The sequence below is a fragment of the Xylaria bambusicola genome, assembly GCF_022495145.1.
Source record: "Xylaria bambusicola strain CBS 139988 unplaced genomic scaffold F5B22scaffold_18, whole genome shotgun sequence".
Lineage (NCBI taxonomy): Eukaryota > Fungi > Ascomycota > Sordariomycetes > Xylariales > Xylariaceae > Xylaria > Xylaria bambusicola.
Window position 1 is genome coordinate 77,072 of NW_025953571.1, and position 105,215 is coordinate 182,286.

The 105,215-nt window shown below is 49.3% G+C and overlaps 29 protein-coding genes across 29 annotated transcripts; 12 read left to right on the plus strand and 17 right to left on the minus strand.

The window, feature by feature from the left end:
- Positions 1 to 758: 758 nt before the first annotated feature.
- F5B22DRAFT_646083 (acyl-CoA N-acyltransferase) lies at positions 759 to 2,449 on the minus strand (the record flags this gene model as incomplete). The annotated part of the gene is made up of 4 exons (XM_047978684.1): positions 759 to 774; positions 831 to 1,216; positions 1,272 to 1,857; positions 1,923 to 2,449. The coding sequence occupies 4 exons, from the start codon at positions 2,447 to 2,449 to the stop codon at positions 759 to 761; spliced, it is 1,515 nt and encodes a 504-aa protein (XP_047831198.1).
- Positions 2,450 to 2,840: 391 nt separating this feature from the next.
- On the minus strand, positions 2,841 to 5,214 carry F5B22DRAFT_604730 (Alpha/Beta hydrolase protein). Its single transcript, XM_047974810.1, has 10 exons — positions 5,030 to 5,214; positions 4,898 to 4,971; positions 4,639 to 4,833; positions 4,558 to 4,565; positions 4,449 to 4,492; positions 4,213 to 4,279; positions 3,976 to 4,156; positions 3,589 to 3,821; positions 3,231 to 3,408; positions 2,841 to 3,170 (listed from the first exon to the last, which is right to left on the minus strand). Exons 1-10 carry the CDS (start codon positions 5,140 to 5,142, stop codon positions 3,088 to 3,090), a joined length of 1,176 nt encoding a protein of 391 aa, XP_047831199.1. The 5' UTR covers positions 5,143 to 5,214; the 3' UTR covers positions 2,841 to 3,087.
- Positions 5,215 to 5,863: 649 nt separating this feature from the next.
- F5B22DRAFT_636036 (uncharacterized protein) lies at positions 5,864 to 8,213 on the plus strand (the record flags this gene model as incomplete). The annotated part of the gene is made up of 2 exons (XM_047977231.1): positions 5,864 to 6,159; positions 6,221 to 8,213. The coding sequence occupies 2 exons, from the start codon at positions 5,864 to 5,866 to the stop codon at positions 8,211 to 8,213; spliced, it is 2,289 nt and encodes a 762-aa protein (XP_047831200.1).
- Positions 8,214 to 8,353: 140 nt separating this feature from the next.
- Positions 8,354 to 10,594, minus strand: F5B22DRAFT_126989 (Alpha/Beta hydrolase protein). Its single transcript, XM_047968926.1, has 7 exons — positions 10,383 to 10,594; positions 10,086 to 10,260; positions 9,647 to 9,878; positions 9,492 to 9,500; positions 9,232 to 9,370; positions 8,707 to 9,116; positions 8,354 to 8,580 (listed from the first exon to the last, which is right to left on the minus strand). Coding segments are annotated over exons 1-7 (1,053 nt in total). The 5' UTR covers positions 10,385 to 10,594; the 3' UTR covers positions 8,354 to 8,494.
- Positions 10,595 to 11,020: 426 nt separating this feature from the next.
- On the plus strand, positions 11,021 to 12,052 carry F5B22DRAFT_604745 (uncharacterized protein). The gene is made up of 2 exons (XM_047974811.1): positions 11,021 to 11,538; positions 11,642 to 12,052. The coding sequence occupies exons 1-2, from the start codon at positions 11,145 to 11,147 to the stop codon at positions 11,854 to 11,856; spliced, it is 609 nt and encodes a 202-aa protein (XP_047831202.1). The 5' UTR covers positions 11,021 to 11,144; the 3' UTR covers positions 11,857 to 12,052.
- Positions 12,053 to 13,900: 1,848 nt separating this feature from the next.
- F5B22DRAFT_604750 (uncharacterized protein) lies at positions 13,901 to 15,215 on the plus strand. Its single transcript, XM_047974812.1, has 2 exons — positions 13,901 to 14,654; positions 14,717 to 15,215. Exon 1 carries the CDS (start codon positions 14,061 to 14,063, stop codon positions 14,631 to 14,633), a length of 573 nt encoding a protein of 190 aa, XP_047831203.1. The 5' UTR covers positions 13,901 to 14,060; the 3' UTR covers positions 14,634 to 14,654; positions 14,717 to 15,215.
- F5B22DRAFT_127091 (uncharacterized protein) lies at positions 15,214 to 17,007 on the minus strand. Its single transcript, XM_047968927.1, has 5 exons — positions 16,560 to 17,007; positions 16,275 to 16,490; positions 16,179 to 16,222; positions 15,977 to 16,121; positions 15,214 to 15,917 (listed from the first exon to the last, which is right to left on the minus strand). Exons 1-5 carry the CDS (start codon positions 16,675 to 16,677, stop codon positions 15,373 to 15,375), a joined length of 1,068 nt encoding a protein of 355 aa, XP_047831204.1. The 5' UTR covers positions 16,678 to 17,007; the 3' UTR covers positions 15,214 to 15,372.
- A 1,263-nt stretch (positions 17,008 to 18,270) lies between these two features.
- F5B22DRAFT_127098 (S-adenosyl-L-methionine-dependent methyltransferase) lies at positions 18,271 to 20,448 on the minus strand. The gene is made up of 11 exons (XM_047968928.1): positions 20,250 to 20,448; positions 19,942 to 20,173; positions 19,651 to 19,859; positions 19,563 to 19,586; positions 19,363 to 19,397; positions 19,217 to 19,287; positions 19,123 to 19,155; positions 19,019 to 19,065; positions 18,659 to 18,916; positions 18,471 to 18,573; positions 18,271 to 18,399 (listed from the first exon to the last, which is right to left on the minus strand). The coding sequence occupies exons 1-11, from the start codon at positions 20,266 to 20,268 to the stop codon at positions 18,354 to 18,356; spliced, it is 1,077 nt and encodes a 358-aa protein (XP_047831205.1). The 5' UTR covers positions 20,269 to 20,448; the 3' UTR covers positions 18,271 to 18,353.
- A 1,530-nt stretch (positions 20,449 to 21,978) lies between these two features.
- On the plus strand, positions 21,979 to 24,038 carry F5B22DRAFT_636037 (cytochrome P450; the record flags this gene model as incomplete). Its single annotated transcript, XM_047977232.1, has 7 exons — positions 21,979 to 22,213; positions 22,279 to 22,475; positions 22,547 to 22,718; positions 22,859 to 23,051; positions 23,113 to 23,238; positions 23,305 to 23,353; positions 23,481 to 24,038. 7 exons carry the CDS (start codon positions 21,979 to 21,981, stop codon positions 24,036 to 24,038), a joined length of 1,530 nt encoding a protein of 509 aa, XP_047831206.1.
- Positions 24,039 to 24,233: 195 nt separating this feature from the next.
- Positions 24,234 to 25,969, minus strand: F5B22DRAFT_127469 (GroES-like protein). Its single transcript, XM_047968929.1, has 3 exons — positions 25,594 to 25,969; positions 25,222 to 25,530; positions 24,234 to 25,105 (listed from the first exon to the last, which is right to left on the minus strand). Exons 1-3 carry the CDS (start codon positions 25,616 to 25,618, stop codon positions 24,429 to 24,431), a joined length of 1,011 nt encoding a protein of 336 aa, XP_047831207.1. The 5' UTR covers positions 25,619 to 25,969; the 3' UTR covers positions 24,234 to 24,428.
- Positions 25,959 to 29,565, minus strand: F5B22DRAFT_604803 (uncharacterized protein). The gene has a single exon (XM_047974813.1). The coding sequence runs from the start codon at positions 29,096 to 29,098 to the stop codon at positions 26,216 to 26,218; it is 2,883 nt and encodes a 960-aa protein (XP_047831208.1). The 5' UTR covers positions 29,099 to 29,565; the 3' UTR covers positions 25,959 to 26,215.
- Positions 29,566 to 30,571: 1,006 nt separating this feature from the next.
- On the minus strand, positions 30,572 to 31,940 carry F5B22DRAFT_127527 (Translin). Its single transcript, XM_047968930.1, has 3 exons — positions 31,616 to 31,940; positions 31,536 to 31,553; positions 30,572 to 31,403 (listed from the first exon to the last, which is right to left on the minus strand). Exons 1-3 carry the CDS (start codon positions 31,840 to 31,842, stop codon positions 30,758 to 30,760), a joined length of 891 nt encoding a protein of 296 aa, XP_047831209.1. The 5' UTR covers positions 31,843 to 31,940; the 3' UTR covers positions 30,572 to 30,757.
- Positions 31,941 to 32,216: 276 nt separating this feature from the next.
- Positions 32,217 to 34,229, plus strand: F5B22DRAFT_127576 (glycosyltransferase family 50 protein). The gene is made up of 2 exons (XM_047968932.1): positions 32,217 to 33,421; positions 33,557 to 34,229. The coding sequence occupies exons 1-2, from the start codon at positions 32,303 to 32,305 to the stop codon at positions 33,797 to 33,799; spliced, it is 1,362 nt and encodes a 453-aa protein (XP_047831210.1). The 5' UTR covers positions 32,217 to 32,302; the 3' UTR covers positions 33,800 to 34,229.
- F5B22DRAFT_127551 (uncharacterized protein) lies at positions 34,156 to 36,460 on the minus strand. Its single transcript, XM_047968931.1, has 2 exons — positions 34,745 to 36,460; positions 34,156 to 34,679 (listed from the first exon to the last, which is right to left on the minus strand). Exons 1-2 carry the CDS (start codon positions 36,324 to 36,326, stop codon positions 34,420 to 34,422), a joined length of 1,842 nt encoding a protein of 613 aa, XP_047831211.1. The 5' UTR covers positions 36,327 to 36,460; the 3' UTR covers positions 34,156 to 34,419.
- Positions 36,461 to 41,140: 4,680 nt separating this feature from the next.
- F5B22DRAFT_127602 (subtilase) lies at positions 41,141 to 43,088 on the plus strand. Its single transcript, XM_047968933.1, has 3 exons — positions 41,141 to 42,108; positions 42,184 to 42,682; positions 42,761 to 43,088. The coding sequence occupies exons 1-3, from the start codon at positions 41,491 to 41,493 to the stop codon at positions 42,928 to 42,930; spliced, it is 1,287 nt and encodes a 428-aa protein (XP_047831212.1). The 5' UTR covers positions 41,141 to 41,490; the 3' UTR covers positions 42,931 to 43,088.
- Positions 43,089 to 43,731: 643 nt separating this feature from the next.
- Positions 43,732 to 46,080, minus strand: F5B22DRAFT_128073 (isoprenoid synthase domain-containing protein). Its single transcript, XM_047968934.1, has 5 exons — positions 45,610 to 46,080; positions 44,462 to 45,518; positions 44,241 to 44,405; positions 43,917 to 44,178; positions 43,732 to 43,839 (listed from the first exon to the last, which is right to left on the minus strand). The coding sequence occupies exons 1-4, from the start codon at positions 45,675 to 45,677 to the stop codon at positions 44,062 to 44,064; spliced, it is 1,407 nt and encodes a 468-aa protein (XP_047831213.1). The 5' UTR covers positions 45,678 to 46,080; the 3' UTR covers positions 43,732 to 43,839; positions 43,917 to 44,061.
- A 2,305-nt stretch (positions 46,081 to 48,385) lies between these two features.
- F5B22DRAFT_604869 (NAD dependent epimerase/dehydratase) lies at positions 48,386 to 50,597 on the plus strand. Its single transcript, XM_047974814.1, has 3 exons — positions 48,386 to 48,656; positions 48,720 to 49,358; positions 49,432 to 50,597. Exons 2-3 carry the CDS (start codon positions 48,930 to 48,932, stop codon positions 49,879 to 49,881), a joined length of 879 nt encoding a protein of 292 aa, XP_047831214.1. The 5' UTR covers positions 48,386 to 48,656; positions 48,720 to 48,929; the 3' UTR covers positions 49,882 to 50,597.
- A 594-nt stretch (positions 50,598 to 51,191) lies between these two features.
- F5B22DRAFT_636045 (DnaJ domain-containing protein) lies at positions 51,192 to 52,917 on the plus strand (the record flags this gene model as incomplete). The annotated part of the gene is made up of 3 exons (XM_047977233.1): positions 51,192 to 51,297; positions 51,397 to 52,658; positions 52,774 to 52,917. The coding sequence occupies 3 exons, from the start codon at positions 51,192 to 51,194 to the stop codon at positions 52,915 to 52,917; spliced, it is 1,512 nt and encodes a 503-aa protein (XP_047831215.1).
- Positions 52,918 to 54,027: 1,110 nt separating this feature from the next.
- F5B22DRAFT_604874 (uncharacterized protein) lies at positions 54,028 to 58,552 on the minus strand. Its single transcript, XM_047974815.1, has one exon. It carries the CDS (start codon positions 58,173 to 58,175, stop codon positions 54,267 to 54,269), a length of 3,909 nt encoding a protein of 1,302 aa, XP_047831216.1. The 5' UTR covers positions 58,176 to 58,552; the 3' UTR covers positions 54,028 to 54,266.
- Positions 58,553 to 60,274: 1,722 nt separating this feature from the next.
- F5B22DRAFT_646102 (gpr fun34 family protein) lies at positions 60,275 to 61,331 on the minus strand (the record flags this gene model as incomplete). The annotated part of the gene is made up of 3 exons (XM_047978685.1): positions 60,275 to 60,365; positions 60,439 to 60,828; positions 60,943 to 61,331. 3 exons carry the CDS (start codon positions 61,329 to 61,331, stop codon positions 60,275 to 60,277), a joined length of 870 nt encoding a protein of 289 aa, XP_047831217.1.
- Positions 61,332 to 63,133: 1,802 nt separating this feature from the next.
- Positions 63,134 to 64,342, minus strand: F5B22DRAFT_604880 (uncharacterized protein; the record flags this gene model as incomplete). Its single annotated transcript, XM_047974816.1, has 1 exon — positions 63,134 to 64,342. A coding segment is annotated over exon 1 (257 nt), but the record flags the coding sequence as incomplete, so codon positions are not given.
- Positions 64,343 to 67,854: 3,512 nt separating this feature from the next.
- On the minus strand, positions 67,855 to 71,086 carry F5B22DRAFT_128181 (uncharacterized protein). Its single transcript, XM_047968935.1, has 4 exons — positions 70,424 to 71,086; positions 68,997 to 70,372; positions 68,362 to 68,927; positions 67,855 to 68,297 (listed from the first exon to the last, which is right to left on the minus strand). Exons 1-4 carry the CDS (start codon positions 70,766 to 70,768, stop codon positions 68,185 to 68,187), a joined length of 2,400 nt encoding a protein of 799 aa, XP_047831219.1. The 5' UTR covers positions 70,769 to 71,086; the 3' UTR covers positions 67,855 to 68,184.
- A 1,702-nt stretch (positions 71,087 to 72,788) lies between these two features.
- F5B22DRAFT_604904 (major facilitator superfamily transporter) lies at positions 72,789 to 75,499 on the plus strand. Its single transcript, XM_047974817.1, has 3 exons — positions 72,789 to 73,049; positions 73,540 to 73,848; positions 73,901 to 75,499. The coding sequence occupies exons 1-3, from the start codon at positions 72,989 to 72,991 to the stop codon at positions 75,226 to 75,228; spliced, it is 1,698 nt and encodes a 565-aa protein (XP_047831220.1). The 5' UTR covers positions 72,789 to 72,988; the 3' UTR covers positions 75,229 to 75,499.
- F5B22DRAFT_604908 (inosine-5'-monophosphate dehydrogenase IMD4) lies at positions 75,500 to 77,904 on the minus strand. Its single transcript, XM_047974818.1, has 2 exons — positions 77,191 to 77,904; positions 75,500 to 76,975 (listed from the first exon to the last, which is right to left on the minus strand). Exons 1-2 carry the CDS (start codon positions 77,684 to 77,686, stop codon positions 75,837 to 75,839), a joined length of 1,635 nt encoding a protein of 544 aa, XP_047831221.1. The 5' UTR covers positions 77,687 to 77,904; the 3' UTR covers positions 75,500 to 75,836.
- Positions 77,905 to 78,911: 1,007 nt separating this feature from the next.
- On the plus strand, positions 78,912 to 84,378 carry F5B22DRAFT_128482 (uncharacterized protein). The gene is made up of 2 exons (XM_047968938.1): positions 78,912 to 83,740; positions 83,796 to 84,378. Exons 1-2 carry the CDS (start codon positions 79,089 to 79,091, stop codon positions 84,181 to 84,183), a joined length of 5,040 nt encoding a protein of 1,679 aa, XP_047831222.1. The 5' UTR covers positions 78,912 to 79,088; the 3' UTR covers positions 84,184 to 84,378.
- Positions 84,379 to 84,912: 534 nt separating this feature from the next.
- Positions 84,913 to 86,818, minus strand: F5B22DRAFT_128453 (glycoside hydrolase family 76 protein). Its single transcript, XM_047968936.1, has 3 exons — positions 86,306 to 86,818; positions 86,052 to 86,237; positions 84,913 to 85,983 (listed from the first exon to the last, which is right to left on the minus strand). The coding sequence occupies exons 1-3, from the start codon at positions 86,657 to 86,659 to the stop codon at positions 85,009 to 85,011; spliced, it is 1,515 nt and encodes a 504-aa protein (XP_047831223.1). The 5' UTR covers positions 86,660 to 86,818; the 3' UTR covers positions 84,913 to 85,008.
- Positions 86,819 to 88,327: 1,509 nt separating this feature from the next.
- Positions 88,328 to 89,941, plus strand: F5B22DRAFT_128459 (alcohol dehydrogenase). Its single transcript, XM_047968937.1, has 3 exons — positions 88,328 to 88,669; positions 88,738 to 89,443; positions 89,576 to 89,941. Exons 1-3 carry the CDS (start codon positions 88,442 to 88,444, stop codon positions 89,755 to 89,757), a joined length of 1,116 nt encoding a protein of 371 aa, XP_047831224.1. The 5' UTR covers positions 88,328 to 88,441; the 3' UTR covers positions 89,758 to 89,941.
- Positions 89,942 to 90,125: 184 nt separating this feature from the next.
- Positions 90,126 to 95,197, minus strand: F5B22DRAFT_646109 (uncharacterized protein; the record flags this gene model as incomplete). The annotated part of the gene is made up of 3 exons (XM_047978686.1): positions 90,126 to 91,132; positions 91,213 to 93,242; positions 93,297 to 95,197. The coding sequence occupies 3 exons, from the start codon at positions 95,195 to 95,197 to the stop codon at positions 90,126 to 90,128; spliced, it is 4,938 nt and encodes a 1,645-aa protein (XP_047831225.1).
- A 455-nt stretch (positions 95,198 to 95,652) lies between these two features.
- Positions 95,653 to 97,460, plus strand: F5B22DRAFT_636055 (uncharacterized protein; the record flags this gene model as incomplete). Its single annotated transcript, XM_047977234.1, has 3 exons — positions 95,653 to 96,137; positions 96,197 to 96,856; positions 96,887 to 97,460. 3 exons carry the CDS (start codon positions 95,653 to 95,655, stop codon positions 97,458 to 97,460), a joined length of 1,719 nt encoding a protein of 572 aa, XP_047831226.1.
- Positions 97,461 to 105,215: the final 7,755 nt, after the last annotated feature.

The window sequence follows — 105,215 nt, forward strand, 5'->3', positions numbered from 1 at the left end:
AAATGGCTGGTCGCAACTCTGCCGCCTAGATCAGACCCACGGAATCGGCCGTCTTCTAGAAGATACAGCGAACTCATCCCCATCCCTTATTCTAGACATGGGACCACATCTAGCGGCTGCAGCTAGGCTGACATGATGGCTTCGGGAGCGAGCATATGCCGCGGTTATGAGGCGAATCAAACGTGTTGAAATGGACAGCGAACGGGTACCTAAGCAATTACGACACATAGAAATCGAGATTGAAGTAATAGAATCAGGTTTTATTAATTAGATGCATAGCAGGCGGCGGCACCCGGCTGCAAATTGAACCCATCCGACGAGCGACGCATTGAGTCGTCCAGTAGTGATTCGTTATTCATTGGTCATAAATAATTTCATGTTACACTGAATTCGGGCCCTTACTGTCGCTAGAAAAGCCTCGGAATACCCATCACCGAATCTCCTACAACCCCAAACGCTGCCTCTCGGACGAATCCGGTACAGTGTTTGTACATTTGTAGTGAAAATTGCCCGTAATAAGTGCTTATCTAAGGACGTTAAATCCTATTTCAACACAGGCTCATATGCTCAGCTACTCCCTTGGCTCTAAAATATCTATCAATGCGCTGGCTGCATCTCTGCGAGCTACACAGGGTGGTGAGGGCTAACTGGTCGTTGGATGGACATGAAATAGAGTCTATTTCAAGGCTAGTTAATTGTGTCTTATTATTTTGGAACTGAAGGCGCGGAGGTGGCGGTATGAATGATGCTCCGTAACATCAAATTTGTGTTTTCCTAGAACTAGTCAGCATGCAAAGATTGCTCTTTTTTCATTATTTTAGGTAACTTACCCAATCCCGCTCAAATTCTCCGTATCTAGTCGGTTCCGCTTGTCAACACCACCAGCTATAGGATTCGCTCGGTAATTGAATAGATAGTAGTGAAGCTGGCCGTCACCAGGGCCAAACTTCTGATCCTCAAGGAACAAACCGTTGTCCATCAACGACAAAGCATTATACACGTCGAAGTTATACTGCTTGCAGTACACAAGGGAATCCGACACTAATGAATTAAGTCGAGCCTTGAGCAAACCTTTGTCCACCGGCTTGGCTAGGCCAACCTCAGTTGCGTAGTAGAACAAGTATGCTGCTTTGATATTTGAGTGTTTTGGATGGTTGATCACAGAGGATTCGAGGCAGTAGAATGAGACAAAGTCCGTTATCATTTTGTGATCGTCCTTTTCATCGAGTTAGCATGCTACTAGATTTACGAAACAGGAAAAGGCAGGTTACCTCAACTACATAGGACCATACTACTTGTTCCTCAGGTGCATCCTTTTTGTTGTGTAGAAGCCAGTGTTCGACCTCGTGCTTATCGAATGTTGCAGCCATATCGTATTTGGCAAGGTACCGTGTGAGCAAATCCATTACGGGTATGATGTCCTTCTTTTGCATCTCCCTTAAGCCCTTTGTTGAGGTCCGCTCAGGAACAGCATATTTCCTTATCTGGAACTGGGGCTTGCTGTTTGATGGCAAGGGACTAAAGCCGACATCATATAGCTTCTGCCAGTTGATGGCGCGATGATAGTATCGGCAGGTGCTGACAGGCTTGGGAAGGACAATGCCGCCTGTGTAGATAGCCTGGAAAACGCCCTCAAGATTGCATAGACGCGTGATTTCCTTGATGAGGACGGGAGCAAGACGTTTGGAGCGTAATTTTTTGTGGATGCAGAGGAAATTGACCTCGGAGGCGTGCAGGATCTTGTCTCTGATTCGTAGTTCCACGGGGATGGCAGCAATAAAGGCAACAAGCTTCTTAGACTGAGACGCTCTTACTCCTCTGTGCCATTCTTTCTTCCAACCTGGAGGCATCATAGCCCTAACATTTAGATCACGTCAGCTAACATGCTCATTGACTGGGCGCTTCAATGCACTAGGTCGTACCATTTTAAGATGCTAGCAGAATAGTTGAAACGAAACATGGCCTCGTCGTCCTCGACGTAATGGCCGTTCAGTAGCTCCCAGACCTCTTTTAGCTGTTCGGGATCGAGTAGGTCCAAGGTAGCCCACTCGAAGCCGTCGATCAGAGGTGGGGGCTCCTTTGCGATCTCGTCTACTGTTTGCATCTTGATGGGTCCCTCCTCAAACGGCTTGTCGGATTCAGGCTCCTCACCAAATTTAGGCACAGGCTGAGTGGCCCAGAACTTGTAAGCACCCATGTCCTTGACGTTCTTGCCGCTCGAAGCGAGGCCGGTCATGATGTCTTGTAGGTTGAGGCGACGAAGGGCTTCCGCGGCAGCATCGGGGGAGTCATCGGGCCCGTTCGCAAGCTCTGTAGCTAGAGCGGGATTCAAATCGAGAAGTTGCGTGACTTGCTCATTTGAGAGGCCGTCAATGGCTTTATGTAGCTTTTTGGCTGCCTTCTCCTTCTCCTTGCCCTTGCGAGCCGATGGTTTGGATTCTTCCGCCATGGCGAACAAATCACCGTTTCGACGCTGGAGGCGCGCAGGATTCGAGAGCCGCAACAATAGGAACGCCAGGCAGTCGGTTCCGGGTTCGTCCAAGAAGCCAGGAGATGATGCTGTCGTATGAAGACGCCGCCAGGTTTCAGCCAGAGTTCAGTCAGTAGGTAGGTTCTGGTAGGTACTTACATTTGTTTGAAATTACGGCCAGATCGCGGGGTTCAGCTTGTCTTGGTGGGGTAGGACGTGACCCACTCCAGTAGGTTGGCACATTGTGAAAGGGGTTTTTACTCAAAGAGTTACTTGATTACCTGAACATCCTAGGCGCGCCGACTTATTCACTGACGAGACTGGGATGCCTTTTTTTTGCAGCCTACCCTATAAATAAAGTCTACTTTGTTGGTTAAATTACGTAAGATCACCTGGCGAACCTTGTGTGCACATTGAAAATCGTGAATACGGACGGGGCTAATCATGCTATTAATTGTGAGAACCCGTTGGTGAAAGATCCATTGCGACTACCGCCGTGATGGTTATTGCAGCCTCAAAGAGAATGCGCAGTTCTGCTATCAATCATGAGCATCTTAACGAGGACGGTAAATACTAGGAGCCAAACAAAGAAGTTGCATTGGATTGGACTTGTCGTATTATATCGATGTTTTCAAGTCTGACAAGAATGATCTCATAACTGCAAGTGGGACAGCAGAAGATAACAGGGCCTTGTTATGTCCTATACAATGCTTAGCCGCCGATGCCAATTTGTTGCGTGGACGTTAATAAGTTGGCCTACCTCCATATAATACTAATTCTTGTCGGACGATAATATCGGGCTCGGCTGTAACGACACTGATGAAGGTGTCATCCTCAAATTGAGTGCTTCTCTGCCTCTTCCACGCCAGAAAAGCCTCATCATCCAAGGTCTGGTTCATCGTCGCGATGGCAGCTGATTTAAAAAGGGCATCACTTTCCTGACATACCAAACGTATTAGTTCCTCTCCTTTTACATACTTCAAGATTATGCAGGCCACGGTCGCCATATTCCTGGATCAATAGCTCACATACTGTTGAAACGGTTAGCTCTGGAAAACAATAGATCTCTCTAGCAGCACCGGGTCTCAAAACCGGCACAGCAGGTCCTGATTCATACCATAGCATGGGATCTCCATGTCATTTTTGGCGTGTATCAATGTTAGACGCAGCCTCCTTTTAGTTGAATGAACTATTTCAGCAAGTCGGCTGGCAGAATCCCATTTATCTACAATGAAACCCTGAAAGAAGCGTAGTAGTGGCGGTATCGGTCGCAGAGGAGAGAGCACTGGGATGAAGCCTGCGCCACTGTAGCTGCTGAGTAAAGTAGGTACATTCGAAAAACCAGCAATCACTGCAACAGTTGTCAGTTATCGGAATTTTTAACCCATCTCTCGGGAATAGAGGACGTTAAAAGCCCCCAAGCCACAACTCCAACTTCCAAATAGGCTCTGTCTTTACTGTGTTGTCTAAGAATAAAAAGGAACTGTGCTCCAAGGACTGCTCACAAATAACGCCAGCAAATTCAACCCCTTTCACTGCGAAGTGCTCAACGACCCCACTAGTGACAGCTGTTCCTAAGCTGTGACCTACTACAACAATGCGTTCGGACGCCACGCCAGCGACGCTAATAGCCCATTCTACTGTGGCAATACCATCTTGGATTAGACCAGCCTCAGACGGAGAACCCTGGCCAGAGTTGAGTCAGTTATTTCGCCAAGGACGGATAAAAAGATAGAGCATACTGTTGATTTTCCGTAACCGCGGTAGTCAATACTCAGCACGTGGAAATTCGACATATCTGTGAGAGTACTATAGCCGGACAAGATCAGTAACTGCGCAATGATAGCAAATGAGTGTGAATTTATAGAAGAGCTTTATATACTCCTGAGACAGGCACGGTCCCCTAACGATAATTAAGGCCATAAAAATAAGTTACTGAAAGGGGGAAAGGGGAAAAGTGGATTCAAGGATTGCATACTGAAAATGTTCCGTTCTCAACCCTTGGGCAATATGACCTGCATTCTACACCCAGCCGTTAGCCGAAGTGGGCGGATAAGCTTCAATAATTCCGCGGATAAGCAACTCACGCCGTGGACTAGAGACAGATACATTAGTCTTGTTTGCAACTTTCCCAGCTGTTGGCCTCGGGGGTAGGCGGCATAACTCACAGGAGATTACTAGCTGCGCAGTAGGGTCTTCTTTGAGAATCTTGAAAGATTCACTTGCAGTGACATCATCGGAAAAGCCGGCAGGGGCGGCTTGGAGTCTGTCCTGGTGCTCTAAGATAGATCTCAATGGGAGAATGTGCCAGGCATATAAAGACTCATTCCCTGATGGAAGTGTAAAGGGGGTGACCTGATTCCCTGTAACGAGTTTTTAGTGTTATATGTGCTGGCAGGGGCGAGGCAGTATAAGTGAGAAGCCTACTTGCAAATCCCCAGTACTCTGGCTCATCGAGATTGTGCCAGAACAATGTATTTAGACGGTGAGCATAGAAAAAGCTGACCAATGGTGAGCTGGTGATACACGAGGGGGGGGCACTGGATAAAGAACACCTACTGTTTCTGAAATAAAGGAAAGCCGCCGAGCAAAAGGAAAGTTATGTAAAGACCTATAGGGGCACCAAGGCTAACACCCAGAGGAATTGCCCACTGGGAAGGGGGAGGAGTCATGAGGAGGATGGCACCGCTGGCTAAAGACTTTTGATCCCACCGTTTGGAGGGAGTCTGATGGCCCTATCTACACCTTAGGTGTGTAGGTAAGCCCCCAGGTCCAGGTCCACTAGCTAAGTACATAGGTACTTATGTAGGTACCCACCTGGAATACCTAGATAAATAGGTATACTTGTTAGATCTTTATATGCAACTACACGAGCTTTGCGTTAGACGGGATCCATAGATGTCCCAGCTTACATGCAAGCACTGGGATTTTTGCCTTCCCATCCAGCGAAACAACACCACCTGCACCAGGGATGTAGGTGGGCTACGCAAACAACAAATCCATAGATGTAGTAGCCTTCAATTGAAGGGCTCTAAAGATTATCTAGGCTCCTTTTAGGTCGGTGTGTCAAAGAAGGGTGCCTACACAAGCTCTTTCCTACCTTATCTTTCAAATACCTACAGCATACCTAGCTGGGCCCTCATATCTCGTTGGCAGCAAGCCACAATTCCATGCCTCGCCTCACTACGTTGTCTGTCTGCGCGTCATTTATAGACCTTCGATGGGTATAGCAGCGCCATCTATTTCAACCGAGATCCCATATCGGATACGGACAATCTAGACTTTTGGTCCGAGCTCCAGCCCAAGCAACCGGACGCGCGCACGCGTCTCTCCTCTCACTCAGCCTCGCGCCGTTCCATCTACTCGTCTTGCCTTGGCAACGGCTCACGAATCATGGAAAGAAAACGAAAGCTCCCTGCGAGGGCCGCCGCCCGAGGGGAACATGTATCTAAGAAACGCAATTCCACGCCTCCTGATGCGTCAACAACATCTACGCCGTCGTCTACCATGACGTCCCCTCAGCCTCCCGAAGTTGTCTCCCAAGAGCCCCCACCGCCGACAGCCACGACAACGACGGTGACTTCTTCTCAATTGCCCAAATCGCTTCAACCCGGCCATCCATTGCCGACGGTCGAGAAACCGCAACCTGATGATCTCTCTAACAAGGAGTTTCAATCTATACAAGAGAGGTACATATTTGCGTTGTCCATACCCTATCTGCTTATCTAGTCCTGACAAGCGTCTTCACAGTGGTGTAATGGCCGAGTCACTTTCGAGGTCGCGCCAGAAGTGGATAAATGACGGCGTATTCGAGAAGTACTGGACGAAACCTACCAAGAGAAAAGGCGTTGTGAAGGAGGATGCCAACAACCCGGCGAAGGATACTATGACCAAAATCGGCCAGGTCACCATCACCGTTGAGCCTCATGTGTTAGAGGCCACCATGTATGCCGTAAAGGATCCGAAATCCGCGCCAACGAGCAATCCATCCTTCCGCCCCATTATACAGTATGGGCCATCTAACGGCTCTATGCCTCCTCCCCCGAAACCAGACGCAGTCCCCGCTACCGCAGCTTCATCCTCGTCTGCCACCTCTAAAGCCCAGGCCCCTATGCAAAATACACAGCCGGCCCAGTCAGCACGATCATCGCTGCAACCCGTTCCACTACTGAAAGAAGACAAGAAGCCAGCCCCACAGCAACATCCACGTGTCTCGGCCATCCCGTCCTCGTCAACGCCCCCCTCTCAGCAACCTGATCTCCAACGACCCCAGCTGCCAACTCACATCGAGAGCTCTAACCCCGTTGCATCTCCTCGCGGCCTCGAATCTGTATTAGCAGCACCTCAGTCCGCACATACTCCTCTCCCGGGGCCTGCACATTCTCGACCGCCCCAGTCTTCTCTTTCGCAGCCTACCGCGCCCTCAAATCATCCGCTCCATGCTCCATCTGCATCGCCTACCCCCCTTAGTACGGGCGCAACTCTACCAGCCGGGTCTGCGGGTAACACCAAGACTGCTGCCCCAGCCGTGTCCAAACCCGCTCAGCCTCCTGCATCAGGTGCAGATCCCATTATAGTCACACTGGCAGAGAGAGCCTCTGAGGACCCGCACCTACGAGATCTCATGAAGCGAGTGGCCGTGGGTGAAGCAGCTGCCCACGAATTAGCTCATTTTCAAAGAATCATCGACCAGATCACTGCAGACTACAAGAGGAAAGGCAGCTTAAGCGGGCCAGATCCCGAAAAGCTCTTCGTTGATGGTAGAACTGTCAAGTATTTTGCAGACGAAGTCAGAGCCATTGTGGATATTATCCTGGCATCCAACCCGGCCCAGCGATCTAAAGACCTGCGCCCACCTCCTGGAATTGATCCTTTGATCCTACTTTTAGTCAGAGAAACACTCGACAAGTCGCACATTAGGGAGGCTGTTCAACGTATTACAGATGGAAAGCAGAGATATACAGATCCTGTCGAATTGAAGGCAACCCTAGACGGGCTACATTCGATAGTCAAGCAAGACCTTAAATGCCATGAGACAGCGGCTGCAACTGACTCACAGTCCGTATCTCAGAGTACTCCCGCCCAATTAAAGGGGGAAGATGCAGCAAAAAAAACGCCTACCTCCACCCCAACCCCAACTCCTACCCAGCCCCAGGGCACCCAGAATTCTCAACAAGCATTACGGTCTAAAGGTCCACCACCATCCACAAAGCCCGACATTTCTGCTGTTGTCCTTGAGTTTGCGGGTGGTACAGGAGACAGATATCTTTTCCCCAAATACAGTATCCTCGAGTTTTCTCCTGACTGTACTCAAGTGGTCACCTCCTTCCTAATTGTCCGCCGGGGTAGCAAATTAGAGTATGGCGGAGATCGAGAATTAGATTATTATCAACCTATTACCCTCCGAATCCATTCCCACTCTCCCAAAGTTCTGGAGCACCTAGCCCGGGTGGTAGCACCGCAAGAGGAGGTGCAGCGGTATATGGACGACGTTATGGAGAACATGACTCGAGCTGAATATGTTCTGCTCGCTATGCGCCTCCCTCGGGCAGAAAGGGAAGACCCGATAGATGAACGTTCAGACACCCCTAAAGGCTCTGAAACTTCTCAGCCATCACAACTGCCAAATGTATTGTGGGATCACAGGTCGACTCCTGTCAAGCCTGGCTCCATAAAACCAACCTCGGCAAAATCCGCTGGCGAGGACGAACAGTACCAGAATTTTATTGCAACGGTCAGTTAAAAGGCTACTAAGGGTGGCTACACTCTACTTTCTGAGGATCTACTGCAGCTGTTAAAGCAGATATGGCCTCGATGTCGTTATTCAACACGGTCTGTTTGGGCTCAGAGGCAAGTACCAACAGCATGTGTTGGGATTGGTGTTTGAATTAGGGAGAGGTTTGTGAATTAGATACCACTGGGCGCCTTGGCGTTCTCGCTCAGCAAAGCGTTGAGTTTGCTTAAAACAATGAACTAAGATGTATCATCCAAATGATCTGTCCAACCATGAGCCATCAAGGCTGTCTAACGCCCGCTTAATAGTTCGCCTGTGCTGCACATCTCAGCAAGCAACTCGTTGAACCACACCGTCCTTTCCACAATGGGGGCATCTATAGCGGTTAAGTCAGTATTTATTCGTCAACTAAAGACCGGGGCATTTGAGAGAATAGCTTCGAGAAAGCAGCCAATCTAGCAGGTGCGGGAAGCATGCCAGTCAAAGTTCCAGTTTAACTTACGACCCATGCCGTCAACTATGAGGCCTTTACCAGGCTGTAGATACTCGATTAGCTTTCTTCCATGAGGGATGGAGATGATCCCGTCGTCGGTGCCGTGAAGTACGAGAATCCTCTGACGACCGACTTTGTCCCCTATTTCACGCAGCTGCGTCTCCGACTTGTGGTGCCAGCCAGCAGCGATAGTTTGCAGTAGGAAACCAGGCCTCGTGAAGCCTTCGCGGTCCCGTTGCTTCGCCACCTCCTGCGCCGCGAACCGGGCGTAATTGCTAGCGAAACGGCGATAAGGCCAACCGCCTACGGGCGGGTGGCACCGTGGCACAGTTTCATCGGGTAAGGTGGTGTCATCGGGTCCTGCGAGCCAATCTTTGGGGAAGAGAACCTCTGCTGTGTAGGTGATTGTGCGGTCGAGGCTAGCGCGTTGAGGTAGTGTTAGTGGGAGGGTTTCAAACACCACGTGGATCAAGTTTTCGTGCCGTGATAGGGCTCTCGAAGGCATGAACACCTGACGGTGACGGGTAGACTGACCTCTTTGGAAGCAACATCGTGATGCGGTTGATCATGTTCTCTGAGAAGCTCGTCGTGTTTTCTATTGCCGCCGCTGTGCAGAGTAGGTTCAAACTAGCTATCCGATGAGGCGCAACGTAAGCAAGTTCTTGTGCGATCACTTTTGAGATCGTTTTTGCGTTAGCGATTCAGTTTTCAACTTCAATAGACTGCGGCTGCATCGTTTCAAATGACGTCTCCGGCGCTGTATAGTGAATGGAATAAGTATGAATATTACTCACTGCCTCCCACTGTAATGTTGTTATCAGGTCAGCGATTTTCAATGAAATGCATTTGGGTGAGAACATGTAACGCTCGCCCGCTACCGGGATCAAGTTGCGCCATTATGAAGTGGTGACCTGGGCGCATCACGAAAGCACGAGGATCTAGAACATACTACTGATGCCGCATATGTGCAATTGGCGATCCTCGGTCCAAGAAAGGTGATCCAGTACCTCGAGGGCGTCAGCTGCCATGTCCGACGTGCTATACCGCATCAACGGCTTATCGGAGCGACCCATCCCTCTGTTGTCGAGGAGAAGGACGGAGTACCGATCACTGTTAAGGTGCCCGAAATGCATGGTCTGTCTCTGCCACGATGTCTTGAGCACTCCCAAGCCTTGGATGAGCTGCAATAGTCTCATTCGTCAGCTAGTATTCATACGAGTTCTCATCTTCATTTTGCTGAGGTTATTACAATGATGTTGGGTAGATATAGTGTCGCACCATCAAATGATAGCCGAGCACAAGTAAAGATGAACTCTGAAAGCCAGGCTTTCTTATCTCCCCTTTTCATAATCCTACGCAAAGGGGAGAGGCATCGCGGTATCACATACTACAAGTTTCACAGGGCCTTCACCGTGAACCTCCCAGTGAATATTAAACGGCCCGCCTCTCCCAGCCGCGACAGGCAACATCCCATCACGGTGTGGTTCGAGCTGCCATACTGCTGTTGGAAAGGCATCTGTCTTGACAACCTCATCAACGGATGGGAACTTATTATCGGTTGCCCTAAGCAGATTGACGAGTTAATCACTACACATTTCGTTCCTTCTTTTAGGATCCCTGTCATCAGGTATTTGGGCACACTTATATGAGTTGGGTAAAATAAACGGCACGAGTGAAGTACTGACATGCTTGTGGAATAAGGGTAGAGATGCGTCAATTGCGTTGTCTTCTATTAGATTCCTTTCGTAACCGAATGTTCGTATGTCTCTTGGTAATATACGTCGCTATATCAATGGTCTAGCAAATCATATCTGGTGTAGACCTCTTCGAAACGACCACTCATTGAATTGGGCTTCATTTGCACATAGATAGGTAAGGACCTCGGCAAGGTTGGCTGAGCACGTAATCATGGCTTATGCAATAAGCAGTACTACTACTAGGAGCTCTGATTTACGTATCAAAGTTTATGCTATTGATGGATGTAGGATACCGTGTATATACTGTAATATACACTGTATGGCGCATGGCTAAGTATGTAAGACAAAAGAAGCAGACAGATGCAAAGGAAGAAAGCAGGCCATAATAAGTGGAGTGGTATCGTTTCGACTTAACTCCGAGAAGAATAATCAGAGAACATGTAAACAGAGTCCACGAATGTTAATCCTCGCAAACGAAAACAGTGGCATGGTGTTGACACCGGCCGGGAACGTAGTGACACTGACGGTGTTGAGCTCCGGTGGGCCTCGGAGCTTATATGCGATTCACCTGACCACGAGTGTCCAAGAAGTCCGGGTTTTGGCTAACCTCCGATCACACTCGGCCGTGATGGAATATCTGCTAGTATCAGATAGACTATATAAGTAAGAAGTAGCTATCAAGAAACTCAAATATCTAAACTGCAGAATCGTATCCTGTTAGACACATTCAAAATCAATTCCACCCCCCTAATGTATATCCCAACACCACCGTTACAAGTACAACAAAGTGTAATCTCAGCTATGGACCCTCGTAACCTTCTTGGGCCTCTTCACCTCCTCTCTTTCTCGAGCCTACTGGGGACACAACTCTACCAAACCTTCTTAGTTACCAAGATATGCTACACGAGCCTCCCTCGTAGCGCTTTCACCACTCTCCAGAAGCGCCTGTTCCCAATCTATTTCCGCAGTCAATCATTACTATTACTGTTGACTATCGTCACGATCCCATCCCGGGGCCCACTTACTCTCGTCGCCAACAAGACTGCCTGGATCCCCTTCGCCATCGCTGGTGCGACGGCGACTCTGAATTGGTGGATTTACGGCCCGCGGACCCGGGAATTGATGATAGAAAGAGTTCACCAAGGTAAGTAAAATCCTTTATCTCGTCTTGCGCGCTGGCCCTGCAATAAATGACAGCAATCTATTGGGTATCAGTCAGGGTGACAGTGCTGACGGTGTTCGTATAGAGACACGAGATGGAATGCAGAAAAAGAATATGAATGACAGTGGGAATGCCGATGACGACGCCTTATCTGAGACTCTCAGTCCTGAGATGCAGCGTATACGTCGGTCGTTCTCGCGCAACCACGCTATGAGCATTCACCTCAACCTGTTGACCATCGGCGCCATGCTGTGGTGGGGTTATATGTTGGGTTCGAGCCTGAAATTGGACTTGAGGTAGTATGTAACACGGCTTAGACAACAGCTGTTGGGACTGCACTGGGTGATACTCCAACTAGCTGTGTTTCCACCTTCTCTCATTTAGACTACAAGTTAAGTGAAAGGAAATACACTACACATGGAAATCGGTAGTTGTACGTTATTGGTAGAGGTCCTTTTCCTTCAACTTTCGTTACCTAGTTAGACAAGTTGTATCAAATATATATTGTACAGTACCTTCAGGAGACACATGGATATGCACTGCTTTCACATGTGACTTCGGCCAATCCGGAATCAGACACATGGGCCATGACCTGTCATGTATAGAAGATATTTACATGGATGCCAGCTTAAATTAACTTGGACAACGACGTTAGCTGCATCATAGCGAGTCTTCTTTAACCTGTGCTACATGTTGTCAATATAAATCCGGGCAATTGCGGCCCCGTATGTATGATTAGCCAAGGAAGTATCAGAGAATCAAAATATTTCTGGGGTAGTAGATCTCGGAGCACACTTGCGAGTCCGAAGATGTCGTAGATATTAATGCGATCAATATAAGCACTGGTGTGCCTAGTGTAGATTCAATACGCTTCGCTATATGAGCTTATTGTAATGTATGTATGTTAGGTAGGTAGTATGTGTCACGAAGGGCTCTAGTTCGTTTCGTACGACTTTCGGAGAATCCGGGCCTTAAGGCCTTACTAGATGGGAAACTACAATTTCATCAGTTGTTAAGTTAGATTGCAATCTAGACACTCGCGTAGCATATGTCAGGACCTGTCACCGTTTCGAGTTACCTAGTACTCCACCCATATGGTGGGTTTGGTAATACATATACGTTGGATTATGAGAATCTATAAGTATTGATACCGTATAATGGAAGTAAAACCTTCCCCCTGAAGAGGATCGTGAGGCCAGACACAATCTTGCATGTTTCCAATCTTGGCATTCACCCAAATCGTAGTCCAAGGTGAGGAAGCAAAGTGGTACCTATCTACATACCGTACTGTACGCAGGCCATAGATAGATCTACCTATTCGGCTAAGTCTTTCTTTGTGGCGTTCATGCAATCAGCATTTACGTAATCGAGCGCCAGGACAATGGTGGCTCACTACTATCACTTTAGCTTCCACGAACGCTCCAATACCTGCCAAGATAGTAAATATCCAATCAGAGCTTTTAGACTTGTATCCTACTTAAATATATAACTATAGGTACCAATCGCTACATCACTTTTAGCACTATTTTAGAGCAGATTTAAGTATAAGATAAGTAAATCAATTAGTAGGGGCTCGACGAGACAAAGCACGTGATGAAAATGGGCCAACAAAGTATTGGAGCGTTCGTAGAAGCTAAAGTGATAGGATTACATAGTAAGTGTGGTGTGCATCTCGCGTGGGCGTGAGTGCATACTTATAGGGCAGTGAGGTTGAGAGGTAGAATACCAAGGGGGTCTGATACAAAGCCTTTTCTCGATGCAACATAGACTGTACATGGCGAAGTGTGCATTGACATATCAGGGGGTATAAACAAGCACATAAGAATGAAATTTCAGTCTTGCTCTCTTCACAGGGCCTTCCCTCTGCCGCAAAAATACGTGTGGATTGGATCTGGCTAAATAACGCTTGAGATGGGGGAAGGCGGCAGATGTGTTGATTTGTATTCTACTCTTTCGAGTCGTCGGTCAGAGTCGCTCATCGATCGAGAATTGTTCAACTCCCATCTCTCGGGTCGACTACATAGTAAAATCTACAATAGGAAGCTATCTATGCGATCTTGGTGTGCACTAACTTGGTTGGTATACATGCAGTAGTTCGATGGGATGTCCACTCGCCTCCCGTAGAATCCTGGTAGAGCGAATCATAGGGTACGGTAGTATCATGCAGCTCATGGTGTAAATGTAAGGGCACGGATTGTTAGCTATTCCAAGGGACAGAGCTCAGTGCCGCGGTGCTTGTAAGGGTAGGATTAGCCTAATCTTCACCTGCTGAATGTAGTAATGAAATGCTCATGAAGGAAGATACTGCAGCTCTGCGACATACCACGGAGTCAACTGCTTACATAGTGAACGTACTGTAGGTATTCCACTGATTACAATCATAAATGCATGTAAACCCCTCTCATTCTCGCGTAATCTCCTCCTCCAGCGTCAGCCTATTCCCATTCTACAATTTTTGTTATCACTTGGCCAGGCGTCATTACTACTAGTTCAGTATCGTCGCTATGGAAGTTGATGGCCATATATGGTTAGTTAGACTAGGGGAAGGCCGCAGCATAGTCGAAACTGTTTTCTTATACAGTCAAAGCGGGAACCTTGAGAATGCTGCGATACACGCAACACGGCATGGTGAACATTACGCTCTCTTTCAATGTGACGACGACCCGGCTTTCCTTGCAATAATAGGATTTCGCGCAGGAAACAGAGACGAAGCTGCCGCTAAATCCATGGAGAGACGACTGTCGCTTATACAGGAGTTCGTCAACCACCAAGAACTCTTCCTCCTCAATGTTGAAGTGTCTCAAGTTGCCCTGGCCTCTGATAAGTGCGCTATTCTGTTCTCAGAGTCTCAACCAATTGACGTGGACTCTCTTCCTGGCAAAGGGAGTTGGGCTGCGTCGATACCTCTATCGTCGCTCCTGGTCAAGGGTCAAAACGGGGCTGCAAGCGAGACGTCAGAGAGGACGTGGATCCAGGCGGCGGTATCGGATGATGCTGACAGGTTGAGCCAAGCGGGTTCCATCAAGCGTTTCACCAAATTCATGGAAAATCGAGTCGCCTCACAAAGCGCGGAGTAAAGGAGAGAGAAAGGTTTACCAGTCAGTCATCACGTCACGCTATCTCAGCACCGCGGCCATATGCCTGACTATTTGCGCCCCAGACGCTCATCCATCATGGCATTCGTGGGATTCGCATTTGGTACCTTGTTACCATTGGATCGCAGTTCTGGGCTAAGGGAAAATGCAATCTAGTCAATGTTGGTTTACCCGAGCAAGATTAGAAGCTCGCTTACCCTGCTATGCTCAGAGTAGGGAGACGGAAATGAACATATCATGTACTGGATTCGAGAGGTGCCTAGCCCGGGGCCCACTGGCTAGAGAGGTGCATACTGAATGGACGTTAGCCCTTGCGTCGTGCGCTGGGTTCATGATAGTTATCCTCGAAATTTCCTCTCGCCCGAGGAATAGCAAGGGAGTTGAAGAGGAACATGAGCTGTAAGGTGCTATTATGGCTGATGGGACGTCGAATTGCCAGAGAATCCCAGGGGAAATAAGCCGAGACCTCGAGATAACAGGAGGTTATTGTCTTGAAGGAATGACACCGTCTATCAAAGCTTGAAAGGAAAACAAATAAAACAAATATATTCTACTTAAAGGATAACTCCCTACGGTCTTTGTACGGACTGCTCTAAAACATGTATAGGAATTCGTATCGAGAACTATCATCAGTGCCGTTCACTGCAATGCACCATTCCCGAGGCAACAAGCCTCAGCTTATGGCAGACCTGGTCAACATGAACCAACCTGAGTAAACCCACTATGCTGAAAACGCTTTCGCGGTCCTCTTGCCATTGTTAAAGCCGTTGTTTCCACCAAATCGGTTGTTGCCGTTACCACGACCGAAACCGCCGTTACCACCATTGTTGAAGCCACCGTTGCCATTGTTGAAACCGCCGTTACCATTGTTACCGTTGTTGTTGTTGTTGTTGCCATTGTTATTGTTGTTAGCGGCGTCTGAAGTAGCAACGGGATCGGCAGCTGTCGTGGTGGCCGCTGCTTCTTGGGTGTTTGTCGGGGCCGCCTTGCTGACAACGGAGATGTTAAGCAGCGAAGTAACGGCAGCAGCAGCCTGCTTCGCTTCATCGGTACCGTCTCGTTGGTTGGCTGCGAGAGCCGCAGGTAGATCATTGATGTCATTTGAGACTTGTGCTTGCACCTTTTCAAGACTCAATTTTGTTCCGACATCAGATGACTTGAGGGTCACGGCTTGCGTATCAATCTGCTGGACGGGGAAACAGCCGCCGAAAGGACCAGCCAGTGCATTGTTTCTGCAGCGGACAGTGCAGATGTTGCCAGCAGAAGCTGTATGCATTTCGTTAGCATGCGCGTGGCCACAACGTGTAGAGAGAGTGTCTACTCACAGCCTGTGCAGTTTAAGTCTTGTGGCATTGTCACTGTGATGGTAAACTGCTCTTCCTTTGCCTGGCTGAAACCATTGACACCAGGGACGTTGTTATCGACCTGGACATTGGGGAAAGTGATGACTCCGTTATTGCCTTCTGCGATCTATCTCTCCTATTAGATGGGTGAAGGTGAGCTAGTTAAGCGGAAAGGAAGACCTACGACATCGCAAGCATAAGGACCGGCGCCATCTGCGTTGACTTGGTCTGCTGCTAGTTAGACCAATATTCACCATCTTGATTCGGACTTGTGGCTTACGGATTGTGACATCTACTGTACCGCCCGCCTTGACTTGTGTGACTGCGTTTGCGGCCAAGGCGTTCTCCGTGTTCTCACCAATATCGATGTTTCCATCAAGCTCGGTACGACCACATTCGTTCACGATGTTCGCAGAGATCTCAGCATCTCGAATTATAGTGGTATCTTGCTGGCAAGGGTTGATGGATGTGCAGTTCCTTGGAATATCTGAGTGGACTATGATGGGATATGGTGTTAGTGCTTGAATACTTGATTGTAGTGAAGACACCGATTAAGCTCACTCACCTTTGAACCCGACACTAGATGGAGATCCCTGAATGCCTTGAGCATTTATTATAGCGCCATGGGCGTTTGCCGATGCAAAAAAGGCCGCCAAATATAGGAGAGTAGTAGAGGTATACATGTTTGATAAAATTTAAATAGCACCAGGCTAGATCAGAAGAACTCTGTGCAAATAAAAAAGACACTAGACGAATAGTAGGCAAAAGCAAATCCACAGGATCGCTAAGAGATGAAGAGAAACAAAAGAAGGGAATGGGTGGGAACAGAGAAAGATGATAGTCTGAAAACGAATGGACTTGAAAGTGAGGTTCCATCGTGAGGCATGCTGGTCTTATAACGATCACGAAGGAACATGATCTCTATCACCCTAGCGCAGCGGTGTGGACCCCGGACGTTTACAGTTCATGGGGACGTAGTCGGCAGATGAAAGATGGTGGTTGGGCTGGGCCGCTGAGACTCTCTCTAACGAAGCTCGTATCATGGAGGTGGGCTCTATGAAGTCAAACAGACATTTTTCATACTAATGCGGTACCCATACTAGGTACTCCCCTAATACCACCAGCGGTAATTAACTAATGTTGGGTCTTTATTTTATTGGATGTAACCTCACTTGGGCGTCTATTCGGATATCTCCATACTACATTATGTACATGCTTCATGAAATTGGCTTGCGCAAGAGGTACTTAGAGTAGAGTGAGTAGGTATTCAGCCAAGACTTAGTTGATGTATATTGTAGGAGGGATTGGGGACCGCGAGTCGCGCTACTATCGGTGTACTCACTTCATTTGGGTGTAATAGGGAGTGAATAATCTGAATCAGCCAAGGAGACCAGTGGGTAATTTATTGCATTTGCCCCCATCTGTGCAATAGTTTCGGTGCCAAAATGGGCTGACACGAGGGACTGGGTAGGGGTGGTATGGGCAGATTCAACGTGCTGGACAATCTCCAAGGCTTTCAAGATGGGATGGTGAGACAGCATCGGTTAGATGAGTTAAGCGATACATAACAATACTGATGTGAAACCCACAGCAGCAGTTACCTAGTAAGTACATGTAGTGTGGTATAAGCTGGAGAGTCGTCAGTGAGTATACTATCTACAGTTTGGAAGGAGTTTAAGTACCGGTATGCTGTCTAGGCTTTGGTAAGTCGGCAAACGTATCTACATGCAATTACCAAGTTTTCCGACGCAAGGCCTCTGAACCAACCGCAAAGATGATCAGCGACCTGTGGCTGAAATGATCCTCATGATGTTTGGTGATCTACCGTAGAACAGCGGTATCGTGTTCTATGTACTGCAGATATTGTCAGGGAATACCCAAGGCCTGCAGGAAACATTCGAATTGTGGATTGCCGCGGGATTAGTCTCGCCAAGCATGTGTGCCTTGCATATATCGTCTGAACTATGGGGACAAATTACCCTTTCTTTGACCCCCTGGACACACCCTGGCACAACTAAGAAACCAACTACCAGTTTCACTAAAACAGTACACTACGTCACATGAGCTTGATGTATTTATATCGGCGGGCCCCCAGCCAGTACTCAGGCCATCCACTGTTTCAACCCGTGTTCGAGAATTGCCGAGCTCGGAGTTTCGCACCTTATGATTCGACCATGCGAATGTGAACTCCATCAACTTTTACTGTTGTTGTGCAGACTCATGGGAACAGTTGCCACAACACCCTAAAGCAACCTAGCGTAGCCGCCGTGGCCATCGTCAGTCCCAGACAGGGGTCGTGGAGACGTCAAAGTGCCCAGATTATGCGTTGCGGTGCTCGTGTCAAGTCGAAGCAAGCTCATTAGGCGCTTAGAGGCTTTTGGCCTGACCAAAAGTGCATCATCCCGCTATAATATATCTCAGTCAATAAGTGCGTAACGAAATTACTGTCAAACGGGCGTGACATGATCATACGTACTAGGCATGGACATTTGGATCTCTCATGGCGTCGCGGCAACGCGCAAAGAACACCTCTATCTCCTCTGGTTGCCAACCCATCATTGGCAACTGTATAGCACCCACTGTGTGTTTATCGTCAATTAACCGACTCATAATTTCTTGTTGAGACCACGTTCAACATGCCGACGACACGGGAGAGGTACTGACTGGCTGGTAAGAACTGCTCTGCTGCTGTTCGATAGTAGAGCCCAATGAGCCGCATTGTCCTATCCCTCGGCCATGTCCCATATGGCAGCTTGATAGTGTGATGTTGAATATTCACAAAACCGGCCTCGATCAAGTATTGGCCACCGAACACGGCCGCGTGCGATTGTGTACCAAACCTGGCAAATGCTTCCACCATCATATTGGTAAATCGGAGAATAGGCCAATCCGGCGGAAGGGACCCATCATCACAATGCACCACTGCAATACTTGGAGTTAGCAATTTTTATTATGAGCGAGTGATAAATGGCCAACCACAAAGCCCTCCAAACCGAAAGAGACGTAATGAGATTGATAACTAACTGCCGTCAACGTCCTGAAGCTCGACCCATCCGCCCGGCTTAATATTCCTGGCCAAGCTGAAGTCAGCATGATCGTTTCGTTCTAACGACGACGGCGGGTATTACTCATATGCATCTTTTAAAAGCCTCACTGGGTCCCTGTTGATGAGACAATGGTCAGCCCAAGGTCACAAATAGAAAGGCCTTTCATTTGCAGTACTTGAGTATTGGAACCATATTTCGTAAGTGGACGAAATCCCAATCACCCCCATTTTCCCAAGTGTCCTCAACCTGTAAGCTAGCGTCAGCACCGGTTCAGAACATGAATTATCCGCACCGGTGTCTTCTAGGGGAATCATTCCTCACATCGTCGACCATAAATCTGCAGTTGGCAGGAATCCCTTAAACAATCCCAGTCAGTAGGTGTCTTCCAACGAATATAACTCCATTTGGGAGAAAGCAAGAAAAGAGGGGGAAAGGGAGTTGATGCCTTGAGTGGCGGTTGAGCGGGACTTGCTCAGATTATGGTGGAAGAAAAAAGAACTACTACTCGAGATGGCACTTACAGATTGGCTGTATTGGACTTAGATCTGCGATCAATTCTATCATGAGCATCCAGCCGGCTCCAGGTGTAGATCGGAGAGCATCACATACCCAGCCCTAGAACATCAGCCGAAGGGTATTTGCCAGCCATTTCAATAGCCCAGATCCCAGTGCCCGTGCCCAAATCGAGGATCCTTTGAGGATTATGTGGGATAGGAGCGAAGAACAACTGCCCATTGGTAGCCTCGAGCATCATTGCATGCAGCATGTCTTCCCTGTTCTGCTCGATGTCATCGTTCGGGATGGGATATCGACCGTATCTAACGCGGACTGATCAGTCGTTGCCACCGAATAAGCCTTCGGGTATGTGTGATCCTTGATTCCAATAAGGTAGTGATGTACCTGAACCTGTGATACCGCCGTCCATTGTGAAAACTATGTTGATAGATGCTCGAGCCGATACTAGAAGCAGAATCGGCCATCGACTCTTCGTCATAGTCACTGTAGGAGAACTCGCCCTCCTCATCTGTGCCACCGGCCTCGATGACGGCCGTAACATCCTCTGAGTCCATCTCCATATCCATGGCGTCAGAGGTAGGAGCCATCATGTCACTTGCCTCCGAGACATTGCGGTCTAAAACAACGCATCCGCGTGATTCAGTCAGAACGTAGTTCGTTGTAAAAGGAGTAGAGAGCTGGGTAGGTCTCACCGAGAGTTTCACGCTCCATGATGCTAGGTGCCGTGCCAGTACAGGACTAGATACCGTTGGTTTCGACGGTCTTCCTCGACACTGGTCGTGATCACAAGTATCGGTATGATAGGCGGAGACCGCGCTCCTGCGTTATCTGGAGTATACGTGCCGTTTAACGGTCCTCGATGGGAGCTATCGATTCAACTCGACAAGGTGAAAAGTCCGTGCGGCAGACGCTTCGATACTAATGTTTATATGAAACCCCGTCGAGATTGTCATTTATTAACAGATAACATCGAGCCGCACCTGGGCACGGTCTCCGAGTTTTCTCTCAATATCCAGTCTCCAGGTGTCGTGTTACCTGGGTCATGTCATATGCCGCCTACCAGTACTTGAATCTACCTTCTCGGCGCCCAGTACGGCACTTTACTGCAGGGTACCGGTACATCAGGGCCCTTCGTGGTCCCTACGTTTTTCTGGGTGTATTTGCTTTTGTCTAGGTACTTTTCTTTCAGTTGCGGGGTCTTATTGTCTAGAACTTGAGGACGGCTGACTGGTAACACAGCCTTGGTACTGCCTTGGATCCAATGATGTTTAAGCTTCGGGACCATGTCTTGTCGTTCGGAACACGGCTGTACGTCATTAGTCTAGCATCCCCATGCCAAGAGCTGTTCAAGCTCGAATACAGACGTACAACGTATGTCTCGTCTAGTGAATGCGTAGATAATACTGTCTCACCATGGCAGGTGAGCTAGGTAGGTGAGCTGAGTCTAGGCGCTGAGGCTGTAGCAACACTGGCGCTCAAGAGACAATTTCGTTCATTCGCAGGGCACTTGTATTAACCTGTTCAAATTTGAAAGAGTGCGTAGACATGCTACTAAACAGTGTCACTACCGGTACCTGTTATCGAGCGAAGCCGAATACCGGTACTCGAATGGAGTTTACGGCGTAGTGAAGAGCTCAAGGTCAGACTGAGATGACGCCACTCCCGCCACAATCGCCCGCCGATGATCACTTTTACGACCTACCCGAGCTACCGGAGCACTGCCTAAGTACCGATATGTAAGAGAGGTGATAGCTGTGTTTATGCACTACAGTAAACCTGATTCAATAGCGCAGAAAAGACGGCAACGCCACCATATGCAGCTCACTTGATTATGCCAACCAGATATGGTACAGCTGGGTGTCATAGATATGAGATGTGAGAGCTATGGGACTAACGTACCAATAGAACCGCGCCCAGAATCCATCGCTTTGTAGGTATCCAAAAGATCTGGAGTGGCTGCATCCCAGCAGCCAGTGACCTGGCTGAATCTGGCATAACTTGGTAAGACTTGGTAAACCCTGGTCAGTTACCAGCGTTGTGGTTTAAAAATTACTCTTCCTCCTAGCAATTCCAATGTCAAACCTCAGATCAACCTGTATATAGATGGTTACAACCCTGTAGCGAGAGTGACAAGCTACATAAAACCTACCTATAGGCTGACAGGCGTTATTAACCGATTGCCCTGCCTTACTCATTATTCGGTACGTTTGTCCCAAGTCTGTGTTTCCATGGTTCCGAGCCTGCCTGACTGTCCTGGTCGCCGCGATCTGTTAGACGTGATCCTGAGCCGTTACCGCCCTGTCGGGCTCCGACCTTGCCAGCTTGTGGTCGCACAGTTGGGTTACAGCACCGCACAAGGGCGACATCAATCAACGGTAGATATTAGTAATATTAACCCATTGAGTCCGACGTGAACTCAGCATGGGAACGATAGAGGGTCTCGCGGCCATCGTACCGCCCCTCGCACCTACGACGCTGGCTTTATACGGGTTTGGCTTATGTCTATTTCTTGTCATTGCCCATGGCTTCTGGTCGTGGCAGCGTTTACGAAACATACCAGGCCCGCCACTGGCCTCTCTAACTTCATTATGGATGGTCCGGAAATCCCTTACCGGGGCATTCCACCAACACTTACACCATGTCGCCGAGGTCTATGGTACGGCTGCAAGGACCTGTCAACACCGAGGCAAAAGAAAAATGACGGCTGATTCGGGTTGGTAGGCCCACTCGCTCGCATCGGCCCTAATGAGCTTCTCTCAACCGACCCCGATGTTCTGCGAAAGATGTCCGCCGTTCGCTCGCTGTATACGAAGGGTGTCTTCTACGAGACTGGCCGCATTACCCCTGAGGATGACAATGTTGTCTCGCTTCGTAACGAGGAAGCGCACCGCGCTCTCAGGGCCAAGATGGGAACCGCCGTAAGTCTGCTTTTCGGCATAACCTGCCAATGACGAGTTTCTGTTTGGCCTGACCGGTGTAATCCTTCAAGTATGGCGGCAAGGAAAATGAAGGTTACGGGTTTGGCGCAGGTATCGATCGGCAGATTCTGGCACTCATGAACCTTATTGACACCAAATATTTGTCCACCACAATCGAGTATCGGCCCGTGCAGTTCTTTCAGAAAATATCATTCTTTGCCCTAGATGTCATAGGCGACATCTGTGAGTTCGACCCTATTCAAATCATTTCGGCACAGTATACCTAGAATACTACTATGATATCCGCCTCGCACGAGGCCGACACGCTACTTTAAAAAAAAAATCGCCATTGACATAGTTACGACTGACTCTAAATATTGCAGCTTTCGGCGGAGCCTTTGGCTATCTGAGCCAAGATACGGACCTATACCAATACCATCAGATTAACGACGATGCATTGCCCGTGTTGAACATCGTAGCGGTTATGCCGTGGTTGGCTAACGTTTTGCATAAATGGCCATTCAGGAAATTGCTACCTAGAGAAGGAGATAGGGTTGGCTTTGGCCGTTTGATGGGGTAAGAACCCTCAAAAAACCACTCGTCGATCACGGCGAGACAGATAGCTAATAACATTCAGGCTCGTTAAGGCTGTCGTTGACAAACGGCTGGCTCCTGGTGCAACGCCCCAGAAAGACATGATGCAAGCCTTCATTAACAATGGGATGACGCAGAGCGAGTTAACACAACAGGTGTTTGTTCAAATGTAGGTGGCGTGGGCGACTGGGATTTATCCGTCCGTGTTATGAAACTAAGCACGTAATTTTAATAGAATTGCTGGCTCTGTGTCGACGACGACGGCAATCTGCATGACTCTGCTCGTATGTTACCCCTAAAGCCAAGCCCTCCCCTTCGGCCAGATTACGCATGTCTCGGGTGCACGCAGAACTTCTCACACTATCCACGTGTCACTCAAAAAGATGACGTACTGACCCCGATAAACTGTAGTGTCTTCTCACAAATCCCTCAGCCTATTCGGCTCTGCAACGCGAGATAGATGCAGCTCTCTCTGCTGGGAAGCTTAGCAGCCCAGTTGCCGACTCCGAATCAAGAAGCATGCCGTACCTACAAGCCGTGATTAAAGAGGGACTTCGTTTCTACCCCCCCGTTCTCGGACTAGGCAGCAAGCAAGTTCCCGAGGGCGGCGACATCATCAACGGGCATTACGTACCCGAAGGGACGCAGATCGGCATGAACTTCTTCGGACTCATGCGCTCCAAGGAGGTCTGGGGCTCTGATGCAGACACATTTCGACCTGAGCGATGGCTCGAGGCCGACGCAGACCGAGTAAGGAGGATGAACGCCGTGGTAGACCTCGACTTCGGCTTCGGCAAGTACCAATGCCTTGGAAAGCCCATCGCCATGATGGAGCTGAACAAGATCTTTGTCGAATTGTTGCAGCGATATGATTTTGCCATTGTGAACCCCCAAGCGCCTATGAAGGCTTCGAGTGCTGTCTTTTGGGCCGTGGACGACTTCTGGCTTCGGATAACGAAGAGAGAATAAAGTGCCTCAAAATCGTCTGAAATGACTGGTGCTTCCCCTTGTGCCGATGGAAGCACCTAAAACCCGCGCCATCCATGTTACAAAATTTCATCGAACATACTAGTTCTATTAACTATCATAATATCATGAGGCTGTGTACATGCTGTTAGCTTTTGTATAAACAGAAACAACATGTATAACATCGCTCGAGAGACACTTCACAAATTGATATATAATTTCATCACATGTGTAGCTTCCATATAGCGAAGAATACCGTTTCTAGTTCTTGCAAGTCGATCATTCATTGTCCGTAATAAACTTTCGTTGACAAGGTCTTGCTTAGCCTGCCATGGTTTCAACGGGTAACGGAGGATTAGGTCTCGGAGAAGGGAGCCATTGCTCACAAATCTCCTAACTGACCCCCTCGGTGTCCGAGATTCTAAAAACGTACTTCACCGCATTCGCCTTTCCATTCATCAGATTCTCCAGCGCCTGCTGCACGCCACCCAAGCCACCAGGCACAACCTCCTGCGGCTGGGGCTTAAACCAGCCCTCGTGCAAGCCACGGGCCAGATAGCGAAAGAAGACATATCCAAAGTCTTTCGCGTCTTTATGCGCGGCGCCTACATTGGTCAGATAGTGCTCGATATATTCCGGGATTTCACTATAGTCCTTCAACGGTAGAACGAGGGTGATTTTCGCGCCCTTGGCGAGCACCTTGCTCAGGTTGAGATAGCTTCCTTTCTCCGAGACTGCGTCGAAAGCGTAGAGCAGGGGCCGGCCATCCGCGGCTTTCTTCAGATTCTCCACGAGAGCGTCGCCGCCTTCGCGGTAGTCTAGAATCACGTCCCCTTTGCTGCGGTCGATGAGCTTCTCGACGTGCGCGCTCGAGCGGCCCGCGACACAGATCAGCGGGTGGATGTTGCTCTTTTGCGCAAGCTGGATGGCGTAGGATCCTACGGCCGACGCCGCGCCGTAGATAACTAGTGGGATTGGCTCCGTGGCTGGCACCCAGGGCTGCGGCAGTCCGAGGCGAAGATACAAGCCCAAGGCCGATGTCATGGCGGCTAAGGGGAGGGCAGCAGCCTCTGCCATCTCGTATTAGCCAACAGAGTGCATGTTGAGAGGATTGGCCTGCTCTACGGAAGCGATACTTCACTTCTCACTTCAGGTAGCTATTCCTTTCACACTGGTTTTAACTCACCTTCAAAACTAGTGTGCTTGGGGATATGGAACGTCGTATGTTGCCAAGCTATAGCATATTCGGCGTAGGAACCATGCGGTGTCGTCATCTCATGGAAAGCGGCCACGCGGTCACCGGGCTTGAACTCGTAGACGTTTTCGCCCACCTGGTCAACAATGCCAGCAATATCATCCCCCTGGTTCAGCGTAGAACCAATCCATAGAGGAAGCTTCCAGTCCTTGGGATTAGACCCGCTGACATTGACTTTAATCAGGACTTGGTCTGGCCCCGGCTTGGGGATCGGCGAGTCGATGATTTCGACCTTGGGTCCTGAATAGCATTAATTAGCCTAGGGGTGCTCTCCCACTTTTCCGGAGATTTTCAAGACCACACCTTTGCTAACAATAGCTTCTTTCATTGCGATCGCTAAGCACGTTGCGTGTATGTGACAAATATGAGGGTTGGTTTCGTACGTGGGGTATCAGAACAAGTAAAAACTATCGAAACAGAAGTCTAGTAACGTACCCGGTTAATTACCCTGCACAGGATGGAATACCGCTGGCGGCGGAGAGCTATCGCGGCATTTCCAAATATCCGCATCATCGCGTCATTGCATTGCGGATGCAGGGGGGGCGGGCCCAAGCCCTGCCGTCGCATTCCTATCTGTTAGTGTGTGGCATAAAGCTTCGCTCTTTATCTACACATACATCATACCTATGATTTATAATCTCAGCTGGGAGAACTATCATTACGTGATCTGGGAACACCTAAGTCGCGAAAGCTTTGGGAATCAGTTATTACTACTGACGCTAGATTGTATGCAAAATTACTTGACACTGCTCGCTGAGCTGAATGAAATTTGATCGTATACAAGTTTCTGTTCAATATATAAGCCATCCACATACGGGTGCTTTTCTCATGAGTAAACATGCAGAGCGTGTAACTGGGCGTCCCTGTTGTCACTAGCAAGGAATCTTGCGAACAAGTCGCGCGAACGTTGTATTGGTCACTCGCTCTATGATGGAATACAGAAATCGATCCAGCTACCTAGGTATGCCAGCCTGTTTTTCATTCCATCCTGGAATTCGTGTTCCCTATAGATTTCTTCGAACTCTGCATAGCTAAGGCGACCCCACCCACCTCGTTCTCTGGCCTCTTGCTCGGCTTCGTCAAGCACCTTCCAAGAGGCTAGTGTTGAACGTGGGATATGATTTGGTGTATCTGGTCTCCCTGTTTGGGCTTCTGTTGCTTCCTGGCTGCCACTGAATGACTTTGATGTCTTGGGCACTGAGGTTGAGCGCTTCTGATTGTTACTACCTGAATTTTGCACAAAAGTCTCGCTTACCATTTGTGGCGAGCTGTTAGGCATGAATTGTGGCATTGTGGGATCGCGAGAGTTGGACGAAGCCACTGTAGATTGGCTAGTTGAAAGCGTGGCAACAGACTGATCATGTGTTTCTTCGTTAACATCTGACCCCATGACAGTATATCCGCTGGTATTTAGTAATTCTTGGAGACTCTGCTGGTGGACTGGCTGTCTATTGAGTGAAGATCGAAACGGAGGCGGTTCCGGGGATTCTTTTCTCGATTGCCCATCATCAATCTCGTCCTGTAATTCGAAAGCGTCGAGAAGCTGGCGGTGTTTCTCTCGTAGTTCTTTAGTCTCCGCGGCGCGTACCGCGAGGTCTTCCTTCTTCTTGAATAGCGAATCCAATAGCTCATTGAATGCCTGTTGTGTGACCTGGTAGAGAATTTCTTTTCCAGCGTCTCGCTCAGCATCTGGGATCTCCATGCCACCCCAGCGCTCTGGCACGCTACGTGAAGATGTAGAAGGGTTTGATCTAATTTCGAAGTCGTCTGTGTCCTCAGCGAAGCGCACCTTGGATGATGACCGGGATCTAGGAGACAGAAGAGGTGGAACCGACTTTGAAGGCTCTGTAATGTCATTAACGGTAGCCAGGATGTCTTGCTCGTCTCTCCATCCCTGAGGGGCTACGGCTCCTTCTTCCTCGTCTAAATAAAATTGTCGTCGCTTCCACCGCTCGTAAAGCTGCTTACGTGCGATTACTCGCTTCCGTTTGTCGAAGTTCAGCAGTTGCGGGCTGGCGAATGCGTCCTGCTGTGGTTGTAATTGTATTTCTGTTGGTAGTCCACTAACGAATTCCCTAGCATCAGGTGGTCCCGGAGATATAGCAATGTGTCCACTGTCATCAACAGCGTGGGGACCCATACCACTCTCTTCTTCCATGTGATCATCGGCCGTGCTCTGATAGTCTTCGTCAGAAGATGCACTCTCCCCATCATCAGCCAAGAAGACCCTGGGTTCTTGCTGGCGGATTGAATCTAAAATTTCATCGAGTTGGGCATGATCGCCGGAAAGCAACGAAGCTAGGTCAACAGTACTGCGAGGGGGATTGAGGATACCTGACCAGTAGTGCGTATCTCTCGCTGGAGAATGAGGTCTGCGAGAGGAAGAACCAAAAGACTCGGTGAAGAGGCTTTGATTGCTGTTCCGCGTGAATAGCTCCCGAAGTATAGCCTCCCGGCTAGCTGTGTCAGGCTGGTCTTCGCTCACGGCACCTTTGCCGTCCGGGACCTCAACTTCACCCCCAGATCGAAAGAATTTGCCATCCATTGTGCGGCCCCCCTCAGCATCTGGGATCCTTTGATCTCGACCGAATAGACTACTGATAGGTTGCCTTCCGTTGACAAGTTGCTGAACCTCGACATTGGTCATCATGTAATCGTCCAGGCCTTCCACTGTATCCCGGTGCATCTGTTTATAGGATACATAGTAGGCTCGAAACATGCGTAAGAAGTCACGACGGCTAACGTAGCCATCACCGTCAACATCGTAGCCATCAAAGGTCCTCTTCAGTTTGTCCTTCCGTCTCTTGTATGAAACGCCGTGCAGATACTCCTCGAAGCTGATGAGATCGTCGTGGTTGGTATCGTAGAATGCAAACATGCGATCATGTATCAGGTTCGGAGCGGGATGACGATAACCGGCGGTGGGCACTAAGCAGCGTTCAAAGGTCTTACGGTCCATGGCGAGACAGAGATGGTTAGGGTCCTCTCTCCACTCCGTATTGGCCATAAAAGTCCACTGCTCCCATAAAGCATCTAGCTCAACGCGTTCGAATCCAGTCTCGTGGGACCACTTGGTAAGCAGATGTCTCGGTAGGTTTTGCGGAACATTGTTTGGGTCACCAGGATACCACGGCGGCTGTACATGCCTTGCAGCCGAAGACGGCACCGGGACTTTGACTTTGTAGAAGACGTGGGCTTTGTTATGAGAGCCTTGAGACTCGCACATCTCGCAAAGGTCAAAATCAGGACAGTTAGCACAGCGATAACGAATGCCGCGGATAGGCAACATGCCACATCCGTTGCACAGACAGCCACGGTGGACGTAGGCGTTGCGGCGCGCATTGTCCTCGGACACTCTGAACAGCAGCGTGACTATGTTTTCGCCAGTGCGCTGGCGTACGGGCGGGGATGTATCGTTGTACCACTCGTCAGACTGCTCGGCTTGTCGAGGGTCGTCTGAGATGGGGATAGGGATCGAGGCAGGGGCGGCGGCGGTCTCGTCTACGGGAGGAGTGATTGAAAACTCGGGAGCGTCGCCAGGGTCATCAGCATGAGATTCCGAGCCTGACGAGTCGTCTGGCACAGGACGGCGGAGGCGTCGCAGCGCGTTGCGACGGTGCAGGCGTGGACCCGAAGCGGGACGAGGGCCAGATGCGTCGTCAAAATAGTCATATTGCTCGGCTGACTGGCGACAATAATAGTAATACCCCAAAGAAACGGCGGCGATGGCCGAGGTTAAGGCAATAGCTACCCTAGGCCGAGTGAGTGTTGATGCGACTGCAGTGGTCGAGGGCAACGACGAGGCCATGCTCGAGGGTCATGGCGGCCGACACCAGGACCGTAAAATGAAGAATGCTATGATGCGATAGTGAACGGCAGCATAGGCGGCGGCCTAAGAAACTGGCAGTCGAGGGTTTTGCCCCTATTATACGGTTGTCGTGGTGGTTGTCGTTGATGTTGGATCTGTTTTGGTTTTTCTTTTCTTATTCCCTGCCCGACTTTCTCTTCTCTCCCCTCTCTTATCCGTCTTTTCTTTTCCTGTGATCGCGCCGCGAGCGTCCTTCAAATAAGTGTCGTATGACGGCTGACGCGGCAGAGTGGTCGCATGGGCGGCTTTGATCAACTGTCTCTTCAATAGTGGTGGCGTTGTTGATGGTTAGTTTACCAGGTAGGTAGCCTTACATGTGGTAGGGATTCTTAACTTCAGCTGTCTCCTTGGAGCTGAGCGCTGTCTGGGGGGTGAGACCCCAAATCTGCGGCAGAGTATACCTAAATTTAGGCGGTAGCTGAGGGCAAGATCCATTACAGTCACCACCTACCTACTCCCTAGGTAGGTAGGTACCTAGAGGAGCTCGCTAGGTCACAATGCTAGGGCACTAGGTACACCTACCACTGAGACTACACGTCCACAGGTAGCCCTGGAGGTAAGACATGAAGAGGGGGTCAAAATAGCAAAAGTCCCTACTTACATGCCTTAATGCTCCATACATGAAAATGTATACTTACAAGTGTACCTGTGAATGATATGATATGTGAGTACCCATCTACCCTTCAAAGAAGTAGGATAGATGCAATAGGTGACCATAAGATGAATACCTAAGTAAATCGAGCTCAAGAAAATACCTAGATGACACACGCCTCATACGAGTATATTGACTTGGCAATTGCTTTTACTCTCACTTTTACCCAGTATTTCTACATATATTTAAATCATTCATTCTACTGGTTCAGAATCTAAATATGAATTTGCTTTTGCATCCAGCTTTTGTTTTCAAGTAACGTTACCACTCATAAATTCCCACTACCACTCCCCCTTTCTATCCTGTATTCACCTAATCATGAACATACACCATTTCGACGTCCTCGAGCAGGAGCAGTCTATTCAACCAGTGTAATTAGGAATGCACTGTCCAGCGGGCACTGCTTGTATAGCGTTAGTCACGCTTGCTGCTGAAGAGTCGGATCATAAGATATTCTCATCACTTTCCGCCCATCCACATATATATAGATATAGAACATTGGAAGCGAACTACTTCTGGAAAGCAAGCAGTGGTATAGCCATTCCCGACAAATCTGCCAAATCTCATAGCCTATAGTCTGTTAACCACCTACTAAAAAACAGATCACGGAGCGCCCCTAGCAGAAATGTATAGCCTTATGCTCATTCACATTCCCCCCTAGTCTGTCGTAACAATATTATCACAAAAATCTATGAGTCATTACTTATAACTACTTGCGAATGAATAGTACGCCATATGAAGACTGTCTTGAGGTACTTTCACTTCCTTTTTTGAAGTTCCAAATAACGCCATTTCCACCAATAGTGAAGTCGAATCCTGCAAGTCAGACCTGATACAGAACGTACAACATGGAGAGATTATAACAAGTCCTGGCACACAGAATCCAACTGGGGCAGAGCGTGAGAAGATAAAGATAAAGCGCGCAGAAGAAGCAAGTTAGATATCTCTCAGTCCGCCGTGCCAAAATCATCTCCATCTCCCCCGCCGGAATACCCCTCGTTGAGATCAGGCATCCACCCCTTGGGCCGCTCCGTGCCACGGACCGCAAGGCCATAACCCAGACGCTCGACCTTGCGCACCTGCTCGATCATAATGCTGAGCTTCTTGGCATATGTGCCGGATTTGCCCCCCACCGTCGGGCAGATCTGCAGCATCGAACTAACGTCCTGCATGTCCGCCAATATCGATCTCTTCGGGACACTCTCTTCGTCCTCATTCCGGGCTTCGCTGCTGCTCTTTCGGGATGTCTCGCCGGTGGGCATACTCCCAGTCAGCGCGGTGACCGATGTTGCGAAACGCATCATCTCTCCCGTGAGATCAAAGACACCGAAGACATAATCGGGCGCTGTCAGTTCAATGTCGGCTGGGAGCGCGTCCTGCGCCGCGGTAGGCGTCATGAGAGTCTGGTGGTGCAAGTAGTGTGCGAAGGACACTGCTTCAACGAATTCTTCGAGGCAAAATAGAGGATACCGGTGGCGATTCATGCCCTGCACATCGGGTTGGATGGTCTCGAGAAGCTCGGCAATCTCCTTCAGGCGTCCGTCAATCTCTGACTGGATGTGCTGTGGAATGGGCTGGGAGAGTTTCCGGACGCTGAGGCGTGTTAGCATCTCGGTCATAGTATAAGACGTTATACAAATAGAATGAGTTGCCTCGGTTGCCGTTTGTGATCATATGAGAGAATGGGTTTTCTCATGAAAGCAAATAGAATAAATAACACCATACCGTTGTAACGAGAATATGCTAGCGAAGAAAAGATAAAAGTCAGCATCTTCTGTTTGCCATAATTGCATTGCGAGACTTACATCTTCTTGCTAAGGGCTGTGACATCCCGTGATACCTTTCCGATCCTGTTCCGGCGGTCATGATGCTCATCGAGTTCATCTCTGAAGGTCTCAAACATCGAGGTGTAGGCATTGCGGGGCTGGTCTGCTCCTACGTCTTTCTTGGCCTTTTCTCTGCCTTGGTAGTCTCTCTTGACGCCGGCTCCCATGTCGCTGTGTTTTCTTTTCGGTACAATTACCTCAGACATACTACTTTAGATACAGATTATGGTACACGATAGTATCTTCAAGTCGGATTGTTACTGTGGTGGGGGTGGTTGGGTCTGTTGATACCAGTCGAAGAAGGCAACGCAAGGAATATGATTGGCAGTCACACAAGGGAAGGTGGGGCAGACCAGCTGCTCGCAGTTGAAGCGTCTTCTCTTCTGCGTAACATCATCTCTATACTCACACAAATCGACATCGACATAACATTCGATAGCCTCAACCTCAACCTCTTCCTCTCCGCCTCGCCATTGCTAAGGACTCTATCCTGAAATGCCCTATGTATATAATTTTCACTAAATACGAATCGAAATAAGCTGAGTTGCTCGACAAAGTAATACGTCAATACATCCACAGCACATAGGGGTTCAAACCCCTGACGTGTATAAAGCCAAAGCAGACTCAGCACATGGCAGACCCAAAGCTCCAACATTCGCACAAAAAATGGCCATCAACATGTCGTCGCTGATATCGCGGCCAACCCCGCTCTTCGCCTCAGCGGCCCTGCTGCGCGTCGGCATGCTATTATACGGGCTATGGCAAGACGCCAATTCACCCGTGAAATACACCGACATCGACTATCTAGTATTCACAGACGCAGCGCGTTTCACATTCACCTCTTCAACAGCACCCGCCTCGCCATATGAGCGCGAGACGTACAGATACACGCCGCTGCTCGCATGGCTTCTGTACCCGACGACCTTTCCCGGCGCCTTCTGCTTCTCGCTCGGCAAAGTCCTCTTCGCCGCCGCGGATCTCCTGGCGGGCTATCTGATCATCCGTACGCTGCAGAGCCACATGCACATGCCGCTCGAGCGAGCGTGCAGGTTCGCCAGCATCTGGCTTCTGAACCCCATGGTAGCCACCATCAGCACGCGCGGCAGTTCCGAAGGGCTCTTAGGCGTACTGGTCACGGCGCTGTTATGGGCCGTGATGGAGAGGAGGGTGGTGTTGTCTGGGGTTCTCCTGGGGCTCGGGGTGCACTTCAAGATCTACCCCTTCATCTACGCGCCTGCTGTTGTGTGGTGGATGGACAGCGAGCACATGACGCCTATGACTACTAATCCTGCTGCGGACGAAAACAAGAGTAAAGAAATAGCCAAGGGGGATGTAACAGACGGGGGCAAATCGGAGCAGCAGCGTCCTTCAACATTCTTAAAGAGAATCACCGCTTTCGTAACACCAGAACGCATCCAATTAGTCCTCACCAGCCTCGTTACCTTCGCAGGTCTCAACCTCATCATGTACGCCATCTACGGAATGCCGTTCGTAACGCACACGTACCTGCACCACGTGACGCGGATTGACCACCGTCACAATTTCAGCCCTTACAACGTACTCTTATACCTGACTTCATCGTCATCGTCTTCTCCTCCCACCGAATTGGTATCTCCAGCGCCTCATCACGCATGGGCTATCAAGATTGAATCCATCGCCTTCGCACCGCAGCTGCTTCTCTCAACCATACTGATACCCCTCATCGGTGCCAAGAAGGACCTCGCCACGACTATGATGGCGCAGACTTTTGCCTTCGTGACTTTCAACAAGGTGTGCACAAGCCAGGTACGTCCTCTATCTCATCGCCTCTTCGCGCTTGCCACGCAACAAGTCTCTGCCTCCCCTTTTCTCTGTGGCTTTTGCTTCTTCACCCTAACCTATGTATTATGTCCTCTGCTGATGAACATGCGATGATGCAAGTATTTCTTATGGTACATAGTCTTCCTCCCACTTTACCTTCCAAATTCATCCCTATTAAGAAAACCCGCCCTGGGCGTTATTGCACTTGGGCTTTGGGTTCTGGCGCAGGGTCTGTGGCTCCAGCAAGGCTACAACCTCGAGTTCCTAGGGTTGAGCACGTTCCTACCGGGCCTATGGCTGTCTTCCCTCATCTTCTTTGCTGTAAACTGCTTCATCTTGGGAATAATTATAGATGATCTATAAATTCCTTGTATAGGAAATATTGATTAGTCACACAGCAACTGTATGTAAGGATAATATGAGCTAATAGCAAACAGCAGTTGAAGAAACATGGTCTATTTATCATCACTTTCGTATACTGCCATTTGAATGCTGTTATCTTGTATAGAGACCCGAGAATGGAAAGCTTGTGATCAGGTTTCCTCATCTCAGCGCTGCCAAAACATCTAGGTCATGTAAACCCCTTTCATCATGGACCCCAGTGTCCCTGTACAGCCTTATAACGCCTTGAACAATTATCGTATTGGGTATTATGTGCAGGGAAAAAACATCAAAAAGACAAAACAAGGCTGAATGTACCTCTTCAGCAACGTAATAAGTTTTCCTGAGCGAAAGCCAATTAACCGACGCTAGCCCGAAATGCAGTCCAGCTGTGCGTCGTGGTTGGTATAGGATGCAACTCGAAACGCCAATAAATGTCTGGAAAGGATTATGATGGGACCCTAATAAGGGTCAACGTCAAGAAGTGCGTATCGAGCTGCTGAATGCGCACATGTGATCGTCTTGTTGGTCTTTGTTGTCATTTATCACACATGCTACTGTGTCACTTCATCACCCTGCTTTGAGAGGTTCACTGATGCTGCTCATAAAATGGTTATACCTCCGGCAAGCATAGCATAGTTGGCTAGTTTGAGAGATAGCACTCGGGACTTGGGGAAATCCGGACTGATTATGAGGCGTCCTTCCTTGTTGTAACCCACTTCCCCAAAACTATCGACTATTTCCTTGAAGCGAATATTAGGTCGCACACGATGGATTTCCTCAAGTATTTGCTCGCTCCAGACGCCGGAGCACCAGCCATCTCGTACTAGAAAGTAAGGGTTCAAGGGCGGAACTGGCGAGTCTGTAGTTTCACAGTTAGTATGACAGCTATCTGGATGACAGGTTCAAGAGAGCAGGGGTACATACCAAGATCAACGTAACGAATCCGTAACAAGTCCACCGTTTTGAGTCTTTCTAGAGCGCGGATGCCGCTTAAGACAAGTTGCTCAAATGCACCAATGAAGTGCATATCGGTAATACCCGAGCCAGATTCGTTCCATTGTGCATTCTGCCGACAGCAGTTCTTGACAGTGATGTCGATTGTCTTCAGCCTGGTCATTCGTGGATTTGTGTATCGGGCTAGAATGTCAAAGAAGCTATGACAGATGCGGCCCGTATATGAAAGGTGCTCGAGATGGATTGCAGCTCTTGCCAGTTTCTCACACCAGTGCACCTGTTCGCACACTTTAAGGTAGTAAGGAGGACAGGTGATTTCTCTTCGATAATCACACTCCAGACAAAGGTTGAGCTTAGTGATCTTATGATCCAATATATCTAGAGTATGGGCCATACTGAGGTAGCTCTTAGATTTAGGCTTAGCATATGTGCCATGCCATTCCTCAAGGCTTGGCAATGCTTTTGAAATATTCTCCCAGTCCTTAGGCTGCCGTATAATATTCCATTGACCCTTAACAATGAGGGTCCGAATACTAGGAATTTGAGGTAGATCTCCATCTCCCGTGGCAGAGCCTGAACCCGGAGTACTGTAGCGTACCCGCGGTGCTTTCTTCCTCTCCCCACCCTCGAGAGTCATAACACGTGCTTCAGGGAATGTCATACGAACAAGTGAAAAGACTTCTTCCATGGTGGCATTGTCCGTAGGTAAACCGTAGGTGGCACTAGCAATTCCTTCGGGTGAAACGGTAGGTAAGGCTAATGAGCCTTCTTCTAGGACTGGATGGTGAAATTTGGGCTGGAAGACAGGGAACCAAATCTCGACATGTTTGACATAAGCACTCAAGTGAGTGTGCTGTACAAAATGGGTCATGACATCGTGAGCGGCTGATACGGTTGCCTTGAGCTTGATATGTCGGTACAGTCGCTCCTGGATCAGATCACGCCACAGCTGGCTAACTAAGGCAAGGTTGGACAACTCCTTTCTTCTTGAATGACGTAGCGCAGTACTCCAACTTCGGGCGTTGACGCTGGGTATGCTCAAGGAGCTTGGCGAAGTCGTAGATACTCGGTAGCCGAATATGTGATCTAATATGCACTCGTGAATCTCCGCCGGCAGCTGAGTAAGGGTTAGGATCGGAAGCTCGTCGATGGTGGCTGTGCTAACTGGGTCTTGTAGCCGCCGCACATCGGGGTCAAAGCAGGCGGGTTGACAGGTTAAGCACCGAATCTCGGATGGACCTTGTTGCGCATTAGGAAAAGGCGTGCTACTGGGTCGGGTCGGCGGAATGAAGTCGGCAGACTTTGGTGGCTCAAGTGGCGGACTCGAGGGTCCGGGCGTCACAGGAGTTGATGTAGCCGTCATGATGGCGGCTAGCTCTACAGAAGCAGTTCCTTCATCATCCCCGTCATCGTTGGCCTCGACATCACGGTTCCGGTCAATAGTAACATCTCGTGGAATGTACGGCTCTCTTGTAAATGGAGGGTCGAAGGTGTCACGAACAACAACATCTTCGGGCGGAAATACGGTGGGCTCCCTCACGGCCATCGCCATAACGTCGAGTACTCGGTTGATTGCGACCAGCTCTGAAAGGCTCGGGGGTCATGCCAATGTCTCTACAGGAGCGATACTCGTGGAGGCAGCCTCGGCCTAATCCCCGGCGTCGGGGCAGATGAACGGCAGCGGCAGGATGCAAGGTAAGCCAAGCCCAAATAACACACTAGTAGGAAATCTAGACACACGAATGTTGGACTGGGAGTGGACGGAGGGGTGCTGAGAGCAGCAGTATCAGGATCGGCGGTAGCAGGCAACACCAGTGGCAGATGTACGGGGGTGGTGATGGTGGTGTAGAGATGATGGAATTGCAAACGACCAAGAGGGAGAAAGTGCCAATCGATAAGGTTGGGCTGGATGGTATTTGGCGATCGGGTGCCCGAGTCGGTCGGGATGTAAGTACTGTATCTACCTATCTTAGTATCTCAGTATCTCAGTATCTGGAAATGGACGAGGCGTGGTCGCGTGTCCTGCGAGGTTGCGGATTGACAGGCAGACAATGGCAAGATAGGGCGGGAAAGTGGATGAGCACGGCAGCGATATGGCGTAGAATGGTGTAGACGGGATACGTAGTGGTTAGTCCGTCTCCGTGTCTTGTCTCTGGCTGTCTGAAATTCTTCACCTGGAACGGTTTAGATGCAGATTACATTGATTTGCTGGCAATAGGGAGGAATTTTTTAGGCTGGATTCCACAATGGCCGGCCAGCGAGTAAGGAATGGGCACATGCCATGCGCTGACAGCAGCAGGAGAGTGTGATGTCGTGTCAAGCCGGCCTGGTTCGTCGTTTCTGACAGGATGCAGGAGATTGATTGATTGATTGATTGACTGATCGGTTCATCAAACTCTGGGCTGATTTGCGTCTTGCTGCCTCTCTCTGGCGCTGCATCCCTCTCTGGAGGCACCCTCTGGGCTGGAGGGGGCGAGGGGGGAGGTTCAATGGTGCGAGATAGCGGGCAGATGCCCATACCTTAGGTACCTAACAGGCACCTAATAGGCACCTAACGGGCACCTAACACGTACCTAACAGGCCTGATGGGGTGAGCCGGGCCCAGCAAGGTTGGTGCTATCTACGAAGTACCTTGGGCGGGCTCTAGCGGTTAGATTACCTCTTGGGTAGATATTGAGGTACCTAATTGACGAAACTTCTACTCATAGCTATCTAAGGTACCTACCTAATATATCTAGAAACAGCATGCAGCCTCTAGGTACTTACTTACATCTCAAGCATGTTTAATTTCTTGGGGCCGATCCACTATCATGGAATTGTAAAGCTCTCTCCTCACCTAACAAGGGCAGTAACATCAATATCAACACCAACAGCAGCAGCAGCCAGTATACCTGTATGTGTGCATTTTGTCCACTGCATTGCGCAACTTGGATGCATGCAGTAATTTCCCTATTGTACTGGGGCGTATATACTTGTGGTGGCGTAGGCAGTATCCCAGAGATTCCCAGAAATTCCCATGTTGAATCAGGGTTATCATCATTCCCTCCGTTTCGCAGTCCTTCGTGTGCGTTGTGGTAAGTTCCAGGTAGACTACTTGGATAGAATAACAAGCAGTGGGTAGACGGTCCATAATAGCTCGTGATCCCCTCTACATGCACTCTGGAGAGATAACTACGTGGAAGTGAAACATGGAGCAGAAGTGGAATGGATGCAGAACTACTACCACTAACCTAAACCTCTGTCTCCATCGCGTTCCTGGTATGGTATGGCCAGGCTACCTTTCTACGAAGAACGAGTTCTACAGGTTTACCTACGGTACCTAGTTATGACCTCTGCGAGATACACTATGTATATACATATCGTACCTACTTACGAAGTATAAGAATGGTGATCGCCGCACGTAAAGCATGAATTACTTACCTAAGCAATCATGCTATTAGTATCCTTGCCCTCATTACTTACAAAGACGAAAAAGGTCCATCAGGCCGGGGCTTCCCGTCTCCAGCTTTCCCTTCTCGGAGATGAGATTAGACGCATGTGGGGTGTAAGGGGATAGAAGAAAATGAAGCAAGCGAGATAATCATACGAGTGAGAATCAGCCGTATTCACACATGCCACCATGATTTCTTCTGTTCGTGTGATAGTCTTAGGATTGATGAAGAACTTCCGTCTAAAGTTTTTCTTACAATGATATCACAATCTTACTATCTGCGTTGTCATTTTGTCAGCGGTTGGCCAACGAATCTCCCAATTTTTGGTATTTCTCGTTTTGAAAATGATATTCTGCTACTGTAAGTTCTTCTAATGGGTGTTGCCCGGATGATGCCGCGCGAAAAACGTCATGAACGGACATGCTTTCCGCGTAAGCTAGTTATACTATAGTATAATAACTTATTATATGGACATGATGAAAGACATGACCTCAACTCCCCGCATTTCGAAGCCCAACAACAGCTTAGTATATGTCAACGCATGAATGGCGAGATGACAGGCGGCTGACTAGACGGAGAATATATAAAGTGGCGCGGCGTCCATAGCAAACTTGGCACACTTCATCTCTATTTCAAGCTTCGTAGACTCCGCTAAACATAGAGTATACCATCAGACATACCACAAACGGGTCAGATTATAAACTGGCTGCGATCGATAATCAAGCTTTCCAAAGGCACGCGATGCGGTATATATGATGCATTATGAGGGCATGTGCTGCCTTACATACATAGTACAGGAATAATCAACCCGATCTACGCTGGGAATTGTTGACAAGGGGAATCTCCTGATTTTCGCGGAGTGCAGGACCAGGACACACACACACACACACACACACACTCTCTCTCTCTCTCTCTCTCTCTCTCTCTCTTTCTCTTTCTCCCAAACGACCGCTCTGGTAGTGTCGTTCGAAAAGGCTTGTAACGCCGCTACGTACTGAAGATTTTATCGGACTTGTTTGCATGTTGCAAAGAACAGAAACGGCGGCGTTCTTGGCTGGCTACCTGCCATTACCATCACCCTTGATTTTATGTCGAAGGCCTGACGATAGTAACACACACATCATCATCCAGCGTGTGCTACCTATACTCTACTACGTACACCTGCTTCCAATACGTCATCCAGCACGAATACTTCCATTCGCAGTCGACACTTCGGCTTCTACATCGTTATCGAGATTTCCTGCGCTTTTCAGGAGGTCTACACGAGCATTAGACGTACATAATAGGTATAAGAGTAAAGGGGCCAATTACCTAAGCGATAGGGCCAATTATAAACTCGAGACATGGTGAAGTGCTAGCGCCGAACAATTGTTTGAGATCGCCCCTGGGGTCCGTAGCCAGTCGTTTCAATGCTACTGCTACGCACTAGCATGCAAGCCTCAGGCCTTCCCCGTCCTAACATGTAGTGTAAACGCCGCCGTGCCATTTCAATCATCATGACTGGTGCAAGCGAAGATGGTATGGCTGGGAGGGTTCTTTGCAAGGGCGCGTCGCCAGGGACGGGAATTGGTCGGTTACTGAAGTAAGTTGTTTCCCCCCTTACCACCGCATACCTACGCAGTGTTACCAGGCACGAAGGAAAAGAAATGCATTGCAGCTATTATCTACGATTCTTATTATAACCCGGATAGGTAGTGTAGCTCCATGCTTCAAACCGTCCGATATAATTCTCGGTGTTGCAAATTCCGCCTAAGTACCACATAGGAATCTAAACGGTGCGGGCTCGAGCGTCTGGGTGCAACAGGACACGGCGTGAAGTGCGCTTCTTTTGTGTTTCAGCGATGCGGTCAACATCTCCTGACTACAACAACGACTAAATTAGAATTCATCGTGACCATAATTGTTAGGTAACGAGAGAGAGGAATACCTATTGCTACATTAAACGCAGTCGTGAATAGCCATGTTCCGTTGGGCGCAGTCCGGATAGGTTTTCATTCCGCTGCAAGAGACCACTACTTCCCGTTATCCGTGCTAATAAGGGTTTATCCAAGATGCTATTAAAAGGAATAAAGAAACATACGCGCTACACTACAGCCAAACATCGTCAATACCCGCCTGGCCCTCTGCAGTCTTTGCCGCATGTTTTTCGCTTCTTGTTACCCGAGACCTCTAGAGCTGGCCGCTTGGCCTGTCAGTGTTCGCGGCGTGTTGCGAAACCCCTTGTGATTTCCCTAATCGGCCTGTCACAGGCCCTTGTTATGATTATCGACAATCCCACCAACTGCAAGGTGGATCTACCCGGGCTTCCCAAGGATGATTGGCGGGTTGGCAAGCGAGGGCAACTGGATAGGAGAGAGTAGCAGCCAGTTAAGCTTATTGGCACATAAGTAGGTTCAGGGATCCTTTGCTAGCCAATCGTTTGACTTGGCGGAGGAGGTCCTGCAACCTGCGACGTGAATCTCCGACTAGAACCACTTGACTTGGGTCGGCCGCTCCAAAATATGGGGACGACATGCCTCAATTCACGTCCCAAATCATGCTCTTCAAACAAATTACCCCATATTTCGATGTAGGCCGCGTACATTCTCTACTGTAGGCTCTCTCGTAGGCTCAATACACATGCTAGAACAAATGTCATACTGTTCGACACTGGTACTTTGTACATAGGTTTAGTTGCAGGATGCTGGGAGCCAATGTGACTGTGAGCGCCATGGGGCTGTGACAAGCCAAGACCGCCTTCACATTCGGCTCTTTTCTTTATAGACTACAATTCCACCACTTCTATTATAATTACCACTGAGCCCTTTGGATCATATTCTTGTTTTTTTTCTTGTTCTTCTATTATCCATTCTCATCTTGTCTTGTCTTTCTGCCGAGCCTCTTTCCCCCCACTTTCTTCATTTCTTTCCCGCTCTTTGTTCGAAACACCTCGGAGGGTCTTTGATAGACACGAGACTGTTGGGTTTTGAGATAGTGTCACTCTCTCTCTTCATCTCATCATCCATTTATTTCACGGCATTGATATACATATTCATTCCATTCTCGGTCGAATCTTGTGGTGACTGTTGACGCTCCGTTCCGTTCCCATCTCGGCCACCGACGATCTTTATATATATTCAACATCCCGTTTTATACAATTCTCTTCGTCAACATATTAGAATCGACAGGTTTTCTCTTTCGTTAGATCCTGTTGTCTTTAATTTTATAAATACTTCACTCTTCACCTTGTCTGTGACAAAGCTGAAGATAAACCTTCAGCTACATTACCTGTAAGGTCTAGTCAAGATGGCGCCTCGCTTTTCCGCCCTTCTCGCAGGTCTCCTGGCCCTCGCACCCCTGGGTGCGCTGGCAGGCCCTCTCCGCAACTTTGGCACCGCAGCCGGATCAGTCCCCGACGTAAGCGCATTTATCAGCAACCCTGAGGCCAAAAACATCGTACCCAACTCGTACATTGTGGTGTACAACAGCACATTCAGCAAAGAGGACATTGATGCCCAGGAGGAAAGTATCCGGGCAACAGTCGCAAAACGCAACCTAAACAAGCGGGGGACCATAGGCCAGGTATTATCGAGTTCGATCCGGTCTTTTGCCATGCCTAGTGGCTGGCGTGCAATGGCGATGGAAGGTGACGATGCCATGGTTGCCGAGATTAACGCCATGGACATGGTTGAATATGTCGAGGCCAACCAATACGTTCAGGCCCTAGACTTGGTAGCTCAGGCCAACGCACCCCCCGGATTAGTTCGTCTTAGCAATGCAAATACCAATGGGAGAAGCTATGTGTTCGACGACTCAGCCGGCAAGGGCATCACGGCGTACGTGGTTGACACTGGGATCCTAACCACCCATGAAGAATTCCAAGGACGTGCTTCGATGGAGTTTAATGCTATTGACGGTTCTCCTGTAAGTTCTCTTATGAATATCATCCTTACACATACTGCCTTTAGCCGTGAATATGTGAGCTTACACCGCGACTAGGACACCGACGAGAATGGTCATGGATCTCACGTCTCAGGAACCATCGGTGGTGCTACTTTCGGTGTGGCTAAGAACGTCCAGCTGATTGGCGTTAAGGTTTTGGATGCCGATGGTGGCGGTACCAACGAGGGTGTCATCGCTGGCCTGATGTTTGTGGCGAATGATGCCGCACAAAGGGGCGTCAGCGGTAAGGCCGTCATGAACATGTCTCTGGGTGGTGGACTGTCAAAAGCCGTCAACACCGCAATCAAGAACGTCGCGAATGCCGGTGTAGTACCTGTCGTAGCCGCCGGAAATGAAGCACAGGATGCCGCGAGGACGAGTCCCGCCAGCGCGCCAGAGGCCATCACCGTCGGCGCGATTGACGCCTCTACAGATACCCGAGCATCCTTCAGCAACTTTGGCGCGGTAGTCGACGTTTACGCACCCGGTGTCGACGTTCTGAGTGTCGGTATCACCAGCAACACCGCAACAGAGCAGCTTAGCGGAACCTCCATGGGTAAGTCCTTCACATGAACCCTTCCGTCTCGTCACGCGGCTTCCACCAAGACTGAACCTTGCTAACGCACCATCGCAGCCTCGCCACACGTTGCTGGACTTGCAGCTTACCTCATGGGCCTCGAGGGTTTGAGCACCGCCGACGAGGTCTCGAACCGCATTAAGGAGCTCGCTGCCGCGACCGGTGCGACCGTTCGTAGGAATGCGCAAGGGACCACCGACGCCATCGCCAACAATGGAAACTTGTAAATCTTCTCTCAAGCCTTCTCAAATAGAAATAGAGAACAGAATCAGGTTAAATCTCTCGAGTCGCTTTCCTAATATGCGACTATTCCGCGATTCATATTGCATCAGCGGGATAGCGAAGACTGGCGACACGTTGCCGTTTGAGAAACTGAATAGAGATAAGAGGCAATTGATGCCACATGTTCTCGAAGGACGCCGCCACGTACCTAACAGCAGACTCACAACCGTCTGTATAAAGTAAAAAAGGATATTTGATTTCTTTCGGGTAGCGAGCGATATCTCCAAAGTACATACATTAGACACATACCATATTCGTAGTTAGCATTCAATTGATGCATATGTATATATCGTATTCGCATTCTTATGTGTGCCCTTAATCGTACTCGCTTTTGAAACATTGTCTTGGTGCCATACATCTACAGGGTTGTGTATTGGGACCAATAAGAATACCAGGATATAAGAAATTCTCGCTTGAAGCGGTATCTCCATTACAATTAGCCATTTACGTACCCCGCCTACATACCACCCTTCCACCTGTGAATCAGACCACATCTGGCCAGATACCTGGAACGAACGCTACCAAAGCGGGCAAACCCCAGGAACATGGCAATGTGACAAGAGTCCAAGAAATGTTCGCGATCCTCAATGGCAAAGCCCGCATATTCTAGCAAAGAGCGGGCTTCGATACCATCAAGTGCCTACGAGCCGCTTGGGCGCGGTACTCCTCGCGATGGTTGTTTGATATCAGCACTTCTCGGCACAGCCACAGTCATTGAAAAAGAGACTGGACTGTAATTTGACATCCGTGCATTTGGGGGCAGTTTCTTTGTTGGGCCTCCCACCTCCCTCAGAGCTTAGAATTGCGATATGGTAGAGTATGAACCAACGACAATGGTAAAGACAAAGCAGGCCCGGAAATTGTTAGATTAATCATTAATAACTACTACCCGTCGCCTAGGTAGCAAGCACAAGTGAGGCATTGGACAAACCTTGTCCCTTAGTCTGTGGCCCTGACCGATACGACCTCATTAGGTCCCAATTGCGACGCCGGTATACTATTTGTTAAATAAAAGAATTTCGTCATCATGAGTAGGAAGGGCATCATAAACCGATAGTAATACAAGGACAAGGACATTATAACTCTCCGTGAGTTATTTTGGCCGTTATTTTGGCGGCTTCTTCGACCTTCGAGGCGATCCCATCGCCCATCATCGGACCCCACCGAGCCCCCATTGCCCACGCACTACCTAACTGTTATTTTGGTGAGCAAAAATGATCAACTGAATGGAGGCGAGAGGCGCTCATGTACGTACCATAAGTCCTGATATAAGGAGCAAGCAGAATACGACAGCCAGTACCAACATCAGGGATTCCCAGAGTTCGCCTGATGATGACGACTGGTTGGCTTGTTCGGCATGTAGCGCTTTCACGCGTCTCACGTCTTGTGACGGGAATAATGTTTCAATAAATTGTTCAAGCTGTGGAAAAGGTTAATACTTTTGTTGCATAGGAACATCGGACGAATGTAGCTCACCTTGCCCAATGCCATGCTGATCTCAAGATAGTGAGGATCTCTTGGGTCGTTTTTCCTCGCTATCCGTCTCGCGTAATTCCGGAAGACATCACAAACAAGACGTAGGTTTTGGGTTGACTGTGTCATCAACTGGCAAGCGTCGCCCTTGGTAATTTTAATGTGACTGTTGAAAATTTTAGGATTTTGGAAGACGAGGTCCAATGTAGCAATCGCCATGGTCTGAGGAATGGCGACAAAGTTGAAGACGCTCTGCTCCTTGATGCCAGCCATGTAAAAGAGGCACTCGTCGGCGTGCTTCAAGGCGTTGAGGACCATCTCAGAGCTACAGTGAAGAGCCTGGGTACGATATTTAGGATCGAAAAGATCCTCCCAGTTGCCGACATACTTGCCCCAGATATCCTTGGGCCAGAATCGACGATTGTCTTCAAAGTCCTCGTGCACATCACGGATGATGTTGACCTTTTGCAAGAACTGGCCCATGCTCTCGGTGAGCTCCATGCGCTCGAGCAGGGCTGGGTTTGCGTAGCCACCCTCGACGAAAAGACGTGTCAAGCCCTCACCCACAAGACCAGCCACATAATGACAATATTTCTCATACTCGGCAACAGTCACGACGCCAGACTGGAATTCAGCATTGATAGCATAGTCGGCCATACCATTACCCATTTTGATGGTGATGTCCTCGATGATTTTGAAGTAGTTGTCCTTGAGCTTCTTCATTTCGGCAATAATGTCGTCGAAGTGAACTAGGAGCTCACGGTCTTTCTCGTCGGGCCCATTGCCATTGAATGTCCAGCCATCTTTCTTCAGGTTCTTATAGAAGTCGCGCAACATGGGTTCCTTCACAGAGGCTGAGATGGTCATGTCATCCTCGATGGTGTCGAGACCACGGAGAACAAGGTAGAAGAGGGCAATGGGTACGAGCATTTCGTGGTTCAACTCTTGAATGACGGCGGAAAAACTACGGCTCGTCATATTGAGGAACTTGAAGCATGACTGTAGAGTCGGCGCCTCCTTGGAAGGGTCGCGCTGGTGGACAGGTTCGTGCCATAGTTTCCTAGGACCAAGGGATACTGGTTTAGTATGCCGACCATACTTGGTGTTGGGGAGCACAACATAAGCGAAGTTGAGAGAGACTGTTGACTTACCACTGGATTATAGCGCGCAGTTGGTTGGGGTGGAACATAAAGTAGAGAACTTCTTTGAGACCCCCCATTGTGGATTGGAGGTAGATGGGGGAGAAAATTTGGTCGACGTGTTGAAAAACTAAGACGGGCAGACCAACGCAACCCTCGGACCAATTGAGCTAGAAGATGCCAATTGGCTTGACGACGCTACTACTAGAGGGAATAGAATGGTCGATACAAGTAAAAAGGAGTATGAAGAAATGGTCGAGGTGCGATAGTCGAGATGTTGCGGGCGATGGAGCAGATATATTTTTGGCTGTTGACCAAGATTCAGATGTACATAATGTAGGGAGGTACGCCACCTGCAGCAGTAAGTCGACCCTACTGTACCTACCGACCTAATCTACAAATCTACATCTGGAGTGGATTAAGCCAAACAGAGGCAAAATTACTTACACGGATAGGAGGTTAGCTATCTGAGTACCTAGGTAGCCAGGTCCTTGGACAAGTAGTGCTGTGGTTAAGCTTGTAAGTAGAGGAAGTGGATGTCTAAGGAAAATTGCAAATACCAATACGAATACGAATGGTAAAATCCATCATCAGCATCATCGACTTTAGCATGGGGGACGGTACCTACTGGGAGGTATCCGACTCCACTAGCAACCTACGTACTATACAGGCTTGGTACAACGGCACAAACAAGATTCCGGCGTTAGGTGTGGCGCTGCCTCACTGCCTCACCACCTGAAGTGCCTGCATGAGGTACTTGCATGTACCTAACAATGGTAAAGCAACACACAGTAGACTGGTATACACAGATTTGAAGTACCTATTCCCATCTTCACTAGATTCATGAACGGCTGACGGATGCGCGCGCGCAATCAAGGATCGCGGTAGATAGAGGATCTCTATCGCAGCAACTCGAGATTGCTGTTGTGTGCCGAGTATTGCATGTCTACAACATTGCCTATTGAACATAGAGTAGGAGTAGGTAGTAGAACACAAGCACGACTTTATGTATGTGTGTTTCCTATCCCTTTCGATTTCTTGCTTCAGCACCCTATTAAACTCAACTGCTTCCAAGTTAGTCTACACTATGTCCTCCATACTAGGTATGTAAGTACAGAATTGAGATCTAAGATTTGCGGAGTCTTTAGCTTTGAGGCTAGGTAGGTACTTACTAAGCAGGGTTCCTAATCGTGTGGTAGGTATTCTACTTAGGTTTTTAGGGGTCTTACCTAAGTATGGATTCTGCTGTGGACCAAGGAACCCCCCGTTGCTGCCACTGACCGCCATCCACTTGCATGATATATGACAAGAATGAATCATTGTCTCATTGGCACAATGCAGGGCATACACTATGCTGATCTGGAGAGGCGGAAGATGCTACAAAACTTCCTTGCTCGTTTTCGCTTACAAAAGCCACCAGGGGTACGTAAGTAAGGCCATCGATATTCATATCCGTCGAGGAACTGTAGTCCCTTCCTTACTACAATCCGCCTCCGGCTTGCTGGTAAGGTCATGTACCAGAACCATGCAAGTTCTAAGCGTTGTTTGTGTACGCCGTATCTGTAGACAAGTGGTCATTGCACACGGGAGGACCCGGCAAAATGGCGTACCAGTGTTGAAGCATTGATGGACCAAAGGGGATCTCGCCAATACACTTTGCTTGTACATGCACGTAGGTTTCGGGCGCAAATATACATCAGGCTTGGCACGGTAGATCAACACTAAGGGTGATGGGCATATATGACCTCGACCTCCACATAGCGTACTTTGATCCAGTAGGAACTGCTATCAAACAAGGGTTAGTTGCTAGACTGGTTTTCAACTCTTGCAACCCCTGTAAACTGTCTTCAAGAAGCAGTGCTGGGTGGAAGTACCTACCTGATATTCTCCGCGTGACTCTGGTCTCTACCGGTAGCCTTGCCCTTACCCCCAAAGATTCATAGCTGCCCAGTTCATTACCTACTCGGGCTCGCGTATCGAGGCTTGCAGTTTGCCGTTATACAAACAGATTACCTATATGGTCATGTATGGCCATTACGTTGAAATATGTTACCACGGCTGTGTTATAGCATGATTAGTAACTCAATGGCTAAGTTGGTTAGTGTGGGGAAGACATTACCTAGGCAATCACGAGAGCTACATGCAGCATCCTACAACCCCTCAACTGTGTACCATACATAGTAGTAGATGCATGTGGACTGATGAGACTTGGGCAACTTACATGAGAGTGCCGGTCTGTAATGGGAGCTTCCTACCGGTTACTCCGTGTAGCCAACTCTCTGGCCAGATCTCGACCTTGATTCAGTGAAATTGGGAAAGAATTATGTCTCGGCGAGACGCATACCTCGAGGATCAGAAATCAAACACCTACTATACTAATCGTCCATAATCACAGGTGCGGTACAACCTTTTATAATACTGGTAACTTGATGATGACGTTTTGGGTGTGCTTTGTCTAACTTTCATGTCCCACATGGCGTGCCGCTAGCCGACCGTGGAGAAATAAAACCGATTGGCTCCGTTCTACAGTAGCTTTTAGGAACCGTGAGCCGCAAATGTCGAGTTGATGCGAGTAAAGACTTGGATTTCGTACCAGAAGGAAACATTGATGAAAGAATAGAATTGAAGGTTATGGAGGAGAAGTGCGACTACCTCGGTATAGTAGGTGGTGTGCTTACCTTACAGCACCAAATGCTGGTACCCCATTGTGCTTGGCACAAAATAGGTAGGTAGGGTAGCATCTCACGGCATGACAGCCAATGATTCAAATAGCTGTTCGACAAAGCGCATCTAGCTTTGAACAACACATCTGGAAGATCACATAATATTAAAAGATTGAACCTGTCAAGACAGTAAGACAATTGAGATGGAATGTTGCAGCTCACTATCCACCTACCTCGGCAGAATCCTACCAAGAGGTAACCTTGATGTCAATTGTGCCACTCGAATGGGTCGCTCGTGCCTCATTAATACGGTAATACCTGGTCATCAAACTGCCACTCCTTTCCTTTCTTCCTTCCTCCCTCGTCTCGTTGCATGGTGAGATGCGTACTTCGTAAGTGAGTAATCCGGGACCCATGCATGGCAAAGTATCTGTCCCATCTCATCATTTATTACCGTAGTCGCCTGGCACCAGTTCGCTTTCTTCTTGCCCTTTCATCTATGAACTCCCTGGGTCCGCCAATGTTGACCACCCAAAACTTTCCATCCTCAATTCAGTCAACTACCAGTAGAACCATCGCCACCACTCGCCCCTATCTAGTTGCACACGGAATCTCCTTCGAATCAACATCATCCGGGTTTTAAACCAACTCATCTCAAAATTATTTGATATGGCGGCCAATCGTTTTTTGATCTGGGGGGGCAAGGGCTGGGTGGCTAGCCACCTTGAAAGCATTCTGAAGAGTCAAGGGAAGGAGGTCTACATGACCACAGTCCGCATGGAAGACCGCGAAGCTGTCAAGGCCGAGTTAGACAAGGTCAAGCCCACACATGTATTGAACTGCGCCGGGTGCACCGGGCGCCCGAATGTCGACTGGTGTGAGGACCATAAGGAGGAAACTATGCGGTCTAACGTTATCGGCACCCTCAACCTGACGGACTGCTGTTCCCTCGCCGGCATCCACTGTACCGTCTTTGCCACCGGCTGTATCTACCACTACGATGAGGCCCACCCCATTGGTGGACCAGGATATACGGAGACAGACCCCGCCAATTTCAAGGGCAGCTTCTATTCTGAGACGAAGGGTCATGTCGAGGAGGTGAGCTTCTCATAACCGTCGCTCCATCCTAGCATGCGTCCTCGCTTACAAGAGACTAATTCTTTCCTGGTAGGTCATGAAGTATTACCCTAACTGTCTGATCTTGCGTCTGCGTATGCCTGTTTCAGACGACCTCCACCCTCGCAACTTCGTCACCAAGATCAGCAAGTACGAACGGGTAGTCGATATACCCAACAGCAACACCATACTAACCGACCTACTGCCCGCATCGGTCCTAATGGCTGAGCACAGGGAGACGGGTGTCTACAACTTCACCAATCCAGGTGCCATAAGCCACAACGAGGTGCTATCTCTCTTCAGAGATATTGTCCGCCCCGGTTTCACATGGAAGAATTTCACTATCGAAGAACAAGCCAAGGTGATCAAGGCTGGTCGTAGCAATTGCCTGTTGGACACAACCAAGCTGGAGAACAAGCTTAAAGAATATGGATACACAGTTCCTGAGATACACGAGGCTTATAAGCGATGTTTCGAGAGAATGAAGGCCGGGGGTGTCAAATAAAGGCAGTGGTCGCAATTCGCGCTAGCGGTTGGGGTCAATCAGGCTGAGCATACTTGCCTACCCGGAGAGAAGGGCATTGTGGAATAAACTACAATTCTTTTGCCCAAGAAACAGAGCAGACGGCCGATAGTCAGCTTTGGCTCGAATACGCTAGAGCGAAATGGAGCTCAATGAACCGGCTACCCAATGATTCCTCGCTGATATGGTATTTCGGGAGTCTAAACCCGGACTTGGCTGGCATCTGTTTGGGCCAAGAGGCCAATCTAACTGCTATATGTAGTTCATTAGATGGTCTGTGCAAGAACATGATAACTTGAAGTGATTAGGTATTCAAGTTAAATGCCAGTACCTATGTGCTCTCCTTATCTGTTAATGGGCTTTATTTCCCATACACCGGTACATGTAAGCATTCCATTGGGACTGGAGGTAAGTAGCATAGCAGCAACATGTGAAATGGCGGGGAGAGGGAGGTTACATGTAAAAGGATACCCAGGTACATATCGATGTACACACCCAAGACACCTTAGGTACGAAGTAATTCATGTTCCTTAGATACCTACGTAGGTACCTCTACCTAGGTACTGAGAGATGTTGCGCCACACAACGGGTGACGTGGCTGAGAGACCTCTTCTAGGTACAGCACTTCCCATCCAAGTTGCGAACACATCATATCTGTGGCGCACGATTGCGAGGAAACAGTCAGACCAAGATGATGGATGGGTTTCGTACCAAAGTAGATAGGTAGAGCAGGCTGGTTCACTAAACCGTAACCCAGGGTCTACCTATCCACTACGCAAATGTAGGTACATAAATTACAGTTAACGTAGGTAGTTAGCAGAAAAGTACATGTACCTTAGGTAGGCTACAGGGAGGAGGACAAGGCAGCGCCGTAACAGCAGGCCAGGGATTGTGCCGAATTCCTCACTGCCTTATCCATCTCGGCCAAAAAAAGTCGTCATCCTAGATCTATTAGACTAGCCTACATCATAGGATTGACTGATGACTTTCTCTTCTCTTTATATATCTTTACATTGTCCGGCAGTCTCTGGCATTCCCACTTCGTGCTCTCTCGATACCTGAATAGACACCCCTCCGCTTCTTTGACCACGCAGGCGCGACATTTCTGGTCGATTTGGGTCGCCCATCCCTTCCATTACCCCTCCAAGAGAACGACAAAACAGACACACGCAAGCTTGTCTATATATCCTCGTCTGCCCCTCATTGCTGTCAACACAGACCTATAGAAATAGCAATCTCCGCGTCGAACATACGAAGTACGAGCACAGGTGGATTCTAGACAATTAACAAGCATGGTTGTCGATACCGCCTATTACGATGCTTTGGGCGTCCAGCCGACTGCTACCGAGCTTGAGATAAAAAAGGCCTATCGCAAGCTTGCCATTATTCACCATCCAGGTGCGCCCCGCGTTGCCTTGTGTCCTCCACACAATAACATTCAAAGGCCCATGTGCTTCTTGTGATCTGGTAGCTAACTCTTGCGGACCTTTCGCTTAGACAAGAACCCCAACGATCCCACGGCGCACGAGAAATTCCAGACTATTGGCGAAGCCTACCAAGTCCTGTCGGATAATGAACTGCGAGCAGCCTACGATAAATATGGAAAGGAGAGCGCGAAGCCTGGCGAGGGCTTCGTCGACCCCGCTGAATTCTTCAGCAGCATCTTCGGTGGCGAGGCCTTTGTTGATTGGATCGGAGAGATCAGCCTCATGAAAGATTTGAACACAGCCATGGAGATTACGACCGAAGAGCAAGATGATGCTGAGTTCCCCGGCACCAAAGACGCCATACACGAGAGCACCAAGGATTCCGCCGCTGCAGCCGACCCCAGCACTAGCTCTACTACGGCTCCCACGCCCACCGTCGTCGTTGAGGATGAGCCTGAGAAACCTGGCACAGCCGCAGCTGGGGTCGAGTCCAAGGCTGGGGAGATTCAGGATACTGCGACAAGGCAAGATGGAGCCCAAGTACCGCCCAGGCAACCCTCCCCCGCCCCCAATGCTTCTGGAACCTCAACTCCTTCCAGGCACGCTATACCCATCCGACCTGCACTCATGGACCGTCCGTCCGACGAGGCTCATGTCGAGGGCCAGACAGAAGAAGAAAAGGAGCTGCGGAAGAAAGAGAAAAAGAAAGGAGGCTTGACCAAAGAACAACGTGAGAAACTCGCAGCATATGAGGCGGAAAGGGCAAGAGTTCGCCAGGAGCGTGTCGATACCCTGGCCCGGAAGCTGATCGACCGGGTATCTGTCTGGACTGAAACGGACAAGGGAGCCGATGTTACGAAGGCCTTCCAGGAGAAGACGGCTCTCGAAGTGGAGAACCTTAAAATGGAGAGCTTCGGTCTCGACATCCTGCATGCCATCGGCGCCGTGTACTTTTCGAAGGCCACGGCCTTGATCAAGTCCCAGAAGTTCCTTGGTATCAGCGGATTCTTCAGCCGTGTCAAGGATAAGGGTACGTTCTTCAAGGAGACCTGGAACACTATATCTTCGGCTATCGATGCCCAGCAGACCATGGAGGAAATGGCTCGCATGGAAGAAGCCGGCGGTGAGGACTGGACGGACGAGAAAAAGATGGAATATGAGCGCAAGGTCACAGGCAAGATTCTCAATGCCGCTTGGCGCGGCAGCAAGTATGAAATCCAGGGAGTCTTGCGCGAGGTCTGCGATAGCGTGCTCTACGATAAAAAGGTGCCCCTGAACAAGCGCTTAGAACGAGCTCATGCACTTGTACTTATCGCTGAAATTCTTTCCAAGGTAGGAAGGACCCGATCCAGATCACTTCTACATCTACCCCACCCCCCTCCCCCCCGTCTTCTCTGCCCTTTTGTAATGACAATTCTATGTAACGGTTACTAACGATGTACCATAGGCTAAGAGATCGCCCGAGGAGGAAGGCGATTACATGGCTTTTGAGCAGCTCGTTGCCGAGGCAGCCATGAAGAAAGAAAAGGACTCTAAGAAGAAGGGCAAGGATAAGGAGGCAAAGAAAGCCGCCACCGAGACAACAGCTTAAGTGTCTAGAGTCGCAGACTTCAAGCCGTAGTCACCATGTGCAAATGCCATACGGCCCTGGGCTGTCGTTAGTATGTGGGTGAATGTCCTATTCAAATCAGTCTTCCCCATCTCATCTCGCCGGATATTTCAGTTGGTGGGACGTAACTGTGGATCAGTTGATTGATTGATTGATTGATGGTGTTTAACGTCGTGAAGGTATGCTACGTAGTAGCTTACCCAAGCCTCCGCAACTGTGGATCAGTTGTCTCACGGAGAAGCACAAAAGCTCCCCCTATCATCTGATGTAACAAGGGACGAGGTTGTAGACGGCATTGCCCGGGCTAGGGACGCAAGTTTACAGCAACATTATTAGTTTGCCCACTTCATTTTTCAAATGGTTTTTGCCTTTTGGAACCGTAGAAGGGTTCCTGCAAAGCCTTTTTTTCTCCTCTTATGCCTACTTTGAATATTTACTTAATAGACAGATACATCAGGTGCAAACAGATAGTGAGGGGGACAGGGAAGAATAGCATTTTGCGGGCTTCGTGCCAGAAGTTTTGCAAAAAGCGAGTATATTTAATCACATCTCTCTCTCTTCTCTCTGCATGATTCTTCTGATTCTCACCTTGATGCCGCACTCGCTTGGTCAAGGTATGTGTGGACATAAGTGAAGAAACGACGTATAAGAGAATAAGCATGAGGCTTTTGGTTGAACCCCTATGTGTGATAATTGTGTCATAGGGTTGGCTACGCCGGCATTGACATCGTCAATGATGAAAATATCAAGCGGTCATTGCCTGCTATATAACACGCCCATTGATAAAGTCCATCTGGATATCCATACCTCTCCCACGTTGCGAATAGGGAAGTGGGAAGTTGGTCGGCATCTCGTATCATGGGCTGCCGTCAATGGTTCTCCGGAGGCTCGATGTTACAATTCTCGCTCTTGTCTATGAAATGGCTCGTAGCTCGGTTCTATAACTTGTTGACGAACTATGGCATCGATGACATCTTGGGGTTTGATGCGTTGTCGTCTAGAGGCGTGCGTGGAACTGACCATCTTTGGTTGTTCTATCAGTAAACTTCATATTAATATGTTTTATCAAATTGTCTCCATCGACTTTACAAAATGGGTAGATGACTGTGCGTGGAATTGAAGATGTTCATTATATAATAGTCTACCCGAGCTGCAAGGCCCTTGGCCATCTAATTCCTTCCTGGCCTTGGTGGCTTGACTTATGATTCTATATACAATTGGACTACGTGTCTTGACTGTCTATGTCTAATGGTCTATTTACTAAAGCAAGGCCTCTCAATTAGGGGGCGTTTGCGCTGCATGGGCCCGTAGCTGTGTGCGCGTGTAACAACTTATACCGAATCTGTTGATGCTCTTTTCCGCACGCGTTTGGCACAATATCCGAGTTCGATTGGAGTCCCCACGTCGATACCAAATCTAGCCCCTGTGCTCATATCAGCTCGATCCGCGTCCACCGTGTCGCTTTCCGTTCCCGAGTCTATAGGCCTCTCCCTTGGCGTCCACCACCCCAAGCTAAACATATACCCATCAAGACACTCTTTCAGTTCTTCCAGACTCATCCACTCAGCTCCTTCTGGTAATATTTCACCGGAAGAGCATAAATGACTTCCTGCGAAGAAACCCATGACACTCGCAATAGAGCACGGGTTTCTTGGCAATATGCCGCGCAGGTTGGCGAGACGAAATGCTATTGCACTCAGTATAACCATGATTCCTAAGGTTATCTGAAGCGCAAGCTTAGATGGGAAGTGGATTGCGAGCCGTTCGATTTCACGAGTAACTGTGCCGGGTATTATATTACTCTTCGACTCCCGTCTCAACTTTGAGGATTCAATCGGCTGGCGGAAGTTGAGATTGATCACCTGGACCATGTATTTGTTGTATAACCCTTGGATAGCCTCGAGTAACCTCGGGGCGTTTTCACGCCCTAGTAACTGCTCGCGGGTAATTCCATCTGGCCCGTGAGTGAGACGGTTGAAGAATTTATCAAAGTTCTCTTCTGGGCCCTGGTTGAAAGCTTCGAAACCCTCTCTGAGATCGTCCTGTATTCGATAGTTGAATGCATCGACACCCTCAGTCCCGTTGGTTAGATATATTGCCGTTGATTCGTCAGTGACAGGTGGTTGGGAGAGATTGATATCCCCATCGCGAGGGTGCCCAACGTAGGTTACTGTCGTATCAACTTGTTGTATTTTCTGGTTGCACACAAATATCGTCACATCATCCTGCGCGGTACGGTTCGAGTTGATGTGACCAAAGATGGCAACGATCGATGGACAGCCAAAAGGGTTGTCAGCCTGTTCTACTCCATCCTCCCCTAATTCCTGGGAGTCGATGAAGTCGCTAAACGGACCCATATGAGCGTCCAGAAAGTCTCCGAACCATCGAGCACTATTTGTAGCATATGAGACGTTAAGGTACGTTTGGTTTCCACCTGGGCCTCCCAAACACCCAGGAGGCAAATCCCATTGAGCTTCTATAAGCGTTAATTGGCGGTAATCAGTTGTCACATTGATCAACTGATTGGGGATAGTATCGCAGTCCAGCTCCGGACGCAACGCAGGTAATGTTAGGGTGTAGTTCAAAGCCGCTGCGTCGAATATGTCTGGTCTAAAATCTGAGGAGCCCTTAGATAACGTAAGCTCGGAAAGTTGTGGGAACACAAGGTCATTCCAGACATTGGACGGCGAGCTAGCAACGTTTCTTTCGATATTGTTTAGGAGCAGCGCACCTCCGCTGACTGCTGTCAAGGCGTCGGAAAACGTCAATTGCCAGGTATTACTCGCTGAAGTCGTGAAACTGCTGTCAAAAGTAGCTCTGTAATCCAAAACCCACAAACCCGAGCCAAAAACAGTCAACAGACTGCCAATGAGTGTTGCGAGGGTGGATAGTGTGACTCCAAACTGGCCAAGTTTCACTGATTGGTAGATTGCGAGCAATGGTGTGGTTCCTTGTAGATTGGCTAACATCCCTCTAGAGGCGGAAGCTGCGCCGTTTCGAAGAGTCCCATATGGAGCGAAAGTGACTATTGTAAAGTCAAGGCTGTTGAATAATGTGGCAATAAGTAGGATCACCAGGGAGGACGAGAGTCGAATTCCATACGATGTGAGATCGGAGTCAACCGGCGCGTCGGCTAACCCTTTGTGAGCTATAGAAGTGCGATACAGAATTTCCAGTGCCCCAATGGCTAAGACCGGCAGAGACAACGTGAGAGCAACAAAAGGTAATTTGGCCGACAACGGTAACCATATACTAGTCTTAGCCTTTTTAGGTTGTGATGGAGAATCGTCGACCGCATCTTGTTGAGACGCCACGATTCGAAAGCGTTTATCAAGTACCGTCCGGAAGTTAAACCCCGTAAGTAGGGACTTTAATTGACTTGTTCTCAGACTTCCACTTTCATATAACAGAGCCTGCAATGAAGGACTGGCCGCAAGAATACTCGCATGCGTAGCAGTTGATCTAGGGTCCTGTGGTATCACCTGCCGAGTTGTTGTTACTACAATCATCGTGGTGGCGAGAGCCACAACAAGAAGACCAGCTACCAGTATCCATAAAGAGACTTGGTTTACATGTAGTCTTGGCTCATGATATTCCCCTTCGCTGGTAGCTGGTATATCTGTTTTTTCTGTGAACGACTGCTGTATCATTTGTGCCGCAATATTGCTGAATGCATTTTGGGCGGCATTTTGCAACGTTGCCGAGTCAAAAAATTCCTCCGAATTCTTGGACTTGTCTAAGTGCGACCCCATGACGGAAAAAAGTGGACAAGACGCCGCAGAGTCTTGTCGTGGAAGCAGCAAGACGAAGCGGTCAGGAGGAACAAATATGTTAGCCGCGGAGTATAGGCTGGCATACACCAGCTCCGAGAACTCTAGCCTGCTAAGCTCGGGCAGATGTCGGCCATGCACGCCCTTGTTGTCTCCTATTACAGAAAATGTCCCAGCTTCCAAATTTTGCACCGCCCTAGCTTTGACGATGTTGTAGTCAATGCTACATAAGACAACACCCGCTTGCGAGAGACTTCTATCAACGACGTGAGTGACCGTTGTATTTACAACACGGTCTTCAACAACGGTTTCAGAGATATTTGCGGCTATCACAGCAAAGCGGAAGTCGTGCTGTGTTGTATGATCAAGCGCCGTGGTTCCATTCCAAGTTGACTGGTCTTCACAATTTACTCGCTGAATGGTGAAGGAGGCTGGATAGGGCAGAGAGTCTTCTGAACAATAGTCATTGTTCACAGGTGCTGCTACAACATCAACAGCATCAAAGTGTGCGGAGTCCAACCTGCCGCGCCCGACTGAGCACGTTGCAGTCTCTAATTCCAGCTGAATAGGGATGGAAAAGTCGGATGGATTCTGGAAGGTTGTCCATCGAGGGATCTCACAAGTGACGTTTGGGATGAAAGCGTCAACTGGCATCGACACCTTGCTTAATTTTCCATCGTCGTTAGTCGCGTTAAAGATTTGGAACGCCAATCCATCTTCAGTGCCTAGCGGGAAGGAGAAATCAGGACGACTTAGACCCCAGTAGGCATAGACAGGATCTGTAGATACATTGGAATAAGCTGGGTTGTGCTCGAATCCCTGTGTCTGCGACAGGATGTCTCCATAAACTGGAATAGATCTGTCTGGGCCTGTCCAGTTTCGCGGGGGGATTGTGTCCCAGAACCGCGACGCACTGAAAGATGTCACAATCCTAGAGTCATAGGTCTTGTTCATCAGGGTATCCGATGGAAATAGCAGGGAGGTAGAAGCTAGGACGGTAAGCTTCAAGGTGGCAAACCCAAGGACCGAGCATGCGACAGGCCAGTGGCGTTGGGAAACAGCTCTGTAGAAGCTGGTGATTTGTATAGGCGAAATATAATCTAGAAGCACGGTACTCTCGGCAGGCGATGCATGATCCTGCATACATAGCCAAGGCTGAACCGATTTGCATTGATAATCGATTTGCCTCCATATCCCAACGATAATTGTTAGGATTGCCGTAGGACCGTAAGTCCAGATATAGTGGTTCGAACCCAGTGCGAGCCGAATCCCATTATTTGAAATATCGTACCTCCATAGGAGCAGGAGTGATACTGCTAGAATGGTCAAAAGGAATATAAGGGCAATCAGGGTACGTTTATGTAGCCATGCCGAACGCCACATCCCCTTGGGGCCTCTAGTGCTTGTGCAGTTGGTCTTGATAGTGTTGTTTGATCCAGATGCGTGTTGTTGGGCGTCCAACCATTCCATGGTCAGATTAGAGTAGGTCGAGGTTGAAAAAAAAAAAGATTGTCCGTTTATGTTATTGCTGAAGCTCGTATCATCGAGACTTCGAGCCAGAATCTATTAGAGAGAGGACTAGAAGTAGTTATATCGAGTTGGCCACACCCTTTGTACGCCATGAAGACACCACTGAGGTTATATAGCACGATATCACCAAGCTCACCTATTCACCGAACTCAAAAGGAGCTGGTTACGGGCCTCGGTCCCATCTCTGGTGTAACCTATAGAGACTCTGTTGAAGAGCCATCTCTGCAGTTAGTTTACTCTGCAGCTACGCGATGTTGAGCCCCATCTTCTTCTACTCTTTATGGTTGTTTCGACCAGGCTCTTTAGTTCAGTTGAGGCTTAGAAGTATGCAGAAGTGCTGTCACTTCAGCCAATGATGTATTGATGGAAGCGCCGACCCCATCGCAGGGGTTGTAGACCCGCCTTTAGACGCTGAGACGCCAGTTCCTCTGCCTACAGCTTCTTTCTATCTTTGACCCAGCAGCGCTCAGGTCAACAAGATGGATACGTCTAACGTGCTAAGCGCCGATAAGCTCGAAGAGGATGAGTCTCTCCTCTCGTGAGCCCGTGTAGCGCCATTTGTCATACGCGCATACGGTCGAGCGTGCAGATCACCCCAGCTACGGGTGCATGCTCTGAGAAAGTCCCCGTAACAGGACAGCTAATAAAGACCGAACTAGTTGTACCATTTTCACGGTTCTAGCAGATTATTTGACTGTAAATAGCTTCAATTCCAAATCCTATCATTAGCCCTTAATGTATGGCCAGCCACTCGAGCGAATGGCCGAGGACTCGCTTAACTATCTCTAGCTCTGTACTCAGACTTCACACCTGCCAGGCCCATTACGGTCTACCCGAGAATCTGATTTCGAATCAGAGTATGAGAGAAAAAGAAAACAACGAGGATAACAACCTCGAGACCGGAGCAACACTGCGACAAGTCGGATAGGTAATTAGAGGTAGAATTAGAAATGCAGTGGTAGTTGAGAAAACGCGGGCGCTAATAGTTAGTACCTGTGAAGGCAACGCTCTTCCTCGCGAGGCACTGCCTTACCTAGGTAAGCAGACATGAAATGATGGAGACGGCTGCAATACTCAATTCATGGTACTTTACCGATCCCAACGTATCCGAGAATATGAAGTTTTGTATTGTATTAAATACAATGATTTGAGACCCTAATCTAACTAAGAATCTTACTATGGCGGAGGCTTGACGAGTTCCAGAAGGACTTCAGAGCAAACTTGTTCGAGTTATTAAAAAGGGAAAAAAACACAGAAAAGTGAGACGATATAGAGGAGTTCGTACAATTATCAGCATAGTCAACTCTTTCATTTTGTCATCTGTGGACAATGGCTTCACACTACAGGCTTTGAGTACAGGTGCGGACTCATTCCGTGCGACCAGATAGCTAAACACCCGCAATAATTTGGCCCTTTGCTTTTAACTACAAGGATGTATGTAGTAAAGTAGACGTAGGGCCCGCTTAGAAACGGTTGCACGTGTGGCTGCAGCCCTGAGATCAGTGGTTACGATGGACTCGATTAGTTGCTCTTGGCTCTGCATTGGCATCGTCATATCGTCGACATTGAGCTGGGGGAACGTACTTAACAATGTAATAGGCATATACTGTAGAAAGCGTGGCCCCGTAGAAAATCATTTGGTATTATAACGGTGGTATCATGAGTTTCTCCCATCGACAGTAAGTAGTCTACTCCAGGGACCAGAGCAACAAAGCCCGATCCTCTCTTAATCAATCAGATATTCGTCTCCTTGCTCCCGGTCGCATAGGTACATCGAAAACTCTCATCTTGCTCCCATACTCCGCCAAACTCAAATCAGAACGTCATCATCTCACATCCTCGGGGAAGGAGAACCTAGCAGGCCTTATATATCGTAATCATGTTGAATTAGTGTGTATAACACGGGGGTATAATTGGTTTATTTTTTTTAACTGCAATTCTTTATTGGCTGTTGTTATATTCATCGTACTGTGGCGGCAACACACGGATACCCTCGGGCTGCGCCAGGATACCTCGTGTCATGGCATCTCGCTACGTGCTTAAACAGTCTCGCGCTCGGTCTTGCTGCGAGACTCACGGGCTTTCTCCGACCAGGGGAAGTGGAAGACAGGAATGATGAAGAATGAGTTGCTATTGAGGGGTTTGTTAGCCAATGCCTTCACTCAACATAGAGTTGATAGCATCGGGGTTTGTTAAATCTTACCTAGTATCGGCAATACCAGCAAAGGCATTGTACCACGCCAAAAAGGCGGCGAGGAGGCCAAAGAAACCACCGGCCTTCTGAAGACCCAAGGCAGCTCCGCTACCGTTGCTCTTAGCGAACTCGGACGTAGCCAGGAACAGGAAGGCCAGGTCCAGGCTGGCGAACAGCGAGCAGAACATAACAGTCGAGCGCAGGGTGAGGAGAAACAAGATGAAGGTGAAGATGAACCAGCCGGTCAGGAAGAAGCCGAGGACCGATGCTGTGTCGGTAGCGGACGAGTAAGCGTCGAGGACTGCGAAACCCGGGGTCAGGACGATGGCGTAGGAAATCCAGAAACCACCATATGAAGATAGAGCGGTGGCACCGAAAGTATTGCCCACAGCCATCTCCCTGTGAGACAAGCAACCATGGTTAGCGACACCGTGAAATATATCATAGCTATTTCGAGGAAAAAGAGACAGACACCGCCCGACAAACATGAAATGAAATTCGGTGTTCACTTACCACATGCCAGCAAGGAGCTGGACCAGACCACCGTAGCCATATGCAAGCGAGAGCGCAATATTGGGTTCGGCGATGCCACGAGTGTTGAAGTTCACGAGCGACAAGACGAAAGTAGTGAGGGCGAAAGCGGACAGACCCAGAGGCGCCGGGTTGGCGAACTTTCTGTGGGTGGTGGGCCGGTACAGGCCAGGCTGCATATCACCACCGAAGGCAGCGAAACGGGGCTCACCATTGTTGGTATGGGCGTGGAAGAGAGGGTTGCCGCCGTAGTCGTAACGTGCCACGGCTGGGTTGGCGCCATTGACATGTTCGGCGCCGGTGGCGCCGGGAGCTGTACCGATCTCCTTCTCGGTGGTAGGAGCGGCCGCCTGGTATTCCGGAGAGGCCATCTTCTATTCCCTTATAATGTGGACGGTCAAAGAGATATGGGATCCTAATCGATATATTGTTATACGTTGGTATAATTAGCTGAGCTTAACCAAGGCGTATGAACCGACTTATCACAGAGCGAGCCCAAACCCTCGGGAGAAATAAGACAATGAGAAACTCGGTCGAGGAAGACGTGGGTGAGACGGGGGGAGGTGGGATTTGTGATATTTATGAAAGTGTCCCGACAGGGGGAATGGATACAGAGGCGGAGAAGCATGTCCCTACCTCCTCTTTAGTGTGACGCTATATACAATCTATACTAGATTCAATCTATGTGGGTGATCTTGATGTTTCCTGTTGCAGGTAAGCTACCGGCACCCCATATTACCCTACTTACTTTGTACGAATACCTACAGACTACATATTTGTCCGCCTTATTCCCTTTTTGTTGCTTGTTCCAACACAATATCAAAAGCAAGCGGTTAGAGGTACACATATGTGCCCATAGCGTAGGTGATACCTAGGAGATCTTGTCCTAGGGTGGTTACATGTACATGGAATCCTGAGAGGGGAACGATCCCATACTCTCCCTCTGCTGTTGGTGGTGGGAAGCATTGGTGTTGTTGTCCCCTTTCGCTCCCCGTGCAGCCGGAATCCTAGCTTATCCTTCCAGCAGTATCAACCCCGGCTAGCCCCAGCGATTCAAATCAAAGAGCCGGGGTGGAGGTTACATCAAGTCATCTTACAAGTAATATTATGAGCAACGTGGTTGGTTGGCGTTGTCGTTTACACAATGTTCGGGGTAAAGCGAGCGGAAGAATAGGGAAGTGAATCCAGTGTGGGGAGACCTTACCCTACATGTACATTGGGGTCCAGGCTCCTTTCCTCCATGCATCATCTCTTGCTTGCCTAACTCGCTTTTCTCCCCAGATCTGCCCCAGACTTCCCCCTCTCTCTCCAAGACCGCCATTTCATCAGTACGCACTTCGTCAAGCCATACCAAGAGCCACCATGCATGGCAGAACGGCTTGGCTACATCAAACCAAGCAGAGACAGAATTCAGTAGTGTTACGAGACCTACAGTGGTAGGTAGGTAGTACACAGGGCTGTGCTGTACTCGCGTTATGATGCTGGCACATACCACGACACACTATTACAAAAGCTGATTACTTTCATTTCCGCACTTGCTGACGCACGCCGATACCCTAACTTATTGTTAGTCACACTAGAAGCGCAAGTCCAGATACTAGTAAAATTTTCCCGTTAGAGAAGCATTGGTAGAAGTGCGGGCCCTAGTGTAGCATGCGCGTGGCCAACTACACTACCTACTAATATTACGGTAGTGGTGTTTAGTGTATTTACAAAGCTTGTCTGAGTCTTTTGAGTACGGGGATAAGCTAGTTGTGCTACCGACTTATAACACCCATTTGTATATACATTTGGACTACCTATGCAACACGGAGTTGACAGACTATGGGCAGATACGTAGGTAGCTGTGTGGAATCCTTTGCAACCAAGATGCCATCTGGGTGGTCAGACAATATAGGTAGTACTCCTATCTGGCAGGGCCTTTATGTAAGTCAATATGTGAGTGTGGGCTTTCCCAGATGATCGGTTTGATTTACTAGTACTTAGGCGATTTTTGTTGGGAGGATCTGAACCTCGGTGAAACGCTAGCGAGTAAGCTACAGTACGTAATAGTTGGTCGTAGTTGTTATGACGGCGATGGCGCGCTACTTAACTTGTATGGAGTTGGGTCAGTCGGTAATGGGACAATACTAAAAGAGAGAGAGCCGAGAGAGCTACACTAACAGATGAGCCACCGTACATACACCATCATGTAGGTAGCCGAATAGAGGCCGAGCTAGACACTTCGCCTCATCACACTAGCTGATTAGGGTGTCATGCTACTAATCAGAAACTGCTGGCTGTGATTATCTGTATTCTCTTCTAGGTAGCGTATGTACTACCCATAGTCAACTTCTCGAATTCCCCAGATATATATGTGTATATCATGAGAATCGTGGTCGTCACGACAGGTTGTTCGGAACTTAGCCGCGGCTCTGGGTTAGATCATGGCAAAGCCTACGGGCAACTATCTCGGCCGAGTTGCTAGTACCGGATCTGCAGATCGCCGACTTCCAATAGCCACCGACTGACGAATTACATAGTAGAAATATCATAACTTCTATGAATTGGGAGAGCTAGTCACAACCCCTATAGACAGTTTCAACTACATACATATACATGTGTACGAGACAAACGATACAAATGCCCCAGCCTGCCTGTGCTGCAATTGTTAAAATGCAATGTAGCCAAGAAGAATATCGGCTGAGAGCCATTCACTTTAGGGTCTAGATCATACATATTCAGTACTGTACTATGGTTCCACCATCCACTCTCGAAGCGATGAAGGCATATATCTGGGGTAGAGTAAGTACAGCTAACTAATAATAGTGTCCATATAATGTATGTACCTACACTGCACATCAAACGCACGGCTCTCGGCTCTTGACTGAAAATCTAGGTGAAGGTACTATACTGAGAATAGTGTAGCGCAGTCTACTTCGTTCGATATATCGGCACATCAGCATCAGCATCATCACCATCACCATCACTACCGTCAGCGAGGTCGATCAGCTGATGGGATTAGCTCTGGGCAGAGACTCTGGGTCTGCTCTGGGTCTGCTCTAGGTTAGTGTAGGTATGTGAAGGATCGCCCAGATTGTCAGACGTGCGGTTCTACTTATGGACCTGGACAGTACCTGGAAACCTACAGCCTACCTAGGACTTGGACAGACTTGGAGCTGGTTGGGGTCGGGCTGGTCGGGGTTCCTTGAGCGCCTCTTACCCCCTTTTCCCCAGTGTATGGTGGCCTTAGCTTGGCACAACTGACGACATTTTACACCCCATGTGGGCAGGATGTGGGCAGGAGACTATTGCCACAATAGGCATTAGATCCGGCACAGGCACATTGTTGCCAAGGTCGTTCCCAGGATTATTGACCTGTCTTCCCCGCATCTTGCCCCTCTCCTCATGTCCCCCGTATTTTCCAAGAACCCCAAGAACGAAACTCCTAGACTAGCCGCCAGCGCCAACACACGCACACATACACACACGAGGAGGATGGAGAAGTCATCATCATAAGATTGTGCTATGCGTTGGGCTAGGCTAGTGCGCCGCCACCGTTCTAGAATAGAAGCACGGCAGAACACAACGGCTTCTGATTTTAGTGAAAACCAGCGTAGTTCCCTTTCATCCGAGCGCCTCAACTACAGGCATTCTTCATTCTTCTACCTTCATTATGGCTCGCCTACCATCAACCAAAACCGACAGGCCGAGCTGTCCGCACAACACTCGTTCGGTAAAGGTAGGCTGGACCGATAGCGGAATCGGTTGTTGTAACTTCTCATCATAATCAATAGATGCGGCAACACGGACAACTATTCGGCTATGCTACGCAGTTCACCTGAGATCGTTGAGATGCTACGGCCAACAGATTCAGACTACAATAGGTTTGGGAGGGAGGGAGCTCTCTTAGATCTGAGTACGCCTCAACATTACAGGAATTTGAGCTGCAGGGTCTATCATGCAGTGTTCATACGTAGTAACAATACTATATAGTACGGTGGTAAAGAATAGTGTGCTACATGATACTACCATAACATATGAAGATACCAACATTAAAGCACGCCCAGGCACAACTATGTGAGACCTACAGTAGTGTATGTAATGTTATCCTAGCGAGTCCAAGGCCTCTTCCAATCCTGTGCTTCTTAGCTACACCTTCCAACGTCTTGGGAGCTGATACTCGTTTCGAAGAAATACCCATGGCAACGTAACTTGGCGATTCTGTTCTACGCTACAACATATAGACCACTTGCTGCTCGTCTCACTCGAACATCCCCAGCTAGTGATCAATCCTGGCGTGTAGTGGAACGATTCCCTTACGTATACTCTACATACAGGTGATATGTAGGCATGTAAGCCATCCGTTCACCCGTTCATGCGTGACTACGCACGTGCTCGAAGCATTGATGTGGAAGGTACTGCAATCTCCAGAGAAAGTTTCCACGACGGCCTTCGTCTGGGGAAAGGATAACGGACTAATTAACACCTATTGTCTATTTTGTAGTATTGCGGCGTTACGATTCGAATGAGCTTTTTGACTCCTGGTGGACTCGTCTAACGGAAGAAGATGGGTATGCATGGTTCATACCTTATACCGTCCTCAAGGCCTGCTCTCCGTAAAGCGTAGGTAGGGATATATGTGCTTTTAGTTCAAGCGCTTCATGATGGCAAGGGACCAACCACATTCTGGGTAACAATGTATGTTTACCTCGCATTCGTTTATTGCCTGGTTTTATCAACAAAACGACGAGCAGTACATGTGAAAGTGTAAGTAACACGTCGTTGAAGCGACAGCCCTGGTCAAAACTCCCTGAACTTCGCTGATCTGAATAGAGATACGCGATTTAGTCCCATCATTCCGTGTAGGTAACGAACACTGCTCCCGTCCCTCAATATCGCGAGCGATAAATATCATCCACACGACGCTGCGGAGATGCTTGTCCGTGACCAAGACCACGTCAGCAGCGTCATCCAAGGCTTCGCTCTCGGCGAGTGCCACAGCCGTCTGCAGCGCATTGCGGATCTCGCGGCCGTTCCAGCACAAGGAACACGCGTCACCGCTTAGCCAAGCATACTCCCGCGCCGTCACGGTAACGTGGACGCAGCCGCCGGCGTCGCGCTCGAGGCGGTCGAAGCTGTTCATCCAGATGCGCTCGCGGTAGTGCAGTGCTACGTGGATGAGCGAGGTGAAGGCCGCGTCGAACGTCTCGACACGGTTTGTCGTCAGGAAGAACACGCCGCGGTAGTACTCGAAAGCGCGCAAGAACACGGACACGAGGCCGTTGCGCTCTATGTCCCGATCGCGCCACGGTTCGAGGTACACGTCGGCCTCGTCGAGCAGCACGATGACGCCGAACCGCTCGCCCAGCGAGAAGAAGTAGTTGAGGCTGAACTCCACCTAATGCGTGTTCGTGCTAAGATCACTGCTGGTAAAGGACAGCAGCGGACGATGCGTGGGCTCGGTTACGCACTCTGCAGTGTAAGTCTTGCCTAATTGCCATACGTGTTAGCTACTCCATCATATACTCACACATTGCTCGTATACTGACAAAAAAAAAAAAAAAATCAGCGATTATTAAAAAAAAAGGGTCTACTTACCAACACCCGGCGAGCCGTGCAACAAGAAAATCTGGCCCTGACCCTTATTCTTGACAAAGTCCTTAGGCCACGCCGACACCTGTCCGTTAGCGCTAGCGAATTTCCCAATGAGCGCGTTTCGCTAGGACGAAGCCCGCGACGACCTTGGACACGATGTGGTAGTACAGGTCGTTGTCGGGCGCCTTGGCGGCCTTCGGGTCCAGGTCGTAGAACAAGGCGAACTCGCTTCATTCCTCCCTGCGCTTGCTGCCGTCGCAGGCGTGGCAGCCACATTTGGACGTGAAATACGGGAGCTGGTCGAGCTTTCCTACGCGCGACGACAGCGGCCCGTCCGAATCGTCCGACTCGCAGACGTAGCTGCGGCGGTTGTTGAGCGGGCACGCGTGCTAGTGGCGCTCGAAGCCTTCGCCGTCGACTATCACCCTTCCGTTGATGCATCCGACGGGTGCGTGGTAATTCGCGCTGCGTCCGGAACGGCTCTTCGCGAGATAACCTTCATGTGACTTGTAGCTGGGCTCCTTGTAGAAATCCCAGACGAGCTTGCCGAGCCGGATCTGTTCGGCGTCAAGTTCCGAAGGTGACTGGTTCTGGTCCTCTCTAGTGGAGAAGCGAGCCGGGATGATGGGGATATTGTGGATGGCTTCCTCGCCTGAGAATGGATTCATGTCGAATGAGTGCATCTTGCGTCGTAGTTTCCCGTCACTGTACATGTAGTTCGAGCAATCAACTATCAAGGCACCAGGTTAGTATCTTTTTTTTATTGCCACGTTGGGTTCCATTGTACAACATGTAAAGGGAATCCACCGGCCGGACACGCCAGTTATGAGAAGTAATGCTTGTTAGGACCCACGGCTGTAGCTAAATATCCCATTAGCATTAGGCGTAGCCCTCTTGTAAATGTGGGAGACGACGAATGCGGTCCAAATGTTCTCATATCGAGTATAGATAATATTTCCTGGGCATAGCAAGAGCCAGAGCCACTCATAAGTTGCAGTCGGCGTTAAGTGGGCGTGTCGAAGGCCTTCCTCGCGAATCTGCGAATCGATTGTCTTTTCGATGAATTCTGAGAGGATGTCGATGTGCGTCGACGTAGTTAATTTGTATTCTTCATCATGAGTTGCAGGTTGAGAGGTCTTGTAGATGTATTAGGACAGAGGTAGGTGCTTCAATCTTAACCTCGTCTCCCATGAAGGTTGTACCGAGATAGCAGCCGACCACGGCCGCGAGGGCATTGATGAGGTGACGGGACCGAATCATCATGACGGTGTTCTCAGATCGAGACACTCGGCTGTTGAGGTCCTCCTCTTTTATGGGAAGTGGAGACGCATATCGGTGCAGGAAATGGCCTATTTGGAAACATGAACACCTTTCCTACATTTAGCTCATCTGGTTCGACGCCATCTGAGATAGTGGTCGGCTTGGTGCCTAGTAGGTGATTGAAACGGTTATCAATTGGAACTATATGTCAAGAATATGACAGACATATCCGATGGGAGTGATGCTAGCTTCAATCTTCATACTGTAGGCTGATATCTCAATCATATCTGGGTATAAAAATGATAACATCATTGACGAGAAGCGTACAAGGCCTGCTATACAACATCTTGCATGATCTCTAGTTCCCTGCTAGATAGTCTATTCTTTCTAATGTATCGTCTCCGTTGCCCGTTGAATGCAACTGTCAATGATTCCAACCCATTTCATTGCATTTGTAAAGTCATTGTTGTCCATACTCTCAACAAGACCAGGAAATACAGCTGTGATAATATTAGTACCAGCTCAGTTGAATTTAGATGGAAATAAGGAGACGGGATTTCATACCTCCGGCATATCCAGTCCAAATACCTGGCGCAAATACGACGTGCTTGAACCAGGAACGGCCATCTAGGCCCCCAGGATACAAGAAAGCGCGCTCTATGTTCTTGTATTTCGTGTTCACCGATCGAATGTGATGAAAAAGTTTGAGTTTCTTGACCCAATGCCACCAAGGAATATGCTGCTCTGCTTGTTTAGCTAGCTTCGAGGCCTTTTCATCGAGCTTCACAGCTGCAGACTTCATCTCGCCAATAGTTTCATGTAACCGATTTAGAGACCGTTGGAAAGCGTCTCGGTCGCCCACTAGTTCCTTCTTGGCTCCTCGCGCCCTGAACTCGAAAATTTCGGCTGCTGTAGATGGCTTGGTATCTGAGCTTGTAAGCTTTGACTCGATTTTCTCCACGTATTCGTCGAGTGCAACAGCATATGCGGTGGCGTTTAGTGCAAGAAGTGGCGTGTCAGCGAGTTTGGCAACTGTGAGCCCAAGTACTTGGGCCATTGCCTTATGATAAAGGAAACCAGGATCTCCATACACGCTCTGCCACCAATAACTGTCATAGTTGCTGTGGTAACTAGAAATGAAAATTATGAGTTATATGTCGCTAATTAAATGGAAAGAAATCAAAGGAAAGAGAGCTTACTGGTAGACGGGCGCCTTCTCATCAGGACCACCAAAGCCCATATCCAGAGAAGGAACGCCGGCATAGTCCTGGAAAGCAGTAAAATCGCTTCCACTACCCATAGTACTAATGTGTCCATTCCATAAATCTCGAACAGTCTGGCCTTCAATAGTTTGATTAGGAGATGGGACGAGAGCCGTCACCTCATACAGTAAACTGTGTAGCAGTGGTGCGGCCGACGCTGAGAAGGTCGGACTTCGAACACCAACGTCGACGTTGATGTAAGCCACATTGGCCGCCGAAACCCAGGGAAGATATTCTTCCACCCATTCCGTCGATCCGACAAGGCCATATTCCTCGCCGTCCCAGCTGGCGAAGACGATGGTTCGCAAAGGCTTCCAGCCCTGCTCTAACGCTTCACCGAAACTGCGGATCACCTCGTTAAGCACTGCGGAGCCAGAGTTCGGATCACCCGCGCCCCCAATGATCCAGGCATCACGATGATTCCCGACGACTACAACTTCGTCTGGGATAGTACCATTGATGATACCAATAACGTCCCACAATGGGGTGATGGTATAGTTCTGCTCATTGACGAGGTTTAGAACCAGATTGTCTGGCGAAGGGCCGATGTTGTAATCGATACCCTTATACCCGAGACCGGTATTCCTAGTCCAGTATTCATTGAGGTTTTTGGCTTGCGGGCCGTGTCCGTTTAGCGCCTTCAGGATAGGCAAGGCCTCTGCATAGGAAATTGGTAACGAAGGGATACTAGTGAGCACACCGTCAACCGGCTGACGGGGCGCACCAGGCTTGCTGGGGTAGCCAGGTGTCGTCGGGTCACCCGGCCCTATACTCAGGTATTGCACGCTGCCGCGCTGCACACTACTGGGATTACGGGCAGGGCCGTCGGGATAAGTCTTGTGTCCCTTCTCTTCCGTTATATCACCATCGTCGCCAGGGTCGCTATACAAGACGCAGCCAATCATGCCTAATTCTTCGGCTCTCTTCAACTTCAGACCGCGAAAGATTCCTCCATATCGGGCAATGGCGATCTTGCCTTCTAGGCTGACATTGGCACGCAGAAGATCCTCGAAATCCCAGTAAGTACCATAATTCACATATACGAATGAGCCAGTAACGTTGCCACTGGCGGAATAGCCATGGAAGGTAGGGATGCTGTTCTTCAGCTGGGTAGTAGGGTCGTCCTCCAGGGCATCTTCAGTTAGAGTAGCCTCAAACTTCACCTCCCAGGCGTCTGATTTATGATCGTTGCTAGCAGTTTGCTTCTCAAGCATGGCCAGCCGATGATCTAAGGGGTAGTTGATGTAGGTGTCATAGGCAACGATCTCAGACTTCACACCCCATTGCTCCCAACGGTCTCTAGTCCATTCAGCCTGCAAGGGTTAGTCGTTGTCCAACTCCTCTCCTCGACGATATCAAATTACCTGTGAGAGGTTTTGACCGGCCAAATGTGCGCCAGATGTATAGTACTTGCTCCATTCCGAGGCGCGGTCGGCACTTGGGGTTTCTAACAGTATGGCTTGAAGCTTCTCATAAGGAAGATGCTTGTGCTTGTGCCCATGCCCCGGCCATGGGTGATGGTGGCTAGAGGACGGTGCACTGACTACGGTGACAAGAAAGGTAATCAACAAGGCGACCAAGGATGAGCCCAGGGCGATGGTACAGAAACGGCGCAGCGTCTGATGCGGATAGCGCTGACGCGGAGTGCCAACCACGACCGTGGTAATCAACGGCGTTCGCTCGCTGGCCATTGTAATTTTGTCGCCCATCACAAAGGAACCATGGGAGATGGCATGATATGTGTACGTTCAAAGATACGGTGCTGTGTTGTTGTCGGTAGGAGATAGGCAGGCTACAATACCTCGGTACCTGTAGGTACGTACCGATTGGTTGGCGAGTTGGTCGAAGCTGAGAGGTGCGCCACCTTGTTATCTTCGCACGTCATTGTGGCTAGCATCCCGCCTATTCCCGCCTATTTCCGAAGTACGGGGACGGCTCGCGGAGTATTCCCTTTCTAGGCAGCCGGTTCGCCCCACTTAACCCCGATATAGACCGAGAGTTCAAGATAGACATGGAACTTCACATAGCATAGGTGACTTATGCATATCTGCATTGATGCGGAGAATTACAGATGAGTGAGGCAGAGGGAATGATAAGTAGTTTTCATACCTGCCCTAGCGCCTGGCATGCCCAATGAAAGCGGGATGCATGTACAAAGTGCATTGAAAGCTACTGGTCTGAAGTACTAAGTGCTATGGAGTGAACCACAGTAGTGAGCATCTTCGGCATAAGCCGCCATGTCCCTAGTAAAGATGATGATGAAGCTGTCTGCTTGGAGAATTCTGGCACGCAATGTAGGAGTAGACCAGAATTACGAGTACTGCATGGACATAACATTATTATAACATGGGAGGTCGGGGACGGATACAGATGCAGGCAGCCCAGGCGAGACTCACTCGGTGGGGCCGGTGTTCATGGAGGAGGGGTGGATGGATACCTACCGCCAGAATACCACCTTCGAGCCACCTTCAGGCAACTAGGCAGGCGAGCAGGCAAGGGGAGTCATCAGAGTCATCTGAAGCAGCTTGGAGTCCTAGGTAAGTATAGGTACGGTATTATGCATCTTCCTACCACGGCTCTGCACGACCAGTGCAACAGCCGGGGTCTGATGGATAACAACCTATGTACCTAGGTTAGGTACTTATGTGTAAGTACCTACATCTATCATACCCGAATCTTCATCCTTAGATCTGTGTAGCCTGGTTCAGCTGCGTAAGTACCTAGCGACATACTTCGTAGTACTGCTACAGTGAATGTGCCTGGTAAAGAGGTACGGTAGTGCGCTCTGCATGAATGCTACTGCAGCTGTATCTACCCGACCCTGTGACCAATCTCATGTACGGCAGGTAATCTGTAAGTAGGTGATATCAGGGTAATGTTATGGGCTGTCGGCCTGTCACTGAAAGAGAAACACGGCTGGGATGCGTCGTACCGGTCCTCCCAACCAACCAAACATCTCCGACAACGGACACTGACGAAATCCTTCCAGGGCCTCGCCCGCCAGATGATGTGCCTCCCTGGTCTGGTTGCTGAAACCGCAGAAGGGGTGTGCAGAGGTGTGGTATGACAAAGCCGCGCAGATGAGCCCGGTGGCTGCAGGCACCTGTTGAGCGAGCGGGAAGATCATGCCTAGATAGGCGTGGGTAGTTGAGTTCTTACTGAGGATAGGTTCGTGATCATTGACCACCGGCTATCGTGAGCCGAGCCGAGCCGAACGAATCGATAGACAGAGCGTCGATAATAACACGGCTACCATCCACTTTATTCTACTACATACATGTACTTGCTATTTCGACAGCTCGCCGAAAATGACCTAATAGGCAAAGAACACTAAACATACTATGTACTGACTTACATACACGTATTGATACAGAGTTCCCTACACTTTTGAGGCAAAGTCGTGAAAATTTGCCGCCTGGGGATCCACATCGCGGGGCGCCTGCACTGCAACGGGGGTCCCGACCTGGGGCGACAAAGATTGGTAAGAGCAACAAATCAAAGCATTCTGTATGGGCCGAAACGGAGAGCCTCGTGCCTTCATGCGCACGATCTAGGCTCTACTCGGTTTAGCTTGTACAGAGCAAGAGAAGCCAACTACATGTAAATCCATGTATGTATGCGCAAGTACAGTAGAGCGAGATACGATGGGTACCGTGTTAGTTCGGATGTGGGTTGGTATGCACTTATATGTAAGTAGGTAGGTCTGTATGTATGTGATGTGGGTGGAGTGGGGAGGGAGAAACATTGTCTTGTTTACTAAAGGTGTTGCTGTTGTGCAAGAAAAGAAAGAAAAGTTCTCTTTCTGCGTTTATATAACTTTGCCATCCCGTTATTTAACGGTGATTCACCTTCGCCTCTCTTCCCTCCCCGGGAACCTGCCGTTGCGTCAACGATATCATCGTCAGCTAATTCCGGGCACCTGAGACATCATGGCAAACAACGCCCAGCGCCCAAAGCCAAAGCTACCGGCTCAGCAGCTGGCTATCCTGGGTAAGCATAGCCGGCTTCCATTGTCTACCACGTTTCTGCACAGATAGCTGGCTTTACGACCCTCAAGAAAATCGAATTACTATGGAAAGAGGGCTTCTGGACGACCAAGATGACTAGTGTCACAGATCTAAACCTGGTCATGGTGAAGGAATCCTGGTGTTGGTGGGATTGGTTTTCAAGTCATAGGCGTGCATCCTCCCTATTATAAATAAAGAAGACGGAATGGGAAGAAAAGAATGAGACTACTTCACCTTCCCTCGGTTCAGAGTTCCGTTGCTTGTGTTCCGTGACTTGTTGATCTTGGTGTCGAAGTCGTCTTACCAATCTTCAAGCAGGGACTCTCATAGCGGAAAAGGGCAATCAGACAAAAATCGGGCAAGAATAATAGAAGCCAAACAGCGGCTAGGATACCCAACCATAAACCACCGGTGGCTCGATCTAGGTACCTCCCTTCCACTCCGGACATTGATGGGCTAACGTATCTCCGCAGCCGTTGCCCGGTTCGCCGAGCCCTTGGCCATGACCTCCGTGTATCCATACCTGCCGGAAATGATAGCCAGTTTCGGGGTCGAGAAAAAGGACGTTGCGAAATGGGCTGGCGCCACCAGTGCCGTCTTCTCCGTCGCACAGAGCCTCACGGCGGTACCGTGGGGACGAGCGTCCGATAAGTTCGGCAGGAAACCGATCATCATGACCGGTCTATTCTGCACCATGTGCTTCTTCTTGGCATGGGGTGTGTCTACGAGTCTCAAGATGGCTATCATCATCCGTGGCCTTCAGGGCGCGTGTAATGGAAACGGTGCGTTGCCTGTTCAAAAGTGTGCTGGAAATCGTCTTCTAACGGTTCACAGTTGGTATTATAAGAACGATGGTCGCCGAGATGGTGCAGGAGAGGGAGCTCCAACCCAAAGCATTTTCCGTCATGCCTTTAGTCTGGAGCGTCGGATCGGTATTCGGCCCAGCATTCGGCGGCCTCTTCGCGAAGCCCGCGGAACAGTTCCCCGGCCTCTTCGGCAACAGCTATTTCTTCAACAAATATCCCTTCGCCTTACCTAACATCATAGGCGCCGTCGTTTTCCTCGTCTCCCTCTCGACAGCCATGCTTTTCCTCAAAGAGACCCTGCACAGCAAGCAGCATTCCCGAGACTGGGGCCTCATCCTAGGCCAGCGCATCACGGAGGCCTTCAAGGACCATCCTTTCCGCCGCCAGCAGAAGCTCAGACGGTATTCCATCCAAGACGCCGAGGCCTCGGCACCGCTGTTACAGACTGACGGGACCTCCTCGCGGCCCGCCAGGCTTGATCGCCGCGAGAAACCTGTTACCCCGAGCATGTCCTCCGTGTTCACCCGCCAGACAGTGATCAATCTCGTCGGATACACGTTTCTCGCGCTGCACTCCGTGGCCTTCGACCAAGTCCTCCCCGTATTCCTCAACTACCCGCCGCAAGAGCACAACGCCGGCAACACATCGCTCCCATTCTTCTTCTCCGGCGGCTTCGGGCTGAACTCAGGCCGCATCGGCACCATCTTCACGCTGTACGGGATCACGTCCGGCGTGATCCAGTTCGTGCTCTTCCCGCCGTTATGCGCGCGCTTCGGGGTCCTGCAGTGCTTCCGTGTCTGCGTCCTTGTGTTTCCAGTGATATACTTCCTCCTCCCTTTCACCGTGCTCATCGACGACGTAACCACTCGCTACGCCGCGCTCCTCGTGCTGATGATCTGCAAGGCCTTCGCCGTCATCATCGGCTTCCCATGTTCGACGATCCTGCTGACCAACAGCGCCGCAAGCCTCAGCATCCTCGGCACGCTGAACGGCTTCGCCACCACCTTCAGCGCGCTAGGTCGTGCCAGCGGCCCCGCGCTCGCGGGCCTCGCTTTCACCTGGGGCGTCAAGAATAACATGATCGGAGCGCCCTGGTGGATCCTCGGGTTTATCGCGGCCGTGGGCTCGCTACCCGTGTGGATGATTGTGGAAGGCGACGGCCCAACCGCGGGTAGTTCAGATTCGAGTGATGCTGAGAGCACCGACGCGGAAGAAGCCGTTGTGTTTGACGACGATGATGATATATCTGATGATCTTATCACTGCGTCGCGCAGAGGAAGCGGTTGCGAGCAACAAGGCTTATTGAAGAAAGGAACCGAGGATACACGACGTACCTCCTATGGAACAGTGCGGTAAATGGATAGATACATTTGTTCATTGGTTACGGATGAGGTGATGTGCTTACGAATTATCGACGCGTGGAGAAAAGCTGATTACGGTCTGGAGTCTGCATATCGCGTCATTGTTACGGCGTTACGGACTACAAAAGCAACTTGCTGTTTTATCTTTGGAGTTCTTTTCCAAAGGTCAGCCTGGGCTATGAACCAGGCTCATAATGTTCACCTTAATACCATTGCTTAGACATCTGGGTAACTACTAAATCAAAAATTCATCAAGTATAATTAATTGAAGGCCTTTGAATTGGAAACCGTTTGACATTCTTCGTAATATGCCGACAGATTTCATGTGACTTAAGCGTGGCTTATCAACTTGCAAACGGACGTAACTTTTGCCCCATACCCTCGCTCGAATCCAGTAACCCATCCCCGACCTAAACGCCTTTTACCGTGTGCGATATGTTCATTACCCCATCATTGGCCATCAATCATTCATGCAAAAGTACCTATTATAGCTAGCGAAGTGTAGCCGACCGGTATTGAGGCCATCGAAGACATTTCACTCGCGTGAAGTCTCTTAAGGATTGAAAAACCCCGTGCACGCATTTCTGATACACGAGTAGCACTTTAAGCGTAGAGCTTCTTCTCATAACTCTCCATGTTGACGTTGCCCTCGAGCTGAGCGCTGGCAGTTCGAATCTCGAACCGCAGGCTACCGTCGGCAGCATGTTCATGCAACTCGACCAAACTCTTTTGGCCACAGTCTTGCATGGAATGCTTGACACCAGCAGCTAAGTAGGGAATAAAGCTGTTGATAGAACCACGGTGCGCGACAGCACCAGACACGCCTTGGGCCACAAGGACGCTGTCTCCCTCGCTAAAGTACCGAGCAGTACCGGCATTGCTAGCCTGATGGTTTTTATTTCCAGCAGCTGCTTTCCTGTCCTGCATGGCGTCGATGCTGCCCATACCACGGTAGGCTTTAACAAGCTTACCTTCTCGGGACACAAATGAAGTGCCGGGTGACTCGGTCGTACCAGCAAGCAAGCCGCCCATCATGACGGTGGAGGCACCAAGGGCCAGACCTTTTACGATGTGACCAACATTTTGCACACCTCCGTCAGCGATGGTAGGTATGCCAAAGCGAGCAGCAAAGGCAGATACAGAGTAAACGGCAGCAGCTTGGGGTCGACCAACAGCCATAACTTCTTGGGTGATACAGGCGCTTCCGCTACCCATACCAATTCGTAGACCATCGACGCCAGCAGCAATCAAGTTGGCAGCCTGCTCACGGGTAACGACGTTTCCGCCGATAACATCAAGCTTGGGGTATTCTTGTTTCACCCACTTAATCATTTCAACCTGATACATGCTGTTTCCTTGGCTGCTGTCGAGTATAACAACATCCAGGCCGGCATCTATGAGCTTCTTGAGACGTATCTTGTCTTCGGGCCGGGTTCCAATAGAAGCGGCACAGATGAGCTGTTTAGAATCAGGGAGCTTGGAGGCCAGAGGAAAGTGAAGGTTCTTGGTCAGATCGGAGCGGGAGATCATGGACTCGAGGTTGAAGTCCTTGTCAACAATGGGCAGCTTGCCCTTCTTCGACTGGGCTAGAATTTTGTTTGCTTCGAGGAGGGTAACGCCGGATTGGGCAGTAATGAGGTCCGTGACCATTACTTTCTCAATCGACAGACTCATGTCTTCTTCGAATTGTAGGTCGCGGTTAGTGACGATACCGAGAAGCTTAGAGCCAAGCTTTCCAGTGGCTATAAAGCTAGTTAGCGATGAATTCCTAGCAACATACGCAGTGCTCAAGTTGGCTTATTTGGCATCATCATAAAGAGCATAAATTTTCTCCCCATGACATTTCTGTCTTTACGGTGGAACGAAAGTTATTGAGTTTGGGTTGTAATCATAAGATGCAGGACGCCGGCGGCGACATTATGGAAATAAGAGAGCATATGATAGAGGAATGACTAACCTGTAACAGGGAAACCACCAAATCCCCACTTCTCCTTCAAGGCCTTGGCCTCCCCAACGGTAGTATCCTGGCTGATGACAATGGGGTCGTTGATGAAGCCGTTTTCGTACCTCTTGACCTTCCTGACCATCTCTGCCTGGGCGTCAGGGGAACAGTTGTGGTGAATGACACCCAGCCCACCCTGTAGGGCCATGTGAATAGCCATTTCGTGCTCGGTAACAGTGTCCATAGGAGACGAAACGAATGGGGTTTTCAAGGTAATATTCCTCGTGATTGGGGAATCGAGAGAAACCTCCGAGGCTGGGAAACCAATATAGCCCGGCAAGACGAGGAAGTCATTGTACGTCAAGCCGCCACGGGTCTTGGTGTCCATTAACTCATGGAGAGAGAGGCCATCGTAGGACTCGTACTCCTTGAGGAGCTCCACAGCCTTGGTGTGGTCAAGGAAGTTAGACTTGCCGTTGACGACAGGTGCTTGGCCGTTGGTGGCAGGCATCGTGTGTAGTTGATTCGAGATAATCAAGAAGAAACACACGGTAGATAGAAGCTTGATGAGCAGCGAGGTCGAAGACGGACGACAAGGTGGAAATCGAATTGATTGACCAGGTCGGCGCGATTGAGAGTGATCTTCTTCCCAAGAGAAAAAAGAGAAGAAAGATAGACTTGGCGCAGGTGCACCAAATTTTTAAAATATCGAAGCACGCGGGGCGGGGCCACAGGCTGGGGCTAGCACCTGCACACAGCGGGACGGTGGCCAGTTGATTGGCCGATCCCGGGTTTTCTGTACCAACTCGCCTAGGTGGGAAAATTTGTCTTATCGATAATGCTGCCAGTGAATCCGAACCTAAGGTCGCCGTAGATGGCCGCTACCTACTTACATAGTAAGTACCTATAGGTACCTAGGTAGTTGTACCTGGCACAAATTAAGTGATTCACAGCACCGTTAAGTGAACTCTTCTTTAAGAGCTAAAATTGTGATTAGCAAGATACTTATGTAGAACACCTAAGAGAGAGCCAAATTTCTCTCAAGATGTTTTGGTTCATTAGGTACTTACATATAGTTATCTCTACCTACTTAAGTAGAACAAACAGCTGCGTGGCTAGGACAGCCAATGCATGAACGCATGAAGTACCTAGGGCACATGGTAACTACCCACGCTTGCAGGTGGCGTTAGCAGGGTACATGCACTCAGTGCCTTAGGTAGCCGTTGAGGTTAGCAGACCGTTAGGTACTGTTAGCAGTTTTAGGTAAGGGCTCCCCACTATAGGCTATAGGCCCCCCTGTATTTAGAGGGGCTCCCACTAAGTGGCCGGTGCTTCAGTCAGGTTGCCCCTCTGCTGTCTCGGAAAATAAATAAACAAACTGCCTGTTATGGAGAGCCATGATGCCCAATGCTTTCTTCCCGATCCTGTGCTGCATTTCATTTCGATTCCAATCAACCAGGGCCCATCTCTCATTACCCTCAATATACCGAGTAGAGAGAATCCAGTAAATGGTCTCAGTGCCTTTACGCCACACCTGATTGAGTCTTTGCATAGCCATTTCACCGCATGGGTGCGCTGAGAGCGCGCCTTGTTTGTTTGTGCATGACAACTTGATAAAAGTCTGTGCTCTTGGATACTCGGCCGTCAAGAACCGGAAACACACATCAACTGGTGTTTGTTAAAAATCGAGTCTCACAATCAACAATACGACCGTATTCGAATAAAGCTTGTCTATCGTAATACAGCCATACAGCATCAGCATAGCCGATTCAACGAGTCAAACTTTAGCGACCGGTTCCTAGCTTTGTCATCTCCATCTGTATACTCGCTGTTATGCAGACGCTATCCTCTGACGAAATATTTGATATACTCGAGGGAAACCATCCATTGGACTGTTCTGTTGGTGACAGGGAATGAACGATATGTCGTACCGCCCGCATCCTCTCCGCCAGTCGTACACCGTTGACCCCGCGCCTGTGACTCGCCAGCCATCAACAACATCGTCGTCCGCGTCGTCGGGCTATTCACACGCCTCCTTCACTTCTGATCTCTACAATCCCAGCAACGCCAGCACAAGCTCTTCCGTTGTCTCCAATGGCTACAGCTCGTTGACCGTCGGACACAAACGAGGCAAGAGTGAAGCTGTGATTCGACACAGGGCGACCACATTTGATGAGGCCCCTAAGAGCCCTGAAAAGATGTACAGCATGGCTAGACAGTCACTGAGGCCTCTTCCACAGCCGCCCGCCTCCGGCTCACCTCCTCCACCATCTGCACCGCCTCTCACACCCCCCCGGCGCGACCGCCTCGAACGCCATGAACGTGGCCAAAGCATCGATATTGGCAAGCTCTCTCACTATGATCCTAGTACATCGCCAACCAGGATATCGCCAGCAGCCTCACCAACGCATCTCTCTCCCTCAAAGAACGCCCGCCCAACCTCTATGCTTTTAACACGGTCAGACTCCATACGTCCAGACATCGCCAGAACTACAACGAGCTCTCAACACGCTGTTGTGCATTCTCCTCTAGCCGCCCCGAACTTGCAACAGTTAGGTCGCTCCTCTACGAATCAACTTCGAACATTATCCAAGTTGGCGGCGGAACCCGGCTCATCCGACGAGTTCGCCCTTACCTCGCCAGCACAAGAAGTAGTAGGCTTACGAGGTCGGCGGAGACTACAGCGCATGGGAACAGGGGATGGCTTGAAGAATGGACAGCGTGCCGATCGATACGGCTTTGAAGGTCGCAATTGGATGGACAAACAACGCCAATTCATCCAAGCCTACGAATATCTCTGTCACATTGGCGAGGCAAAAGAATGGATCGAAGACATTATTCATCGTCAAATCCCTCCGATTGTCGAGCTAGAGGAAGCACTCAGAGACGGTGTGACGCTTGCTGAGATTGTGGAAGCGCTCAATCCCAGTCGAAGATACCGTATATTCCGAAATCCGCGCCTCCAGGCGAGGCATTGGGATAATGTTGCAACATTCTTCCGTTACCTCGACGAGGTAGAGATGCCTGACCTATTTCGCTTCGAGTTGATAGATCTGTATGAGAAGAAGAATATCCCCAAAGTCATTTATTGCATACATGCTCTCAGTTGGCTGCTCTTCAGAAAGGGAATAGTAGACTTCAGAATAGGTAACCTTGTGGGCCAACTGGAATTTGAACATCACGAGTTAGAAGCTACGCAGAAGGGACTTGATAAGCTCGGTGTCAATATGCCTAGCTTCGGAAATATGGGTGCAGACTTTGGCGTCGAGGTCCCTCCAGAGCCTGTTGAAACGGAAGAAGAACGAATCGACCGAGAACTCGCCGAAAACGAAACAGTCATTACCGATCTTCAAGCACAAATACGCGGCGCCATGCTCCGAATGCAACTGGGCAAGCTTATGCAACAGCTATGGGATTCTGAAGACTGGCTTATCGATCTCCAGTCGCGTATGCGAGGAGAATGGACACGGCAAATTATGGACTATCGACTCCAGATGCAGCGATTTGCCGTCAACCTTCAAAGCGCAGCCCGAGGATTTCTCGTCCGTCAACGAATGATGCACAGGGAACATTTTTGGAAGGCTAAAGAAAAGGACATTGTCAAGCTCCAGAGCATGATGCGAGCCATTAAAGCTCGAAATGAGGTACGAGATACAAAGTCTCAATTGGTGCGGGCCGATGGGCCGGTGCGCAGTATCCAGGCCATGCTTAGAGGTCATCTTGCACGCAAGCGGTTCCATTCACAACAGGAGGAGACGAGTAGTATGGCTGGTCCTGTATTACAACTTCAATCCGCGATTCGCGGAATGCTAGCCAGGGAGAAAGTGGGAAGCGTTCTGAATTCTTTGGGGGAGCAAGCTCAAACGATCACTAGTTTGCAGGCTATTGCCAGAGCGACGCTGACCAGACACCAGTTACAAGCTCAAAAAGAAGCACTTCAGAGCTTCGGACCACAATGGGCCGCAATTCAAGCGAATATCCGAGGTCGTCAAGTCCGACAAGATATTGCTGCAACTAAACACGAACTTCAACATCACAGCTCAGACATTGGACTTATACAGGCTCACATACGGGCTGCAGCGGTTCGCCGAGAGATAGCCCAGACGAATGAAGACCTACATGCTCACGAAGATTCGATTCTTGACCTGCAAGCACTTGCGCGTGGTATGATTGCTCGCCAACGTATAACGGCAATTCTTGACTCTCTCGACACACATTCGGCCATTTTCACGGACCTGCAAGCGAGAGCCCGCGCATCTTTGTTCAGGAAGCAACATCAGTCGCTCCTCAAAGAACTGGACTCTTACGAGCAAGAAGTGACTTCATTACAAGCCTTAGCACGAGCAATGCTTTTACGTTGCAACGTCGGCGAGCTCCTGAATGAGCTCGATGAACACGAAGACGAGATCATCGAACTGCAGGCATTAACTCAAGGATTCCTGGTAAGACGTCGATTCGCTGCCAAGAAGAAACACTTCAATGAGAATATGCAGAAGGTGGTCAAGATCCAGAGCTTTGTCCGTGCCAAGCTGCAGGGAGAGGCTTACAAAAGCCTCACAACTGGGAAGAACCCCCCTGTCAGTGCTGTCAAAAATTTCGTTCACTTGCTCAATGATAGTGGCTTTGATTTCAACGAAGAAGTCGAATTCGAACGCATACGAAAGACTGTTGTCCAACAAGTTCGGCAGAATGAAATGCTTGAACAGTACATCGATCAACTGGACATCAAAATTGCATTGCTAGTCAAAAACAAAATCACGCTAGATGAAGTAGTCAAACATCAGAGCAACTATGGAGGTCACACCACTAGTCTTCTCGCCAATGCCTCTATTTCTTCTGGAAACCAGTTCGACCTCAAGGCACTCAACAAGAGCTCCAGGAAAAAACTCGACTCATACCAACAACTCTTCTTCAACCTTCAAACACAGCCACAATACCTCTCACGGCTATTCAGACGGCTAAGAGAGCAGGGAACTGCTGAGAAAGAGTGCAAGCGCATTGAACATTTGGTCATGGGATTGTTTGGATATGCACAGAAAACGCGGGAGGAATACTACCTGCTAAAACTTATTGCTAAGTCGATCCGTGAGGAGGTCGATTATTGCACCTCTGTGCAAGACTACCTCCGGGGCAACTTTTTCTGGTCAAGAATCTTGGCCAACTACAGTCGATCTCCTCGTGACAGAAAATATTTGAGAGAACTACTTGGCCCATTAATACGAGACAACATCGTTGAAGATCCTGATTTAGATCTCGAAAGCGATCCCATGCAGATTTACCGATCGGCAGTGAACAACGAGGAGCTTCGCACCGGACAACCTAGCAGACGCCCTCTAGACATCCCCCGTGATCTTGCTATCAAGGACCCGGAGACACGTGAACTATTTATCGACCACCTTCGAGACCTCAGAGAAATTTGTGATCAATTTCTCACTGCCTTAGAAGACCTGCTCCCTAGAATGCCATATGGACTTCGTTTCATATGCAAGCAGATCTTCGAAGCATTATGCAGTCGATTCAAACGCGAGCCCCAGCACCATATACTTCAACTTGTAAGCAACTGGGTTTGGCGGTTCTACCTTCAGCCAGCACTTGTCAACCCCGAGCAAGTTGGTGTCATTGAAAAGATTCTTAGCCCGCTCCAAAAGCGAAACCTGGGTGAAGTTGCTAAGGTACTCAGCCAAGTAGCTTCCGGTCGTCCATTTGGAGGGGATAATATTTACCTCCAACCTCTTAATGCGTTTGTGGGCGATTCTATAGAGCGCCTCGTCAATACCACCCATGGACTGATATCAGTCGCTGATGCTGAGCATACGTTCGGGGTGGATGAATTCAACGACCTCTACGCCAAAAATAGGCCGACATTATACATCAAAATGACTGACATATTTGCCATCCATAACCTAGTAGCCCAAGAAATCTCTAGCATATGCCCCGGTCGCAACGACGTGCTCTATGAGATCCTTCAAGATCTGGGTAGCGCCAAGAACAATGAGAACGAAATGCACGCCGCGGGATCCTCTGATATCCAAATGTTCCTCACACCCAAGCTCCACGATGTCAATGATCCAGAGGCGGACGTCAAATCTCTGTTCATGGAAACGAAGAGATGCATTCTATATATCATCCGAGTTCAGACGGGTGCCAATTTGCTAGAAATCCTTGTACGGCCGCCAACGCAAGAGGACGAGCAGAAGTGGCAGGCACTCCTGCGGGAGGATTTTGCTTCCGGCAGTAATACGAAGGGGGCCTACTCAGACGTGAATATGGTCGATGTGACTCGCATGTCGTACTATGACATGAAACGCAACGCTCTAGAGAACATCATGCGCTTAGAGCAGATGGGGCGCATCACCAAACACAACTACTACCAAGACGTGTTAAACGCAATTGCGCTGGATATCCGAACCAAGAGCCGCCGGAGAGTTCAGCGACAACGAGAATTGGAAGGCGTGCGATTGACGCTCAGCAATCTTCATGAGAAAGCCAAATACCTCGAACAGCAGCGAAAGAGCTACGATGACTATATCGAGCAGGCCATGGCCACTCTACAAAAGAACCAAGGGTAAGGCTTCCGTATTTTCCTGTTTTCATAGGTCATACTAACGTACGTATCTTAGAAAACGGCATTTCTTCCCCTTCACGAAACAATACAACCATCAACGAGAGCTCGAGCGATCTGGCCGGGTGCCGAAATTCGGCTCTTACAAGTACAGTGTGCGCGCGCTTTTCGGAAAGGGCGTAGTAGTGTCATGGCAGGGCGTACCGGAGCGCGATTGGAGCAGCATCAATCTGACGATCGCATGCGACCAAGTGGGCATCTTTAATGTCGAGGGAAGTCGTGGCCACATCCAGATCCCCGGGGCCAGCGCCGTCATCCCTATTGAAGACCTCCTGCAGGCGCAGTTCGAGGCGCGCCAGTTCATGGACTTCTTCGAGGGCAACCTCAGGATTAACGTCAACCTTTTACTGCATCTCTTGTACAGGAAGTTCTACCGGACGCAGTAAGTCTGGGCAACGCGAACTTTTTCTCCTGGAAAGAAAATTTATTTTAAAGCGCTTCGTTCGTTCGTTCGTTCATGGGAATGGGGGATAGGAATGGATGAATGGTTGATTGGCTGGGACCTTGTTTATATGGGTGAGTGATACCAGGTTTCACGGGCAACGGCTTGCTTGCATTATACGTCGTCTTTTCTTTAGAAGGAGCTGGTGTCGTTGCAAGGCGGTGTTGGTATGGTATGGTGTTTTTTTTTTTTTATGTATCTGCTCATTGTAAACGGTGTTTTTTGTTTGCTGTTGAAGCATTGATTGAGCAGGGAGTCGACCGAACTCGGGGTCGCGAGACGCATTGTCCTTGGAGGAAACCTCTGGACTCTAGGGGGTAGCTTGGCATGGACTCATGAATGTAATGGCAACTGCAACTGAAAATATTATTAAAAACGTCGTTGAGTTACGCTCCTGACGTTTTGTCGAGTATGTAGTACAGTCAGTCACTCTACTTTGCACGACTCCGGGCAGCTGGCGAGATACAATACATACAGAAGCTGAAAACGTGAGTGAAACGAAAAGAATTGTGATACTGCATGAAGCTAGAATTTTCCCATTCCGGTGTTTTGTGTAATGAGACCACCCTATCGACATGTAATCAAGTCAAATAGCCGAGCCAAGTTTTAATACAGCGTGATTTTGCTATCTGTTTGGCTTAATCCGAAGCCTAACTGGCCTGTAATATAATCGGATCGAGCTTCGCTTCTATAATAAATATATATACGGGCGATATCGCGGTTTTCATATGTACAGCTAAAATATAATATTATCCCTTCCCTCTCTCGCTTATTTCCTGACGTGTCTCCTCTTCTTCTTACCACATGCGCCCTTCGTAGGCGGGGTTTTGACCTGGTCTGGAGGGTTGGTCTCGTGTGTGGCATCGCCTGTGGTTACGGATGTGGCGGTACTGGTGGTGACAGGGGTAGCAATACTTGTCGTAGCAGAGATCGCAGAACTTGTAGTAACAGGAATGGCAATACTTGTGCTTGTGGGAATGGAAGTGCTTGTAGCATCAGGTGTGGCAGTACTTGTGGCCACAGGAGTTGAAGCACTGGTGGTATCAGGAGTATCATCACCTGAGTTATCGGGGGTGTCATCATCTGATTTACCACTTCCCTTAGCAGTGCGGAACGGAGCATCGAAGACGAGAAGACTCTGGATAGTTTCTAGAGCACTCAGCTCGACGCCGAAGTCTGACTGGCCGTCGAAGCCGTTGCCGGTCCACGCGACGCCGCAGGTTGAGTTGCCGTGTCCGACGCAGCTCTTTGCGGCGCCCGCAGCACTCTTCTCCAGCATACCCATGATAGTCGTCTTAGCGCTGGGCACGAGGACAGCCGTCTTGCCCAACCAGCGTGACAAGCTGGCCTTGAAAGAAGTCTGGTCAGTGGTACAGGCCTTGTTAGGCTCGCACTTCTGCTCGAACATGACACCGCTCTTGAAGAATCTGGAGTCGGCCGTCTTGACAAAACCGTGCACGCGCTCCTCCCATACCGCATCATCGGTAAAATTGTACATGTGCGCGGCGCCGTGGAGGTAGGTGGCGATGTTGTAGGACCACTCGTCCTGGTTCACCTTGGAACAGTTGGCGCCATTCTCATCCGACGTGCCGTCGTACACGTGGTAGTCGTCGCTGACGAGCCCGACGCCACGGGACCAGTCCCAGATTTTGACGGCCCAATCGGCGAAGGTCTGGTTTCCCGTGTAGCGGGCTAGACGAGCCGCTGTCTGGAACATTGCACCATTTGTCACGGCATTCTTGTACTACAAGAGTTGTCACGTTAGAATACCCTGGCCCTGAAGGCAGTTGGATGAGTGGATAGGAAACTTACTGTCCAGCCATTGGCCTTGGGGTCGTACTGCCACTTTAGCCCGCCGTTGCAGGTACCGCTGTCTGCGTTCCAGCGTTCTGCGAAGAGGTTGAAAGCGTTGGTGGCAACGACATCCCATGATGGACCACCCGGCAACGTGTCAAAGCCGTATTCCATAGCTGTTAGGGCAGTGTATACCCAATATGCCTAAAAACCATGTTAGCAACAACGAGCCGCATATCGTATGGCATCTATATAACGACGGGCTATCTTACCTGGTCGTCGTTCGCCTCCCAGCCAGACTGCTCAGGCGGTACGAAGTCGAAGTTGGGACCGACGTTCTTTGCGAGAGCAGATAGGAGATCCTTCTTATAAGTTGTGTCCTTTGTATAAACGGTATAGTCCATGAGTCCGGTCCAGCCGGAGCCCGATAACCACCAGAACCAAGGCTGTGGTTGGTTGAACTGACCCGTTGTCGCAGCCTCGTTGTGGAAGACGTACAGCCCCTTGGCGACCTGGCTAGCGGCGCTCTTGATAGAGGCAGTATCGGCGGTGTTGAGCTCCAGAGCTAAACCGGCATGGGCAAAAGCCACCGCCGCAGCGGCGAGTGTCGATGATGAGGTCTTCATCTTATTTTGTTGAAACACACAAGCGAACTCGACAACAACTAACTATACACCGCCAAGAAGAGAATGATGAAAAGAAAAGAACGAATGTGTATGTGTGGAATAATGAATGAACGAGTTGACTCTCTAGCCTAGCTATACGGTTGAGGGAGGGCCCAAGGCCCTTTTGAACCAACATTGTCAGTTGATCCCCCTCGAGACTACATACTATGTACAGTAGTACCGGCATCCCGTACACAGTTACTCCAGTACGCTAGGACCGAGGAGGAAGAACACGAGCTGACGACAGCCAACGGTGGTGCCAAAGCCACGCGGTTGTCGATGCCCTGGTCCAATCGTCCTTCACATGTCGCTGCTACTGTTACCTTAACAGTCTACTCTGGGCGGCGGTTCCTGGAGAAAGCGGAAGTTCGGCGTTTCTTGGGCGACTACGCGCCAATCAAACGGGTTGCCGAGATTCGAATTGGGGCGAGGGAGCCATGCGAGCGCCATGTTCCTGCAGCCAGGTTTCGTTTCATACTATTCCTGGTCGAGCTAAATCCGCACATCATTAGCCGGGGTCCTGGAATGCTAGTCAGGGGGCAGAGTTCTGGGCTCTGTTCTGGGTATGCTGCTCACTCTCACCAAACAAACATACTATGTACACGTAAACGGTAGGTCGTGGAGCGTTGATAATAGTTCCATATCAATGCAGACGTCTTGGGTTGCTAGTCCTATTGTAGTGTAGCCAGCCCTTTCTCAGCGTCTCGCCAACACAATGATCTCCACGGCTAATCGAGGGAACAAGGCGCTTCTACTGTGACGTCCGTGAGTCAGGATATACTGCAGTTTAGAGAATGTAATTGCAAAGCGACAGATAGAAAGGAAAATAAATTACAGCAGCTATTGTCGACATTTCGGCTCCCTCCGCCTCACTCTCATATTGCCTTGCAGGTCATAGCCCGAGTCAGGTAGCAGTGTGCTGTGGTGTCCTGTAATAATGGCATGTAGTAATTCGTTGCAGGCTTACCTACCTTTGCATAAATTGATTGGCCTTGGGACTCGTTAGCTGAGGCATCTGAACAATCTACTACTACGCCAGGGCGACAACAATGCAAGGGAAGCCCAAGCCAATCCAAAACTATACGACCCGCCACGTATTTCGGTTTCTTCTTGTCTGAAATCTCAGGATATCAAAGGAACTATGGCTCCCTGTTTCTTCTTTTTGAGATGAAGAGGGGGGGGCATACTAAACACAAGGGCCAAAATACGCCGTACGTGGCCGTGCCTAGAATGTCTGCCAAACAGCGTGCAACTCAATACCTACTTAATTATAGTGTCACTCGGAATGCGCAGAAGATGACAAGTATCCATAGCCATTGACAGCATAAATTATCTTCTCGTTACACTTTTTAAAGTATCGGCCATCAGCCTTCCATGCCGAAGCTGATGGACAATCGGATGAAGAATGTTCAGTACTCCACCAAATTTGTGCCGACCCGGCCGGAACTCCGCCGTGTGGAACATCGGCAACCAAAGGACCAACGTTGGATGTACGAGCATTTTAGGTAGACTCATCTCGAATACCTTGTTTGTTCAAGAGAAATGAAAGCAGATCGCGCGGACTAGACAAGTGCTTGATCGGCACCAGACGCATTTGTAGTGTAGTTGTAAAGCCGTGGCAGCCAACAACGCCCCCATCTTTTTAGTCTCGCAATTCGGAGCTGTCAATGTTCGATAACAGCCATCTCCGAATTCGCCGAATATCTGCTTCTCTCATCGGCCGTGATAATTGTCAAGGAAAACATGGCCGGCCTACCCTCGACTATGCGCTCCCTCGTGGCGCCTAAGTTCTGCACTCCCTCCGAATATGAAATCATTGACGCACCATTGCCAACCATCAAGAAACCTACCGATGTCCTCATCAGGGTTCATGTCGGCGCTATACAGCCAGGCGACACACAGCGGGCGAATGGAGCGACAAGGATACTACCCGGCAAGATGGTGTTTCCTTTAAAAATTGGGATCGAAGGCGTGAGTAGTCGTTCGTCGTCTGTCCCTCCTTCATGTTACACGGCGTTAACCCCATCGGCATGTAATAGTCCGGGGTAGTAGTAGCTGTCGGGACAGGTGTGACAAAGTTCAAGCCAGGTGACGAAGTATATGCCGTCGCCTTACAAGGACGTCCATTGGACCTTTTCGCCGAGAACAGCTTCCTGTCGCAATACGCCGTGACCACCGAATCCTGCGTGCTGCCTAGGCCCGCTGCCCTATCTCACGAGGACGCGGCCTCCCTTCCAGGATACACCCTCGTAGCCTACCAATGCGTGGAGGCGGGCCTGCGACTCCTGCGTGAGAATGGCGTCGCGGATGGTCTGGAAGGTAAGACGGTGTTTGTACCCGGGGCACTCAGCGGTACAGGCTCAATCGCGATCCAACTGCTGAAGAACCACTACGGTGTTGGACGTGTCATCTCAACGGTATCAACGGAGAAGGTCCTGCTCGTAGAGAAATACCTCCCAGGGCTTGTAGACCAGGTCGTCGACTATAAGACTGTGAAATGTCTCACCGACGCCGTGCCATCCGGCAGCGTCGATTTCGTCCTAAACACGCAGTGGGACCTCATAGGCACTTTCGCCCTTGCCAACCCGAAGAAGGGAGTCGTGGTGTCTATCAGCAGCGCGCCGCATCCCAGTCTTTTCCGTGAGATGTTGCCTACGGCGCCGTTCTGGGTCTTCTGGGCCCTGGCTGTGGTGCAGTGGTACTACGCTTTCAAGTTGCGTGGTACGAATATCAAGTACACATTTGGTGAGTAGAGTTCTTTACGGACCGACTTCTTTTTTATAAGGTTACATACTCCTCATCTAGGATGGGGAAAATACCCTTAAATGTCTATTGCTGTAATTATATAAGAGCAGTCACTAATCTTTCGCATCCAAGTATCTGGGGATTACGGTGTCCAGGAGGATCTGGAGCGCGCTGGCGAGCTCATCGCGACAGGCAAGGTAAAAGCTGTCAAGAGGGTAGTGAGTCTCGAGGACATTGCAACTGTCAGGGAAGAGTGCGAAAAGGTGCACAAGACTAAGGGGGGGATAGGGAAGTTAGTGATCCGAATCCCTTGAAGACGTTAAATAGCAACCATTGTTATCACAGTCATTAGGCAGTTATTTCAATGGGTCGGTATTTCATGAAAAGCCTGTCATTCTTTTTTTTTTTTTTTTCTTATTTGGTTTGCTTTCTCTAAACTACTAGAATACACTGAAAATGATGACTGGAATGAAGTTTTCCCTAGACAGGAGCCGGATTCGTCCAACTGTGAGCGAGGACAAAGGGTTCGCGGCGTCTGCCAACTGAAACACACATAAGGGGGGGAAGAAAAGAAAAAGATCTGATCTCTAACTACTACTGGTGGAGAAAGGTACACATAGGTAGTTGTTCAGGATGCCCAGCGTTGCCCCTAAACAACTATATTGTTGTCGATTCGGTCCGTTCAAGCGTTTGTCTCCTTTGGCTGTGCTTTAACGGACCCTACTCCCCTGTAAGTATTGTATTTATATCCGCTATAAGGATTCTCATGGAGGAATTTGAGCTGCTCAAACGTATCGAGACCGATCCAAAGGACAATCCTATCCTCATCCGTGTTGTATTTGGATCCCACTAGGCGAGTCTTCAAGGGGATGATACTGTTTGACGTAATTCCTGGCTTGCCTATTGTATCATGCATCTTCTTGACGTTTGGTCCCACTCCTTGGACGGTACCTAGTTGCAGCTTCAAGCCGTACTTCTCGCCCAGGCCTTCTAGCAGTAGACCGACGGCCTGTACAGGGAAGTTCTTCGACGAGCCTATGTACGGCTTAAGAGCCTTGCATCTCTCGGTAGTGATCTCCTCCTTAAGCTCCTGCACGCTTGTTTGGAGCCCATACTCCTGAAGCTGATGATTGATGCTGAATTCCAGGGCTACCAGAGCACCCAGATACATGTCGCTTAGAGCGACGACTGATGTCAGGAGACCATCAGGGAACTTCGCCGCGAGTATGCTCTTTGCTGTCATTCGGGAAGGTTTAGAAAATAAAGGCAATGAAGGAAGAGATGTTGCCACGTTCGTATAATTCATTGGAGTCTGGATTTCCGTAGCGGATGGCATTGGGGTCTTGGTTTCCGTAGTGTACTCGAATGGGTCTGTTGTAATGCCCGGTTCGGTCTTGACAGCGGGCACAGTCTCCTCCTTAATTTCCATTGTACCCGCCGCGAACTGGCCACCGTTTCCACCTCGTTGCAAGGGGGCGGAAGCATCACTGCGAAATTTCTTGGTTGCTGGGCCGTTCAAGAACTCGATAGGCATCTTCCGCTTCCGTGGGTTGCTCCGAGGAATAACTGACCTCGCGACTGGGGGCACCAATGGCACTAGTCGTTTAGGCGCACCAGAAGCAAGATGCTTCAGTAGCTTTGGGAGACCTAGTAATGGCTCCTTGTAAAAAGGCTGTGACGGGTACATTGCTAATTGAGGATATCATGTTAGTATCGGATATGCAGGCCCGAGTCGTCTGTGGCTCGATAGCATTGCTTTCTTCACTTACCGCTGTTAAGCTCCTCGCTGATCATTACCTTCTGCAACAAGGTATCACCCATGGGAAAGATGGCTGGCCCAGGCGCGAACCTCTCATCGCTTCGTCTGTAGGGAACGAGACCCCTGAAGGGTCGGTCCCTCCTTGGCGGCTTCGTCCCCCCTGATGTCCCCCCTGATGTCCCTCCTGTTGCCCCTCCTGTTGCCCCTCCTGTTGTTCCTCCTGTTGTTCCTTTTGTTGTCCCCCCTGATGCCCCCCCTGATGTCCCCCCTGTTGTTCCCCCTATTGTCCTCCCTGTTGTCCTCCTTGCTGGCCCCCCTATTGTCCCAATCTTTGACGTGTCCCACAGTTTAGGCATCGTTTCTGTTGACGGCATGTTGCTGGTGGTGGTATAGCTGCCACTAGTAGTCGCCTGAAAGAGGTTGGCCTCGAAGGGATTGATGTTGACGGGGTCATCGTCGATTGTGACGGTGTTGATGCTAATGACATTGTTATCGTTGTTGTTGTTGATCCCGCTGCTAGTAGGTTTGTTCTGCTGGGCAACCCCGTCGTCGCCGTCACTGTCACTACTATGGCTACTAGCTGAACTAAGGCTAACTACCTTGCCGTTGACGAAGAGACGATCTACTGAAGTTTCAGGAGATTGAGGAGGTCGAGTATGTTGCGTAGGCGGAGTAGGGCTACGGAAATCCATCTCAGAGTAGTCACCAAATGCGCGCCAGTCGTCTGGGCTGGGGCCGTGATGATGGTCTATTATGGGGTGTGCATACAATGGCTTTTCCCTTCCGATGGGTAGTCGGTTGGTCAAGATACCATAGGCTTGGTCAGGGTCTGATGGATTTACCCGAAGTGTTTCGTCTTTACGTTCGCGGATGGCCTCGAGTCTGTGTGGAAGAATGCGAGAGGATGGCCATCGTTGCATGTTAAAGAAGTAACGGCGTGTGTGCTGAGCCTGGTACCGTCTTTGGTCCTTTGTTGCCCACACAAAGAGGTCAGGTCTTCCATAGCCTTGATATTCTTTGTTCTTTTTGTCCACGCACCCGCCTATCCGACCTGGGTACATAGTGGGCCGGTTCCGGAAACAGTCATCTATGATACCCTCCCGGATGATAGTGAAGGGGTCCTGGTTGCCTTTGAGCGGATTCTGAGACGATGAATTAGGGTCTGCCTTTGCTAGGACGTCCTTGATGTCTGGAGGTATGAGAGCCACCTCACCCGAGCCTGCTGCTATAGCCAAGGTCCATTTTTCGATAGCAAGGTCGTAGGTCTTAGTAGATATTGGCTGCCACAATTTCTCAATTACTGGGAAGCTTGTAGCGGTATTCGATTTCATGCTTTTGATGGGGCGGGGCTTTATGAGCTCTGCAGAGAGCTCTAGAGACGCCTTTGCTGGTTCCGTGTTCGACGGCTTTTCCAGAACTTGTAATCTCTCCTTGATCTGATCCACGTATCTCATCGTCCGGCCCATGCGATAAGCTAGATTTCTGAAGAACTGTGCAGTCCTCTCCGGTGTTTGCGGGAAATATGGTTCACCCGAATAATAGTAGTGTTCATTCAACCGCTGTTGTTTGACATACTCGTGGTACTTCGTAAGGTGAGCACCAACTGCTTCCCAGGGGGCTATATCGGCTCGATAAGGAAAGTCTCGTTCATATTCAATGTCGTCGGGCGATGCGTCTCCGATAGAGAACAACCCCTCTGGTACGATATATTTATGTATGAACTCCCGTCTTTTTGCAGCGGCTATGGTCGTTGTAGGCTGCTTTTGTGTTTCTACACGCTGTAACTCGGGCGTGAAGTCGAACCCTGCATGATCTAGCATGAATTCTAGCTCACGAGCGAACCTAGGTCTATCCCCATTGCACAAAGCCCAGCTGCCGTATGATTGCTGGTAATGGAGCACCATGTCTTCCACCTGTTCTTCATTGCTCTCGCGGAAGTGATAGGAATTTTGGTAGCGCCATGTAACACGATCTTCGGGGTGTACGTTATAATTCGGTCGGCCGACCCTCGCAGGCTCCTCGCCTCTCCTTGGTATATATCTAGGCCGAGTTAGCAAATCAGTATCGGACCATTGTGCTCTGCCTAGTACTTACATGCATCTACCAAGCTGTTGCAACTCAATACAACAAAACTCTGCTTCTTCCACAGAAAATTGGTAGCAAGCGTTAGGATGCTCCGGATTAGGGTCCATGTCTCCGCTGAAAATCAATTCTGATTCCAAAGAGCCATTTATATATGCTAGCGCCGTACTGAGTGTAGGTGGGTTGTAGGTGCGCACGACTTCGTCAATATCATGGCGATTTTCTGCCCAAAGTGAAAGTTCTGTGTAGTTTAGACCTCCCGAAAGCTCTAGGTCCTGGAAGAATGATTGAAGCTTTACATCAAACACAACGGCAAGGTTGTGTGGTGGTAGCTTTGCTGGGTCACACATTTCTAGCGTTCGCGAAGGCTCCGCCAAATACCTCAACCATTCAATCTCATGGTCTGATACCAGCTTGTAGTTATCATCCTCGGTGTTGTCTACGTGTCTGTCGATTCCGGTCCGGCGTTTAATATCCCGACGCCAATAGCGCTTTCTATCTTGCAACTCGTCACTGTCATTGACTGGTAACAGGCGACTATTGTCCATATTAGGGCCTCCAGTATTCTCACGTCTCCCGGCATCGATATCACGTAATATAGCTCTCAGTAAGGGGCGAGGCGCTGCCCCCCACGCAGCATGAAGCAAGATTTCGAGATTCTCAAGGTGTTGGCCAATCTTCAACCAGTGTTGATCATGAACAGCCAAGCCTGTGTAAATGTGTGGCCCACGGAAGTTATTAGGCAATGCGGAGGCTGAGAAGTCCTTCCAGGCAACAGTTCTGTATCGTTGGCGCTGACAATCTGCCAGAAAATCGACGATCTGAGAATACTGAGTAGACCAATGAAGCCATGAAAACGGATCCTTCCACTTTTCATCTGCATCCTCAGGATTGACCACCCGTGGTGCATAGGCTGTATCACTGGGTAAAGCCGCTGGTGGCCCATATGGCAAGATGGGTCGACGCCACGGGGTATTAATGGCACGGTTCTCGTAGCTCGTAAACAGATTCAGACATTGCTGAAGTGCGGCTCTTTGCCATCCACGTCTATGATAAAATGATTGGCCCTTCGTTCCGTCTGGGTTACTAGATTCTTTTGGACCTATAGTTTTGTTGTCGTACGGAGGCGGGTACTTGCGAAGGTCTTCTGGGCCGCATCTCATGTATTTTTCATACGCCCTGTTTTCGGTAGCAAACTTGTTTTCTTTCCGCCAATGAACATGTATATTGTTGCCGGTTTTGACCCGTTTCATAGCGTCCCGGAAATAATTTTCCTCGCTCTCAACATAGTTATCTACCTCAGCGAGGCATGGTATCTCGTCCGTTGGGTCAAGAATCTTGAGTGACGTAGACCAGACCGGGGAGAGATCGCCAAGACGCGGCATAGGCTTCACTGGCCAATGTTTGTACTTCGCGCGGTCAGGATCGGGGAGTGGAAATGCATTCGTATAAGTCAGGAGACGTTCTTGCGTGGTTTGGCCTCGCATGATATCATCAGTCCATTGCGTCATTTCACGGGCACGCTTCTCTGCAGTCAGGTGAGTCCTGACCATAACATGCGCATCCTCGAAGGCAGCGCGCAGCTTAGGGTTACTGTATCCAAGACCACCGGTTGTCATCTGGTGAGTGGCCTCCGCAATGTACCCCTGTATTAGTGGGAAGCTCACGTTCCAGTTAACATCGCGGTCTGCGTCATTATCCCGGAGATAGACAAGTATACGCGGGATCGTAACGCTTGGATCGTACTCCTTCGGGGTAAAAGCGATATCTCCTTCAATGCTGGCATGCAAAATCTTTGCGGCTGCACGCTCAAACTCATCTTTGCCAACAAATCCGCTTTTGTAGAGCTCATCGAGCCGCTGAAGCACTTGCGCGCGATCAACCCCCTCACCTGAAAACTGTATTGGCGCCATTTTGTATGTAAGAAACCGTCTGGCTAAGGGCGGTGTATAAAGCCGGAAAGTGGTCGTAAGGATGCCACACTGCTCGATGCTTACTTGAGCAGAGAGGTCAATGAGAAGAAAAAAAGTCGTTCTAGTAGAGTAGTAGGAGAGCTCAGTCTCTTGCCCAAGGCATCCATCAATTGCCAAGAATGGAACACGAATATTCCGCGGACAGCGGTCTTCCTTGACCGGCTGCTCTTGGAGCTCTACAATGCAGCTAGACAAAGAACGTGGCTGTAGTCTTCGCCGAGTACAAGTGAGACACCCACTATACATGCATTTGCCGTTTGCAGACTTTAGCTTCCTTGAGTCAAAATGGCTTTGTCTGGAATTTGGCAACTATGCTAGTGGCTAATTAGGCTGGAGTGCGTCATAGAAGCTTCACGATCGTCGCCAGAGTTGCTGCAGCAGAAAATCAAATTGTTATGTCACAAAAAAGGCCGCGCGGGACCGATGGGTACTCCGATGATGGATCTCTGCACGGGACGAGTGAACATAGGAGTAGGACCGCTGCGTCGCTTGCGATGTCAGAGTCTGAATGGAGATCGAGAGAGAGACGCAGGCTTCGTTTCCTGTCTAGAAATGCTAAAAAGCCAGACGATAACACACCAGAAGTAGCCGAAGACCAGACAGGTGTTGCGGTGGAAGCCGGAGAAGCAGAATCGTCACAACTAGCTGGCGCGGTTGGATTCCAAGAGGGAAAGCCATGGCAATCGTTGGTTGTTGGCAACTTAGGCGAAAACTTGAGTCACATTGAGCGGAAAAATCGCGAAATCGAGCAACAGGAATTCATTGTGCGATATCACGAACAACATTCGCCAAATGAAGTAGACCATAACAGGAGAATCCTAAATCAACTGATACAGGAGAGAGCTGGAATGGAGGATAACGAGGAGAATCATATGCCTGAGTGCGTTGATTTTCGCAGACTAAGAGCCGAGTCCCCTGAGCTAATAATGAGTGCTTCAGGGACCAACGAGAAAAACGAAACCGCATTTCTCAACGCTTGGAGTTGCTAAGATGGATCCTAGACAATAGCAAATGCGAAGATGAGAAAATCAATGTCAGAGCAGCGATCCAGGGGTACGAATCCGGACAGATACCGTATTCTCACGACTTCACTTTGTTATACGCGGGCCATGTCGTAGACAGGTGTAGAGACTACAAATCTTTCTGTGTAGATAGACATGAAAGACTCGATCGTTACGCTGCCGAGCACGGGCCTGGCTGGCTCTGGCAAGAACCTCCTCTGGCAGGGACCGGGAATGATGTTCTAGCGAAGAAAGGTATTTGTCTCATGCGGAATTTCCAGGTTGATAAGTACGGTATTGGCACCTACCAAATCGCTCTTCAATTTAGAGTCCAGCGTGATAAAGTCTCGAGTAATAAACGAAAAAGAACGCCAGAAAAAACCAGCGAATCGGGAGATGCAACAGAAATCCCGAAAAAGGCACGCAGCAGAGACGCCTCGTGCCGATTGGGCACGCTCCTGGACAGTGGTGCGACCTTTCCGATCATTCTTCAATCTGACCTGGCGAGGTTGAACATGAATATGACAGAATACCCGGCTCAGGGAGTAATGGAAGTGAATGTAGTTGGGGGCAGAAAGAGATTGAAATGGTACGAGATGTATGTGTCAATATGTACTGACGACGGCAGATCACTGGTTAGTCGAGCAGATGAGGCAGTATGGCCAGCGGAACGGCCGACCTTGGGTGGGTTTTGTCCGGTTCTGGCTCAGGAAGACCAAGCCGGTAGCACTAGCTTTTCACAACGACTCAGCGGCATGGTCCCGTTCGATGCTTGCTACCTCTCCTCAGGGCCGGGTATGTCGCGAATCTGGTTAGGGGAAGATCGGAGAGATGTTTTAGGGACTAGTCGATTGCCGGCTCATCTCAGGTTTGATACCGATAAGAAGTTTGTCTTTCAATTGCCTGAAGAGTTGGAGACCCTTCGAGCAGCTGCACAGACACCTGATCGTGTAGTGTTTCTACACGAATCGCTGAACGAATCTGGCGACGTCATCGTAGATGCTGATACCAACATAAGAGGGAGGAGTGAGATTGCTATAGGGAAATACCAGGCTGTGGATCGCGGCCCTGGACAGAAACCATATACAAGGGTTGTGCCAAACCGGGTGATCCAGCTTGAGCCACGGAAGGGAGGTATAAAAGCCATACCTAAACGAAATCCGCGGTGGAGGAGCGAGTACGTTAAACCTCAGTCATCCTGAAAGATCATCATGTCAGCTTGAGAGAAGGTAGTAGAGAAAAGGTGCGAGACTGGCATCCTCAGGCTAGGATATATAAGAATACAAGCGAGGTGTATAATGCCGGCATGATAATGAGTAAGGGAGTAAAGTGATGTGCACAGCATCAACTTGAACATACTTACCTATGCCAATTGCACGCAACCAAACATCGCCAGAATCCCTAGTGAAGTATCGGTCCTTGTACTCTTCCATCATTTCTCTAAAACTACAATCACCTGTCGTTCCAATACATCATCACGAGACTCGTTGAATCAAGGCGTGCACTACGCCCAAACGCTCAGATGGTCAGGTTCCAGCCAGGTCCTATGAAGCACGATAAGCTTCAGGTATTTGATGCGAGCTCTGATACTTCTTTTTTCCTTTCTCAGGAGCACTGGCACAAGACCCCATGAGGTAAATGATCATATAACTCGCGGGAGAAAGTCCCCAGACACCCCAGTGCAGTGCCTAGGACCTTCTGAAGATGCTTGACATCATCGTCTCAAAACATAGTTTCAGTAAATGTAGTAGAGATTGAAATCAAAGCGATGGCATCCTGATAGCCGCTGGCGTTAGGCCTAACTCCGGGCTATACCCTTGCCGAGTGCCGTTGATATCGAGCCACTACGCCGATACCTCGTTAGGCAAGATAGGGCGGCGGTAAACCGAGCTTTGCGCATCGATGGCGTTCTCACCCTCCCGAAAAGTGGCCGGCGAAGGTATACTCGAGTACGCCCATGGCTAGTAACGGAGCATGTAATTATTTTGAGATAATTATTTTAATGCGCTGCTGTTGGCACCCTGCGTGATTGCGATGAGCCCACGGCGGATTCTAGCTGCCACAAGGTTTTGCCGAAGTGATATTCAAGCGGCATTAAAACGTCCAATGTAGCATGAAGTTTTTTTTTACTCATCTGTCTTTCTCAATTGCCTAGAACCCCAAGGTGGCCGGGTCGCTAGGCTCGAAATGGTGTAGAAACAAAGCAACATGTGAGACGACTGTGATGAGAATGAGAGAGGCTGGTATGATGTGATGAGGGAGGAGTGTTTCCAAATCCTGATGCGCGCCAAGCAAATGAAGCCAGCTCTCTGCCTGTATCTAAGTGGGGTACGAAAGTACAGGTAGTTAACCTCGCTCGTGGGCTACGGATGAAAGAAACATTGAATATCATTGAAACAAACACTTGCATAATTTGACTCTGTACCCAGACAAGAGCATACAGCAATAGGGTATGATTTACGGGCATATCTTTTGCTAGTACGCCAAAATTTTTAGTGGCTTGCGCGATAGTCTCAATACTATCTAAAACTTTTCTTTCCTTTTTTTCCTCTCTCTCATTTGCATCCGATGTGGGACTATACGATGATGCCGCCGTGGCAACCGAGAATTCGGAAGAAGAAGTAGAAGAGAAAAATTAATTTTTTTTTGCGCCTCTTGCATCTTTAAGCCTCAATAAGTTAAGTTCATCAGGAGATTGAAAAATAAGAGAGAATTGAAGTATTCACTGTGAGGGGCGCTTCGGCGGCTATCTCGTCATCATTGAAGGTCAACATTATAGCCCACACGGGGACGCTGGCGACTAGCAGGAAGCCACTGCTTCTTAGAATACCTAAACTTCATGATTCGCTAAGTATTGAAGATCGGTTACTATATACTGTCTCCTACATCGCATGCCGCATCGTCATAGTCATAATCCAAACAAAGTCGTGCAAGGCTAAACACGCCAAGTGACGGCGAGTAGCCAGTCAGTTCATGTCACACGGAAGAGCTCGACTCAGACCACGCACGCTAGAAGGGAGGGGCCGAAGAGGTCTGGCGGCTTATTGCCAAATAGAGCTACCGTGCCTCGAAAAGCCATGAACGGTGGGTGGGAACTCCTCCGCACCGAACTGGTTCTGCCCACCCAGCTTGCCGCTCTACTGTGCTATATGTATTAGTAGTCGAGGTAGTCCCATGTGACTCGTGCCCGACCGTGTTGCAAAACAGGACCAGTCTAGAAAAGAAGCGCGTCCCCACGTTTCCGGGACCGGGATCATGAGAACGCCGGACGGGCGAGTCAAAAACTAGTGTCACCACAGCAATTTCAAAGACAGGCACAGTACTTAGACGATCCGGACAGTGGAAGCTCGCCATATTCAAACAGGATTAAATTCAACTGCATGTGGTACACAGCGGAAGCTAACTTACAAGTCGCCAACATTCATGTAACTCGGGTCATAAGCACTGTAGATCCATACTTAGTAAACTCGCTCCAACAGAAGGAATATCGACAAGGGCTCCGTCAAACCAACGAACCAACACGAACAAAATGATTGGACAATGGTTGTCCTGTCTTTAGAACCTTTAGTAGTCCTGGGTCCATCCTGTAACCAATTGTTACATGCAGGTTCTAGTCATCCTCGAAAAAGCGTCATATCTCCGACCCATAGCCAGCTGACAGAACGAACAGCCGTGACCCCTTTGCCTGACTGGACCTGGGAGGCTGACACGGATTACTTACCACATTGAAGAATAAGACGAATCCATTGAAAGAAGGTCCTAGATTCCACAATACGGAATCGGGTTCCAGAGCCAAACAGCTCGAACTACCTACTCGCTGTAGATATGTCTCGGATCGAGGTACATAGCCCATAGCGCATGTCATCTGACCCAACAGATCCCATCAATCCAAGACCACATGTCTAGTGGTAAATACTGTGACGGGTACACTACTGTACGTGATATTCGTAGTTCCGTGCGTTCCCTCATCTGCACGTAATTCTAGCGAACTCGGCGCCCATTCGGAGCAAGGGGAGGGAGGAGGCGGTAAAGGTTAATTGAGGGGTTGTATCAGCCTTAGTGTAGGTAGACTTTTTTGATCCTCTGCCCGCGTGCGTCCAGAATTCAACCTTTGCGTCAGCGCCAGGCTATTTGTGACTTAAATTGAGCATTTGATGCTAGCCAGTAGGCTAGAGGGGGCCGCGCCGAAGGGGAGAGAAAAAAAAATATATTCAGGGTCCTTCGTACTACAGAGACGATGACGAGCCGTCGTCGGATAGATCTTGTTGCGAAGGCAACAGGCTTTTCTTCATGTGGTACAGCGTTGCACTCGATCTTTTTTTCCCTGCTTTCTGCGCGCGTCCTGTCGAGGCACGGTGAGGGTCTGATGCAGAACCCGCCTCGTTACCACGGGACGAATTACCTACTGTATTATCTAGATTGCTGAAAGCTTTCGACAATCAATAGTACACAGTACGGGCAGGTAGTGCGCGGCAAGCTTTCACCCGGTGCGTACCCGGGCTGTATGTTACCTTCATTACATGAGTCTGACATGAGTTACCGGTACCTACCTACCTACCTGCCTGCCTGCCTGCCTGCCTACAGACTACTGTGTACAGTAGGACTTGTATCTACGGCTTGCCCGGGCGATACGGGCGATACTTTGTTTATCCAAAGACGGGTTAGGCCGGGTTACAGGTTCGTTAAAAGGGTAGGGTAAACTAATTATAACAAGATCCCGACAATCGTTCTCCGGGGCGCCGGCACATTCCTGCGCGTCGCGTACCAAACGCGCCGGGATTTTCGTGTCTGCCCAGACCGCGTAAAGTCCAAATGATTTCTCTTGGTAGCCCAAAAGAGACGAAGCCCGACTACTATCGCTTCAACCAACAAACAGTCGCGATAGCAGCAACGCCAAGGCCTCGCGTCTCTGCATATTACGCGGCCGAGCTGTATATTTGTTACTGAGAAGATCCGAGCACAGAGTGATGTAACGGCAGATTCGGGTGCGATATTGTTGGTACCGGTATTTGGGAGAGCACCGACGCGGGGTTCGTTAACTGTTGTATGTAACAGATGATTGGCTCGCCATTGATTAGAGGTGTCTTACAATACTGCAAAAATCATAATGAAGTAAGTTGGGCCGCTGTGGGTACGGCCTTGGCACCTCCAAGGATTTGGAACAGCCCGTCAATTGCTCGTCAATGTTTTCCTCGCTGTGCCATGTAAAAAGCATCGTTAATTGACGATGCTTTGCAGTGCGCGGAATATACCAAGGTTAGGCGGGCAGGCGTATTAGCCGTCCCCTTTTCCGAAGAACTGCCTCCCCAAGAGCGTTTTTAGAGGTTAGTGGTGATCAATCAACAAAAGGGTGAGAGACGGTCATCATAGGTGCCGCCCTAAACAATGTGATATCGTCGATCGGATAATTGACGCTTCCCGTCCGCGAACGTAAATGGTTCAAACTTTCTACAAACTCACGCCCTAGCCAAGTTCTTGTCTATTTGCGTAAGATAATGTCTAGGATGAGCGTTCCTGGGTATGGATATTGATGTGTTTTGTCGATGGGGTACAAAACCACCAGGGTTACAAGGCCACACCTGTAGTGCCTTTTGAACACGCGGGGTATTGAGGTTAATACCACATACTTACACGACTGGACTTACTTTACAACCCGGATTGACCAGGCACCGCTTAAGTATCAGACCTGCTATGGAAGCAGTAGATAGTGCACAAGACCAGCTGAAACTGCTCTACTGCTCTACTGCACTATTAACTCTGACACTGTTTGTTTCTCTAGTCGCGGTCAGTCTCTCTTGGTTTCAATAGCTAGAAGAAGGATCGCGCTTTATCTCGGTAAAGAGTCTCACGATCCTGCTTTACGCAGTTGTATGTAAGGAAGCATGGTCTTTGTGTACCTAGGAAGCATACAGTACACGCTTGTACACCTAATACTGTAAACAAATCTGAGCAAGGTCGCATTAGGGTAGGTTTTGTGTGGTCCCAGCCTGCCGGGACGCTACCAGCCTCAATCATGTGTGGCTTTTTAAGATCTCTCTCCTCTTTTAGGACTTCGCGAGGGCGGCCAAAGCTTCTAGATCGTCGATCTAGGGACTCCACTGGCGTTGGTCCCACCTCTTAGCTCGCTTTACTTCAGCTGAACTGCTAACGTATCCTTACCGTTGATACCGGTTTTGCGGTTTGAGAGGTTTCCATTCCCAGGAGCCCGCTCAATGTCACGATAGGCTATGAAAGTAGTCATCACTCGGTCTGCAGGGCAACTTGCTGCTGATTGTGTTGATCCTTCTGTTCCTATTCACAGCGAGCCATAATCTCGCTTCCAACTAGAGTTGCATGTCGTTATGAAGAGAATGTTAAGGCCCCGAGGATTGGACGCCTTACCCCTGCATTTAAGTCCTAATTGGTGAGCTTGCACTAACAGGAAGGCGGCGCAGTTGTCTAGTGTAGCGACTACAAAAGACTAAGGATCTCTTCAAATTCAACATTGCAACATCTTACTGGTTGCCGCGGCTCGAATTGGGGGTGTTAGTTGCAGCCACCCGCACGACTTACCTATCTCTATTCTCCATCGGATTGTTGTCAGCCTACCGAATAATATCGGGGATTGTACAAGCGAGTCTCAGAGGTTCAAGACCAACGGATCCCACGAGGCCTTGATATTCAGATATCGCGAGTAGGGTATCAGGCTAGCCATTGGATGGAACTAATGTTTCCATTAGCAGCACAGTTGGAGCCGAGCTCCATACTTATGCCTAAGCTTTAACGGTTCATCGATATTGAAGGCTGGTAGCACGGCACCGAAACAATCATCTCGGAGCCCCGGAAAGTAGACCCATGAAAGATTACCGACGAGTAGTCTGTCGCTTACCGTTGCCCTGTGGGTAGGGCAGGCATTACGAAAGAGAGGAGGCGCTTGGTGGTGTGCAAGGCATCAAACTTGCTTGAGAGGTCTCGACGGAGAGCGATATTTGATTGGACTGTCTCATATGAAGACTAGGGAACCAAGTCTTGAGAGCCTTCACCGCTGCAAGACGTGGAAGCACATCATTTGAGGGCCCGAGGTTGGAGAAATTGCCTATTCGCTGACTTGCAGCTGGTATGAACCAGTTCGCAAATAAGAACAGACCAGGCCGAGAACAAGGCAGCGAACGGGGGGATCGCTTATGTGTGATCTACATCGAGAAGACTATAAATTCCATGTTGCGAATCCTGGAAATGGCATTAGGCATATATTCCTTCGTGCTGCTAATCAGGTATGGCGCTAGGAAGTCGACAGGCATTCGTAATCAACAGGAACGCTTCTCGTAGCTTGTATCGCTGCCCGTCGCCGAGGGATTTCATCGACCACAAGTAGATCTCTCGAACGGGAAGATCATGTGAAAGGAACAGACGAGCATGAACCGGTCTAAGGTAAGACCCCGGACTCGATACCCGCTCGCTCCACTACCAGATCGGCCTATACGTCATAGACTCTTAGACGGACACGTAAGTAGTAAGTACGAAGTAAGTATTGGGGAATCGCATTTGTATTCGACCCGAATATAGTAATCAAAAGAGTTGGAAACTATGGATAATTCTTTCTGGGGAGAAGGCTGGAAGCCAGTTAGTGTATTACAGGCGTGAGAAGCGGACAAGGTTCCCTGCGTCGCATCTGTACCAATAAATCAGGACATACCCTGCACTGTTTGCATCTGCTGACACGAACTTGAGTCAAGATCGGCACAGAGCAAGTGCGTTAATTGGAGTGCGCTGTTGAGGTAATTCACCAATTCACACACTCGCGATGGGTATGTTATTGGGTATGATATGCATACACATAACATACCTGGTAGATCTGGAATAAATAAACAAACAAGTCACGGCAGTTTGTATACCTACTTAGCTGGTTAGACGTATGTTGTATGTCGTGTGTCGTGCAGGAGATCGATAACGGCGCAGTTCCCATACACGGCAAGACTCACATGTGAAGTGGTATCCAATGAGCAGCCATGCGAGCCTAGCCCTACACATCGAGCCTACTACTGCTCCTCCCCATACACGCGTATCGTACCTTTTTACAGCCGAGTTATGCTAACCATTGTAACCATGATACCGGTTACGCGTTCCAGGTTGCATGACTCGACCTACTCGATTAGGAAGAGCGTGCGAAGAGTCGGCGGCGTTGGTTTGCGATTTGGCATGATGCTAAGGGCCGTGGGTGTAATCTTTAGAGGAGCTTCGGTCGAATGATTGACGATCTACTGTATCAGTAGGTAGAGTAGGCGAGTAGGGTAGCGAGAAGAGGCCCCCAAATGTCTGGTTATTTACCTTCTGCAGGTAGGGACTGTGAAAGCAACTAAAGCAAGCCCATGTCAGTCGATCCTGTTACTACTTCGTACTTCGTACGGGTATACTTACGAAGTATGTAGCACGGTGGCGTAAAGCGGTAAATGCGAAGGCAGGCAAGGTAAATCTACCAAGTAATCAAATATCTCCAGAGACAGGCGACGGGACCTCGGGAACGCATGCATGAATCGGTGTTGCGGTTAAGAGGTACATATATGTACCTATCTAGGTATGTAGACTGCCACCACCTGCTCTCATTGGCTCTAGGTAGGTACATACTGTAGGTAGTACTGTAGCGGATGGCCAGAAAAACTGCTCATAACCACTAAAAATACACACAAATACCTAGGTACCTATCTAACAGGCTGCAGTGCAATGCCATTGATCTCGAAGTCTTCGTCTAAGCTACACATTGAGCCAAGTTGGTGTTGGCGACAGCTTTCAAGCCAACATTCACACATAGTACGGCACAAAGAAAGCCCCGCGCGCATCGTGACGGTTTGAATGTGTTCCGCGCCCGACAGTCAGTCAGCCTTGAAACTAGAATCGAGCCACAATCGTGAGATAGCACGGCTAAAGAGGGCTATATTTGGGTGTGATCGCTGCTGTACTTACACTAGGTACACTTACTC

Coding starts and splice junctions, on each gene's coding strand:
- F5B22DRAFT_604730 (XM_047974810.1), bottom strand. CDS start 5,142: ATGACTCCTCCCCCTTCCCAGTGGGCAATTCCTCTGGGTGTTAGCCTT. Junction 4,834..4,897: donor AGAGTACTGGGGATTTGCAA/GTAGGCTTCTCA, acceptor AACTCGTTACAG/GGAATCAGGTCACCCCCTTT. Junction 3,171..3,230: donor AGAATTAGTATTATATGGAG/GTAGGCCAACTT, acceptor AGCATTGTATAG/GACATAACAAGGCCCTGTTA.
- F5B22DRAFT_126989 (XM_047968926.1), bottom strand. Junction 9,879..10,085: donor AAGGCCCTGTGAAACTTGTA/GTATGTGATACC, acceptor AGACTATTGCAG/CTCATCCAAGGCTTGGGAGT. Junction 8,581..8,706: donor CATAGTTGACGGCATGGGTC/GTAAGTTAAACT, acceptor TAACCGCTATAG/ATGCCCCCATTGTGGAAAGG.
- F5B22DRAFT_604745 (XM_047974811.1), top strand. CDS start 11,145: ATGTATATCCCAACACCACCGTTACAAGTACAACAAAGTGTAATCTCA. Junction 11,539..11,641: donor GATAGAAAGAGTTCACCAAG/GTAAGTAAAATC, acceptor GTGTTCGTATAG/AGACACGAGATGGAATGCAG.
- F5B22DRAFT_604750 (XM_047974812.1), top strand. CDS start 14,061: ATGGAAGTTGATGGCCATATATGGTTAGTTAGACTAGGGGAAGGCCGC.
- F5B22DRAFT_127091 (XM_047968927.1), bottom strand. CDS start 16,677: ATGTATACCTCTACTACTCTCCTATATTTGGCGGCCTTTTTTGCATCG. Junction 16,122..16,178: donor GTCCTTATGCTTGCGATGTC/GTAGGTCTTCCT, acceptor TAGGAGAGATAG/ATCGCAGAAGGCAATAACGG. Junction 15,918..15,976: donor AGACTTAAACTGCACAGGCT/GTGAGTAGACAC, acceptor AAATGCATACAG/CTTCTGCTGGCAACATCTGC.
- F5B22DRAFT_127098 (XM_047968928.1), bottom strand. Junction 19,398..19,562: donor AAGTCCAATACAGCCAATCT/GTAAGTGCCATC, acceptor GGATTGTTTAAG/GGATTCCTGCCAACTGCAGA. Junction 19,288..19,362: donor GCAGATTTATGGTCGACGAT/GTGAGGAATGAT, acceptor GCTAGCTTACAG/GTTGAGGACACTTGGGAAAA.
- F5B22DRAFT_127469 (XM_047968929.1), bottom strand. CDS start 25,618: ATGAAAGAAGCTATTGTTAGCAAAG. Junction 25,531..25,593: donor AGAAGCTATTGTTAGCAAAG/GTGTGGTCTTGA, acceptor AATGCTATTCAG/GACCCAAGGTCGAAATCATC. Junction 25,106..25,221: donor CAAGCACACTAGTTTTGAAG/GTGAGTTAAAAC, acceptor ACGAGATGGCAG/AGGCTGCTGCCCTCCCCTTA.
- F5B22DRAFT_604803 (XM_047974813.1), bottom strand. CDS start 29,098: ATGGCCTCGTCGTTGCCCTCGACCACTGCAGTCGCATCAACACTCACT.
- F5B22DRAFT_127527 (XM_047968930.1), bottom strand. CDS start 31,842: ATGTCTGAGGTAATTGTACCGAAAAGAAAACACAGCGACATGGGAGCC.
- F5B22DRAFT_127576 (XM_047968932.1), top strand. CDS start 32,303: ATGGCCATCAACATGTCGTCGCTGATATCGCGGCCAACCCCGCTCTTC. Junction 33,422..33,556: donor ACAAGGTGTGCACAAGCCAG/GTACGTCCTCTA, acceptor CGATGATGCAAG/TATTTCTTATGGTACATAGT.
- F5B22DRAFT_127551 (XM_047968931.1), bottom strand. CDS start 36,326: ATGGCGATGGCCGTGAGGGAGCCCACCGTATTTCCGCCCGAAGATGTT. Junction 34,680..34,744: donor GATTCGTTACGTTGATCTTG/GTATGTACCCCT, acceptor GTGAAACTACAG/ACTCGCCAGTTCCGCCCTTG.
- F5B22DRAFT_127602 (XM_047968933.1), top strand. CDS start 41,491: ATGGCGCCTCGCTTTTCCGCCCTTCTCGCAGGTCTCCTGGCCCTCGCA. Junction 42,109..42,183: donor ATGCTATTGACGGTTCTCCT/GTAAGTTCTCTT, acceptor CACCGCGACTAG/GACACCGACGAGAATGGTCA. Junction 42,683..42,760: donor GCTTAGCGGAACCTCCATGG/GTAAGTCCTTCA, acceptor GCACCATCGCAG/CCTCGCCACACGTTGCTGGA.
- F5B22DRAFT_128073 (XM_047968934.1), bottom strand. CDS start 45,677: ATGGGGGGTCTCAAAGAAGTTCTCTACTTTATGTTCCACCCCAACCAA. Junction 45,519..45,609: donor CTGCGCGCTATAATCCAGTG/GTAAGTCAACAG, acceptor CCTTGGTCCTAG/GAAACTATGGCACGAACCTG. Junction 44,406..44,461: donor TCAGCATGGCATTGGGCAAG/GTGAGCTACATT, acceptor CCTTTTCCACAG/CTTGAACAATTTATTGAAAC.
- F5B22DRAFT_604869 (XM_047974814.1), top strand. CDS start 48,930: ATGGCGGCCAATCGTTTTTTGATCTGGGGGGGCAAGGGCTGGGTGGCT. Junction 49,359..49,431: donor CGAAGGGTCATGTCGAGGAG/GTGAGCTTCTCA, acceptor CTTTCCTGGTAG/GTCATGAAGTATTACCCTAA.
- F5B22DRAFT_604874 (XM_047974815.1), bottom strand. CDS start 58,175: ATGGAATGGTTGGACGCCCAACAACACGCATCTGGATCAAACAACACT.
- F5B22DRAFT_128181 (XM_047968935.1), bottom strand. CDS start 70,768: ATGGGCGACAAAATTACAATGGCCAGCGAGCGAACGCCGTTGATTACC. Junction 68,928..68,996: donor GAGAAGGCGCCCGTCTACCA/GTAAGCTCTCTT, acceptor TTTCATTTCTAG/TTACCACAGCAACTATGACA. Junction 68,298..68,361: donor TTGGACTGGATATGCCGGAG/GTATGAAATCCC, acceptor ATATTATCACAG/CTGTATTTCCTGGTCTTGTT.
- F5B22DRAFT_604904 (XM_047974817.1), top strand. CDS start 72,989: ATGGCAAACAACGCCCAGCGCCCAAAGCCAAAGCTACCGGCTCAGCAG. Junction 73,050..73,539: donor TCAGCAGCTGGCTATCCTGG/GTAAGCATAGCC, acceptor GTATCTCCGCAG/CCGTTGCCCGGTTCGCCGAG. Junction 73,849..73,900: donor GGGCGCGTGTAATGGAAACG/GTGCGTTGCCTG, acceptor AACGGTTCACAG/TTGGTATTATAAGAACGATG.
- F5B22DRAFT_604908 (XM_047974818.1), bottom strand. CDS start 77,686: ATGCCTGCCACCAACGGCCAAGCACCTGTCGTCAACGGCAAGTCTAAC. Junction 76,976..77,190: donor TGGTGGTTTCCCTGTTACAG/GTTAGTCATTCC, acceptor CTAGCTTTATAG/CCACTGGAAAGCTTGGCTCT.
- F5B22DRAFT_128482 (XM_047968938.1), top strand. CDS start 79,089: ATGAACGATATGTCGTACCGCCCGCATCCTCTCCGCCAGTCGTACACC. Junction 83,741..83,795: donor ACTCTACAAAAGAACCAAGG/GTAAGGCTTCCG, acceptor TACGTATCTTAG/AAAACGGCATTTCTTCCCCT.
- F5B22DRAFT_128453 (XM_047968936.1), bottom strand. CDS start 86,659: ATGAAGACCTCATCATCGACACTCGCCGCTGCGGCGGTGGCTTTTGCC. Junction 86,238..86,305: donor GGGAGGCGAACGACGACCAG/GTAAGATAGCCC, acceptor CATGGTTTTTAG/GCATATTGGGTATACACTGC. Junction 85,984..86,051: donor CCAAGGCCAATGGCTGGACA/GTAAGTTTCCTA, acceptor CAACTCTTGTAG/TACAAGAATGCCGTGACAAA.
- F5B22DRAFT_128459 (XM_047968937.1), top strand. CDS start 88,442: ATGGCCGGCCTACCCTCGACTATGCGCTCCCTCGTGGCGCCTAAGTTC. Junction 88,670..88,737: donor TAAAAATTGGGATCGAAGGC/GTGAGTAGTCGT, acceptor GGCATGTAATAG/TCCGGGGTAGTAGTAGCTGT. Junction 89,444..89,575: donor GAATATCAAGTACACATTTG/GTGAGTAGAGTT, acceptor TTCGCATCCAAG/TATCTGGGGATTACGGTGTC.